At 40.3% G+C, this 144,179-nt stretch overlaps 1 protein-coding gene across 1 annotated transcript; it reads right to left on the bottom strand.

Moving 5' to 3' along the window:
• Positions 1-29,946: 29,946 nt before the first annotated feature.
• On the bottom strand, positions 29,947-137,817 carry FAT1 (FAT atypical cadherin 1). Its single transcript, XM_079726625.1, has 26 exons — positions 134,264-137,817; positions 96,291-96,605; positions 76,783-76,844; positions 74,708-75,037; positions 74,148-74,358; positions 71,563-71,702; positions 66,560-66,835; positions 66,224-66,434; positions 56,482-60,549; positions 55,721-55,917; positions 53,051-53,204; positions 51,792-52,025; positions 50,546-50,935; positions 48,862-49,076; positions 48,465-48,602; positions 45,834-45,977; positions 45,128-45,325; positions 43,910-44,711; positions 43,636-43,767; positions 42,133-42,290; positions 41,034-41,496; positions 40,189-40,342; positions 39,925-40,035; positions 37,806-38,437; positions 36,969-37,106; positions 29,947-30,773 (listed from the first exon to the last, which is right to left on the bottom strand). The coding sequence occupies exons 1-26, from the start codon at positions 137,523-137,525 to the stop codon at positions 30,145-30,147; spliced, it is 13,764 nt and encodes a 4,587-aa protein (XP_079582751.1). The 5' UTR covers positions 137,526-137,817; the 3' UTR covers positions 29,947-30,144.
• Positions 137,818-144,179: the final 6,362 nt, after the last annotated feature.

Raw genomic sequence — 144,179 nt, 5'->3', positions numbered from 1 at the left:
TCTGTGCTGGGTACGAAATGTATTTTGTGTGAGTCTGATTGACAAGTAAGGGCTTCGTGTTCATTTGATTTAAAAATCATAGAGAAATTCAACCTGAAATTGTCTTCACACAAAGGAATGACTCTAACCACACCTCAGACTGAAAAAAATGTAACATTAGGTTAATATACTCTTACTGTTGTTTGGACCCAGAAGTTCTGGAGCTGCGTCTCTGCTCTGCTGTTACCTGCTTCTTCTGTAGTGTTATTAAGCGTATAAGAAGTTCTACTGGAACAAATACTTCACATTTACCAGTAAAAATAGCTGCTCAGGCTCAACTTTTCTGATAACAGTAATGATCTCATCAGTTATTTTAATAGTTTAAATAGTGCCTTGGAGAGTAAGAAGATCTGCCATTAAGAGAAGAAAAGGCACAGCTGAGTTGTCTCAATGAGTTGAGATGCTCATTAGCTAATCTTCTCCAAAGTCTCTAATGATGTCCTGTTTAATGGCCACTAGAAATACAGAAGCATTTTAGTAGAGGATTCTCAGTCTAAAACCTTTTTAGCTGTAACATCAATTACTTTGTACATAATAATAGTAACACACATAAGAGCAGCCAACTTTTTTTTTTTTTTTTTTTTTTTGCGGTACGCGGGCCTCTCACTGTTGTGGCCTCTCCCGTTGCTGAGCACAGGCTCTGGATGCGCAGGCTCAGCGGCCATGGCTCACGGGCCCAGCCACTCCACGGCATGTGGGATTCTCCCGGACCGGGGCACGACCCCATGTCCCCTGCATCGGCAGGCAGACTCTCAACCACTGTGCCACCAGGGAAGCCCCTTGGTTTTTTTTTTTGTTTTTTTTTTTTATTGAGGGTCTTTTGTTCGTTTTGGGTTTTTTTTTTTTTGCAGTACGCGGGCCTCTCACTGTTGTGGCCTCTCCCGTTGCGGAGCACAGGCTCCAGACGCGCAGGCTCAGCGGCCATGGCTCACGGACCTAGCCGCTTGGTGGCATATGGGATGTTCCCGGACCGGGGCACGAACCCGTGTCCCTGCATCAGCAGGTGGACTCTCAACCACTGCGCCACCTGGGAAGCCCAGCAGCCAACTTTTACTGAGAGCTTACTATATGCCAGATACACATGGGAAGAGAGAATCCCGGAAAAGACATACCACATTAGTTCATTTGGCTAGCCACTGGATGTCTAACTCAAGTTATATGTACATTTATTAAGTTGGGTCAATTGACATAATTGGCCAACTGTTCAAAACTGTGCAGATGGCAAGTACAGGCAGGTCCCAGAAGATCATGATTTATGAGAAGATACATATCACATCCTGCCTCGATAGAGAAGAAAACTGCTTTCTCCCAAGCAGCATAAGTCTTCATCCTGGGGTAGTAAAGGAGAAGGTTTTGTTGTTGCTCTTATCATTTTTATCCTTCATCTTCCTCACTTGGATTTCAAACACTCCAAAATGAACAATGAATATGCACTGACTGAGGGTAATGCTCTAGAGTTGGGTGGGATGGAAAACAGAGAGTTCCAGAGTCCTTCAGTAAAATCCCCAACAACCCCAGCAGGTGATTCGGATCATCTAATTCTCATCAAATTCTAAGCAGGACAGAGGTGGTCAGAGGATTCAACCGCTAGTGGAACCTGGGAGCACGGGTGTGGACAGTCAGGAAGAAAGCCTGCGCTCCAATCCCAGCTCTGCTTGTGTGACTTCACCCAACTTATCAAATCTTTCAATGTTTCACTTTCCTCATCTCTAAGAGCAGAGACACTAGTAACTACCACATTGGGTTGTTGTAAAAACTGAATCCAAATGAGATGATATACATAATGTGCCAGGACACACCAACCGTCCACTACGTGGCAGCTGTTATTATTTTTATGGTTATTGTTAACAACAGGAGGACCACTTGGGCCAGTTCATCGCAGTGACATTAGGCCTAAGACTTCAGTACCCTTCCTGCCGACTCTGACTTGAACTCCGCCCCAAATCTCTATTCATCTGCCTTAAGCTCCCGTAGCCGACCCTGCTTCCTTTATACCTGTCCTACCAGTACCATATCTCCTCCCTCCCCCATGGGCTGTATTTCTGCCAAGGAGTAAACAGTCAAAATGATGCCACTGCTCGCTTGGTTTTTTAGTATGAGCTGACATAGTAAGTTTCTTCTCTATTGCTGCCTTCCTTAACAGCTGGACATCCTTAGATCTCAGAAACAGCCTCCACCAGGGCTAAGCTTGCCTTTTGTACAATTAGTTACTTGGGGGCTATACTTGCTACAGTTGGGGGCATGAATTGGATTAGGTTGTGCTTCCCAGGCTCCTTGCTTAGCTTCGGTCTCCTCCCTGTCTGCTTAGATCCTGGCATGCGACACATGTGAACATTTTATATATAAGGACACGCAAAGGAAAAAAATCACGGCAACTTCAGCAAAGAAACTTACAATTTACTTTTCAACATAATCTTATCATTTACTCCAAAAATACTTGAGTAATTGACACAAAACCTATTATTATTTTACTACTATTTCTGTATAGGTAGAATTCTATTAATAAATACCAGCATAGCATCCCATGCAAACCTGTGCTTTATCCTACCTTATATTGCTGTGCTAGTGTGGATACATGGAGTGCAGTTAAGTCAAAAATAGAGGTGTATCTCAAAATCTTTATCCATTTCTCTCAGTGTATAGGAAAAGTATAGCAAAAACTGCATTTTAATACCACTATAACGTGTCATTAATAATATTCAGCATTATTTTAGCAGAAGGAGTTCTGGGTTTTTTTCTGAGAAAAAAAGTGTGCTTCTAAGTAGAAATCATCATGTTTCCCCCCCAACCAACTCATCCTCTAGATTCTTCGTTTCTCAATAGGTTTTATTTTTGTCCTAGTCATGCAAGCTTATAGCCTTGGAGGCATTCGAATATTGTTTTAGCAGAAGATACAAATATACAACTGGCTGTATCTTTTAGATAGCATTGTATTGAAACTAGCCAAACATGATAGCTCATATAAACATCTTCTTTGTGTGTTATTCCTCATAAAAAACTTTTTAAAATATTTATTTATTTATTTTGGTTGTGCTAGATCTTAGTTGCGGCTCGAGGGCTCCTTAGTTGTGGCGTGCAAACTCTTTAATTGTGGCATGCATGTGGGATCTAGTTCCCTGACCAGGGATCAAACCCCGGCCCCCTGCATTGGGAATGCGGAGTCTTATCCACTGCGCCACCAGGGGAGTCCCTAAAAACTTCTTTTGAGACAATTTTCAGAGCAATTTTAGGTTCACTGCAAAACTGAGGAGAAGATGCAGTGATTTCCTGTGTACCCACCTGCCCCCACATATGCACCGCCTCCCCCATTGTCAACATCCCCCCACCAAAGTGGTACCTGTGTTTTAATGGATGAATCTGCACTGATGCATCATACTCACCCAGAGTCCACAGTTTACGTTAGGGTTCACTCTTGGTGTTGTACGTTCTTTAGGTTTGGACAAGTGTATAATGACGTGTATCCACCATTGTGGTATCATACAGGGTGTTCTCACTGCCCTATCCTCTGTGCTCCGCCTATTCATCCCTCCCTCCACCTCCTACCCTCCGCAACCACTGAACTGTTTACTGACTCCACAGTTTTGCCTTTTCCAGAATGTCACATTGTTGGAATCGTACAGTACATCGCCAGTTCAGATTGGCTTTCTTTACTTAGTGACATGCCTTTTAGTTTCCTGCATGTCTTTTCATGGTTTCGTAGCTCATTTCTTTTTGGTGCTGAATAATATTCCATTGTCTGCATGTACTACAGTTTATCCATTCTTCTCCTGAAGGACTTCTTGGTTGCACAAAGGCTTTATGGACTGTATTTAGTGTTAGACAAATGATATTCCATAATCAAAGCAGTATCCCCACTTCTCCATACACTGTAACAATTAGTTTTCCTTTTATTGAGGCTTAGATTTACTCTAATAATGTCAATATGTTGTATTGGGACAGACACAGGCATGAATTAGGCAATGTTTTACTGTACAAACTCCATGAGAGTAGTGTGTGGTTTTTTTACACTTCTGAAATATCCTACATAAAACCACTCATGCTTGTAAAAGGCCTCTATGAAAATGGAATTCCCCCCACCCCGAGTGGGTATAATTTTGACCACTGCAGGATGAGGGAACTTTCTGAAGCAATTGTTGACATGGAAATAAACAAAAAGGCTTTGTGCACCGGTGACCAAAAAGAAAAATCCAAACAACTTTACGAAGAGACGCGATGGCTTCCCAGTTGCAGGCACAATGAACACACATTCTACCAACTACTGGCATGTTTTGTTTTTCTGTAACAAAAAGCTTCTTTATATAATATAGGTAATTAGTCATACTCAGTTGGGGGTTCAGCTCAGCTTCTGTCTCAGTAAACAGAACCAGGGAGGGATTAGCTCTGGTGCAGGATGCCTGCCAAGTGCTAATCCCTACTGGACGGATGAAAATAAAACATTATTAAAAAGTCTTGTTCTGGCCTTAAACACTTCCCTACGTTTTCGCTGTACTGACGCAGCTAATACACGTGGTTCCTCAAACTGCGTCATCCTAGGGGGCGCTGTTCTCCTGGGACAAACTTGTTTCCCACAGTGTATTTGTATGTGGGAAACCTTTCGGTTGCTAAGTGTGTTTAGTCATTCCAGAATGGTCTTTTCATAAAGAAAACCTGAATATGTAATCACCTGGCTTAAGACACTTTAACTGGTCCTCCGTGCTTTTAGGATAAAGATCCCAGTCCCTCCTGTAGCCTCTGGAGCCTATCATCTGGCCTCTGATGGTCCCTTCAGCCTCCTCTCATATCACGTGCCCCCGGCCCTTGCCTTCTGTTCTCAGCATCCACCACCTTCTGTCACCTCTCTCCACAGCCCTTTCCCATCTCTCCCAGGAACCTGTTCTTCTTTCTAGTTGTAGCTCAACTGTTACTTCCCCAGGAAGCCTGTTCTGACTCTTCAGAGTACACGATAATCCCTGGTGTATGCTTTCTTGGGGATGTACCACTTCTCTGCACCTCTTTTCATCACATTTCGTATGTACATGTGTCACACAGAGATATATGTCACACATAGATATCTGGCATAGAAGGTAGTGACTAGGGTGGAGTCTGACTTATTTCCTAGATATTTCTCTGAAAACGGCTATTGGTGACAGCAGATTTGCGGTGGTGCCCGTTGGCCTCTGCTCTACAGAGAGTTTGTAACTCCTTGGAAAGAAGAGAATCATCCTCCCTTTCAGTAGCTAGAAATTTAGAGTAGTTGAAATATGTGGGAATGAACCTCTGAGGGCCGAAAATGCGACATATTTGGGAACAATTCTTAAACTCTGTTTACCTGCATAGAATATAGTTTTGTGAACTCACTGCACTGATGCTGTAAAAACTAGACGTGTGGTCTGTCTCTAAATAAGTGTTGTTTTCTCCCCTTCAATATTGCTGTAAACAGTGGCACCCATGTAGTATATGTTTGATTTTTTTAATGTTTCATATAAAAACTACAAACTACCTTCCTGCAAATAAGCTTACCTTCCTATCCAGACATTTTTGTTGCATACGTGTTCTACCAATTAAATACTTTTGCAGGTTTAATCCTGTATTATTTCTTCTATTTTGTTTTGAGTAAAAGGGGGAAAAATTAAAAAGCTGGAATTCCCCTCCAAAAATGTTATGTTAAAAAGACATATATAGGTTACGCATATCTGTATGGTTAATATTTGTCTCATGTCCCAAACTCCAAGCTTCACAAAGCAGGAGACTATGTGGATTTTGCTCTTCATGGTGTTTCCAGGGCAAGCCTAGTTCCTGGGATGTAGCCGGCCCCCAGTCACACATTTCACTGAGGACAGGGAAGGATTAGAAGTTAATCAGCCTTTTCTATAAAGAGAGCATGGTCATTCCAGTCAGCACCTCCCAGGTCAGGTTCTAGCACGCTAGTTCTACAACCTTCTGCAGCTGTGCCCTGCTGTTGGCTACTCACTCTTGGTACCCTCATTTCTCCTGCCAATTTTGCTTGCATCTGTCTCACTTCTATTTATTATCTTGCCTGGTAACCTGCAAATCATTGATCCCTCATTCAGCCAGGCTCTAGTCCAGGTCACCTTCTGTATGTGCTGAGCTTGACACTTCATATTTCATATCGTTACCAGGAAGCACTGATGAAGCCATGCACAAACCCAGGTGATGGCAGAGGCGAGGTCGATTGTCCTATGAAGGCCTCCTGGACCTCAGCTGTTTCACGGCAGGGAGCGCTATGCTTTCAGGTTTTTGCCTCGGGCAGTGATTCACGTCTTTCAGGGCATTACCTGTACCAACTATTCTGACACTCTTTCTTTACACACTTGCATTAATTAAAAAGGACTCTTAAGGCTTCCCTGGTGGCGCAGTGGTTGAGAGTCCGCCTGCCGATGCAGGGGACACGGGTTCGTGCCCCGGTCTGGGAGGATCCCACGTGCCGCGGAGCGGCTGGGCCCGTGAGCCATGGCCGCTGAGCCTGCGCGTCCGGAGCCTGTGCTCCGCAACGGGAGAGGCCACAACAGTGAGAGGCCCGCGTACCGCAAAAGAAAAAAAAAAAAAAAGGACTCTTAGGTTTGTCAAGAAAAAGAAATCCATAAACTTCAGAGGTATTTGGATTGCTCAGAGATGTAAACTGCTTCCTCAAAGCTTTGACAGGCAAAAACACGATAGTATTTACATGTAGACAGATTCTTTGGGAAGGTCAAGGGTACATAATTTCAAACTAAGATGTTAACTGCCTTCTTTTTTTTTTTTAACCTTTGGTATCATAGGACTCACCAGTGAGGCCCCAAACAGTATCTATTTATAGAGATGTATTGATAGTCCTGGTTTACTAAAGTGCAACTCAAATACAGTCTGAACTTGACCTAAATTCTAAGTGAATTCTGTACCCTCTGCATAACAATCCATTGGCCTTTGGGAGTGAGGGGAATGGGCAGTCCTAAGTCACTTGATTGTTATGAAAGTCACTCACAGCCAAGTCAACAAGCTGGTCAAGTTGCCATCATTACGACTACATCAGAAGAAAGCTAGGAAAAGACTGCGTTGTTTTTGAGATTCAACCCAATCAAGATCTGAACCTTAAAATTTAAGTAATAATTCAAAATAAATGTTCCTGAAGTAAAAACAAGACCAAAATCTATGAAGTTGAACCACATTAAGTTGCCAATATTCAAGAATAATTTACCTTTACCAATGGCAATTTCATCTTACCGAATAGATACTCATTTAAAGAGCCTACTAGGATCTGGGCAAAAAAGGACCCATAATTCTCAACCTTAAAACATATGCCGGTAAAATTACTAATGTTTATAGATCAAGAAAAACATATTTCTGCGCCTCTAAAAAACAAACACAAAAACAAAGCCATTTACAATGGAAAGAAATCTTGATTCACATCAGATTTCTCCGTGGCATAAACAAAGCAAAAGAACACTGAAATAACATTTTCAAGAAACTCAAGGAAAGAAAGTATGACTCAATTACTTTCTATCCAGCGAAGTTTTTTTTTTTTTTTCCAACTTCCAAGGCTTTGGAAAATAGTTTAAAACATACATATGCATCTGGAATATTGCAACCATAATTTTTTTCTGAGGAATCAACTACAAGACAAGCTTCATCAGAACATGTGGTTATGGGCAGAACTTTGAACAAAGTACTGAGCATTAAGTATCTTTACATGTAAATCTAAGATTACAACAGGATTAGGATAAAGATGGAAGAATAGTGTGCAGATGTTAAACGCTCCAAGAAAGAGAAAACGATTCCACTTTAAAATGAGAGAAGGAGGGAGAAAACAGACTAAACTCATTGCTGCATGGAGAACAGATAATAGAAGCTAGTGAACCAAACAGTAAACTCCTAAGTCAGGAAAAAGGAAACTAAGGGGTTTATAAGAGGTATTAATGTGAAAGTTACCACCAGGAAAAAAAAAAGCAAACCCTTCTAGAATCCCATAGAAATACAAAACCCAAGAATAATTTTATTTTTTTAAAAGTATGAGCAAAGGAGTGGTTGCCAGAGGTTATGGATGAGGGGAGAATTTAAATATAAAGGGTTAGCACAGGGAGTGTCTGGGGCTGATGGAACTGTTATGCATCTTGACTGTGATGGGTGTTATACAAATCAATCCATGTTACGGAACTGTCCACCAAGAGAAAATGTCTACGTTACTGTTTAATTGATTGATTCATTTTTTATTTAAAAAATATTATTTAAAAATATAACAAAAGCATGTTTGTCAACTTACTGGATAAATAAATGAATAGCCACCTTTCCCACTATCCCCCCAAAACGAGCCAAGAAAATAGACGGGGGACTTCCCTGGTGGAGCAGGGGTTAAGAATCCGCCGGCCAACGCAGGAGACACGGGTTCAAGCCCTGGTCTGGGAAGATCCCACATGCCGCGGAGCGGCTGGGCCCGTGAGCCATGGCCACTGAGCCTGCGCGTCTGGAGCCTGTGCTCCGCAACGGGAGAGGCCACAACAGTGAGAGGCCCGCGTACCGCAAAAAATAAATAAATAAATAAATAAAATTAAAATAAAAAGTAAACGATAAAGGGAGCACACCTTTCACGTCACAGTGCCTGAATGAAGATAATTAAGGCATAGATGAACATGCACCGTAGGTCCCACAAGGCAGTGAGCCTGCACCTGTCTATGTGAATATTTTGTCCAAACCCTGCTAGTAAAAATGTCTCCCATCTATTTAGCATTCTTTGGCTTAAGAATTCTCCCTGAACTATTCCATTTTTATGAGATTAAAGTTCTGCCTGTTGACTGTATTCTGTGAATTACACTTCAGTCAGTGGGAGCGAGAAGAAACAAAGCACTTCCATTTATACTAGTGATCATTTGCCTTGGAAAATAGCATGTCTATTTCTTCCAAGTGAAGTGAACATTTTAATCTTGCGCTTGAGATGTTTTATTACTTTCACACACGCCCTGCATTGCCTCACTGCCCCAGTAGGATTTAATCCCCCAAATATTCTTGTACTGTTTAAATTTTATGCAGACTTGCAGTGGTGAATAATATTAGATATGGCAAATAAATAGATTCCTTTTGGTGTTTCAACTTCCCATACAGTTGAAGGTAGAGGATCCAGTCTCATCTTTTACTTGTATAGTCTCTTAATAGTGTCTATTGTACAGTAAATAAAGTGTCACAGATTACTTTTATCGCAAAGGAAGTCACATGACTAGACCACAATTCAAGGAGGTGGTATGGCATGAAAGTGTAGTATTTCCATATGCCTGAGGGTAGAACTGGAAATATTTGGTAGACGACACTAATACCCTCTTGTATCTACTGAGCTTGAACTTTTGGACCAGACTCTATTACAGGTGCTAAGGATAGAGGGGTGAATACAATAGACAAAGTATCTGTCTTCAGGAAGATTCCATTCTCACTGGGGGAAGACAGTAAGTAGCATTTTAGCCAAGAAGGATACACAGTTCCAGAATAAACTGTAACCCTAGAACACTGCCTTCTATCAGAAATCTCCTTGGACAAAACCACATCCCACCAGGAAACGATTTAATCTTCCCTCTAGAACTGACAGGAAAATTGAACAATAAAGCTAAAATTGAAGTGATTTTGTGATGATTTTATAGTCCAACTTGGTGGCAGAACTGATTGAAATAAAAACCCAGAACACTTCTTTTTTTGGATTTAGAATTCTTATACAGGGAACATACAGTGGCTGAAATACTCCCCCATTGCTTAGAACATGAAGTTTGTGGCATGAATCAGCACTTATGAGTCAGTCACACTCTGCAGGCTTCTGATCTGAGTTCTTTGAGAAGGTAATAGATCCACTGTCACTTCCTGCACAGCACTACAGATATATGTGGGAGTTTCACTTGAGCACATCTCATTTGATTCAGAGGTAAAATAGCAAAAACCGTGATATCCTTATTCACTTGCATTACCTTCAACCCTAATCAAGCAACGTGTGTAGGATTCTGTAATAACACAAGCATGCCAAGTTCAATTCCCATGTGCTCTCCTAATATTTTCATTTATATTCGAGTCCAAGCATCATCATTCTGCATTGCTAGATTTCATTACAAGATACGTGGGAGGGAGTTTTTGAAAAAAGATACTGTATGTGTTGTAAATGAAAAGATATAACTCTTTTCAAGTCTATTCTCATTTACCGTTAACAATCAAATGACCCGGGCTTTATACTAAACTATACAAGCTAACAACTTACATTCCCTTTCAGATAAGCAGACACATAACAGCTTGCTGCCAACTACCACTGTTTCTGTTAAAGAACATAGTGAAACCATAATAAATAGAAGGCTTCTTGTATTAGAGTTAAACTGGACTCAGAGAAAGAGTTGCGGATTATCGCCTCCTCCTCTATTTTCTGAAAGTTTTTTTCAATGACTTGTTAATTTTTCTTTAGATATTTGATTTAAAAAAAAACTCACTTATGAAGCCACCTGGAACATTGCCTGCCATTGATGGAAAGGAAATCTTTCCATTTTTTCAAGTTGCATTTTCAAAGGAAGATTATGGACTCCTTATTCCAAAGTGGCCAGTTTGTGTGGCTCCTTCACAGCTGGCATGGTTCCATAGACTTACTCTGCTGCCTCAACCTGCAGAAACTCCAAATTCCTCTAGTCTTCGTTTGAAATATATATATTTGTTGCACGTGTTTACCATTTTTGTTTCCATTTTCCTCATAATTTATTTTACTACTTCTTAAATTTTACTAATACCCCCTCAAGTATATCAGTATCCCCTAGACGGCCGTAGGAGGTGCCTTATAAGCTGCTGTGACCTAACACTCAGCACAGTTCCACGTACACAGGGCATCTCAAATGATGACGATGAAGTTGAGGATGATGGTGACTATAACTAGCGCAACCTACATTACTAGTTTATGGTATAAATGTGGATGAGGTTCTTATTTTTTCTGGTCACCAACTTTTTTTTTTTTTTTTTTTTTTGCGGTACACGGGCCTCTCACTGTTGTGGCTTCTCCTGTTGCGGAGCACAGGCTCCAGACGCGCAGTTTCAGCGGCCATGGCTCACGGGCTCAGCCACTCTGCAGCATGTGGGATCTTCCCGGACCGGGGCACGAACCCACGTCCCCTGCATCAGCAGGCGGACTCTCAACCACTGCGCCACCAGGGAAGCCCTGGTCACCAACTTTAATTCCCAAATGGCTTATATAAAAAAGCACACTTTCTTCCTCTCTGAGGCCATGCTCCTAATCCCACAAATTAAAGCCCTGGCTGGGAGTGTCATTAGGGCTAAAGGGTCAGCTCTGAATTCCAACGCCACAGAGCGAGAACAAGAAGGAAGCCTGATTTATCTAATTGCACAGTGGTTGTGGTAGTTTTACTTGTTCAAGAGCAGTACCATATGGTCCAATGAGCACATCTCCACTTGCCTGGTGGTCCTTGATGACTTGGCCCCCATCCACACTACAGTTATGCCCTGTGCTGGGCTTCGCAGCGAGGGCTCCCAGGCTCAGCCTTTGTTCCTGATCTGTCACATGTGTTTATTACAGGGTCTCGGAGGGCTTCCGTTGGGAACATGGGCTGTGCTGGAACTGGGTCTCCACGGGATCCTAACCCCTTCCGCCAAGTCCAGCACTCTCTTCCCACTGTGTGCCTCCCCTTTTTGATTTTACTGAGCCTGATGTTCTTTTCTCTCAGCAGGTCTTGGTGAGTGCCTCTCTGAGGCCTATGGATTTTTCACTTTCACTTTTTAAATTGCAGGACTTTATGTAAAACTACAACTATGATTACTGTTTACTAACTATTCCTATCCTCCTTGTGTTGTAAATTAATGCATAAATTTCATTGGGATTGATGAAAGACAAACATTTAACATCTTTAGTGTAGTTCACAAGAATTCTGGCCCCAGCCTATCTCTAAGCTTGATTTTCACCCTCCTTCTCCTTGCTATAGATAGGAAAGTCAAGCTGCACTTCATTCAGCTTCATGAGCACTCCACAGTTTCCCTGAACTCCCAGCCTTTGCTCACCATCTTTCCTCTGCCCAGAATGTTCTCATCCATCCTCAGCTTCACCTGGCAAAGTCTTGTCCCTTCTCTAAGACTTAGTGTCACATTAATCAATGTGACTTAAATGTCACATTATCAAAAGCCTCTCACCTCCCCCAACCTCCCCACTCAGCCACTGCAACCATATTAAGTCACCCCCTTACACGCTCAGAGCATGTAACTTGATCAATGTCATGTGCCCGGCATTAAACACAGTCTCTGGCACATGTTAGGTGCTCAAGTAAGCATTTCTGTCACGTAATATCAATATGGTTCCTTAGTCTAAAAGTGGAAAACATATTTATTACACGATTTCGATTATATAGCACAAATAATCTTTGATCCCAAATGCCTTTGTCAATCAAAAACCATCACGGACATCTTGTGCTCCGCAGCAAGAGAGGCTGCGATAGTGAGAGGCCCGCGCACCGCGATGAAGAGTGGCCCCTGCTCGCCGCAACTAGAGAAAGCCCTCGCACAGAAACGAAGACCCAACACAGCAAAAATAAATAAATTAATTAATAAACTCCTACCCCCAACATCTTCCAAAAAAAAAAAAAAGAATATATATATATATTTTAAATACAGGGCAGGCCAAATAAAACACATGGATGAGGGAAATCTGGTGCTCAGGCCTGCAGTTTGTGACCTTGTCCTGAAAGGTAGATATTTATGGAAGAGGGAGGTAGCCCAGAACAGGGGAGGACGGGATACTCGACACAGCAGGCCTAGGAGCCCAGGGAGAAAGCAGCTAACAGCTCACTGCCATGCCTGGTATGCCCCGGGGGACCCTGTGTGAGAAACAGGGAGGCAAGACACGTTGGCACGGGGCCCTTTGGGGAAGGGAGGGCAGGGAACCCATGAGGGGGTGTGCAAGCGTTTTCAGAGAGGCTAGCACATCCCCGGCAGAAATGGTACTACCAGGATAGCATTTCCTCCATGACAATGCATGGGAAAAGAAAAGCAGTTTAAGACAACGCCCAGACGCCCGCTGACCTGTTTCTCCTCTGGCATTCTGGTTTTCATTCACTGTGGCGAGCACGCACCCAAACCCCAAACACTGGGTGTCCTAGACGCATCGTCCTCACCCCCCTCCAATCAGCACTCACTTCCGCCACCCCTGGCTCCTGAAGAATCCTCGAATCCAGCTCCTTCCCTCCAGCCTTACCACCACTGCTCCGGTTCAGGCTCCCTTTTCTCCCCCCCGGATTACGGCAGTGATCCCTTCTCCGGGCTCTCTGTCTCCAATCTTTCCACCTTGACTCCTTGCAATCTGTTCCAGAATATTCTTACAGGCAACTCCATCTGGAAAGATCTTTCCAAAAGGAAATCTGAACCACAGTATATGCCTGCTTATAACCTCTCAGTGACCCAAAGAATAAAGCCCAAGGTTCTCAGCAGAGCATATAAAACCCCCAGGGCTGGGACCCACTTGCCCCTGTAGCCTTCCCGGTCTTCTCTGCCACACACTTTACGTTCTGGAAACACTGAGCTGTGTAAAGCTCTCCTGCACACCCCACGCTCGTTCACGCCTGTGTGCTTTTGCTCAAGTTGTTCTCTGCTTGGAATTCCCTTCCCACGTTCCTCCAGCCTTACTCATCCTTCAAAACGTCATCTTTATGGAAAAGCGAGTACCCCATCTCTCAGCTCCCCTAAGCCTCTGCACGCCCCTCTATCTTACAGTGATTTAAGATCTTTCTTCTGTTTAAAATACAGGCATTTACTATGTGTTTCCCTCTAAACGTTAGATACGTCCTATAAATTTTGGTATCTTGCATTTTGTTTTCATTTTCTAATTTCCCTTGTGATTACTTCTCTGATCCACTGGTTTTTTTAGGAGTATGTTGTTTAATTTCCACGTGTTTGTGAATCTCCCAAATTTCCTTCTGTTACTGATTTCTAATTTTGTTCCATCATGGTTATAAAACATACTTTGTATGACTTTAGTCTTTTTAAATCTATTGAGCCCTGTATTACAGCCTAACACATGAGCTATCCTGGAATGTTTCTACTACACTTAAGAAGGAGGCACATCCTGTTTTACTGGGTGGCGTGTTTTCTAGATCTCTAGGTCTAGTTGGTTTATAGTGTTGTTCAGGTCTCCTATTTCCTTGCTGATATTCGGTATAGTTGTTCTTTCCGTTACTGAAAGTGGGTATGTATTAAAGTCACTAACTATTATTGTTGAATTGTCTATTTTCCCTTCAATTCTGTCAGTTTTTGCTTCATGTATCTTGTGGCACCATTATTAGGTGCATATGTGTTTATAATAGTTATGTCTTCTGGATGGATCCTGACCCTTTATAGTTATAAAATGTCCTTCTTTGGGACTTCTCTGGTGTCCAGTGGTTAAGACTCTGCATTTCCATTGCAGGGAGCGTGGGTTCGATCCCTGGTCGGGGAACTAAGATCCCACATGCTGCACGGTGCAGCCAAATTAAAAAAAAAAAAAAATGTCCTTCAATCAAGTCAGAGAATAAAAGAATATAGTTTGAAAGAAGGAATGAACATAGTATATTCACCTGCCATTGTCCTCATTATTTGGAAACAGAACATTTGATTAAACAAATAATAAAGTGTCAGTTCATCTTTAACAAACTACGGTTCCATTAAAATATGACGTCAGTCTAAAGAAACAAATGAATGTCTAATGTGCTTCTGCTTATGACATTTTTATGTTATGTGATTCTTGATCACTTCAAGAACACTGCAGTTTGTAGACTTTGTTTAATGACCCCAAATTGTGTGGTTGGCTATTCTAATTTTAAAAGCCAAAAACTACTGGAGCAAGAACAGGAGTTCTTTCTACGAGGGTGTCTTCATAGGAGGAATTCAGGGTTGCTTTTTTTTTTTTATTACTGTTAGTGAATTGAGATAAATATTTCTATATGAAAAAAATGGAGTTAGTGGGAAACAAGGTAGATGGGAAATGACTTCATTGAAGTAAAAAAAAAAAAAAGTTTGTGAAAAATGATCGAATCCCTATTTGGCAGGTCTTGAAGGGCTGGACACCGGCCATGCTTCTGACCAGTTCTTCTGAAGGGCTGCGGCTGCCCCTGCCCGTCCCTGCTCTTCTCTTCAGCTCTCCCCCCACAAAGTGCTCTCTCCTCTCAGCCAATGCCTTAGTCAGCGTCCTCCAGAGAAACAGAACCAATATGTGCCTGGCATACACTGGGTGATCAATAAACATGCAAATGAATGACACACATTTCTTTTATGTATCTATTCCCCACGTGGGTGTTTTGTATCGTTCACTTCATTCTAGCTTTATTTTTTTCCAATTTTTATTTCCCTCAGTCAAACTTCTCACACTTTACAAAGATATTATCTATACAGAAAACTGTCCTTATGACTATTATGTAATGATTCAACACTGCACATGTATAAACATTGCTAAAAACCACAGTCTCCTTAAGAGCTGTTTCCTATAGCTGATTTGATCTATAAGACTCAAGACTACGCTTTCACTTACTTAAACGGAGTGGTTATCCCAGACAGATGGTCTTTACCAATAACAGGAACCAAGTTATTATAAACAACATCTAATTGCAAAAACAATTTTTGCTCTTCCACTACATTTTCTTTTATATCTTTTAGTTATCCATTTTTCATAACTATAGTGGAAAATCATATGGTTCAAGTACCTTATTTTATGTGCCCAAGTTATTTAAGGTGAGAAAGAAGATATTTTTTGATTCCCATTTTGAGTATGTACTAGTTATTGGAAACACAGCTGTAGAATAGGTACAAGGTGTACTTTAGGAAAGTACAAGATGAAGCTGGAACATCTAGTACCAGAAGATGAAGAAGTGCTCAAACATGATGGGACATATCAAAAAAAAAAAAAACCAAACCAAAACAAAACAAACAGAGAAGACAACTTTGATGGGCTCCTATTTGCCAGACTGGGGGTGAGTGGAGCATTAAAATAAATAACAGCAGTAACAAACTCTATCCATTGAACTAAACAGGAAAACATGAGTTTATCCAAATATAAATAAATGAATATTTTGAAAATTTGGTGAGGAATAGGGTATTTATATAATCTCAAAGTACTTCTTCACAAAAATACTAATTATAAAGAGTAATTCATCAAGTGTTCAAACGGACATCATTAGTTTTGGGACAAAGTGAAATCCTGTGACACCTAATAGGACAAAACGAAATAGGATTATCACGTCCAGGATAATCCTGCCAGAAAGCATGACCTGAACCTAGTCAGGAAGAGACCACGGAAACCCCCCAAATGAGGGACACAACAAAATAACTGAAATCTTCAAAAGTGCTTAAGTTATGAAGTCAAGGAAAGACTGGGGTATTATCCCAAACTTAAAGACTTAAGAGACATGAAGCATAATTCTGAACTGGATCATCTGGCTAAAAAAGAGAGAAGTAGATGAGAGTAATGTTTCAGAGTCAACTTCCCACTTGTCATGGTCCTATTGTAGTAACCCAGGAGAATATCCTTGTTTGTAGGAAATACAGACTGAAGTATTCAGGGGCATTAGGTCAGCAATTTCCTCCCAAATTCTTCATGAAAAAATTTTCTTGTACTGTATTCACAACCACAGTTTAGTTATCCATTCGCCTACTTAAAGGCATCTTTGTTGCTTACAAGTTTTGGCAACTGTGAATAAAACTGCCCAGTTGTCACACAAGAACTGTATGTGTGCTTTTAGCAGTAAACTTAAAGCCAGCAGTGATACACATCATAAGTAATCATACTCTGTGATAACTTCCCTAGACAATTTTTTCCATCCTGAACATTGGGGGCAAAAATAGTTTGAAAACAAAAAATAGCTTTCCATTAGAATTCTTTAAATTTCTTACCCAATTCAGCAGTATGATCTGAAAGTTATCAAATGTTTTCCATATGATTTGTCCCTTCCCCAGAAGCAACCAACCCTAGGACAAAATTACTATCATCATTTTTCCTCAACAAAAATATTTCCATTCTTTATACCTTCTCTTGCTGACAACACATATCCTACTTGCTTTACACACTGAAATGCTTCCCTTATCATTTTTAGTAGCTTTAATTACATGTTATAATTTTTAACCCTTAAAAGCCTTAACCAAACCAAGAAACAAGTAATTGAACTGTTATACCAGCATTTACTTATTGGCAAACTTAAGCACATATTCCATAACCTCTAAAACCTTACATTTTTCTCATAGCATAATTTCTCTTTAATGTGGTTGGTACAAGATGCGTATTTAATAAACCCAAACATCTTTTGAAGTTCTACTAATAAACCCAAGACCAAAGTCTAAGGCAAAGTGGGCTGTGTCTGTATTTTAAGGACATGATAAGAGTTAACTTCAAGCTTTCTCTTAGACATATTTTTGTTCTCTTCGGGTCAGAATTTTGAAAACAATATTTTATCAAGCTAGCTCTCTTTAACTGCATATGCAAAAAGAACCAGTTTTGGAATTTCAAAAGAGTTTAATCTTAACCATTTTTTCCGGAGTCTAAAGACTACTGTCGTCATATATTGTTAAAAAAAATTATCTTTCATTTTCTTTAGTCATAATCTCACAGCTAAAATTTTTCTAATGAAGTTAACCTGAATTTCCCGTTTTACAAAAAACAACAAAGATACCAATCACACAAATGGAATATACACTCACCCACCAGAAGACAGAACTGTCACAAATCTCAGGAAGAGGAAGAGGAAGACCCATACGGAGTCCCAAACAAATACCTCCCAGACACAAACGGTCCTCGACATCAGACACACATCAGAACCAACTGGCACAATGCCCAAAGGTGCTTCGTGCTCAGAAGAGAAGTTAGCCTGGGTACACACCGGTGGACTTACTCGGTCTTGGAGCTCATCAGCCTGTCCAGACGCATGTCTCCGTTCCATCAAGGAAAAGCGTACATTGGCAGCCAGCGCCCAGCAGGGGAGAAACAGGGAGGATCCCCCGAAACAAATGTTTTTGGCAGCTGCTAGGAACGTCCCCCCAAATCCCCTTCTCAGGGCCAGCGAGCCACGGGTAGCGAGCTCCTTGCAGCCGTCGTGGCGTGTTGTCATGGCCTCCGCGGCTCTGCTGGGGCTGGGGGTTGGGAATCCCGGGAGCCAGATGTCGCGAGAGTTCAGCCCCACGGTGGGTGCCAAAAACTGTGACCGCAAGTGGGGTCTGGCTGCCCACTGCGCAAAAGCAATAGAGAGACAAGGCTGATGGGAAGGAAAGTCCGTTTTATCTCAGAGGCCAGCAACCCGGGGCGGGGTGAAGGGCAAACTCCCGTCCAAAGGCCAGCTCCCCCTACTGGCAATCAGCGGGCAAGAGTTTATCTAGACGGAGGGAGGGGCTACGTACAGGAACAGCAGAGCCGGCTCTCACAGTCATCTTGAAACTGGTCCTTGGTGGTCTGGCCAGCGCCATCTTGTTTTAAGTATAGTTTAGTCTTCAGTTCCAGTTCAGTCCCAGGGTCGGTTTGTTCCCATTTCTCTGAGGCTAGCTCTCGGAATTGTGGCAGCTTACGTCATGGCTACAGCCTGGTCATCATGGAGTTAACTCCTTCTGCCTGGTGGGCGTTTCAGTATCTCCAAAACAGCTCAAAGAATGAAGCTCCTGGGCTTCCGTGGTGGCGCAGTGGTTGAGGGTCCGCTTGCCGATGCAGGGGACGCGGGTTCATGCCCCGGTCCGAGAGGATTCCCACATGCCGCGAAGCGGCTGGGCCCGTGAACCATGGCCGCTGAGCCTGCGCGTTTGGAGCCTGTGCTCCACAACGCGAGAAGCCACAACAGTGAGAGGCCCGCATACGGCAAAAAAAAAAGAATAGAGTTTCTTGAGGAGGAACTAAAGGTCCTTGACTTTGCTTCATGTCTAAACTATTATTATTTTGTCTTGTTGGACTGTTTTCCTTTGTTTCTGCATTTTGTCACTGAAATCTGATTAAACTTATTCTTTGGCTAAAGTTTTTTTTTTTTTTTTTTTTTTTTTGCGGTACGCGGGCCTCTCACTGCTGTGGCCTCTCCCGTTGCGGAGCACAGGCTCCAGACGTGCAGGCTCAGCGGCCATGGCTCACGGGCCCAGCCGCTCCGCGGCATGTGGGATCCTCCCGGACCGGGGCATGAACCCGTGTCCCCTACATCAGCAGGCGGACTCTCAACCACTGCGCCACCAGGGAAGCCCTTTGGCTAAAGTTTTTCCATGGACGAAAGGCGGGCTGAGGACCTGGGGTGGGGGGGCGAGGGCTGAAGGACCGACCATCGGGTCCTGCTCTGTTTCAACATCAATTTGAATATCGCCTGATGTACTTGAATACAGTGACAAAGTGGAGAGCAAACACGTGCACACACACACACACACGCACACATAAAAATCCCCATGGCCCATAGTCATCAAGAATTTTCCTACAGCTTAAAGCAACAGACATTTGTCAAGAATTCAGTCAGCTTGGTCTTCCTCATTGTAGTATTGAATACAAGCCAATACAAGCCCTGAGTTCTGCTCTAGCAAGGCTAAGACCTCATCTTAAACCCCTACTTAGAGATTTCAGTCCATTTGATCCAAATAGGAATCATGTTTCTCCAGGGGGGGCTCCACCAGCTTGTATTGGGCCCCGGGCCTACATTCCAAGAGTAATTTCATGGTAATATTTACCAAGCACTTCTGAAAAATTTCATCAAGTCAGAAACTTAACAACTCATTAAGTCAGAACCTTAACAACTCAGGAAGTACGTTTGTGTAAATAAGAGGTTTTACCACACACAGAGATATGAAACAGCAGTGTGTGCATGTGTGTGTGTGCGTGTGTGTGTGTGTTCTGGGGAAGGACACTCATTAAATGGGGCTCACCACATGCAAATGCTATAACAGATTACAATGCTTTCACATTGACACAGGCAGAGTTCCCTAAGTAAACCATTTCCCTTCCCACCTCTTTGGCTGTGTTAACGTTCCAAGCCAGGGGTGCATCAGCCTTGTCCCCATTATACATGTTGACAGCGGATAAGTGGTTTCACTCTGTGTTCATATCTCCTTTTGTGAAGGAATCAGAGCATCTGAAACCCACGAGGGGAGAAGCTGTGTTTGCAATTACATCTAATTGCAAATTACTTACAAATAATCCCCGTGCCCCATCATGGTTACTGCCGAGGTCCTCCAGATACACAGGACTGAATCAGAATTGCGCTGCTTGAATTTCAAGTTAACATATAGGAAACTTGAAAGTCACGAGGAGACGGTTCTGATTTTGATCTACTCTCTGTTACTCCAAGCATATAACTATTATTTCAGCATTAACATATACTAGAGCTTTTTAGGAGTGGGGAGAAAAGAGCGCTAAAGCATCACAGTTCAGTTTTTATTAAATATGTTACTTCATAGCATGCAACCCTGGACCACCCTGAAATATTTGTTTCTCGGTCAAAGGCCATGACTACTCATAAGCAAGCTTTGTTCACTTTTATGTGCAAAGGGTAGAGATTAAATGAATATATGTTAATGAAACCCACAAGATAAATTGAGCTGAGTGAATCAAAGAATGAATGGATGTATGAATAAAAGAATGAATGAATAAACCAGACAAGGGGCAGAGAGAGAAGGGGCACCTGAGCCTCGGGAGCACCAGTACTTGGGCCAAGATTAAATGGAGAGTATTATTTTTATTTTGTTAAATGAAGCAGGTGGGAGAATGAGAGGGCACAGGATAGGAGGTTGTGAACTTGACCCTGAACATTCTCATCTTATTCTTCCTGAAGAGGAGGGACTTGATCGTGTTCATTCTTCACCGAATGGCAAACATAATGCTTCTGGCATTCATTGACTGGAGTAGATACTCAGAAATAACTTTTGGCTAATGAACAGCAAAAGTGGCCTCTTGAGACTTCATTGCACCCACATCCTATAGAATCTCCAGGGTTCAAGGCACTGAGTTGGTGGAAAACAAGGATTCAAATGACCAAAGCTCTTCTGCGTTAGTCAATCAGTCCAATGATCTAAACTAGTGGTTCAGGAAACTTCTTTGAATTATAGCATATCCCACAAAGGCATGTTTAAAAATGTAAGAGATACGTTTTAAAAATAATAAATAAACTATTAAAATGCATATTTGAAAATTGGGGTGGGAGTGAGGGAGGAAACAGTAACAACCATAATAAATCATCTATTGAACATCTATTTTGTGCCAAAGCTGCTGGCATGAGGGGCTTTGCCCTTTTGCTGTTGGATTCACTTCCGGAGATGCTGTTCAGAAAGGTGGTCTGTGGGAAGAAGATTTGAGGCCAGAGTAAGGGCTTTGAACTTTAGCCTTAACACTGACCTCTGGAAAGTTACCTTGTCTGTGTCTTGGTTTCCTGAAATGAGGATAATAAGGAGGGTCACAGGATGGGTTCAGAGAGTTACTAAGTGCAGAAGGCTTGGAATGTGAGAAGTTCTCTCTCAGGCTGTTTGTATGGATTCCACACCATACCTGTGGGGTATTAGCCACCCCTCCTTCTCAGCTGAGGAAACTAAGTTAAGTAAAAGTTAAGGAGTTGGTTCAACATCATATAGCACCAGTGACAGGGCACGATTTTGAACTCAGGTCTGTGGCTCAAAGCCACTGATGCCTTGAAAATGTGGGTGTTTGAGAGTGTGCCCCGAGGGTCCTTGGTTTAAAAAGTAGCCCTCCTTTAAAAAGCAGAGTGAGAAGGACTGAAGTTTGAGCTATGAAATTAACTGATCCTGAAGGTTGCACAGCTACCCAGGCAAGGGTGTGGACGACTGTCCAATCCAGTCATGGAACGTCCCGCCTGAGAGAAGAGGGCTTCTGCCAGGTGCAGCAGGAGGTCTTGGTAAGGAGGATGGGCTCCCAAGGTTGAAGGGGGCATTCCCACGTGCCAGCTTTGTCATCATGGACAAATGTCTCAGCTTTTCTTATATAAAAGGGGGAGGATGATAATAGATACTCCCCATACCAGAGTTGTAAGGCTTATATCGCTAAGCTCATAGAAGAAAGCCTGGTGCATAGACTCAGCACGGTTTGTTGTTGTTATTATTCTGGTAAAGAACAAACCTAGTCTTGTCGTTCAGTGTGAGGGGGTCTCCTGAAGCATGGATCATTCAAAACCACAGCACAGGCATTATATGGGAGAACCATGACCTGGGGGTCTTTTTAAATTTTGTAAAGCTCCCCCTTAGAAGTAAAAATGCAGCATTTTTATTATTAAAATAAAAGCTCAGAATTTATTATGAATAAAAACTATCTCAGTCCAATAAGTGCTTTTGGTTGGAGAACCTTTCTGCATTTTGAACATTCAATTTAATTAAAGGAATTTACGTTTTTAATAAGATTTACAAATAAAGCTTTATTTTGTCTGTCCTAACTTAAAACATCTATTTGAAAGTACGCTTATTTTTGAAAGAAGGGGAAAATACTCATTTAAGGTAAAAATTTAAATCACAAGAACATCATTTAAAAATGTCTGTTTGTAATCCTAATTTGCAGGTGGGTTAACGTTTCAAACTTGGCAAAGAAATGGAGCCGTGCTTCTAAGTCTTGACAGACATGAGGGGGTTGACATGTCCTCCGGGTAGATTATTCGTTCCTTTTCTTATATTCTCCCCTCATGCTAAAACTGTTAGGTAATTTCCATAAGCATCAAAATGAATGGAAGCAATAGTTATGAGACATTTTAAGAATTTCGTTTTACCCTTGAAGATAATTGGATAATGGCTCTGGTTTAGAATCATTGAGTTCATACTTCTCATCTCTTCCTTGTAGACCCTGCACAAGGTCTTAGCTCTGTCCAAGTTATATTCGGTCCCATGACATTTTCAAATGTTATGCATTTTCTTTCTCCTCTATGTCCAGCCTCATCTGAAAATGGAGGCCCTTCTATGGTCACGCTTTCCAACAGCACAGTGACAAGTGCATTAATTTCCTAAGTGTTCACAGAAGCAGAGGTTTTTCTTGGGGAAAAAAAATTACTGTCATTCTTTTCAAGTGTCTCATTCTGTTTGCAGTAGAGGCAGTAAACCGCTGGTGAGGAAATTAAATTCCTGACAAACAACTCTGTCTCTCATCTGGTGCACTAACTGAGATTGAACCAAACAACTCTGTCTCTCATCTGGTGCACTAACTGAAATTGAACCAAACAACTCTGTCTCTCATCTGGTGCACTAACTGAAATTGAACCAAACAACTCTGTCTCTCATCTGGTGCACTAATTGAAATTGAACCTCATGCCTTAGATGAAGAGCAATCAGAAAGTTCACAGAATGAATGCGAGTCTGCAAAAGAGAAAGAACAGCCCACACTGACCTTCAAAAAGTTGCTGACCAGACTCAGTAGGGTGGTGAAAGTAGGGAATGACAGATAAAGGGGAACCCATCAACTGAAAAAAGGCTGGGGGCGCTGGGTAGGGGGTTAGGATATTTTTCCAGATCTGATAGCTTATAAACCTAAATGTTACATTTATATGGAGTCCCTGAAAACTGAATGGAAATCAAGGCTAATTCTATGAAGATGATTGGTTCTCATCTAGACTTTTTCATAGAAATAAATTCACAGGAAGAGAAAAAAGAGCAGGATTATCCAGAATTCCCTAGATCAGGGCTTTCTTGTAGATGCTGACCCTCCAGCCCTCTGGACAATTGGGAGGAGCCAGGGGCATCATAATACACAGCTGGAACTCCTGGTTTAGAGCAGCTTAGTCCCTCACGCCACTGAGCCATAAAAACATCATCTTCTACATGTGCCATGACATGGAAGAGGCAGGGGGAAAGCACTGTCATAGGAATATCATAGCAGAGCATTAGATTGATTGTTAAGGAAATGTAAGAATGCCCATAGAAGTTCTACCATTTTTGTTGTCTTAGGTCTAGAATTTTGTTATATGCAATACTTTGAAAATAAGTAATCCACATATCTAAAAATCTGTCCTGAAGAGGAACAAAAATGAATATACAAAGACATTAATGTTGGACAAAAAAAGACATTAGTGTTGGGATTGCTGTGAAAAAATCATAAACGTCTTAAAAGTAGCAAAATAGATAGGTTATAAATCCATACTATGAAACATTATGCATCTCTTTAGAAAGGCATTTTCTAAAAAGGATCATTTACACTGCAAAGTGGGAAAAGCAGGGGGCAAAACTGGATACAAAGTACCAAGTTTGTAAATCAATCTTAGGCAGCACACTCAGAAAATAAAATCAGACTATACACACAAAATGATAATGGATTTGTTTCTGCGAGATAGGATTTGTTTCTGGGAGATAGGACTCTAGTAGTAGATTCCTATGTACTTTTTTCAAAAACTTTTTACTTTTTTAAACCAAAAAATATAAATAAATAAATAATATTCATAGAATGGCAGATTTTAAATGTTGGATTGATTGCATTCCAGAAATCTTAAGAAAATGTGTCTGGAGTGATCACTGCATTTCTACTCTATGTGCCTATGAACTACACGATTGGGAACACAATAGAGATGTTTTTAATGTTTTTTTTAAATTAAAAGATATAAAACATTTCAAAATACTCTTTTTATGCAGGCAAATGAAAAAATGAAGAGACCAACAGCCCCGTCCAATGTCGTCTGGTGATGATTTGAACAGAAATAAACTGTGCATAACCAGAGTGTCCCCATGACAAGACCTAGAAAGGGCGCTGTGTTGAAATTCTGTGCTTGTTAGGATGGCCCACTGGTAGAGCAGAGCTGGTTCTGCATCATCCCCCAAAGCAGAAATGCTAAAAGGCAGCAGAGGAGGGAAGCAGGTGTTTTCCCTAGTCTTGGAGTTTATTAATCAAGTGCAATAAGCACGTTTCAATCTCTTATAATGCTTATATTTAAATGTTTTAAAACATTAAAAATTTTGAACTATTCTGCTTAGTAAGAAATCACCCCAGAATCTTTAGAGGAAACCAAGAAAAGAGACACCAGGGAGTATCTTCAGAGCCTGGCAGCGTCTGGCAGGAGGCAAAAGTTCAGTGACTATTAGATGGCAGCGTGGATGAACGCACCCAGAAACCCTCGGTTTACATACAGATAGGTTCCATGAGAGGAACTCTCAGCAACATTCTTCAAGGAAGAGAGCTGAAAGAGTCAAAGCTTCTAATCCCTGATGATAATCTGGCTACTAATTTGTTTTAATTATCAATAAATAACATTAGGCAAAATTCTATAACAGGTCATTTTGGCAACTCAAAGCACTGATTTCCTACAGCTTAATCTAGTATTTTCATCAGAAAGAGTAAACAACAGCTTTTCAATTCATATCACTCATTAACAATGAGGGTGTCCTGGGTGTACCTTTCCTTCTTCCATCACCATGTTTTTAGAGTCAATCCCCCACTTCCTAGGTACGTGAGAACTTAGGCAGCCAGTTTTTTGCTTTCGCAAATTAAAAGCAATCCAAAAAGCTTAACGTAGCTTCTGGAAAGGCACTGGATGTCTCTCAGCACCTGGAAAGCAACTCTCTCACTTTGCAGCAGATTAGTATGACAGCTCCACACACTCTATGATAAAAACGAATGTGGGGCTTCCCTGGTGGCGCAGTGGTTGAGAGTCCGCCTGCCAAGGCAGGAGACACAGGTTCGTGCCCCGGTCCGGGAGGATCCCACATGCCGTGGAGCGGCTGGGCCCGTGAGCTATGGCCGCTGAGCCTGTGCGTCCAGAGCCTGTGCTCCTCAACGGGAGAGGCCACAACAGTGAGAGGCCCGAGTACCAAAAAAACCCCAAAAAACCGAATGTGATCAGCACAATTACCTAAAGTAAATTTACTCTTCCTGCCACACATACACACACACAAATCTAAATTTTAGAGATAGCATTGAACAAAATAAGTCCAAAATCAAAATTTTAAAGTTCAAATGTTTTTAACTAGCATTTTTTTTCTAATGGATATTTAGCCTGTAAATCTCTTTCCTTTTAAACTAAACCAGTTTCCAAGGGTAGCAGGTAAAGAATGTGACAAATAACAAGTGGCCTTCAAATAGAAATATACTACCAAAAAATATATAAAACACGGAATCCAGGTGAAAAGGACATTTAGCAGTGTCCAGAAATGCTGAAAAAGCGGTGGAATTTTCTAAGGCATCTGAATTTTGCAAGGGAATTTAAAATGAGTAACAAGCAAACAGTCAAGATGAAATCTAGTTGGGGAAAGTGACAGACCCTGACTTCTACCTATCAAGATTTATGGAAGTAAAGGGTCTTTAGGAAAAAAAATGGACAAGCATATGCTAGTTCTATGTGGCTGCTTGGATTCTTCTGTAACAAAAGTGTTCAATTCATATAGTGTGTGTTATGTTAAAGTAATCATTTTCATTTGAGATCTCGGGTCAGTTGTTTATTCATTTCCAATTAGCCCAAGATGATGCCTTTTCTTAAAAAAAATAAAATGCAAATAGTCTTCAGTTTAAAATATGGTCTGTATAATATTTTAGGTCAAAGTATTGTAAAAATAAAAAAACAACAGAGTGCCAATGGTGGCCAGCAGACTTCCAAGATGGTGCACAAGAACCCCACCCTGGGGAGTACATAGTGTAATTCCTGACTTGAGTGTGGACATGAATACAGTGGGAATTCCCATGATTAGGGTACTCATCAGTTGACTTTTAATTAATCAAATGGCAGATTATCCTGGGTGGGCCTGACCCAATCAGGTGAGTCCTTAGAAGAGGGATTGGACCCCTCCTGAGGTCTGTTGGCTTTGAAGATGTAAGCTACTATGTTATCAGAGGGTCACAGAGCTAGAACCTGAGTCAGACGCTGCCAATAAAGTGGGCGCTGTCAGTGAGAAAGCAGGAAACTCGGCTGTACAGCAAGAAAGAAAATGGGGACCTCAGTTCGATGACCCCAAGGAACTGGATTCTGCCCATACCATGTGAACCTGGATGAGGGCTCCAGGCCTCATAAGAGATCCCAGCCCAGCTGAAAACTTGGTTTCAGCCTAGCAAGATCTGAGCGGAGAACGTGGCCATGCCATGCTGGGCTTCTGACCTGCAGAACTGGGGCTAACAAACGGGAGTTATTTTAAGCCACCATATTTCTGGTAATTTGTGGCGCAATAGGCAACTAACCTACTAATGTTCTAGACACTGGGAATCAGTGGTTAAGAGCGTATTCCAGACTTCCAGTTTAAGGTTGGCAGAGCATTCTATTTCTTCTCTTGAAAATCCAAAACAGGGAAACGGGGAAAAAGTTAAAAAGCAGCCCCATTTTCAATGCAAGTAAAGAGGTATTAACTATAAACCACACCATAGTGTATGAAGATGGATGGTGCGGGGAGTGATAAATCATGCCTTAGCAGAGGAGGAATCAGACCTCACAGCCTGGAGAGCTCGTGCCGCCTACAATGATTTCTCACTGGAAAGTCGGTGACAACGGGGTGAGTACCAGGGGTGCTGGCTGTTTCAACTGTACACAGACCCGTCTTTCAGCTCCGTCCTGAGCAGACTCGGTGACAAGAGGCAAAGAGGAGGGAGAAGGAATGTTCCCAGAAATAATAGCTGGGGGACTACGTGCATGATAAAACCGCCAGTATTCCTATCCAGCCAACTTTAAAATAAGAGCAACAGTATTTCTCAAGCTGGAAGTGCAAAGTCCCTCCTCTGGAGAAATACATTCTTCAAGTAAAAGGCCTATAGATATCAGCAATGGTCATCTACTAGTTTTGACCATGTCCTAAGAGGCACTTTATAAATCCATGAGAGGCCACACTTGTTTCTCCTCTTTTCTTCGACCTTCTTAACCTTGAGGCCTTTATACTAGCTCTTCTGCCAGGAATGCTGGTGCACCAGGTGGCCCCGTGGCCTCATTCTCCCTTATCAACTTCAGGTGTTTATTCAAATGCCAGCTTGCCATTGAGGTCTTCAGCGTTCACCTCCCATCCCCCACCCACCCCATCACTTTCCTTCCCCAGTAGCAATTTTTCTCCTCAGCACTCATCACTCCATACTCTGCTATGAAATATCTTATTGATTCACCATCTCCCCCTGCCACCTACCCTCCCCCATGTAAAATCCAAGGAGACAGAGAAATTTTGTCCATACAGAACAACTCAGTAGGTGACCAAAAAGATTTTTTTGAATAAATAAAAGTCACAAATTCTAAAAAATAAGTAAAAGAAAAATTAAGGCAATTAAGAAAATGAGAACGTTGCAACGTAAATGGAAATAAACATCACATATTACTTAGCTCTGTGGTGAATGTTTACATCATCAAAACAATGAAAACACTATGTGTGAACTAAACCAAAAAGGAAGGTGTAACTAAGGTGAGGATAACAAGAGCAATGGAGGTTTACAGGTTACATGATCTGCAATTCCTAAAATTAGTGACTCAAGAAGTGACAATACATACACTTAAAAATTTGAAAGGAAAAATGAGGAACAGCTTAAAGGGTTGTATGTGGTTATAGCAGAGTGCCTGAGTTTGCTGGTTTGGGTTATAGGTATTTTAGCTCTCTTTGATGTTTAAACTCTGTATATATATCATTTAATAAAATAACGAAGGCATTTTACCTAAAGGGAAACTGTGTGTCTTTGCAAAGTTCTAAGAACGCTTGATTCTGTGTAATTCGTATCACAGTGGCTGGCACATGGTCTGTACTGAACAAATATTTGTGGGATGGAGAGATGATTTTGACTATAAATACACATGGAAAATGGCTTCTGAGTTTCACGTTAAATCCTATAGAAGTATGATGTGTTCTTTGACAACAGAAAGATAAAATACTTCATAAAATGCTTTGCTTTTGATACAAATCATAGGATAAAACCATAGATGCGTTGCAATTATGGCCAAGAAATAACAATAAAATAAAAAATGCATAAGAAAAGTTTTCTTGACGTTTTAGTTAGAAAATACTTATTACATAAAAGAGTGCTATTTTGGGCTTCCCTGGTGGTGCAGTGGTTGAGGGTCCGCCTGCCGATGCGGGGGTCGCGGGTTCGTGCCCCGGTCCGGGGGGATCCCGCATGCCGCGGAGCGGCTGGGCCCGTGAGCCATGGCCGCTGAGCCTGCGCGTCCGGAGCCTGCGCTCCGCAACGGGAGAGGCCACAACAGTGAGAGGCCCGCGTACCGGAAAAAAAAGAGTGCTGTTTGCCTCTACACCTATAGTTTTGAGCAGTAGCACGTAGCTATATACTGCCACCTAGTGGCAACATCTGTAAGTACAGCCTGGTTTTGGCAACTGCAAAGAAACTCTTCGTATTTAAGTCAATACTCTTCGTATTTAAGTCAAAAAAAGCTATATCCATCCGTCCATCCAACCCTTCTTTCTCAATTCATTAACTGAATCCTGAACAGGAGTATAAATACGGAGGAAGAACAGGCAGTAAAGCTAAAGTATTTTATTAATAATTTATTGTCAGTAAGAAAGACTGGCTAATGGTAGTTTTCAGTAAAAACCTTTACAAGACCATTGCATCACAAATATACAGACACTATAAAAACTGTGTCATGGTGGTTTTGGTTCTAAACAGTCTGCAGAAGGTCCCCATTACACTTTCCAATAATGAAAAATCTTTATAATTCTAAAATACAGCAACCCATTTAAGACATGTCCATGTATGGGATCTGTCCTCATTCTATGTACAGATAGAAATGAATGACTAAACTGAAATGGATTAACGAAACGTCATACTTCAGTTGAAAAGGACACAGAGTGAAACCCTGGTTATATTAAAACATCAGGGTGCTAGGTGATGACACTAACACCACCAAAATTCGGTCAAAAACAAATGCACAAAGTATCTTGAAATTCTAGTTAAAACTATGAAAAAATCAAATCTGTACATAAAATTTACAAAAAAAAAGACAGGAAAATTAAAATAATCAAATCTATATAAATACATGAATCATGCTAACAAGATAGTAGGACTGATTTTCGTTTTATTATTTTAACACAGACAAATGTAAATACAAAAAGATGCTCAGAAATGGCACAGCCGACGTAAACCTCACCCAAAGACAGAAGGTTAGGATGCTGGAAATGGCTAACAGGTCACAAGGCGCGGGATTCAGTGCAGCCATGCCCGTTTCAGCTCACCGAAAAAAGCGCTTAAGCACTGCTGCAAAGAACAATGCAGGAGATCACTGACAGAATCTCTAGGTTCATTACGGTTCAGGCACTTTGCGGGGAGTCTGAGTGTCAGACCTCCGTATGCTGTTGAGAATCGAGTGGAGGGATGGTCACCTCTTCGAAGTGGCCGTCATCTCCACTCTCGTAGTCACTCATCATGACCTCAGACTCGGCTTCACAGCACGCGGACACGTCAGAGCAGGAAGCTGTGGAGGCGTACACGGACACGGGCATGTTCTCTACAGTGGAGGCTTCAAAGCTCCTTTGATACCCTGGAGGGTAAGGGGCGTAGGGTGCTCTGCGAGCACTGTTCTCACCAGGGCCTGCTTTCTGAGGTTCAGACATATCGGCAGGATAGAAATTGGGCAGATATTGATTCAAGTTGAACCTCTGCCGGCTTCTCGATGAAGAGCCCAGGCTCCCTGCAGCGGGCATGTCTCTGGGAGGGTGTATGGATTCAAACTGGTCACTGAATTCTGGAGGTAAGGGTGGCAGCTCGTCAGGCACGGGGAAGTCCTCTGGCGGGGGTGGAAAGTCACTCTCGATGTCGTAGCCTCCAGGGTAATAGTCTGTATCGATGGCGTTCGGATCTGCTGAGTACAGGGGCGTCTGCTCATCAATCACCTCATAATTGGGGAACTCTTGTATATCTGGCAGAGGAACACTAGGCATCCAATCTGATGTATCCCAGTGATACCCTTGGTAGAAAAGAAAACAGATTTCAACGTGTTTTCCTCCCAAGAGTGTGTACCACAGAAAAAGGGCTCAGTGTATGCAACACACACAGGTGCAAAGGCATTCCCACGCACAGAGGATCAACATTCTGGAAACGCTTGGTCTCTGCTTTGAAGACATCCTCCCATCCCGAACCACTTTTGAGAACCTCTATGAATTAGGTTCTGCTCCTAAAATGTGGACTTACAGTTTTATGTAAGCACCTAACACTCAAGTGTTAGGTGCTTACATAAAGAAATGGAAGTTTTAACAGAAGCAGTATGCTAGCATCCAGATACATGCACTTTTCTTCAAATGATTCCAATCATCCTTTCAGCGTTCCTCTTGTAATTTAGAACCCACTGCTCTTTAGAAAGAAGAGTATTAGTTCAGTCTTAGGACATTGGTAAAGAAATTTTGTCCTTTCAGAAAGAAGTCTCTAGTAAAATATTAAATGTCACTTGATGTGCACAACTTGTCGTTAAAAAAAAAAACTAATTAATGTGAGCCTTTAAATAAAAGCAATCTTCAGCATGCTAAAATTAAAAAAAATTTCCTTTATAATAACATTTTAAGTTTAATATTAAAAATTGTACTACTTTTCATTAGCCCTAAGAAAAACAATGAACTATATTAATACAGTGACATATCAAAGCATGCCTCCAAATCAAAAATGCAATTAAACATTGAAAAATGTAACACAATTTTTGATAAACTACAATTTTTATTTATTTATTTATTTATTATTATTTTTTTTTTTTGCAGTACGCGGGCCTCTCACTGTTGTGGCCTCTCCCGTTGCAGAGCACAGGCTCCGGACGCGCAGGCTCAGCAGCCATGGCTCACGGGCCCAGCCGCTCTGCGGCATGTGGGATCCTCCCGGACCGGGGCACGAACCTGTGTCCCCTGCATCGGCAGGCGGACTCTCAACCACTGCGCCACCAGGGAAGCCCTACAATTTTTGTTACTTTAAAAAGGACTAAGGATCATTTTCAACTATATATTATAAAAGTATAATTATTTTTAAAAACCCTCCCCCCACCCCGGGATTTTTGAAATCCTTTGGCAGACGGGCGAAGGTGAGGCAGTCGCGTTTAGAATGCAGGGCACAAACAACTATGCACTAGTTACTGCACAAACACATGAAGCAAGTCAGCACTGGGTCGAACCTCCGCCAATTTGTTTTAGTGAATTATCAGTGAACAACTGGCATGCATAAGTCACCTCTTGATTTGCTGAGGTCAGGAGCAGCAAAAGACTCTTTTGGTTGCAGAGTAGAGAGAAAAGAAAACATTTGTAATTAAAAGAGAAGGACGGCTGAAAAGGCAATAAAGATAAGTACATAACACAATATAAACTGTTTATAAAGGCCCAGTCAGCCATGTACCATGCCTCTAAGCCATTATCTATGAAAATTCCAAATGGTGAGAAGTTTGTGTAGCACAAATAAAATGGGACATGGGAGTGAAGGGAAAAGATGAGTGATGATGAAGTAGGGACTGTGCCTGGAAACTCAGGAGTTTACTTTCTTTCCCTGGTTTCTGGCAAGCTAATCCTGAAAACACAAAATTTTGTTAGGAGTAACTGAAAGTCTATAGGCTCTAATAAAATGTAAACTGGTAAGGAATTTAAATGATACCCTCATGTTACTGAGAAATATTATGAAAGGCTCGGTCACATCAGGTCCCTTAGGTGATAACCCAAATACAGCAGCCACAGTGACACAAGAGATACATACTTTCCAGCACAGCAAGGCCTTCACATGGCCATTAAATTCAGAGAAACCATGAATGCACTTAGACACTTATGAACAGCCAAGAGAAAATCTCTCCAAACCTTGCCCAGTTTGAATACGATTTTATACCTACGTTGTCCACCTTTCCTTAGAGACACCATTAGCTGCCTGTAACCCTGAGCCCCACCCATCCACTTGCTCTTTCAGGGTCCTCGTTTTGCATGTGCAACTCCAGCATGCGGCAGAGAGAGTCAGTGTGAATCACATGACCCTGGGCAGGTTGCTTACCCTGGCTAAGCTTCAGGCTCTTATCTTTGAAACTAAATCCCTTAGTTATTTGGAGGATTAAATCAGATAATGTAGGTCAAGCACTAACCGTTGGCGATCATCACGATTCTTATTATTGTGGAAGTAAGAATCATGGTGATTAGTGACTTTCTAAACAAGGCCAAGGCCTTCTGTGCATTCAATGATGTTCTTGAAAATCCTTGTGATAAAATAATTTGGAACAAAGAAGATTTGACGGTTCTCTTCTAGGAATTTAAATCAAAAACTGAAAAAACTGTGGTGATTCTAAAACATGAATAAGCCAGTATTTAGCTAACATGTATCTATAGAATTATTCTAAAAGGCCTGCTAAAAATGTGGTAGTTTCTTTTTAAAAAGAGGATTGACAATTTTTGTTACTAAGCAGGCACTCAATAATTCTTAAATTTAAACTAGCTTTCAATTTTAAACTCAATTAATATTTAATATGCCAAAAATATTTTTCAATGAAAGAGACTGCAATGAAAGAACCATTCAAATTTTGCTTCTTTAAACTCTGTCAATATTTAAAATATTAGGATTTCATCACAGGAAAACTAAGATTCAGTAGACAAAATATAGATCACCTTCTGACTCACCAAGCAAAGACGTGGTACTTCTTAGGAAAATAAGTGTAAGGCTCATCAGTAACTGTAATTAGTAAAGACGGAAACCTCACCCCTGCCCCATCCCAACAAACTTGGCTTGAAACCATCCTTCTCTCACCTACATCTTGGTGACACATATGTCCTAGCAAAAAGGATCCCCTAAGCTTTATGTACTCCTGGTGGTCTATGCCAGTAGTTCTCAAAGTGCGATCCTTAGACCAGTAACACCAGAATTAACTGGGGGCTGGTTGGAAATGCAAATTCTCAGGGCCCCATCCAGACCTCCTCAATCAGAAACCTTGGTGCTGGGGCCTAACAATTAGGGTGTTCACAAGCTCTACGGTGATCTGACTTATAGTTTGAAATGCCTGTGCAGTTTGCATGTGATTATTTGAATTTCAGTGTATAATAAAGGGCTAATTTAATTTAAGATAATTTAAGGCAGGTATTTCCTATAATTTTGACCAGATAAAGCTTCCTATTCAATGATTTTCACTCAACCAAATATAAAAATATACCTTCTTATCATGTTCTATAATTTTCCTTGACCATACCTCAGGGAAAAATCCAAAAAGGAAGAGTCAGTTACAGTTAATTATAAAAGCTGTGTGTTACTTAGTTTTACTCCTATTCATATGAAGATAATTTTTTATATTAAAATTTTTTTTAGGTAGAATTACTTCCAACTTCTTAATATTGTGCCATGTAAAGGCAGCTGTCAAGACCCTACAGGTGACTTCTGGCATCTGTGTAAATTCACTGTGAACGGCAAAAAGTAACAAAGACTACAGACACACACATATAACAATATTTTGCAAGGTATCTGGATTATTCATGTACACACCTGCACAAAATAAAAGTATTCAACCTCCTCAGAACCATAACATAAGAACTTTGTACAACACTACATTAGGCAAAAGCACACAACTCCAGGGACAGTCACTGTGAACACAAACACAGAGCACACGCACGACTATACCTTCTTTAGTCACCGTGTCAACTACAGCATTGACAAGGTGTATTACAGTCACTATGGAAGCTTGTAAAAAGGTACAAAAGGAGTAAATTAGGAAAATCTTCAGTTAGTCAGGAAACAGTGCATTAGACAGCATTTCTTTATATAATTTCTACCTCATAGTTTTAAAAATGTGACTACTTTAACATAGCTATATAATATAATTATGTATGACCCTTGCACTCTGTTCCTTATATGTCTCAAGAGATTTTTCTAATCAAGCTATATATTTGTTATTATTAATCAAAGGGAACAGAGTAACCATATGATACTGTAATTTGGGAAAAAAATTTTTAGCCATAAATTTGTGTCACAATTACAATTATGAATCAAGTCATGACAAAACAATCCTTATTTCAACATCCCATGGGCAAAAGATTTCATATTCAAAGAGTCAAATACTTGCTAAGCCAATTTTCTGGGTCCATTTAATAAACTCATATTCTTCCCAGGAAAAAAAATCAAGAGCTATATAATAAGGTAAAATATGCAACATAAAAATAAAAATGGCTTCGTCTCTGTTCTATGTACTCCCACCCCAATTTTCTTGTCTTTTTGCAGATGAGTTAACAGCTGGTGAGCTAACATACAGCAGAGAAATGCAGACTGTCTGCCTGGCTGTTTCCTGTGTAAATTCCCTTTCATCTGTTTTCCCTTTCAATTGTTTTAAAGCATCTATGCCAAAATAAATAAGTATGCATGTAATAGGCAGAAGAATGGCCCTCAAAGATGTACACATCCTAATCCTGGGAACCTGTGAATATGTTACTATCCTTGGCAAAAGGGACTTTGCTAATATGATTAAGTTAAAGATCCTGAGATGAAGGGATTTTCCTCTATTATCTGTGCAGGCCCAATGTAATCACAAGGGTTCTTAAATGGGGAGCAACTTTCCCAGCTGTGGCTGGAGGGAGCTGTGACTAGAGCAGAACGCCAGGAGGTGCACTGTTGCTGTCTTTGAGGGATGGAAGAGTAAGCCATGAGCCAGGGAACGGGGGCAGCCTCTAGAAGCTGGAAAAGGTGCAGGAAAGGGATTCTCCCCTGGAGTCTCCAGAAGGGAGACAAGCCTACTGACATCTTAAATTTAGCCTATAGACATAAGCATCAGATTTCTAAACTGCAGAACTGTCACAAATTTATCTTGTCTTAAGCCACTATGTAATCTATTACAACAGCCTTAGAAAACTAAAAATGTAATTTAAATACACTCTTAATACAGACTTTATGACTGATAATGATTAAAATTATGATAAAGATTAAAATACAGACACTCGTGGAAAATGTATTTTTTCTCACATTGTATTATCTGGCAATTAATTTTCATAACTAATTTGACCATAGCTTATTAAAGCTATTTAAGAGAATTAAGAATGATGTTTCAGTGAAAAATACTAGGAAAAGAAAGAAAATGCTGACAAAATTCTGAGATTTACGAAGAGCATTTAAGGACAAAGATATAAATTGTTACATAAATCAGCCACTCTAATGTTTTAGAATTAAACCTAATGAAAGAAAGAATTCTACTTTGTTGCTGGTTTAATAAGCAGAGTTCTGTCCATATACTTCATCACTAGATAATAAACACAGGTGTACCTTGATATCATACATAACATGCTTAAGGTGATTCAGGAATGAATGGAACGTACTTGTGGCCATCCTTAGTTTAGAAAGGTCTCTTCAGTGTATTATGGGCTATTTACTCTGGATTCACAAACAATTCAGTTTACACATGGCATTTTTACACAAAAAAAATTACTAATTCTGATGTTCAAAAATTTCCACTAAAAACTCACTTTTTTGTATTTCTGAACATTGACAGTTTTCTCTACTGGTATGTGCTAATATGGTAAAGCTGGTTATCAATGCGATTTACCCTCAGATAAACAAAACTGGCATCAATGATCCCACCGTCAAACCTTCTTCATTAGAAATATAATCAAACTTACTAGCAATCTCTTAAACTGTGCTCTCAGTCAGTATGCTCTGATCCAAATGGGAGCTGAGGCCGCAGGGGAGTTGGGGGAAGAGACAAATAAAACCTTGTAATACCGCAGGTGCCGCTGAGGTTGCATGTTTCAGACTATGGCTTCTCCTCTTAGGGCTGTGAGGGTGTAAGTGTGTGTGCGTGGGGTATGCTCAAGGAAGCTGTTACAAGGGTTTTTAAAAAATCCACATAACTTCTATAATATTCACTGTTGTGGAAAAAGGTCAAAGTGAAATTAACCAATCAGACAGACATTACCTTTCAATTAATTATATTTTCTTCCTTATTACGGACCAGTTGTTACAGTTCCAATACCTAAGCACTAAGAACATTTTAAACATTCTCCCTAGTTGGAAGTTCATGCAAGGCTGTCCAAGGTATTGTCTAACTGTGGTCCGAAGTGAAATGTGAAGACCATATGAAACCAAACGGGGGGCATCGGGCACGTCTACCTGACTGCGCTGCATCATGTGAGCAGGGCTGTGGACAGCAAGCAGGGGACCAGGGCATTTCAGATGTGTGTTTACTCACCGTTGTCGTCACACGGCTCCGACTGGAAGGAGCTCAGGGACTGCACTTCACACAGGCTCTCCCGGGCACTGTATGGCTGAGAAGGCTTCTCCTCCAGTGGCTTTTTGGAGAGACAAGGATCAAGATCCACTACTTTAGCTAAAAGGAGGAGATGACAGACAAACCAGTTACACTCCATGAAGGCAGAGACTTTGTTTTCTTCCCTGCTGTATCCTGACGCAAAGCAAGCGTGACCCACAGACTGCCTGGGATTTGTTTAGTGAAAGAACATCAAAAGAAAAAACCAGAAACATCTGAAGAACAAAACCCAAAACCTACAAATAGAGCTTGCAGACTCACACAGAATAGAAATTCGCAATAAACCTGCCTGTGGACACCATTAGACAACCTGGGGAATTAAAATTTTATTTGAAAATGGTACCTATAGCTTTTTTCAAAGCATCAAATATATGTCAGGCCACTTAAATACCGTCACTTTCTCTGGCCACGTTAGGAAAAGAATCCTATTACGCAAATGCCCTCCCAATTTTTTTGTCATAAAAGACCCTCCAAATTATAGTTGAGAACCCACATCAATTACAAAGATAAAATGATCTTTCCAGATTAACTGGAACATGACTAGATTCAATTCCTAAATTAAAATAACATCGCAGCCACAGGGCTGGGGCATCAGGAAAAGCTTTCCAGTCATCCCAGAGCTCTACAGAGTCTGAGCACATTCACCACTAACAAAGACTCTGCAGTTTGATCTGAACCACCAGAAGCTCTGGCAGAACTTGTAATCTCACTGTCCATTGCTCAGCGACATTTTATCAAGATTTAGAAAGTTGTTCTTACTATCATAGTCGAAGTCCCAGTTCGGCTTCTGGATTGAGTCACTGTCAGAAGGAGAGTTTGAAGGAGGTGGCGGAGGCAGGTTTGGGGCCACGCTGCAGACGGCCACGGCCTTCCGGTGTCCGTGCACAGACTCGGGGTTAAAGGTGCTGAATTCGGGGTGCTCGGGTATAGCCGATCCTTCGAAGGAGTTTCGGTCAAGGTTGTTTCTAGAGTCGCTTGGAATGCTTGGAGTGTAGGAGATAGGGCGGACAGGCACCTGGGGTGGTACGTCGGAGTACATGTTCTTATTTAGCTTTGAGTCAAAATACGGTCTTTGCAAGAAAGCCGCGCTGGGTCCCAAGTGTTTGTCCTCAGGTTTGGGCTGGTGTTTCTTCTTTCGACTAATCATCTTGCGGCAGAAGATAAACAACAGCACCAGTAGAAAGATGCCCATTATGAAAACCACGATGCCTATCCCCTCAGCCAGGCCGATGTCCCAGGGGGTCGACACGTATTGGTTCGGGGTGACGTCCTCACAGTGTCTTCCTCTGTACTCGCGGCTGCAGTTACAGTGGTAGGAGCCATGTGTGTTCTCGCAAAGGGCCCCATTTCGGCAGGGGTTGCCAGCACATTCGTCAATGTCACTCTGACACCTGCCAAGACAGCCCAGATTGAGGAGAGGTCTTTGCAACATGAGCCAGAACGTGCCAGGCCTATGAGTCTTAGAGACTAATGGCTAATTCCTCCTGAATAAGATCCACCCAAAACAGGACCAAATGTATGACACCCAAAAATACACTACTGACAACAATAACCACACAAAAAACCTTTCGTGGAGTAATGAATCATTGGATTCCATACTCTGTACATTTTGGAGATAAACATTATGCCAAGTCAATCTTTAACTGCCAGTTTTCTAAGGATTCAACAGATTACTAAATCAAACTCATAGGCTAAACCTCAGTTTGTCTTGATTTCTGATCCAGAAATTTAGAATGTGCATGATAAATGTATTTCAAGAGACTAGGTTAAACTTCTCAGAAAATGTTCCTGTTTGGAAAAATGACAGTTCCATAAAGCATGTAAAAAGGCTAGAAAACTCTGTCTTCCATTTTTATATGCTTCTCCCTGTTGAAAATCTCCCTCAGACCCTCGCGTTTATGGACTCGTCCACATGCGAACCCCTCACCCCCGCCGCCCAGCCTCCTGCCTTCCCAAATGGGCATATTTTGCACCTGTGCAGATCCACCAGCCACTTGGAACCCTTCCTCCTCTAACAAAATGTATCTGCTTAACATCCCCTATACTCACCTAGCATTACAATTTTGATTACTGAGACATTTTTGTTAAATATATTAAGTACTGTCTAGAATTAAAGTAGACTCACAAATGAAAACCATGTGACTGATGGCAAAGTTCAAGACCACAACCACTACCAGAGCAAAACCTTATGTGAATCTCTGCAGGCAGGTCGTGCTTCAAGCCTTCTAACAAGACTGATATGATGGTGAAGGCTTTTCTAGATGTACAGCACTAGGCACTTACAAGTAACAAGCACTGAGTAAGACTTCACCAATCTGGTTTAAAAAACTAAGGTGAAATGGCATCTAGAACTAAAAGCCACTTCTTTCAAGGTCAACAACAGGCACCTTAGTGCCTCATTTTCTTCACCTGGAAAATAATGATCACCTCTCAGGATTATGGAAGGCTCACAGAAGATACTGAGAGAGTGGAAAAAGATTTTAGATGCTACATAAATGATGAAAAAATGTCATCACTCTCATAGATAGGTAACAACTCCATGGGTGTCTGCTTTAAGAAACACAATCTTACTCATTCCTCAAACAGTTACTTCCTGCAAGCACCCATACATTCTTTGTTCATCAATAATGTTTTTAAAGTATAGAAGCATTATATATTTAAAGCATATAATATTTCAAGCATTATAATATTATATTTATTTGGCTCAGTATTTTTTTATTTTAAAGAATGAAAAGATAAATTATACAAGGAGCCATCATGAGCTCTAAATTCAAATCCTGAAGCAACACAGTCCAAATTAATGAAGTTTTGTTGCATCTGCTGATCACTGTGAAACTACAGAGAGGTGCAAATACAAATCTTGAAAGAAGCCAGTTACCTTTCTCCCCTAAAACCTGAGTCACACTGACAGACAGCACCATCCAAACTGTCAAAACATGTTCCACCATTTTTACAGGGTTCATCTTTGCAGTAGGGACTAAGCTGGCACCTAAAGAACAGGGAAAAAATAAACATAAACCTAATACTTCTACTGTAAACAAATACAGCAAAACAGTAACAAGTGAATGTATTTTGCACACATGATGACATTAGAAACGCTAATGTTAAAATTAACTATGAAAGCTAAGAAAACTCTACATACCTCTGACCACTATATAATCCTCTACATTGACAAAGGAAGTCTCCATTGTCCACAAGGCAGGTGCCCCCGTACAGGCAGGGGTTGGAGGAACACGGATTGACGCCCACCTCACAGTAGGTCCCTATGTACAAGGAACTGCATTTGCAGTAATAACCTATATCAGCAAAAGGGAACAAAAAGTCCTATCATTCAGCAGCTCAAAAAATAAGTCTCAGTATATTCGTTTTTACTTTTAAGTTTAGGTGAAGATTTAGCTCTCCAAGACCTGTAATACCTAGTAAAATTCCCATTCCCTCTGGGTAAAAAGTTGTCTACTGCTGGTATCACCAAAACACAAAGAACTGAAGAGAGAACTCATAACCAGCTCTAGTTCACCGTAATTTACGAGGGGTCCAAGGCCTTCTGGAAAACCACTTCTACTCCCACCTAGAGCGAGCAAGGCTAGCAGTCCCCTTGCTGGGCCACTGGATAAAAGGAGGCCTCAAGAAGAACTACGTGGAACCAATTCTAACCCCCAGGTCAGTGTCCGTGTGGCCGGAGAGGAGTTCAGGGTCAGCTGTGGTTTCCTTTGTCTACTGGTGCAGAATGAGACATGTTTGGAAACACGAAGCAGCATGGCCGCAGCTCAGCGGGAGAGAAACTGTCCCCTCCAGCCGCTGCAGGGATGCATTCAAAATCTCGCTCTGCTAGAGCATCATGCATGCTACTCAGATCCCATGCTGGCTGCAGGATCTGACAAAACTGATTGAATAAAAAGAGGAAGAGCAGAAATATGGGGGGGGGGGAACTTCCCCTCATGCGCATATGCGTGTAACGTTTAAAGAAGGCTCACTTGTGAAGCTTACCTCCAGTGGGTGAGGGGTGGCAGGCGCCTCCATTCTGGCACGGGCTGCTCGAGCAGTCTTCCGTAGCTGTTAACAAGCACCCAGGAGACACGTCCACCGATTCTTCAATGTGTGCGTAGCTCCTTGGTTTGTTATTTAGAGGGAGTTCCTGCCCATTCAGATAAATGGAGTCCATACAACCCCTGAAACCACTGCCAATCTGGGGGCTTCTTCCATGCCGTGAGCCCTGCTGACGGATGTGGCCACCAAAAAACACATGGCTGTCCAGGTTGAGGGTTTTCAGCGTCCCCGGGGCTGTGCCTGATGCGGTGTGGACTTGGTCTAGAACCAACCTGGCGTAGTTTCCATTCACTTCAAGAGACACCGCGTGCCACAGCCCATCGTTGACCTGGATGCTCTGGACAGAGACGATGCCTGGGCCGCTTCCACAGTCGAATTTGTACTGCAGCCTTCCATTGTGGATCTACAACAGAAACAATCACTGTTCACGTTACTCTCATGGAGTCTTCATGCACAGTCTCAGACCATGTTTGGTGACTGAAGGAAGAAAGTAAGCCCTCGCATTTAACTACTACAGAACACACGCTCTCATTCACTGTACAGATAATAAAAATGGACCTCTCAAGGATATCAAATTTCAACTGCGTATCCTAAAGGCGTCGTGTGACTAATAATTAACTGTACCGAACAACAACCAAAAACAGCATCAGGTTTTTATCAAAAGTCAAAAATGAATCATGCTAAAAAAAAAAAAAGTAGGCAAGCTAATTATCACTTCAAGCATATGTACGACCTTTCTATAAACTCCCTATAATATCACTAAGGTGTAATATCACTTAGAGTTTGAATGTAACAGTCACAGGTACCTAAAAATGTTTGTAAAAAACAGAAGTAAATGTCTATGTCACCGCAGAGCAAAAAGAGCTTTTCATTCTACAAAACTTATGTCTAAGTATCAATGAACCATTTAAATGAATAACTTAACCATTTCATTTTGTTTATTTTATTCTTTTAAAAAATGGACAATCTGAACATAAAATGGGGTTTATATTTTTAAAGTCTCCCACAATCTGAGGTACAAATATGCAAAAACACTCACCTCCAAGATGCTGTAGTCAGTCCCGCGAGCGTACATGACAACCGCGTGGGTGGAGTATGTTCGCAGCCTCATGGTCAGTTTCATCTCTAACTTGTTTTCATTTTCCATTAGACGATATTTCACAAAGCTGTTTCCAGTAAATGTTACGGATGAACTCCCTGTGAATCACAAAGAGGAAAAAATAAATCAGAATCAAGTTTAAGTATTTTTATACGTGTGTCCCCACAGTCCCGCCCTAATTAAAGTTTTGGATCTATGATTATAACATTATAAAATGCAATTCAATGGGAAATGTCTACTTGTTTAATAAACAGCACAGCATAACTGGATCTCCATTCGGAGAGAATAAGTTAGACTACTGTATCACAGAGAAATGAATTCTAAGATAATAGAAGACCTAAATATGAAATATCCATTATAAAATTATTAGAAAGCAGTTTAGGAAAATACATAGCCTGAAGGTGGTTTGGGAAACCTTCTCAAGCAAGACATAAAACAATTCCCGTTCTACAAAAATGATGAAAATAATATCAATCCAGAGATGAAAATTGTTTTGTAAAATTATGCAGAAGTGACAAAATAAAAATTAAACAAATCAAAAGATCAATAACATACAGACAGCGTTATGCAGATGTTACTGATCAAAATACACAGGGTTTCAGAGCTCCAGACATTAAAGATAAGAAACAGACAAATAATCCAGATAATCAAGCAAATAATAGGAACAGGCTCGTCACAGAAGAGGAAGTGCTAATAGGCAATGAACAAATGAAAAGACTGCTTTCATAAGTAGCCAGAGAAATGGCAATTAAAATAATTAGATATCATTTCATGCTTATTAGATGGGGGGATTTGTTTTTTAATTGAAAACCTTCAATATTAGCAAAAGAATGGGGAATGAGACCTTCACACGTGACTGGAAGAAATAGGCACTGGCACAACTTTTGGGGAACTAACATAACGGTATATCTAAAAATTAAAAGTGCAGTTCACCTTTGACACACGTAAGTCCCAGTTTTACAATCTGCTATACAGAAGCGAAAGCACCAATATGTAAGGATACACGTTTAAGGATTCTTCTTGTAACACAGGAGAACATAAACTGAATCTCTACACGTAAGCACCATGTTGAAAAAGTGATGGTACAGCCACACTACAAAATGCTGTACAACTATTAACAAGCATTAGGATTTGGCAAGATGCTCATAAAGAGGAAAAGAGGACTGTGTTAGATGTAATCACTCCTGAAAGGAAAAGGACAATAAATCTGTACATATGGGACTGAATGTTTATATGAGCTCTGATGAGAGAGGAGGAGTATCAAACTATTAACACAGGAGGAGTTCAAGAGGAAGGAAAAGCTACTACTGTATTTGCCTCTATGTCTGACTTGTTATAATAAACGTACTTTACAATACTCTTCAACTCCAACAAAGAAGAAAATAAGAAACTCTGAAAGTTACTTTTTTAAATACAAGTACTCTTAATTATTGAACCTCTCACCTGGGCACTGGCCAAACTTGCCACCTGGACAGACACAGCTGTATGTCTCCTCTCTGGGATCAGTGACACATTCAGATCCTTCAGGGCACGGACTGTCTTCACATCCGTGATGGACAAGCGGGCATTTTCCCCCTTTGTTTAAAAAAAAAAGGGGGGGGCAGGGGGGAAAGCTAATTAATAGGAATTTCAAGGGAACGATCTTTAACGTATAGCCTTCAAAGGTCGTACATGAAATGACCTGCACTGCCTACTTCCACATGCGTATGTGTGTTACCTGTGCAGAGACACACAGCTGTCCTACGGTGGCGCGGGGTCACAAAGCTCAGTCTGGCTGTGCTATGCGTTGACATCGCACTTTCATCCACGGACACCTTTTCGTCACAGAATCTCCAGGGGCAAGCCAGCCCTGCACAGAGCTTCTGGAACACATCCAATATCCTCACACCACTGATCTCCTCAATATCCGCCACAGAAGAATTAATCTTGTGCAGAAGTTGTTTTGTTGAGACCTGGGCGCTACCTGATTTCTCTACAAAGAGCAAGATGTCCAGATGCGGATGAGGTTCGGAGGGCTGCAAGCTAACGATCTGAATGTCGCTCCTCCTCACGCCCAGGATGTTCCTCAAAGCTCGCTGGAAGTTGCGCCAATAGTCACCAACGAACTCTTCTGGGGTGAGGTTGGCAAAGCGGACGGCCATGGTCTGGTTCAACATCTCCTGCGTCACTTGTCTGATGTGCACCGTGACGTCAGCCGTGGTGGTAAATTTCCCGTCCGTTACACTGATGTTGAGGAGGTACTGCCCTATGTCCAGCTTCTTGTGGGCTATCAGCTTGCCCCCCGTGCTGGAGACAGAGAAGAGGCTGCCCATTTGGGGATCGAGGCTGTAGGTTAATGTGTCATACACGTCTTGGTCTGTCGCGTGGATCTTCCCAATGACACCACCTGAGTACTCCTCTCCAAAAGCAGTAATGAAAATCTCTAGTGGCAAAATTGCAGGAGGATAGATGCTCTCTTCAATGACTCTGATGTCAATGTATGTCAAAGATGACAACTGAGGCTTTCCGTTATCTGCCACCTACGAGAAAAGGGAAAAAAAAAATCACCTTCGTCTATGTCGTCGTTTACAACTTCTTAATAAAAATATATTTACATTGTTCAAGTTCTAAAATATTACCAATTGTTAGATATTAGTTCTCCACATGAGAAGTATTATCAAGGGACAGGATAAATACTTCTTTCTAGCCCTTTCACTAATTTACGTTGAAATTTAGCTCTACCAACGTCTATGACAAAGTAACCAAATGAATAAATAAGCCCCCACGAAGTGCCATGGGATAAAAATGAAGGTCTGACCAAAAAACCAGAAGACTATAATTCTAATTCAGTTTTGTCTTCTCATGCAACGTAAGCTGTTTACACAGGACAAGATAGCCACCAAAGCAGCTCTTCTCCCTGAGTCCACAACAAAGCCATAAAGAAAGACTTCAATACCTTAATGTGCAGTAAGTAATGATCTTTCACTTTCCTATTTATGGCAGCTGCCGTCAGGAGGGCTCCCTGCTGGTTGACTTCAAATGCCCCCTCCTTGTTTCCACTCACAATGCTGAAGAAGAAGGGAGGGCCATTGTGGGAGGAGTCCCTGTCCGTCACTGCCAGCTGCAGCACGCTGAACCCCACGGGCTTATTTTCCTGCAAGAGTAAGAGAACCACACAACTTTCAGCAAAACCCCGTCTCATATGCAAGTTTTCTATAATATGAAATTTACAGAAAAGAGAGACACTGCCGCTCCATTTGGAAGGAGGAGAGAGGAGGGGTGGTGGTGATGGGAAGGAGGGGGCTGGAAGGGAGGGGGCACGTGAGAAGAAAGGTGTGGGGGGAGTGAGGGAGGGGAGGCGTCTGGAGGAGGAGTGGCGGGGAGGAGGGAGGGTAAGGGGCAAGGAGGAAACGCAAGGGCAGAAGGTAAGGTTAACAATCAAGCTAGCGAGAATGTCTTAAAAATCAAAGCACAAGAAGAGATGACAGCATCTTGGAAATGCTCATCGTTTAGTATTGGTGGAGAGCCCTATAATGTCACTGTTCCCATTTTTCTCAAAAGTAGCCTTTGGAAAAGAAAGATATTTCAAATGAACCACTGAGGCCAACAAAAGAGCTTATTTCAACAGGGGTGCGTTCAGTGAGGCTTGGGCCCGGGATCACCTGGATGATCAGGCTGTAGTTTCCCCTGGAGAAGGTGGGAGCGTTGTCGTTGACATCAGACACGTCTATGTTCACCGTGGTCGTGGTGACTCTGGGTGGACTGCCGCTGTCCGAGGCCTGCACGGTGAGCGTGTAACCCGAAATCTTTTCGGGGAAAAGATAAAGAGAATCATGTCCACTTCCACAAGGCCCAAGCGCAGGGTTCAGCCTGAAGCGTACTTCTGATTACTGGAGGGGCGGATCCGAGGGCCTGCCGTTCCCCGTGTCCTGCAGGCGGGCAATTCCCTAGCTTACAAACAACTGATCTGCAAAATGTAACGTATCTGCTCAACAGAAAAAGTTACTAACAGGGATGAGAATCTCCAATGCTTCTCAGAAACGCACTTGTTCTGTTAAACTGTTCTAACTTTGAAAACCTGAAGATCTATTAACAGAAATTAAGACAGAAAAGTAATACAAATGATGAGAGAAAACATCACATATGTCGAAGGCTGCTGCTTTACTAGTGGCGGGGAAGGCAACTTTCCCTCCGGCCCCAGTGTGACTCTGAGCCAGAAGCAGACAGACAGCAAGCCGCGTCCCGCCCTCGAGGGCTCACTCATTCTCAGCACTCCGCTCCCCCTCCCCAACCATGTCACTCTTGGATTGTAGTCAACTGTCTAAATCTCCCAAGATCCTCTCTTTGGGACTTCCTACAAAAGAAGGTGAATTAAGTGAGGTGGCCTCTCTTCCAGGACAGTTTCTTTAAAGCTCTCTCTTCCAGAATGAGCAGTGAAGAGGCCAAGAAGCTGGCTAACCCCCAGAGGACGTGCTGCAGAATGTCAGTCCTGAAAGACGCTCCAACAAAAAGAGGGCGACGTAGCTCGGGAGACTCTCTTTTGCTATCTCATAATGGACATGAGTATACTAAAGGATCTGAGTCAAAAATACTAAGTTTTGTTCTGCCCAGCAGTACAGCAATCCTAAGCGTAACAGTCACGCTTCCTAAACTCTTGGAAAGTCCCCGCTCAAAAATAACAGGTCAGAAAGGGAATTAAAGAATGGACTTTGGGGCTTCCCTGGTGGCGCAGTGGTTGAGAGTCCACCTGCCAATGCAGGGGACACAGGTTCGTGCCCCGGTCTGGGAAGATGCCACCTGCCGCGGAGCGGCTGGGCCCGTGAGCCATGGCCGCTGAGCCTGCGCATCCGGAGCCTGTGATCCGCAACGGGAGAGGCCACAACAGTGAGAGGCCCGTGTACCGCAAAAAAAAAAAAAAGAATGGACTTTGATGAAATATCTCAGCACTATCTCCCCAAATTCCTCTAATCTTGGATTTACCCACGACTCTTCTGAAATTATAGTCTTTATTATCATCGATGCCCTTCCAATTCCCCAAACCAAGGCTCTTTCACTTCTCCTTCACTTCATTACCTCTGAGGCAGCTCCCCTCCTGTCTGTGAGAGCAGGTGACTAAGTGGATGGATGGATGGATGGATGGATGGATGGATGGATGGATGGATGGATGGATGGATGGATGAATGGATGGATGGATAAAGGGAGGGCGGGCTTGCCTCTCTCCTTATTCACTCACTTTTATCTCAATACCTCAGATCACTTCCATAATCATCTTCAGAGGCATGTGCCATATCTGTATTTCCAGAAGTCTCTTAAGTTTGACTAAAATCTCTAAATACTGGCTGAATAATTTTACTTGAATATGCCACTTTCCTCTACAAATCAGCATATTGAAAACCACATTCAAGCACCTCTCCCAGTGCTGAGTTTACGCCCTGTGACCTCCTACTCGTCTTTAATGGCACTACCCAGTCACAGCAAGACTGAAACGCATCGAGTCATCTGCCACCTCTGCGGAGGGCCATAGCTGAGCTCTGTGGACCCTAATCCTTCCTCTCCAAAGTTTCCGCATTTGTCTTGTCATTCACTCGTCGTTGCTACTTTCCCGGTTTGGGCTCTTGTTGTTTCATAACTGATTAACTGTCACTGTCCCTCCCACCTCTGGGTAGCACTTAGACCTGCTGTAGGACTGGTCTTCAGCAACCACCTCCTGTGCTCTTACACCTGGGCTCACAGCATTGGTAACCACCTAATGCCTGCAGTGCCAGCCTGAACCTACCATCCTGGTTTTGTCTGTGGCCTGTCATCTGTTCCTAAAACTCTTCATCTATCTCTCCTCCCTCACCTCTTTGTACGATCACTCTACTCCAACACAACTGAACAGAATCACCTAAAGACACCCCACGTCTCTTCCTTCCTCCATCCTTGTTCCCCCGGTTCCTCACAGGGAATTCCCTCCTCTCAACACTAGGGTTTCCTGAATCTCTGCTATTATTTAAAACCCAGCTTCTAGCTCCATGAAGCGTCTCAAAACACTGGTGCCAACAGTAACTTGGTCCTGAATACAAACTCTTATTATCCAAACTTCACATTACTATGAAACACATCACATATTCTGGAGATCTTCATACTACAACTGCTTTTCAAGTATTTATATCTTGCTTGTCACTTACTGAGAACAAGGCTGGTTCTACCCTTTTAACACTTCCCAAAATGTCAGCAGAGGTGAATATAAGGCACTTCCATCCACTGATCTGATAATCTGTAAACAATGTACGTCAGATTTTTCCACTTACTGTTTCCCGGTCTAGAAGTTTGGTCACTTTCACTTCTCCCCTGGCAGGGTCGATTGTAAATGGACTTCCCTGATTGCCATCTATAATTGAATAGTGGATGTGGCTGTTTGAAGGTCCATCGGCATCATCTGCCATAACCTAGAAAATATCACACTCTGGTTTAGGAGACAGACGAGGGAGGCACAGAAGTCTACTAAACAAATTTCTGATATCAACAGCTAGTTGTGTTAAGGCAATCATTTAAAATAGAGTCAGTAACTAAACAGGCTAGCAAAAGACATTTCCCTATCTTCAAATTATCAATATTTTCAAGTAAGGCCACTACAAAAACTGGATCAATCTCACTAAAAATTCTTGCAAAGACCCAGAAGAAGACTGTAGGGGAAAAGATACACACCGTAATGACAGACTGTTCAAGAACAGCATCTTCACTGATCACTGCCGTGTAGGTGTCTTGGCTGAACACTGGGGTATTGTCATTGATGTCTGTTACATTGATGTTCACAGTTGCAACATCACTCAATGAAGGTGTGCCCCCATCAGTGGCTTCTACAGTCAGGTAATACTCATGAGAGCTTTCATAGTCCAGATTCTCAATGATAAATATGGCCCCTGAACGGAAAATCAAAATTACTTCCAGTGCTTTAAAATGCCACCACATTCTCCTCCTATGACTAAAATTTTCAGTTCAATAGTTTACTTACCATTTACGTATGGTTTCTAATTTCTTAATTCAACAATTAAAACATGAATTTGCCCATCCTTGGAACCTTATTTATTTCTCTTAATTACTTTCCTGATACTCTTTGTGATATTGCTTTCCTAGTCAATACTCCTTGCATCCCCCTGCTATAAAAATAACATTTCTTATCTGTTTTTAGTGATAGTTTACTACAGACTTTAATGAAATAGAAAACACAAAAATTCTGTTCTTTGGCTTTTCGTTTCCTTTTTCTTCTCATACATTTTCTTTTACAGAAATGTACATCCTTTTAAAAAATCTCCAGAATAACTATTTATATCCCGTCATTTTTTTAAAATCCCTTTTTGATTTAATAATTCCTTTAATGTCTTTCCTTTTAACTTCCTTATAGTCTATCCTACATAAAGAGCCCTAAAAATAACAATTTCATGATATGTGCTAAAAATACATTTTAAAACAGCATCATCACACACCTACCCTTCATCTGAAAGCCACATACAATTAAATACAGTTGGAATGGAGCAATTTTTTACAGAGCAATTTACTTACAGCTATTTTAGATGACAGATTAACAAGACTACAGAAAGTATTTATGCAGCCAGAGTCAACAGCGCCGATGACTTCTGACCCTGTTGGCAGTCACTCACTAAGTGACTCAGTCCAAGTACTCCGACGGTTGTCTATAACTAGCGTAATGAAGAGAGCAATTTAATGAATTATCAGATGTCCCCTACTGAAACTAAGATCAAGGAGGTCGAAACTGCTGTTTCATCTGGGAAGCTACTTCACATGAGATCCACGTGGGCCATAAAAAGGAGCCATTCTGCAAAATCTTCTACCATCTTCAATTCTTTACCTTTACTGATTTACGACATCTGATATCTTTACTAAATTACTAGAGTATGATGCTTTAATTTTCTATTTAAAGTTAATTTGCTTATAGTTATAGTGGATAAGACAGAAATGTATTTTATCATGTAGAACTATAGTTTAAAGTCTTCTAAACCACTCTGAATCCCACTAATGATAACAACACAAAGAAAACTTGAGTCTTCTCTTTTAGAGTATCTATTGACTATGACCTGTTTGTTTGTTTTTTTTTGCGTTACGCGGGCCTCTCACTGTTGTGGCCTCTCCCGTTGCGGAGCACAGGCTCCAGACGTGCAGGCCCAGCGGCCATGGCTCACGGGCCCAGCCGCTACGTATCATGTGGGATCTTCCCAGACTGGGGCACGTCCCCTGCTTCGGCAGGCGGACTCTCAACCACTGTGCCACCAGGGAAGCCCGTATGACCTGTTTTTGTACCAGGTAAAGTGCTGAGCAATCTAGCCTTTTTTGGCAGAATAAAGGGCTCCCTCTTGTTTGCATGGTAGGTTACCTGTTTTAGAATCTATGCTGAATTTCCCATGTTCGTTTCCACTTATTATCGAGTAGGTGATTTCTGCATTTGCTTCAATGTCCCTACTTGCTGCATACACTTGAAGAACTTCTGTTCCAATGAGAACATCCTCAGACACTGTGGCACCATATTCACGGTATTCAAACACGGGTGGGTTGTCATTTATATCCAAAACAGATACAACAACAGTGCTGGTAGCTGTCAACCTTCTTGGCAAACCATGATCTACAGCTTTCAAAGTTAGAGTGTATACTGCCTGTAGTTCTCTATCCAAAGGCTTTTCTAACTGAATGATTCCAGATAATTCATTAATGGAGAACTGTCCATCAGCAGAGTTAATCAGTGAGTAGGATACCTTCCGATTCAGTCCTGTCGAGACATGACATCACGTCAGAATGTTTTATTTCAAGAAACGTAAACAATTTTTTTAAAATCCAGCATACATATGAAAAAGGGAAAATGCCAATATACATTATTTTAAAATTTTTATGACTATGACCTTAAAAATGTAAACTTTAAAATGAGCAATTTGCTGAGTTAAAACAAATATAATTTCATAGTCATCTGGCTTTTTTCAGACTATGTTATATAGGAACTTACGCTCTAACAGCCAGCAGATCTTTAAAAATAAAGCCTATTTGTTATTTAGCTTCAGTAACAAAGATTTGTAAAGTAACATTTTTGGTATTCTCCTGATTCTTCAGTGTTAGAATGACTGAAGAAGTTATTTTTACTCTCTGCTATCAAAATGCTATGAATATATATCTTAGAGTCTTTTCTCTATAAAAAATTGGAAAGGTCTGTAAAACTGTAACAATATATCGTTTGCTTCTGTTATGTTCCTAAGATACTAAATCTCTTTGTCACTAATGCTTTATTCACAAAAAATAACACTTCACTAATTAATTCAATGGGACATAAAGATCAGTTTATCTCATCACTAAGCAGAATTTTAGGGGTACCACAGATACTTTACAACAGTAAGTTCACTGGGCACAATTTTGAGACTTCAAATATTCATTAAAAATGAATTCATTATTCTGAAGATTTCATTCCATTTTTAATGCTAACAGGATTTTTAACGGTAGCATGACAATGGTGAGTTATTCAACATGCATGAGGTAGGGGCCATCAAAGGGGCTGAATGTGGAACAGTGCTCTAAAATAGGCTCCTCCTCAGGTCACAGTGCATAGTTTGAAGGCAAAAGCATCATTTGGGCGATACCTGCATCCACATCCGTGGCCTGTACCCTTGTCAGGAGCGTGCCAGGCTCTGTGTTTTCAAACACGGTGATGGTGTAAGGGTCAGCAGAGAATTCGGGGGTGTTATCATTCACATCCTCTAACGTGAGCACAACATCAGCTTGACAGAATCTTCCCCCTCCATCCGTGGCCTTGACCAGAAGATTGTATGTTGCCTGGTCCTCGCGATCAAGGGGGGCTAATGTTTTCAGTTCACCTAAAAACAAAAATAAATGGGCTCACTTGAAATTTAAGATGTGACTGCAAGAGCACATCTTTCTTCCTCTTTTCTCTTACATTTATAAAATCTGAATAACAGCCTTCCTTTGGAGAATAATTTTATTAGTGACAGAGTCAGCAGCTGCGGGAGCCCTCAGAGCTGGAGGTTTTCAAACCCTGCCAGGTGCTAGCTCTAAGCCATAAAGATCTCCAGGTCAGGACCTCTCACATTATATACAATGCCAAAAAGCAAAATAGCTGCCAATTTACCAAATTGAAAATATTTTTAAATTGACTCAAAAATTAGATTCACATGTTTATAATTAATGTGGGGGGAGCTTAATAGAAAACTGTTACTTGACCCCCAATTTTAACAAAATACAAATCGAAAGAGAAAATCCTAGAGGTTTAAAGTAAAATACCACTCATCATTTTAATGAATACACTAAATTATAAATTTATGGTCACAAGTTCAAGAAAACAAACTATATGTAAAATGGATAAAGCAGAAAGTTTGAGATATACTTTAACTTCTGAGTTTTTTTTTTTTAAAGGTGATATAAAAAACATAAATTTTAAATCCTCGGTCCAAGTAGGTGATGGTTGCTGTTAATTTTTTATCTCACTCCAAATTTTACACATTGAATTGCTGTTTGCATTTCTTTTTTTTTTTTTTTTTTTTTTTGCAGTACACGGGCCTCTCACTGTTGTGGCTTCTCCCGTTGCGGAGCACAGGCTCCGGGCGCGCAGGCTCAGCGGCCGTGGCTCACGGGCCCAGCCGCTCCGCGGCATGTGGGATCTTCCCGGATCGGGGCACGAACCCGTGTCCCCTGCATCAGCAGGCGGACCCTCAGCCACTGTGCCACCAGGGAAGCCCTGCATTTCTAAACGTTGCCATTTTTGTAGCAGGGGAGTAAATGTTACAAGAACAAACTGTCATTTCAAATCTTCCGTGTGATCCAAAACCACCCACGTGCGACTCTGCTGGAACACAATTCGTTTTGCCCCAAACTCTACCTTTACCTGTGTCTGGATTTAGTTTGAATTTTTCTGCACCTGGACCAAATAACGTGTAAGTAATTTCGGCATTGGAACGGATATCTGCATCTGTAGCAGAGACCTGCATGATCAATTTCCCAGGAAAGGCATCTTCTGGAATCGTGTCGGAATATAAAGTCTACAAAGATTTTAAACAATACTGTTAACGTAAAACATTGAAAGGTAACATGACTGCCAAGGGAGTCACAGAAAAGAAATCATTGAACTTTGGTCACAGAACACATGGGAAATGACTAAAACTAAAGTCCAAGGAGCTTTCAAAACTATTTTTCTTACAAAACATTTAAAACAGAGAGGATTCATATAACAGTTAACAACCCCATACGCTGAAAGAGTCTGACCTGACGTTTAACCTACAGAATTCTGAATACTTTGTCTTTGATTTGGTTTCATATTTAATTTAATTTAAATTCTTATGAGAAAATACACAGAACACTCCATTTTTACCTAAAAATTAGAGAGAATACAAGCCCGATACATTACGTCTAATTTCCAATACAGGAATTTATTGTTTGCAATCACTCTTAAAACACCACCAAGTAACTGCATCTGGGAGAGAAGTGAGCCTCATGTCACGGGAGAAAACAAAGGTTATCCAAGGCCACCGGGGAGGGGGGCAAGTGATGCTCAGGCCAGGGCTCTCTTCTGCCCTGTTCCACCCCGTCTCTCTTCAAATCTGACCTGATTCTCAAACACAGCGAACGGTTGTTCCCAGTTCCAACTATTTAGAAATCCATGCCGTAAACCAAAACATAAGACAAACAGATAAGACGTTGTTAAATTTATTTTCTTAATATGAGCTCAATTTTAGATGAACTATGACTCATGAAACAGGATATTCTGCAACACTGATGATTTCGAATGATCTAGTGTCCTAATTTTATTAATACCAAAGGTGATAGGAAAAGTGTTGAAAAACAGCAAAACACACACATTTAGTTTCTATAAGATACATACACACGCACGCACACACATAGTCCTCCTTCCATGAACCGCTGTCACCCAAACCATGGATTGGAATGAATGAACTCATCCCTCAGAAGTCCCGCTCTCCCCCCAGCTGAATTATTCGTATCCACTTCCCCGAGAACACCTCTGCCCCTCTGCCCGCCCAGCTACACACATCTCATGCCCACTGCGGGGCTCTCCACCTCCCCACCCCTCTTCCAAGTCACCTGCTCCCCCACCCAGCCTTCCCTTCACCTACCACACTCTTCTTCCTTCTTTTTACTCCCAACTTTCATCACTGGCCAAATCTATCTCCTTGTTAACACACACCCTTTAATCTCCTGAAAGCAGGCGTCCACCCGCGTCACCGCACTGAGACCGCCGTCTCCACGCCAGTCACAGAACCCAACGGTCTGTTTCGCTCAGTCCAGTCACATCTCTGCTCGCCATCCCGCCTCCTAAAAGTTCTCCCCTCCTTTGCTCTCAACTACACTGTGCTGGTACCTGCGCTCTCCTCCTTCCGCCTTCTTTCTCTCTAGGGGGATACCTGTCTCTACTCCTTCCCTCCTTGCTACTGTCCTCTCAAACGAATGCAGTTATCAGTTAATGCAGTTATCAGTTATCCACAGAAGCTGCCAAGTTCACATACCCATCTTCCATCTCGCTAACTCTAAACGACTATAAAAACACATTCAACTGAACGTCCCGTGATCTTAAACTGAACAAATCTGAAACGGAATTCAGCATGCTTCCTCTAAAACCATTCCCGCTCCAGGCTCATCTTTGGTCTTTCTCCCAATCACTCCTGTAGGAAACCTAAAGTCAATCTTGACTTAACTAACATGCTTGCTGCGACGTCACGGCCAGGCAGGACCAAGTGCCGTCAGTTTTCCCATCACAGCATCTTTCGTCCTTCCGTTCCCTGTGCCTCAGTCCACTCCCTGTTAGCCCCACTTTCACACTTCCTGAGCTAAATGGAAACAATGCTAACAGACTCGGCTTCTCTCAGGAACTCCTGGAGTACGTCACCTCCACCTTCCACATAAGGAAGGATGCGGGGAGCCCCAGCTCCCTGGAACGCCCGCCATACCCCCTCTCACCCAGTTTACCCTCCGGCTCCAATGCCCTTCCATTTCTACTCTTGGTGATCTCATCATCACCTCCCAAAGGCTGAGCTTTTCCTCATCCTCCAGTTCCGGGGACAACTCCCGCCCTCACCGAGCAACCTCAGGTGGTGCAGCTCTTCCCTGGTGCACATTTTGTCCTCAGGTTAAACGGTGGGCTCCACGTGGGCAGAAGCCACACGCTTCACCTCTGGGCTCCTCTAGCGTGTACAAGAGCAAGGGCCCCAAATATGGTCTCTTTGTGCAGAACAGAGCCACCTCACCCCCAAATGAAGGGAATCCTTTCATGAAAACGTAACAGAGCAATGCTTACACACAACTGTAATCCTGTCCGTAATTCACAGTATTTTGAACTAGGTTTTTAAGCTATTTAGCATCCCCCAAAAGTAGTTCTGAAGCTAATCCAACTCTTGCCCCATTTAACCCTCACCTCGACTTAAACATTAAGAGATTAAGACATGAAACACACTTGAATTACTCTATAGCACCACGTGACAGTCCTTCTGAAAGGTTTAAGAAAGAAATCTGAATTCATAATATATAGACTTAAAGAGTATCCTACCTTTTCACAAATGGGACTGTTGTCATTTGCATCAAGGACTTTGACTTCAACTATAGCTTTTGATGAGAAGGTCCCATCAGTTGCTGTGATAGTCAGAAGATAATTGTCCCTTTTTTCCCTATCTAGAGGTTTCTTCACATAGACCTTCCATTCATTCTGTATATTTTCAATAGCAAACTGCCCCAAAGGATCCCCTCCTATTAAATCAATGGAAGGAGATGACAGTCAAATTTGTTGAAATAAAAAAAGGAATAACAGGAGAAACAAATTGTACAAAAGATATATAATATTATGATTCAAAAGAATTAAGTTTTAAAGAAAGTAATTACACTTAAATTTATTTTATTAGCTTTCCCATTCACTAACCCCCCACCCAAAACCCTCAAAAAAAACCAAAAAACAAAGAAAGCAGCACTAAAATGTGTATTTAAACACAGCATTAAGCCAAATAAAATTTCAAGACTATCAGTAACACTTTAGCCTATACTGAAACTATAGATTTTTAAAATATCTTTTTTTATACACTATGTATAAAGATCAACAGAATGAATCATAAAAATCAAAATCAGCCTAATGAAACAACTACTGGCTTTGCTCAGGCAAAGAACTTGAAACATAGCTTAATAGATGTTATTTCTGCTTATTTTAGATATACTAAAATCGTCCCTTTAACCCTCAATTTCTGTAAAATACATATCTCAGAATTTATACTTCTAATACAACTTAATTTTAAATTAAACCATTCACTTTAAACATGTTACCTGTTATGTAATATGTAACTTGTCTGTTGATCTCTTCAGAATCAGCATCCGTGGTACTTAGAATGGCAATTACGCCCCCTGGTGGATCATCTTCACTCACAGTCCCTTTATAAATCTCTGCCGTGAACCGTGGGGGACTATCGTTGACATCGGTGACAGTAACATCCACAATGGCTGTGGAGGAGAGCTGAACCTTTTCACCATGATCTGATGCAACCACCTTAATCTGATAGCTGTCTCTCTCTTCGTGGTCAAGTTCCTTTAGGGTTGTAATCCATCCTGTTTCCATGTTAATGGTGAAAGATTCGATGACTTCTACACTTTGTGACTGATCTAGACTATACATAACTTGGCCGTTGGTTCCTGAATCTAGATCAGACGCCCTGATCTGGATGACTCTGCTTCCCGCTGGCAGGTTTTCAACAGTAAATGCCTCATATGGACTAGACTCCAAGACAGGGCTGTTATCATTTGCATCTTTCACTTGGATACTAACATCTACAGAAGCCACCACCTCATAGTCATCATGAGTGCACCTGGCAAGTACAGAAAACTGGTACCACTTAGTTGTCTCATGGTCCAGACCCTTCTCCAGTTTCAGTCTCCCACTCTGTCTGTCGATCACAAAGAACTCATCTCTATTGCTCTCAGGAGTATTCCCTTTGACTAGGCTGTAAAGGACAGTCTCGCTATGCTCTGCTCGAATGAGATCTATTTCTGTTCCAATAGGCACGTCTTCCGAAACTGTATAGGTGTAAAATGGTTCTGAAAATCTTGGAAGCCGCATTTCTGGTGGAAGTACTTTAACATAGACGGGGACAACAGATTCTTTGGCTGGAGACCCATTATCCACAGCTCTGACAAAGAAAGTGAAGACCTCATTTTCTAAGCCAATTAAGCTTTCTTTTGTAGTTATTATGCCAGACAGTCTGTTAATTTCCAAATTCTCTTTAACGCTTTCAGAATCTGCTTCAATGGCATAGGTGACATCGGCATTGGAGCCCTCATCAGCGTCACTGGCAAGGACTCTGATGACCGATGTCCCTTTGGGAGCATTGGATCCAATATTCACCTCAAACTTGGTTGCTCGAAACTGTGGTGCATTATCATTGTCATCTGTAAGGATGACGTTAATGGTGCAGAAAGCAACTTTTCCGCCAGTGTCCTTGGCCATGAAACGAACTGGGATTACTTTTTCCACTGGGGTTTCTCGATCAAGTTTTTCTAAAGTAAAGATCTGTCCTCTCTCATTTGTGTAAAACCTGTCTTTGGCAAAGTCATTTACAATATGGTAGGTAACGTGACCGTAAATACCCGAATCCCCATCAGTTGCTTTAACCTCAGTCACCAGGGTGTGCAAGGGAGCATTTTCAGCGAGCTCCACTTCATATTCGTTCTGAAGAAACACGGGACTGTGCAAATTGCCTCCAATCACACTCACATGAACCTGAGCTGAACTCCTAAAAACTCCATCAGACACAGAAACCTGAAGGGTGTACGATGGCTTCAGGGCATGCCGGCGCAGGTTTGAGAGCGTGATGATCCCCGTCCTGCTGTCAATGACAAAATTCTTATGATCATTGCCAGACAGAATGGAATATTCCAACTTGTCTATATCTGAACTGTCCGCATCATAGGCTTTTACACAGGTCACAAAATGCCCATGGGCAGCATGCTCGCTAATTCTGGCTTCATAAATCTGTTGGTCAAATAGTGGTGGGTGATCGTTGAGGTCGGTGACGTCTACTGTGACCACCACCTCGCTGCTCAGAGGAGGCATGCCGCCATCAACAGCCCTTACAAAAATCTTGTGCTGCTGGAACTGCTCATAATCCAAAGTCCTAACCAGTGAAATGAGGCCAGTGCTGCTGTCTATGTGAAAATGATCATGACTCTTGCTATGATTCCCAAACATATGGTATGAAATCCCTCTGTTTGGTTCTGAGTCAGAATCTGTTGCTCTGACTTGAACCACGGATGTTCCAATTACAGATGCCTCGGACAGGGTGGTGGCATAGGACTGCTGGGCAAACACGGGAGGGTTGTCATTGATGTCTTCCACGATTACGTCCACAAAGACCTCGGCGTGCGCACCGGTCAAGGAGTCCGTCGCTCGGATGCTCAGTTTATATGCTGGGTGGGACTCAAAGTCCAGAGGCGCTATGACATTGATAACTCCGGTGTTGAAGTTAATCATAAACTGGCTGAAAGGATCGCCGTCTGTGATGCTGTAGAACACTTTCAAGCCCTCTGGACTGTTGGCTTGTACGTGGACAACGGGGCTGTGCATCTGGATGTTCTCTGGAATCTCGGCGCTGTAGAAAGGCTTTTCAAACACAGGCATGGCTTTGTTCATAACGGTGATGGGAACTATGACTTCAGCCGAAAAAGCTGGGTTTCCTCCATCTTTTGCAACCACTGTGACCAGATATTCTTTATTTAAGGTGTCAGGTTCAAATTGTTTTTTCAGTGAAATTTCCCCTGAGGCTCCAATCTGGAAGTGTTCGTGGTGTTCCTTGAGGTAGTAGTGCACTTCCCCGTTCCTGCCGCCGTCTCTGTCGATGGCCGTCACGTAGCGAATAACGTGGCCCACGGCGGTATCCACTTTAACAACGGCGTAGTAAGGCAGGTTGACAAACACCGGTGCGTTATCATTCTGGTCTTCGACGATGACCTTTACAATGACACGGGCCACCGCTGAAGGCTTGCATTCTTGTGTCACTTCCACTACCACATCAAAGGTCTCCTGCTGTTCACGATCAAACGGTATGCCAGTGGTGGACAGGACTCCGGACGTGCGGCTGATTTTGAATCTGCGATCTGGGTTGAGGATGTGATAGAACAGGGGCTCGTTGATTGGATTCCCGATAGCAGTTATGACAGCTAATCTTCTGGCTTCAGTAGAATTCTCTTTCACTACCGCAGAGTAGAAATCTTGGGTAAACTTCAGCTGACTTTCTTTGCTTTCTTTCACGTTAATTTTCACAGAGGTTAAGCTTGCAAATCTGCCATCAGAAGCCCTGACAGTTAACTCATAGCGGCTCCTCAAATGAGTTGTGTTTTGTACAGTTATAGTACCAGTCTTGTGGTCCATTAAGAACTTCTCCCCGATGTTGCCTTCGGTGATGGAGTACATTAACTGTGAGAAAGCGCTTGAATCAGCATCTGTAGCATTTACTGTAATGACCTTGACTCCTTTGTATGTTGGCAACAAAAGAGATGCTTCATACAATGATGTGGAGAACACAGGAGGGCAGTCATTAATGTCAATAACGTGGATAGTCACGTTGGCTGCATATTCAGCAAATAAACATGGTGTTCCCATGTCATGAACTTGTACAGTGAAGTGAAAACTACTTGTTTGTTCATAGTCCAAACTTAGTACTGTATGAATAGCACCAGTGCTGGAATCAACAGTAAAATATTTGTGTATAGCTGGTTCAACAATGTGATAAACAAGCAAAGCATTTGATTCTTTATCAGCATCAGTGGCTCGAATCACTAATGGGACATTCCTGTCTGTTAGGACCACACTGTGAATTGAAGCTGATTCGCTAATGAGCCCCGTATATTCTGCCTGCGTAAAAACGGGCAAGTTGTCATTTTCATCCTGCAGATGCACTAGAACAGTTGTATTCGTAGACAAACCAGCCATGTTAGTTCCTTGTATTGTCAATGTATAAATGGGCAAAGTTTCAAAATCCAAAGCTTTCTGAGTGATGATACTTCCAGAATGTGGATTAATACCAAAGGCATCAGCTATATTTCCATCTTTTATTTCATACACCACTGATGACTGACTATGGGCTGTAACCATTCCGACAAAACTCCCAATGCCGATAGTTTCACTAATTTCAACAGAATACTCTTTTGATGTAAACTTGGGAGAGGCGTTGTCAGCAATGGTGACAAAGATACACACAGAAGTGATTTCACTCATTGGTGGGTTGCCTTTATCTATAGCTTTTACCATTAAGTCATATTCCACTTGGTTACTTCGATCTAATTCTTTGGCAGTTTTTATAGAGCCCAAGATGGGATCAATTGTAAAAGAATTTCCAATGTTTCCTGGGAGGAGAGAAAAAAGCAGGTTAGAGAAAAATACAAGGACCTATCAACATTCGAATGGAACTTGTTTTTTTCAATTTGTTTCATTTTTATCTACTCGAAGGGCAAACTTTTCTGAGTTTTGTCTATAAATTATGAAAAGAAACAGAAGCAATATCACTCTGTACCTAAAGCCCAAAGTCACTCTCTCTGGTTGAATCAGGAACGTGTTGTGGAAGGATGTGGTTATCCTTCCATAAAGGAGTTTAGTTAATCATCTCCAAGAGTCCCTCAAAACCCCTTTGGAATGTATTTATTTATCACTTGCAAACTCTCAAGAATCTTACCCGCTATGAAAAGGGAAGACTTCAATTAAATGTAACAAACTTAAACAGAGTTGCCCTTATTCTATGCATTCGGGGAATTGATGAATAAGCCTGCGTGTACTCTGCCCCACTTTATAGGCTTTCAAGATTTCAGTAATACCCCCTGAATTTTTTCAGGTCAATTTAATTTCTAGGTGAGTGGTTCTCAACTGGAGGTGCTTTCACCCAGAGGGACATCCAACCATGTCTGGACCCCTTTTTGGTGACCACTCCTTGTGGGGAGAGGGTGCTCCTAACCTCTAGTGAGTAGAGGCCAGGGACGCTGCTAAACATACTACAGCACACAGGACAGCCCCACAGCAAAGAACTTTCTGGTGCAAAATGTCAATATTGCTGAGGCTGAAAACTCTTAAGATTGCTTTACTTGCTTTTCTTTAGACCTTTCCCAGCTACGTTATGTACATGTATTTAGCTGCAAATGCAACTCCACAATATTCCATAGTTTTGTGCCACTTGAGCCCTTCCTGAGGAAACCAGGAGTTTACTACAGTCCTGCAGTTTACTCTCTTTCTGGGTAGATCAAGGCAGTGTGAGGGTCCTCAGATTCGATCCAACCATGAACCCTTCATCCCTTTTCTGTTTTATAAACAAAGAGTCCAGAATCATTTATTCTAGTCATAGAACTGAATTGATCTAGTCTGAGGAGCTGCCCCGGAACTTGCTGAGGCAGAAGATCATGAAGCTCCCCATGCCTGAGTCTTTAAAAGCTTACTTGACATATTTTAGGGAAAAACAACTTCGAACAAGAAGAAAAAATGCCTACTGATAATTCCTTTAGTCTTGAAAATGTAGCATTTGTTAGGAGTTAAAAGAGAATTCTTTCTTTCATCAGAGTGAATTTATAGTGGAAAAACGTATAACTTGTTTCTGTCTTAGTAATAAAAATGATGTACTCAGTGATTAAAAAGAATCCCTTTTATAAAATATACTTTTCGTTAAACCTTGGAAAAATTGAACTATTACACTTTACCCAAAACAAAGTCCACCTGCCACTTTACTGCCTTCTCAAATTCTGTGTTCCTCGAGGTCTGCAATCAAGCACGGCCCTTCACAGACCAGAATTACTTGTAACTTGCAAACCAGGGGCTCAGCCAAGCACTCCTTCCTCCACATCATTACTAGTAAACACTTCCTCTACAGCTTTCATTTCCTTCCTTTAATACATTTTCGAAAAATCCATGATAGCTCTTTCTGAGGCCAGACCCAGTCTGGTTTTCATTAAGTCTGCCTGGCTCTGCGTCCAGGCCCCAAGGCCGTGCCTCAACCTGCAACAGGACAGAGGTCCAGAATGTCTCCAGGCCACGAAGCTCTGAGCCGAACCCTGGCCCACGAACAGGGTCATGCTGCCTCTGCCAGGCCTCGCAGACACTAATTTCCGGCCTGTCTGTGCTTATGAGCGCCAGTGACCCCAGTTCTCCCCCACTGTGTTTTAGCTGGCTATTGGGATTCCAAGGTCCTTTCTCAGCTACCTTTGCATCATCCCCACTTCCAAAGCTGTGACTGGTTGACTGCTTGGGGGGCTGTGAAAACCTCTGGACAACTGTCTTCATCCCCACTCTTTACTATCCTGTGTCTGTACTAATAAAGCAGCTGACCTACCATATTTTATATTCAGTCATCTATATGCATGTCTCTTTTACTTTGTACAATGAAAATCTTAAAGCTTCAAATACACAAGGCGTCACATGGAGGAATAAATGGATTTTATCTGCAATGAGCAGGCTCCTCAATCACGTGAGCACATCCTCATCTCAGAACCACTGGGTTTGGTGGGTCCCCTCCCGGCACAGTCTTCCGCCAGCTATTCTCACTGCCTCTCCATGCACACGTTCATTCATTCAGGTTGTGCCCAAATGCCTCCTTCTTAGAGAATGTGGTGGTGAGGCCTTCCTTGACCTCCCCATTCAGCATGGCTGTTTCTGTCCCATTACCCTGTTTTTTCTTTACAGCACATACTGTCACTTTGTTCTTATCTGTTCTCCCACTAGGATGTAAGCTCCACTTAAGCATGGCTTGTTTGATTCATTATTCTATCATCTCTGCCTAGAAAAATGCCTGACACATAGGAGACACTCAGCAAATGTTTGTTGAATGAAACAACTTGTACACATGTATGGAAAGAAAACAAATTAAATACCAAACAGGTTGATCAGCAGTTTGAAAAAAATTAATATTCATTAAAGTACTATATTTATATTTCTACTTGGTTTTGTTTTCCTGCATTTATGCTATAATTCAATCACTACCAACAACCATTTGTTAGCTGCGGCACTTCATTTAAAAGTATTAGCAAAAGGAACATGTCATGACTAATTGGAAATCTCTGATAAAAAATTTTTATTAGCAATGTGACATTCACAACATTCTTTATTACTTGCAGTATCTCGACTTTGATAAAGACAGCTCTGAGCTTGTCAACAATAACAAGAAGGTTAAACAGGAACACAGCTAGTTAATCAGGATATGGATCCTACCTGTAGCAATACATATACTACGGCAGAAACCATCAGATTTGCAGATGGAAAGCAACATCATATTTATGTGGCAACACTGAGGGTTGCTGAGTGGCTTGAATGTGTCCTTGTCTGATCTAGTAATAGCCACATTCACCAAATATTGAAATATACAGATGGCATTTGTGAACAAACTAATAGGGCAGTGACAGAAGTCTGTCCTAGGTTGGGGCCTTAGTCATTCACTGTAGGAGAGATACTGGTTATTTCTAAATAGTTCTAAATTGTTCTTTCCATATGAACAAGGCAGTTTTCTGGACAAACATGCAAATGTGTGCTCGTCAGCTATGACTGTATTACACGTGTACACCCAAAGGGCACGTCAGAAAGCTGTGCACAGGACCTGCCTCTTCCCACGGTGGACATGCCATGGATGCTGACTGCCCCACAGAATGGCAACCTCTGTGAAGCTTCAACTGCAATTACATTTTACCTAAGTTTGGGGAAGAAAACCAATTCGAATCAATAAGTATATTTACTGAGTGTCTTCTATTTCCAGAGGTTATAACAGTTTTGAAATAACAATCATCTACTTTAAAAAAAAAAAAAAAACCCACTATAGCCCAGAGTATGGCACCGATGTGTCTCTAAACACCTAACTCAATTATTACTGAAAATATTCTTTAATTACTTCCTTCTTTCCCTAAAGACTCCTCATCAGACCAAACCTTTTGCTCAATAAACTGCTGCTAATTAATCATGCAGTTATAGCCTGAATTTGTAACTACTCTTTTGAACTTTATTAAATGCAATCTGATACAAGTCAGAAGCAAGTGAATATGAATACATTGTTGAATGAAGGCTGTGTGACCATTTTATAGTTCCTACTATTCAACAGATTTACACACATACAATTCTACTGCATTTTAATGGTAGTTGTTTCCTATAAAGTATCTTGTATAGCATGATTTTTACATTACCAAATCTATCCAATTATCTTCTTTGAAGTCCAAAGTTTATATCAGAATAGGCCCTTGGTATTATCTATTCTGTGAGTGGAGATACAGTTCCATTCTTGGAATACCGAATTACTAATCCCATCAGTCATGACAAGCATTTAAGGAATGTGCATGCCTTCAGTCAGGCACCAACAATCATATTTTAAACGCCCAATTGCTGAAAACTATGTGAAAGCTAAGGGAAAGTTTAACATTTTCTCCTACACAAACCCAGTAAGTTTGTCTCAGGGGGGAAAACTATTTTACTGAAGTGCTCAGGCACGTACAAATGGAATGCGCTTTTTCAATGGTTAAATTTCTGAACCAGTGGAAAAATCATTTTTATTCAAGGCACTAACTACACTATAACACATTTTAACACCACAACCTCGGGCAGTATATGAGGTCTTATTTGTGAGGGATGGCTGAAGCTTGGTCATTTTCAGGGAAATAAATGAAACTTCAAATATATTAAGATAAAAAGTTTAACTACATAAAACACATTGATAAAGCAAAGAAGTACTCTCCATTTGCTCAGCTTTGGATTATATGATCTTCAGTTAATTGTACCTCTATCAATTCTAATGCCTAGAAAAGATACATAATTTCTAAATATGCAGAGGTATGGACTTACAAAAAAAAGTTAAGTGGATGGTCTCAATATTCTAAAATCATTATAGAGAAAGAATGAAAGAGTATAACCTTTGTACTAACAATGGCACTGAGAGAGATGGAGAAATGGAAGCTGCCTTCTCGATATTTAATCACTTACTCATAGTATTTGGCACGAGTCGGGCAAGTTCCAAAGCTAGATGATGTCTGACTGAATAGATCACATGCTCTAAAGCAGATCCCTGTTTCAATTGGGGGCAGAATTCTTTTGCAAGCACATACATTTGTGGACTGATGGTAAGCCCTACTTATCAAGCACAAGTACAAATGCTCCTAGCAGGGCACCTGGCATATAAAATGAGAGTCCATGGAATAAAGAAATGAATGAGTGAATAGCAGCATCAAACAGAACAGAACAACTTTGCCACCACCGTTTCCTGGTGATCCTCCTTCTTGGAATCACCAGCAAGGCTCTGGACCTCTTGCCCTATCACACCCAGAGCTGTCCAGGCCCACAGTTCCAGCTAGTCTCCCTGCTTTGCTGTCTCTTGCCCAACTCCAGCATGCCCCTTAGCCTTTTCAACATTTCTTCAAGCCCTTGTCCCAACCCTGGGACCTATTGCACCAACCCAATTCCATGAACGAAATGCAACTGTGAAAGATGCATGGGGGTGAAAGTGGCAGAAAAGCAAAGACTGGAAGGGGTAGGAGAGGCATGGACACCCTTTATGAGACGTGACCCAATTAGAACTGCATGAGTTGGCACTCTGTCATGGAGTTTCCTGCTCTGCCCAAGAAAAGATATGCTCTGACTAAAAGAAAAATGTTAAATCACTAGGCCAGCCTTATCCTAAGAGTACTTCATAGTGTATGGAGGAAAACGATTGTGTGGTTAAAACCATTTTGGAAATCCTGAATTGGTCAAATAAAGTTTTCTTTACTGCAGGACTTCTCAGAGCCTTGAATTATGCTAATATTATGAATCTCCAAGAACATTACCCAAACATAGTTAGGACTCTCTAGCTTTGCTTTCCAATGAATTAAAAGTTAAATTTTTTTCTTTCTCCTAACATGTAAAATGGTAGCTATTAATTTAAGCAGTTTTGATACACAGAAATGTTTCAACATCTAGAACTAACTTTAGAAAAGAAAAAACATACTTTCTAACAAGTGCAAAGTTATAAACCTATAAAAAAAAAGCAGTTATTAAAAAAAAGCAGTTATAAAAGCAGTGCTCCAAAAATACCTGATTCGATAGAGTACAGCACTTCAGCATTTTTCCCTTTGTCCTTGTCCAGAGCTGTAACCTGCAATACAACTGAGCCGACAGCTGCTGATTCATAAACCCGCCCTTTGTAGGAGGAGCTCGTGAACCAGGGGGCGTGGTCATTGGTGTCGCTGACATTAACAACAATCCTTGCGAAGTCGCGCTTTACAGGGACATCTTGATCTCGTACCTAAAAGAATCAGCATATCATTGATCCTGTTAAAGCTTTCCTTAAAATTGATTAAAGATCACTCTCCATCACATGGAACCCTGCAGGAACCAAACAATGGCAGAAGAACAAGCAGAAAGCCCTACCATGACTGTGAGAACATGCTGCTGAATGGCTTCATGATCAAGTTTTTCTGCTGTATAGAGAGAGCCGGTTGCAGGATCAAGGCGAAATTTCTTGAGACTCAATGGATCGATACTGCTCTGCAGAGTGTAGATTAGTTTGTTTTTTTCATCCTTATCCACAGCACTGATTTGCAAAATTTCTGTTTCTGGCACTGTGTCCTCAGGAATAACAACTTCATATTTTGATGTAGAAAACTGAGGACGATGGTCATTTGTGTCTATTACTTTGATGAATACCTGTGATGACAAAATTACTCACATAACAATAATATTCCTAATCATGATGTTTTTGTATTTAAAGAATCAGGGAAAAAAAATCAAATGCACACTGAAAAAAAAAAAAAACCCTAGTTTTTGAGCAAAATGAAATTCAAACATGAGAAATAAAAGCAACCAAAATCCAGAATAAAAAACATCTTTCAAATTTTTCATTGACATATTACCTATATAAATATGAGTAAGATAATAAAAACGTTTCTAAATTCTTGAGACTAATTTTTGAGAGAAAAATGTAACGCACACACAAATGTAACACACCTTTCTTTCTGAAATGCAGGCTTAATTTCTCTTAGGTCTCCACAGAAATTTCTAGATTGCTCATGTAAAGATAAAGAATTTACTTTACCAGGATTCATAGAAGACTGATTTCTTATATCAGATTTGCACCTGTAACTACCAAGCTACTGAGGTGAGTGTGCTACTTAATGATCACAGTATCTGAAGTTCTTGTTCTAATCTTTGAGATTCCAAATCCCTACCAATATTATGAATACAAAGGAAAATTAGAAATGTGCTTTAAAATCCTTATATTTTTGTGATCACAAAACTACACATAGATAGTAAATACATTTATTTCTTAAAAGCAATTTAAATACACTCGAGAGAGAGAATTCTCTTAAGTAGGTCATAAAATAAATATTAAATAAAAACCTTAAAGGAAAAAAAAAGATGTTTAAAAACTCCGTCCCAAGCTAAATTAAAAGAAGACATTTACCTTGACAGTAAGAAGATTAATTTTCAGATTGAAAAGACACATGTAGATAAGGCATAGCGGAAATCACTACGATTGTAAAAGATGGTCACAGTTATAAACAAGAAACATGAGCTTCACTAGCTCATATGGAACAAACCTCACTAGTCCGAATGGCACAGGAGGCCAAAGTCCTAGTACTGCATGGGGGAGGGCGGGGTGTTAACCACACGGGGGCAAGAACACGGACTAGAGGCCTTTCCATGAAGACAATACCACCGTTCTCCTAGAACACTGAGACCTCAGCAGTGGAGCTGTAACATTAAACTATATGAACACTAAATGCATCCACCAAACCACAGAAAGGGTTTATGTGAATGTAAACATTTAAAACTACAGATGCCTCACTTTGAAAGGTCAATGATGATCCAGAAGCAAAGGCTATAGAGATAATTTCTATAAATTAAATCACTACATATTCATTTCCACTACACAATTTTTTTTTTTTAATTTTTGGCTGCATTGGGTCTCCATTGCGGTGCACAGGCTTCTCATTGCAGCGGCCTCCCCTGCCGTGGAGCACGGGCTCTAGGCGTGTGGGCTTAAGCAGCTGTGGCACGTGGGCTTAGCAGCTGTGGTGCACAGGCTCAGTTGCCCCGCAGCATGTGGGATCTTCCCAGACCAGGGCTCGAACACACATCCCCTGCGTTGGCAGGCGGACTCCCAACCACTGCACCACCAGGAAAGTCCCTCCACTACACATTTAAGATTTATTTTCTCATGGAAGGAGTGCTGGGCAAACACAGTTTAATCCTGCTCCAAGATCAACTGATTCCACCTAAATATGAACAGCTGAAGTAAGAACAACCCTCTTTGATAAAGCAGTTCAACTGACACATATCTCCCGGGCACGTTCATGCTCGGCACTTGCTGTATTTAAGGAGGAAAGGAAAGGAAATATGGAGCCCCCCTGCCCCCTGAAGCTTTCAACCTCACTGGGCAATGCCTTGCACACACAGGTTTCCTATGTTATCAAGGAAGTTTTCAGGAGTCCAGAGATGGTGCAGGCCATTCAGGAAGCTTTCGAGGAGGAGACAAGCTCTGCTCGCACAGGTTTTAGGTTGGCAGATGAACGTATACTGGGGTAGGAGGAAAAGCTCAGTCGAAGATGTGAAGGTGAGGGTGGAATGGAACATCCTGTCTCTTAGACACCTCAGAGGAGGACGCTGAACCAGGGGTGACAAAGAAAAGGAACAGGGAGAAGGTGGGGTCTGAGAGCAGAGCCTGGCTCCCGAGCAGAGGCTGAGAACTGTGTGGCCTGTGTGCTCTGAACCGTGTGATGGGAGCAAATCACCTTCCGTCCTCCTCCCAGTCAGGAAGACCGTGCTGGTGGCAGGCAGCGCAGGAGGAATCGCAGACACAGAGAATGGAGACGGGAAGGTGACTCAGTGCCAAGCAGGGGGACAGGAGACCAAACCAGTGCTGATGTGCAACAGGGAACACACAGGGAGTGCTCACTGGGGACAGGCCTGAGGGCTTGAGGGGCCAGCACCCAAGTGTTGTCTCATTTTGTCCTATGAGGGCAAAGTTGCTGTGCCCATTTTCCAGAGGAGAAATGGAAGCACAGAGGGTCACAGCCACCTGCCCATGCATAGGAGTAAGAGGCACCGCCCCGATTCAAACCAAAATGGCCTGCTCCAGAGTACGCAATGCTGATGTTCCAGAGAAATTGAAAGAAAACAGGAAAGCAAAGCTGTTTCAAAGAAAGGGAAAAAATGTGAACTGGATTTGGTAAGTTACCTTGAGATAACAGATGAAGCAAAGTGACGTGACTTAATACTGGTCAACATCCTCAGCGGAAACAGCAGGACAGGAAAGCAAGGAAAGCTGCTTCAACAGAGCACTGGCAGTTTACATCACGATCCTCCTCTGCAAGGATGCACTCTGGCTTAACGGAAAACACTCTCCAAACCTCAGATCGGACACCTGCTGCTACTGACCTTGATGCGGCAAAACCTGTTCTGTTGGTTCCTGAGTTTCACCTACAAACAGGCATCTACCTGCTGTGTTCCAGGGCCTTGTCAGCTGGGTTCTGATCTCTGTGTCCCTCTTCAGCTGGTGTTTGCTGCTCTCCTCCCACTCAGATTCCTATCTCCCTGTTCTCAGCCCCAGACTGGGAATCAAAACCTAATTACTGGTCATTGTTCCCTAACGGCCCCCACCTGGACAGGTCGGCCTGGGCTCTGGACCGCTCTCTGATGCTCCACCTCTCCCTGCCAGCAATTCACTAGGATATAATCAAGACCCTCTGAAAATGACTCAAAGTAAGTTACAGAAGTATACCTGAAGCACTGAAATTGAAGAAATTCTGTGTCCCTGAGAGAATATATTTACTGGGTTTTATGGGAATTTTAGTCACCGTATTTCATACTAAGCTCCTAACTATACTAGTGAAAACTACAATTATTGTGAGTTATGTAGTAAGTGATAAATGCTACAGGTAGATATATCATCTTTAATAATGAGAAGGCTTGGCACAGACAGTCATTTCTACTGGTTATTACGTTTCCTTTGCTAGACTTCTGGTTAGTCAATTACTTGAACTGATCTACATACAGTTACACTCTTTAACCTTTCAGAATTACCCTGTTAAATTTATTACAATTCTTGATGCTTTTCTTCTCATTTTCATGCTCTAAAGTCTAGTTTCTACAATGAGAACGGTTACTGACAAGACTGAAATTTTAATACTGTGCTGGCACTTTTACATGACAATCTCAAAATGACCCCAAAGCATGATTCATATTATCAATTTTAAATACATTAAAAATCACAAGCATTTGGACAAAGAAATAGGTCATTTCACAACTGACTTTAAATTATCTATTCATTAATTAATTGAAAAGACATCACAGACTAATTTTTATTCTTCAATGCAACTAAATAATTTAGCAGATGATCTGTGTTAAGATTTAAAATAGTATAATCTAAAGATAGGAAATTGGAATTCAGAAGCATTTTATCCTCTAACATTTAATTTCTTCCTTTCACTTTCACACACAGCACCTTAAACACAAGGCTTTAGCTTTATCATTGTAATGTAAACTCCAAGAGGGCAGGATTTTGTTTCCTACTACTCAGCTTCTAGAACAATACCTGGCACACAGCAAGTATTTAACAAGTTCTCAACAGCCCCCACTGTAAATCAAAGAGAAACTGATAAGAAAGAACAGAACTTAAATGTAATTTTTTTTTTTTTTTTTTTTTTTTTGCAGTATGCGGGCCTCTCACTGTTGTGGCCTCTCCCGTTGCGGAGCACAGGATGCGCAGGCTCAGCGGCCATGGCTCACGGGCCCAGCTGCTCCGCGGCATGTGGGATCTTCCCAGACCGGGGTACGAACCCGTGTCCCCTGCATCGGCAGGCGGACTCTCAACCACTGCACCACTAGGGAAGCCCCTTAAATGTAATTTATAGGGTTCTGACATTTCAATTTGAAATGCCAGTAATCGGACCATGTCTTAATCATCAGATAGGAATAAAGATGTTTAAAGGAATAGAACAGTTTTATCAGTTATTTTACACAGCCTAAGGTAGTCAAGGGGGAAAAAAAAACAAAAAAGTGTTTTAAAAGATAATTAATCACTTTAACCAATTTTAATGCAAATGACTTGGACAAGTCATCCTTGACAGTGATATACTTTATACCAGTACAATTCAAAATGTGTGTAAAAATAAAATATTTTGATGGCATAAGGTGTGTTTTTTTTTAAGTCTTCTTTCGAAGTTTTCAAAACTGGTTAATTACATTCAAAACCTAAACCAGGATTTGCAGTGATATTTCATTCCCTAAATAAAAATCCTTGCTGTGTACATGTGCATAAACTATATCAAAATAGTAACTTCTGATTTGAGAACCTCAGAGGGCAGAATCAATTGTTCATATTGCCTGTGGACCCTTAGATCAGAACACTGTATCGTCAGCATTTTGCCTACCTGAGTCAGTATAGTGGTGGTTCCATCTGTAGCCTCGACTGTGAGATTGTAGTTTGATTTCTGTTCTGCATCAAGAGGTTTGGCAATGATGATGGTTCCAGTGCCCTTGTCCACATCAAAGTGACTATCATAGTTGCCACCTAGTTTAAGTTAGGACAAACATTAAAGTAAAAACAGGTCACGGGATGAAAATTTGTCATTTATTTTGTGGCTTTCTAATTTTTAATGGCAGTTTAAAAAAAAAGGAAGAAAGAAAGAAAAATTTCTGATATATTGGTCAAAGTGATTCCAAAGAGCTTTCATTTTGAAAGACCAGAAAAGAAGGACCAACTGGAAAGACAATGCTGGCTTACTAAAAAAAAAAAGCTGAGCCATAACTGCCGAGGAAGCTACTAAATGAGAGGAAACAAGAAAGCAACTCTGAAAACTACAACAACAAAAACATTTCTAATACTACCAATGAATTACTTTCAGTTTGTTTTTTCAAGGGTTCTGAATACCTCTTTAACTTATATCTCAGTAGCTACATTTCACATCATTTAGTAACCAAAAAGCTGGCCATTTAAAAATTTACTAAAAAAAAAAATTTTGTGACAATTTGAGCATATTGCTCTAATGAAATAACTATTAAAAACAAATGTTAACTCTGAAAAAAAAAACTGTGGTAGTTATCATCGGTTAGTCCGGACTCTTACTATTTGAGAATTTTCACTATTTGAAAATTTTTCCCATTGCTGTCGTACACAAAGCTTAATGAGGCAAAGGTTTCTGTGCTACTAACATTATCCAAATGCATTCCGCATCATATTCCAGATAAACTCTCTTCAAAGCCACTGAACTTGAGATACTTATATCAATGGAATGGAATGGAATGAAAATAAAGTCTAAACGTCATGATGAAGTTCTATTACTAAATCCAACCAAAAAGCAAAACAGCACACACACAAAACAGTCTTCAGTTAAATCTAAAAATAAGGATCTAGGAATGTATGGAAAGTCAGAATGTTTGCAATTGGAACAGGCGACCATGGGCCCACTATGAAAAGAAAAAGCAATGAAAGATGGTCACTGGAAAGAAAAAAGTTTGAAAAATGGATGCTTTTCTTTAGATCTCATAATCTGAGGCAAATTATGTGATCTCAGCAGATACCTTCTGCTGTACAGTTCAGGTCACAAGTCATCTGAAAGATGTAAAACACTTCTCTAGCAAATGGGTCTCCTGGCACAGCCAAAAAGAAGCAAGCATGGAAGGCAAGCACAGAACAAGGAGAGCAATCAATCAAAGTGGTTCCAAAGGCAGTCAGTTTACACGTGAGGTTAGATGCTGCGCAGCCGCAGCCTGCCCATCTGGAAATGCGATAGGAGTTAATGGACAGCAAGCAAACTATTCTGACTGCACTTAACTATGGAAAGAATCTTTTTTGTTCATTTAAAACTAAACTGTAGGGCTTCCCTGGTGGCGCAGTGGTTGAGAGTCCGCCTGCCGATGCAGGGGACACGGGTTCGTGCCCCGGTCTGGGAAGATCCCACATGCCGCGGAGCGGCTGGGCCCGTGAGCCATGGCCACTGAGCCTGTGCTCCGGAGCCTGTGCTCCGCAAGGGGAGAGGCCACAACAGTGAGAGGCCCGCCTACCGCAAAAAAAAAAAAAAAACTAAACTGTAATGGTTTCATAGGTGTTGATAACATAAACAATTTCATACAAAGACCAAAGTAGGGAAAACAGCCCAGCTGTCTAGAAAGTTCAAGGGGTAGAGCCCGAACCCCTGCGCCCTGTGGTCCCTGCGGCTTCAACCCGCTGAGACGGCAACTGGGGCAGGAGGGCTCCGGGGTGAAGAGGGAAAAGGGATGTTGGGTTCCAACCAAAGATAACCCGAACACGTACTTTTGATTTTAAATATCCTTGTAATTAAAATACTGTGAAGAAATAAGAATTAAAAAACTAAGACGCCAAAGTCTAATGTGCAATTGTTTTAAGTATGTTGTATTACATTCTATGTCTAGCTAAATTCAATGACAGAAAAAAAAGAATTGGCTTAGGCATATAATTTTTATCAGGGTGATTTAATCTAGTGAAGCCTGCTTCCTACTGAAAATGAGGTAAATCAAACTTAAAAAGCCACAGTTGACACTATCCTTTATAACTTATAAATTAAAAATTTTAAGCATATTCCCTATAAAACACTCACATGTGACAATCACATAGGCATAGTTATTTTAAACATTCAAATCATAATCACTAAAAATAGTTATGTGCTATATGTTATGTATCAAGAGGAAAAATTAGGAAGCTGTGCTTTTGGACCAAACATTCAGATTTCTCTGTATCTCTTTGGCGCACTTTTAAAAACCTTATTTTTATATTAATAAGGTACATACAGACTACCTATTTTAAACAAGTTTAATATACATTGGATATAGTGAAAAATTTTGCAAGCAAAATACTGCAGTTTAAAACAAATTCTCCACTTATAGGTCTTACTCCCAATTTTAAATTCTGAGATGTGCCCCAAAATCAGAAAAACAGAGGGGGGGTTCCCCTCAGTGTGATCTATACAAGGATGATGCAAACTGTCATGAAGCTTACCAATGATGTCAAACCAAAGAGGTATGCCTGGAGGCTCAACAGATATTACTCCAATCATGTGAGCAACTGGATCGCTTTCCATTACAGTAAAGGTAAAAAATGATTCTTCAAATGAAATTGGCTCCGGGGACGGTTTGGGTTTGGAGATCCATTCAATATGGAGTCGAGTGGTTGATGACTTTTGGGGGCGACCATTATCAACTGCCTTAATCTATAAAATATGGGCAGAGGGGATAAAAACAGCGAGTGAAAAGTTGCATCCCATAACTGAAGCATTGATTGGTTTGGTCTGAAACTGAACCAATTTCAAACATTTAATATCTGTGCTGTATATTCCATGTGTTTAATGCCTGATAAAAAGAGCAACCTTTTAATGCCATACTCAACATAGATAACCAGAATGACAACTAAAAAAGGGACAAGCAAACCCATACTTCCCATTGTTAGGTACAGCACTGAGGCCATTTTACTGAATAGAGAGAAAGGTATGAGAGAAGAGACATAAGACTAGATTAACAGTCAAATTATGTAAGAAATTCAAAGACTAGAAATTCACTCACTGAAAGAATATCATATTCTCCAGCTCCAGAAAACTTCTTGGACAAAACCACTCCAGTTTTTGGCTCAATAAAAAATTTGCCATGTTCATTTCCCTCTTCGATGCTATAGGAGATTTCTGCATTGGGACCTTCATCTTTGTCTGTAGCTATAACACGATATAAAGGCTCACGCTTGGTGTTTCTTTCTCGTTCTGGTTTTTCCCGCTCTGGGAGTCTGATTTTGTAGAACTTCTGCAGGAACTGAGGCTTGTTGTCATTTTCGTCAAGGATCTTCACAATTACTCTTGCAATGGTTGACTTGGGGGGACTACCATTGTCTGTCACTGTAACCTGTTTTTTTTTTTAAGATAACATCAAGAAATGTTTTTAAAATAGACTGTACAAAAAGTGAATGTCTTCTTCCTAATGACAATCACCTTTTCTATAAACCTCTGCAATTCACACAGCACTATGGACACATACCGATTCCTCACTCCGACCACAGCCCTGTGAGGGGGCAGGGCAACCTCTCCGTTTTCACAAAGGGACTGGGGCGGGGGTGGGGGGGAGGCCGGGGGCTAGGAAAGCACCGGCTCTGAGCCCTCGCTCTCTCCTTACCCATCACCCCTCTTCCTCACACGCCCTAACTGTAAGCGTTAAGCTCTCAAAAACTCAGTATTTTTAAGCGAAGGAAGAGATACATGAAGATTTTGCTTTTAAATATTTAGAGTCCTCTTGTACATGCTTAAAAATAAAATCTTCACATACTGCATTTAAAAACTGTCATTTTTAAGCTTTGTCAATAAAATAAGTTAAATCATCCGATTAAAATACATGCTAAGTAGCAGGCCTTTTAATACTAGCAATCATCATTTTATTTTGCCTGGCTCTCTCTTTTCTTGTACAGAAGTTTTCCATGTTTGGTAGGGTGAACATAAACATTTAAATTTAAGACCAACTTATTAAATGAGATTTTCAGTAAAAGAAATGTAAAGTAACTTTTATTCTAAGTAGATTATTCATGTATTCATTTTAGGAATGAAGATCTGAGATTCTTGAGGGTTACGCTGGTGAATGCTCCTGAATGCATAAGAAGCCATTTCACCCTCAGGTCCATTTTCAGCTCAGTGTGCACAGGGATGACCGTAGTGACTCCCCTCACCACGTCATCCCAAGTGAATTAATGAAATGCTAAAAACATTAAAGGAGACTGAAGCTTTCTGTGGAACTATGTTCTTTTCAAAGCTTGGCAGGTGCAAATTCTGTTGTTTATAAAAGTGGGAATGAATGTATCTTCATGGTCCTTGTCAAGAGTACTTAAGTAAAGTAGCTGCTTTAATTAAAGCACATGATTTGCCTTCCCAAACTCTCAAAATGAAACAAAATTATAATTACTATGTTAATTTTAACCTCTCAAAAACATTTCCTTTTCATCAGTTTTCATGTGATCTTTAGGAAAAAAGAAAAATTAAAGAGAAATACAACCAAGTACTATGCTTTGTAGCATTCATCAAATTGTTCCTAAGTTTGGGTTCCATAACTAGCAGCCCAGTGACACAGCTTTTAACATGTTACTAAAAAAACTCTCTTCTTTAAGACAGTCAAATCAATGCCAACACTGGCCCTCAAATAAATTACCACAAAAGGACTACAGAAAAACATACACGATATGCAAACTAATCTTATTTCCCATCAGTATCTTAATATCATCTTCCAAGTCCTAAGTATCTTATACCTGCTCCCATCCAGCCTTTGATATTCATTGAGAAGAGAGGGCTCCGGAGTGAGGCAGACAATTAACAGGTGTGTAGTGCGGTTCTAATCAGGGTGAGGGACCGTAGTGGGATGCCACTGTTCGTAACCTGCTGCGCTGGATATTTTGGCATCTGTTTATCTTCTGGGGATTGACAGGGGTGTAAAGCAGACCTGAACTATATTCACAATATTTTCTTTATTTTCCTTTTTATTAATGACCATAAGGTGATATAACAAAATAGCAGCAGCTCTGAATTACTAGATAATATGAGTAAGATTGCTCTTTCCCATATTTATGATTACAATATTTTTAAAATTATTAAAAATAAAGAAATGCTTACTTCTAATATGTGTTCATCTTGCTGCTCGCGGTCTAGTTTCCTTGATGTAGTTGTGATGAGACCTATAAAATGATAACAGTTCATGAATCCTCACAAAATAAAGGTAATTACAAAATACTGTAATTGAAACCACACACTGAGTGTAGAAGTTTGAGCAAATGCCTAACTTATTCTGAGGAGGAAAAAATTATTAATCCAGGTACGGTTAATTATTTTATTTACAAACAACATAGTTTATACTTTCTCATTTTAATGATTCTTAAAAACATTAGATAAATGACAGAAGTATTAAGAAAGTGGAAAAACTCAAATCAGTTACATTTTAAAAATTTGTTTAGTAGTTTCAACATACATTTTGTCAGAAAAGATTTTTAAAAAGTGGGATGAAGTTACCCAAGATTTCAGCCTCATCCGCATCTGCTGTGACTGCTGCAAAGATGATTAAGAATTTTCAGAAAAAACTTCTGTAACTGTATTAAAAAGGACCACTGGAAAACATAATGTTGACTATGATTTATTACCTTTGGGTCATCTACCCTTAAAAATAAAGAACTGTTATAAAAAGTATTGTGATTTTCCAGGTAATGCTGCTCAAATAACAATCATTTAATTTCCCCCAAAAAGAAGAAATGATCCTCAAAGAAACCCCATATTCTTTATTTCTTTGATTTTTCTATCAAACTAGAATAGCTATAGTTTAAATCTCTCTCTAGAGCTTCAACGACCGCTAAACTGCCAACATATGTTGGAACCTAGAAGGCCATTAAAACTGATGAAATATATTCTTGTACTTCACAGAAATTAAAAACAAAATTCCCCCAACCACTAAAATAACCTCTGCAACCTGTGTTGATAATGGACAGGTGCAAACTGAGTGGTTCTGAGGCCTTTATGTGGCAAATCACCGCTAGGACTAATCCTTCTCCTGCCCGGCTTTCTGTGGTTTTCCACAGAGAAATACCTCAAATAACTCATATTTAAGAACAGATTTTATCATTCTAATTGACTTTCTATTAGCCTAACTAATTTCACAGAACTACCAATTAAAGGCTATTCAAAATGTTTCCCTAAATTTGGACATGAAAGACTTACGTTTTCATTTAATTCAAAGTTTTTCTTTTCTTAAATAGTCACTAAGAGTTTACATCAACATCATCTTCCCCACAATTCACTGAAGCAACACTCTTTGTAATAAGGACAACAGAAGACTATATTGTAAGCTAGAATCAGGGGTTTTTCCGAAACCATACTTATAGATTAAAAGAGCTTCAAGGAAAATGCTTCACAATGTTTAATGGTGGGAAAATGTGGCTTACTGTGGCACAAGCTTGATTTTCATTAGTCGAAAACCTTTTAAAGTTAATCTCTTTTTTTTTTTCTGTCAAAAGTTTACCACCCTTTCTGATTGTCGTTTTAAGCAGTTCAGGAATGACAGGAAATTGCTGTGATTAGTCTCATCTAATTGTCCTCACGTACCCATCAAAAACTTGCTGTTAACGGTAACAGCACAAAAGGCCACAGCTCGGCATGTTCACAGCAGGACAGGGTTCTGCTCTGTAGAACATAATAATTCACTGCAGGGATACCTGTTAGCAAATAAGTATCTGTAGCAAATAAATACCCGTTAGCAAATACAATTCCTCACTTTACAGTTTCCTTATAGCACACCAGACTGCTAAAAAGGATGGACTTACATCCGTATTATCAGTTCAATATAAAGGCAAAAAGCAAACCTGACCATCTCCTAGGTTTGGAGTTATTTGCATGCTCTCTATACTTAAAATTAATTCTCTCTTAACTCAAATGGAATATTAATTCCATTCAAATGCAATGAATCCTAATGTTCCTTTTTATCCATTTTGTGTGTGTATGCCCAGCTACTCCTACCCACTCCTCCACCTCTCAGCTTAAACATCACTTCTGAGGGCTCCCATGACAGGCCTAGCCTGAGGTTCTGCTGCTGGGCCTCCCAAGCTTTTTCATTTGCTCTATCATAACATCACCCCACGGCACTCCTTTAAGTCTTTTTTTGTATCCTTCAAAGTCCATGAGACTCTGCCTTTCCTGTATATCTTGGTTATATTGTTATATCTCTGTTACCCTAAAGAAACACTTAAATGTGTGAACGTATGAATTTCTTAAAACCATAAAAGAATAGAATTTTAAATATGCATTGGAGGAGGAGAGGCACGTAAACTACACTGAACTTGGAAATGATACAAATTTATAGCTTATATAGGAGCTAACAGAAAACCATTTAACATATATTTACAGGTAAGATGTGTCCAACATTGTGACAGATGGTCCAGATGATGGTGACGTCCAACAGACATTTACAGGCACGGGTGTGAAGTGCAGGCAAGTCACCAGAGGCAGAGACAGCCTTAGTTACACCCCAAATACAGAAGAGAGTATGAAGAATGGTGAATGGTGGACCTACCAAAAAAAAAAGGGTGGGCCGATCTTATTAAAGTAGGGGCCATGAGTGTTCAGAAAGCCATGAGGAAGCCTAAGAAGCAAAGGCTGGAAGAGAAGCAGGTGTCCCAGAGGCCACAGGCAGAGAAATTTAAGGAGGAAGTCTCTCCTCCAAGTACTTCAGAGAAGCTTGGAAGAGAAGATCAAGTGAGAGCCAGGGAGGCAGGAAGCAGAGCAGGAAAGGAATTTCTTTTACGAGGAGGAGACCATTCCGCAGGCTAACAGGGTGTATGTAATGAGTGACTATACCCACGAGGGAAGATAAAGATCCAGATGTGAACTAACCAGTACAGTAGCCATGAGCCTCACGTGGCTACTGCAATTGAAGTTACAGGTAAGATCTCATGAACATGAAAGATATTTCAGACTGAAAAAAAAAAAGACCTTTCTTCCTAGATTCGCACACTTGTACCAAAAGGAATCCTGTCACAAGTGTCACAGTTTTCTGGCCCCTAACACCATCACCAGGGAGGGGCAGTGCATGGATGTCCTATGGGGATGGCGTGAGGTGGTACAGCCCCTAAGAGAAGGGGAAAACAAGCGCTTCCTGTGGAATGTCCATACAAAATGAACCCCAACGAGAAAACAAAATGTCCTAATGAAGCAGGCACATACTAGGAAAACCGTGGATGCGCTCTGGAGGTACAGTCAACTACACCGGGAGGGGAACACAGGGGAAATGCTACCCAAGTACCGCACGCTCCAGCCACACCAACTTAGCTTTAGAATTCATGATGCATTTCACAGCCACTCTCACCTCTGTAATTTCTGCACATCTCCATCCTGCTACTCCTTCCACCGTGCCTGTCTGACAAACACCTATTTTCAAAAATGAATCCAAAGGGTACCTTTTCTATATACATGTTATTAACCCTGTAGGTAATGAATATCTAATTAGTGTATCCACTTCTTTCATTTTAAACACTGGTGCTCACCTGTAATGTTTATTACTAAGTTCCAGAAGGAGCTCTGCTTAATTGAAACAGCACATATTTCAGAAATGGAGAGAAACCTTTAAGATTTTCAAACTCAGCTACCTGAGCCAAAGAGAAATTAACTTGTTCCAATTCACCAGTAAGTCACTGTCCGAGCCAGGATTCGAATTTAGTTTTCCTGAGGCCCAGATGAGAGGACTGGGGGATTCTTCCCCACTCCCCATCACACCACACTGCATAATTTACTGCATTATGGTATTTCAACTCTCCAAAAACTCTCAACTGTGACTCACATGAAGTTTAAGAAAAAAGAAAGCTGGCAATAGTTAATCATTAGTCATTTAATAGGTCCAAAAAAGCAAGTTAGAGAATAAAATAGAGTGGGCGAAGGCAGAAAAAAGCATATGCAAGTGCTGCCTCTTGTAACAACTTTGTTTTATCTTTCTTTTCTCCTGAGCTCTGTTAAATTAAAAATAGAAATGAAGACAAAAAACTTCCTTGCTCTAAAAAAACAATCCTTTCTGTAGACCAAAACCATTATAAATGTAAGTGGACTGAGTGAGCAAATACGGCTTCTTCTCACCAATTCACAATTACAAGTTTGCCCCATAAATGTATATAGAACTAAGAAACCAAACTTTCCTGTTTTTATGAACATCATTAAAAAACTATTTACAGCTTTTCAATACCACTATAGCACTTAGAGAAGACTCCATTTAAGACAAAATGTTAGATTAACTATAATGCTTTAATGTAAGATTTTAATAGTCAACATTTCTTATAAATCAATACCAAAAACCACCTCCTAACTTCCCAAGGTTCAAGAGATCAAATGGACTTCACGAAGTAGGCAGCACGTAAAGGTGAACTTATGGGATTAGTAGGTGAAGATAACGAAATAGTCCACATTGGCAAAACTGTATTTACATATTCATTCAACTATTTTGTGCTGTCCACTCAGAATGCAGAGATGATTAAGACAGACTATTGTTTTCAAGAAACAAGGTCCAGAAGGCAAAGACTACTTTCAAGAAACAGTAAGGTAGATGAGAATGTAGGGTACATATAGAAAAAAGCACAGGTCCTTGCTGAGGGCTCTGGATTCCAAGGAAGTTTGAACTTGCTTGGATGATGTCTGGTCATCTCTGTTGTTCCAAGAGACAACCAACCCACCAGCCAATATGTGAGTGGGGCCACCCAGGACCAGCCAACCTCAAGCCAACCATCCAAGTGAGACCAGCACTACATGAAAAAGCAGCCAAGCCTGGCCAAGACCAGAACTGCCCAGCAGAATCTTCAACTAAATTATGGTGGTTGCTTTAAGCTGCTGAGTTTTAGGATGGTTTGCTCTAAAGCAAAAGTCAACTGATGCATCGAATGAGCTCATCTCTAATTGTTATTTGGCTTACTAAATGCTCAGGTATTGTGCTATGAGATTTAAATGTATTATCTCATTCAATCCATATGTATATATATGGTAATATCTGTACCATAATAAATTAATATTTTTACAGGCTCAGAGATTAAGTTGCTTACTCAACGTCATCGAGCAAAGGGGTGAGATGGGAGTTCAGTAAACACAGAGCACCGGAGTCTGAAAGCCACATTAAGAACAAGAGAAGCCAAGGAGGGACGGAAGGCTTTGGTTCTGGAAGAAAGGGTTTGAAACATCAGCACTACGAATGAAACTAGATGGCAGCTGGAGAAGAGGAAAAAAAAAAAGGATTTCTGAGTAGGATTAAGGTCCAACTGCACTGAGAGAGAAAATAACTTGCAATCTGCAGTTTTTGAAGAACCAAAACTGTGAAAGAGCAGGTCCTGGCTCTAAAAAAAAAAAAGGCTGCGCGGTCATGTGTTCACCTTGCTTGGCAGGAAATTTACTCTGAATCATTTTCCAACTATTCTACTTGAAAATAAGCAGAGGAAGGGGAAAGATCAAGGAAGAAAACAAAAGTTTGCTCACCTAATTAACATTTCCCATTACTCTGATTATTTTCGTCTAACCCCTGCAACTACTTCGGCCTTCTTATCCTTTTGCTTATTTTATAGTAATGCATGAACTACAGCATCATATGTGCCAGAGAAGCCCCATCCCACAGAACTTTCTGCGATGATGGACAAGTTCTACAATTTGCACTGTCTGATATGGTAGCCCCCAGCATACGTGGCCACCGAGCACTGGAAATGTAGCTAGTATGTCTGAAAGGCTGAACTTTTAAATTAATTTAAATAATTTAAATTGTCACAAATCATCTCTACTCCTTTGGAGAGTCTCCAATTTCAAATTATGTATGTCAAAACCCCAAACTTTAACAACTACAATAGTCAGAATCTTTTTCTGTGGTTAAACTTTGAAGCAGTATTTCAATAGCAAATATATTTGTTACCAAAATCCAAATTTTGTAAGCATCTAACAATGAAAAAAGCAAAAATTTCCAAGATTTGGGCATGCTGATACTGCTCCGATGAAGCCCCCTTCCTCCTGCTCCCTCCCTCTTACTAGTCTCCCCACTGGGCTCAGCTGGTGATGAGGAAGCCTGGTTTGCTGTTATCAGTTTACAGATTCATCTGAACACCTAATAATCAAGAGTCTCTGTGTTTAACAATGACTTTTCAAGAATCATTATTTTACCAATGTATGTTTTTGCTTTTGGTGAACTCTTGCTAAAACCAAAAATTAATGAAATGTATGTTTATCAGCAATAATGATGTCATAAAGTTCGCTAGCTCAAAATCACCCACTTGTTCAGTCTGTACTATGCTATTCAACTTATTTTATAGAATGTCTTCCCCAAATATGTCCTTCTGAGACACATATATAAAAGCCAAGACAAGGCCCTTGTCCTCCAAAGCATACAATTTCCTTAAGGAAACAGCCCTTGTACCTCTGTATCTTTTTCACAATGTTTTATTAATCACAGCCCTATTCTGACTAAGCCTTGACTGTAAGCATGCACTTCAGGTGTATTATTTTCAACTGTTTTCCCCACTGATATTTCTTAAACACTTGAATCTATTCTATTCTTCACTAAGTTTAAGAACTTTCATGGTGGCAGAGTTGGTGGTAAAGGAAGTATTTAAAGTCTTAGGTGTCTTCAGTGTGGACAGTGTAATTTCTTCAGTAGTTGTTACTACCGTGATCTGGAAATTCCATTTCCATCTTTCTACGTTCAAGCCTTACTTTAGCAGGGCTTGCCCCGAGGACATTCAGCGTGCTTTAGTAATCAGCAACACCAAAGTCCATTACAATAAAACACCTGTAACACCCCAGTGAGGACACTGTGAAACGTATTGCTCAAGCAACTTTTAGACAAGTACTATAAAACTCCCAAAGACTATACATACATATATATATATGATATGTAATATGAGTACACACCTTCATAAAAGGTTAAACCCCAAATTATTACCTGTAGTTACTCCTGGGAACAGGTGGGCCAAAGAAGAAAGGTAAAGAGGAGGGTACCTTCACTTTTTATGTCATACACTTCTATATTAACAAGTATATTATTTATTTATTTATTTGTGTGTGTGTGTGTGTGTGTGTGTGTGTGCTGTACGCGGGCCTCTCACTGTTGTGGCCTCTCCCGTTGCGAAGCACAGGCTCCGGACGCGCAGGTTCAGCGGCCATGGCTCACGGGCCCAGCTGCTCCGCGGCATGTGGGATCTTCCCAGACCGGGGCACGAACCCGTGTCCCCTGCATCGGCAGGCGGACTCTCAACCACTGCGCCACCAGGGAAGCCCAACAAGTATATTATTTAAAGAAATTTAAACATTAAAATATTTTAAAGGTCAGCGTGAAAGGATACAGAAATGTTTACTGGTTGAACACTAATCTCAAGCTGGAAAGTCTCAAATGATTTTTTAAAAACTCTGAAACATCTGGCCATGTATATAAAAAAAAATAAAACTTCTTAGAAATATTACAGTGGCATATCTTTTATATTTTTTTCTAAAATGTTTTTGAAACTAAATTTTCATGAAATGTACCATACATTCTAAAGTGTCCTCTCACTGTAAAAACTAAGTTTGCTAGAGCCAGAAGGTCTTTTAAAATCTTCGAGCCCAAATCCTGAACTTTAAAAAACAAGGGGGACTTCCTTGGTGGCACAGTGGTTAAGAATCCACCTGCCAATGCAGGGGACACAGGTTCAATTGGTCTGGGAAGATCCCACATGCCACGAAGCAACTAAGCCCGTGCACCACAACTACTGAGCCTGCGCTCTAGAGCCCACGAGCCACAACTACTGAGCCCACGTGCCACAACTACTGAAGCCCGCATGCCTAGAGCCCGTGTTCCGCAACGAGAAGCCCGCACACCGCAACAAAGAGTAGCCCCCTCTCGCCACAACTAGAGAAAGCCCGCGTGCAGCAACGAAGACCCAGCGCGGCCATACATACATACATACATACATAAATAAATAAATATTTTTAAAAAACAAGGAAATATGGTCCAGGAATGTTAAATTAATTCCTGAAGGTCAGAGTCAGCAGCACAACTGGAACTAGAGTTGAATTCTTACCAAAGAAAGTGTTCAGAAGTCTCTGTGGCTGCAGCCATTTACAACCAGAAGTGAGCACCAGAATCACGAGGAATGATGGCTAAGCCCACGTTCCCACCCCCACAGCAGAGCCACTGCATCAGGACCTCCGTCCATGAGGACCCAGCTCACACAATTTCAGAGGTTTCCAGGTGATGTGGCAATCCATCCCACGCCAACCACCTTGGGCCAAGGGCTTACAAAAATAGAAAAAACAAAAAAACCCATGCCCAATTAATTAATTAAATTTTAATTTAACTTAAACTACTAAATATTTTAATAATTTCCTAAACACAGAATTGCTTTTAGTCACTGTAATTATCACCACTGGCCACATTCTGGAACAAAGTATATTATCCATTTCTCAAAAACACCACTTGAGATACAGAAAAACGTTAACAAGGCTAGGGATTTAGGAGAGAGAAACAGTACTTAAGAACCATAATTAACGTTGCAGAAATGCTACTTCAAAGAAATGGCCATGAGAGTCCACGTGAAGATTCCAACTGCTCTGAAGTTACTTATTAAGCCTAAAACATCTCCCAGAATTTTCCTGACAAATCTGCAACTACTGACCCAAATCATTAAATCCTCCTAGAACGTAAGTGAAATGTAGCCTTTCCAACGTAAAAGAAAATGATCTAAATGGCAGTTTCCATTTAACAGCATATTTCCCTTCTTTTTAGAAATGCCTTTTGTAGTATGTTGAATGGTGGCCTCTCCCCAAAAGATACGTCCAAACTGAAACCTGTTACTAGGACCTTATTTGGAAAAATAGCCCCTCAAGATGAGATCACCCTAAATTTATGATGGGCCCTAAAATCACTAAGTATCCTTTTAAGAGAAAAACACAGAGAGAGGTTTGAAATACCCAGAAGTAGGGAAGGTGGAGGCAGAGACTGGAGCAATGCTGCCGCAAGCCAAGAAGTGCCAGGAGGCACCAGAAGGATTCTTCGTTAGAGACTCTAAAGGGATTGTGGCCCTGCTGACACTTTGATTTTGAACGTATGGCCTCTAGAACAGTGAGAGAATAAATTTCTTTTCTTTTTTTTTAAGCCACCCAATGGGTGGAAATTTGTTACAGTAGCCTTAGAAAATTAATACACCTTTTTATTTGAATAGCAAACAAAAGTACTGAAAAAATACCAAAAAGAGAATTAGGTAAGAATGGCAAAAAATTCCATAATCTAAAGATAACCACTCATCTTATTTTCTATGTTTTATTACTGTCTTCATTTGAAATGTCTTATGACTTTATATAGGGTATCATTCTATATACAAGACAAATTAAAAGGCAGAGGATTAAAAAAATGTCTGCCCAAAGATAATTTGGGGTAGGAAAGTGCCAAATGCTCCAGATAATCCAAGTTAATTATATGCTTTTCTTCAAAAGGAAGGAGAAACAGGCTGTCTCAGCTCTGGGAGGACCTCCTGAACATCTCTGGCTGAGAACCACAAATGAACTAAATCTTATTTTTATATAATACATAAAATATGCCATAAATTGTACCTCAGTTGTATTTTTAAATATATTATCTCTCATATGCTTTCTTCTTCCATAATAGAATGAAGAAAAATATTTTTTAGTAATCTGATGAACAGTAAGTATAAATACTAGTTTAATGCTTATAAAATACAAAGTCACAATTAGTCACAAGTTGTTTCAACTAATGACCAAGATAGAAAAGACCCTTCTATTCTGAACAAACCTAAACAATTTCTCTCTGTTCTTTTAAGAGTTTATTCAACAAGCAACATGGGCCTCAGGGTACAATAACAATAATTAAAAAAATAGTTTTCAAGAAATAATTTACTCAATAAAATATTCTCTTTATTCAGAATAATTTACCTGTGTCCACCCTACATTGGCCAAAACAATCCTTTCTATTTTAGCCATGATGACCTCTCATTCCTCTTACATACAAGCTTAAAACAAAAAACAAACCAAAAAAAAAGCAAAATGCTTACTATCAAAAATTAACATAAACTATATAAAATAAATATAGAAGCTATAAGAGGTCAGAAGTTAAAAATGTTTTAGAAATTTATGGGATATGTATTCTAAACTTCAGACTCCTGAATAATTTTTTTTTAAATTTCCATGATGCACTGTTGAAATACAGCCTGCTTTGAGTTGGTGAAGCTATCACAGAACTACAGAGACTCATCAAATGTATGGAAAATAAAGGAGGCAATATATTAGTAATTATTAGTAATAACTGTTAATTATTCTAATTTTTAAAATAAAGTATTAAGTAAAAGTATTAAGTATTAAGTAAAATAAAGTATTAAAGCAAAAGACAGTGAGACAGGAAAGCAGGAGACATTAACTGTAGAATTCCATGTAGCACATGACAAATACTTTTTCATGGGACATTCTATTCTACAGATCTGTACCCAACCAGCTTTAATAAAGTGAAAATGTTCTCAGAACAAGCCTGTTTACTGTAATTTACAAAGAGCACAGCTGAAGTCCTGAGGTCCGGACAGTGGGTAGATAGAGGATAACACAGGAGGAGGAGGGACGGAAACTAGACCAAGGACATTGTTTTCCTGTTCGAACTTCGAAGACTCCTCTTCCAACAGGTGAAACGGAAATCATATGAATTTCCCTAATTTTAAAAATCAGTCAACTGGAGAATACATATTAAGCAGTAATCACATACTCCGTATCATGCTTGGTTTTATCCTGACCCTCCAGGACCTGAGCCAGGACTGAATGTCCACAGAACAGGCAAGACGAGCGCCGCAGTGAAAAGGCAGAGCAGACCTGGAAAGACAGGCAGAGAGGTGGGCCCTGCTACCCGCCGGCTCGCATCTAAAAATACAGATTGCCTTGTAGGTCAAGAGCGAACTTCCAGTTTTTCCTATGGTTATCACTCAACAGCCATCCCTTTGGAGCTTTAGACCATGAGGTCAGCAATCCTCTGCAGTCCTGCGCTGTCTTTATTTAGGTGGTGTTCCAAGACTGCATTTAACTACAAGCCTGTCTGGAGTTCTCTGGGCAGCTGCCGCCATTTGAACAGCTATTGTTCGTCACTGCAGTCCTGGTGCCGGCAGGATTAGGCTTGGAGCCAAAAATGGAATTCTATTCATACACTGTCAAGGCTGGACGGGCGCTCAGAACTCATTTAGTTCAAACTTTCAGAGTCCCATGGAAAACCCTAAAAGAATGAATCAAATGACCAGTCTAAAGTCACATAAGCAGTGGCTGAGTAAGAATCTGCACCCTGAAATCTTCAGACTCCTCTTCTGGTTTTAATTCTATCTTAACTAGCAGTTTCTCATTGAAAATGGATGGCGTTGAAACATAAGATTAACATAAGATCAAAAGCCAAATGCAATTTACCAGGAGTTGCCTTCAACATTCCTATAAATGTCAGATATAGCAGAGATAGGGAGGGGAAGAAACCCAACCCATTTTATAAAGTTAACATCATGTTGACAAAAAAGGCTAATCTCACTTAGGCACTTAAATGCAAAATCTTAAAATACTGGTACTTAAAATAATTTTAGCAAATGATATTCAGCAACATTAAAAAAAAACAGGGCTTCCCTGGTGGCGCAGTGGTTGATAGTCTGCCTGCCGATGCAGGGGACACTTGTTCGTGCCCCGGTCCGGGCAGATCCCACATGTCGCGGAGCGGCTAGGCCTGTGAGCCATGGCCGCTGAGCCTGTGCGTCCGGAGCCTGTGTTCTGTAACGGGAGAGGCCACAACAGTGAGAGGCCCGCGTACCACAAAAAAAACAAAAAAAAACAAAAAAAAACAGAATACCCCTTGAAAGAATTTAACCTAAGGATTCAAGGTTAACAGATTTTTGGAGAAAAAACATATCATCTATTTTAACGTGTGCAGAAAAAGCAGTGCATAAAACTTGACTTCTTTTAGACTTTAAGGATAACATACTTCACGGTAAAATAAAAAATAAGCAGGAGGAACAGGTAGAAAGATCTATAGAGTCTTCCTTAATATTTGCATATATTTGGGAAAAGACTACAAATGAGTAAACTTTTTTTTTTTTTTTTAATGAATTCCTGTCATTGTAAAGTGACTGGCCCTTCATTTCCTTCCTGTGCAGCTATCAAATGTTACCGGAAACCCTTGGAAGTTGTTTGCAGCTATAGCTATTTCCTATTGCACTTTGTTCAGCCTCCGTTCCAGCCACAATAAAATGCCATTTACTTTGATTGAGAAAAAAGTAGTTGTAATGTGATAGTGGACTAGAAGATGGATGGTTACCCAGTATACCTATTAGCTATTACAGCATTTTATGACTTTCCCATGCTTTAGGGATTACTACATATATATGTATATGTATGTATGTATGTATATATTTTATATATATATATACATATATATCACTCTATCTGCAATTAAAGAACATTTCTTATGCTGAACATAAAATATTCCTACATTACTCTATCCTACATGTAAACAAATGAATGAAAAACAGACCACTGTATACAGTTATCCTTTACAAAGCATACAAAGCTGTAACTTACTTAATTTGAGCATGAACATCTCAAGCCAGAATCAGGGATGAAAAAAAATGGAGAAAATGGTAACGATTTGATAAATATGCATATAACCAACTGTGAGAGCTGAAATTTCAAGCTCTGAAATATTTTTAACAGGATATAACAGCACAAAGAAGCGTGAAAATCCCAAAACTTGGAACTATTTTATCTTCTAATGAGAAATAGTTATTTCTCAAAGTAGAAGAGATCTGAATAATAGTCTATCATCAACTTGCTAAATCTTTTCTGATATTTCAACCTTGGTAACTAATGTTCTACTATTATTCTTTAAAGAATAATTTTTAAAACCTGGAGAAGCAAAACACAGCTCTCATCTTTTTTAAGTATTCACTGCTTAGAGCAATGGGAAATAAATTTAATTTTTACTTCAGGAATATTAAATAGTCTACCCCCTCATAAATAAATCAACAATTCAACCAGCCCAACTAGTAAATACATCACTATATCAGGAGTGAGAAAACTACTGCCAACCTGATTTTGTATGGCTTACAAGCTAAGAACGGCTTTTATATTCTTAAATGACCAGAAAAAAAACAAAAGAATATATTGTGACACAAGAAAAGTATATGAAATTCAAATTACAATGTCCATAAATAAAGTTTTATTGGTACACAGCCATACCCATTCATTTCCATGTTGTCTAGGGCTGCTTTCACTCTACAGTAACAGAGCTGAGTGGCTGTGACAAAGGTTGTATGGCCTGCAAAGGCTAAAATATTTCATACCTGGCCCTACACAGAAAACGTTTAACGATCCTTGCAGTACACGGTTAATAAGACTAAGTTTAAACACTTAGTGTTACTTAGAAGCTTCGTGCTTTTTGGTCTGAAAATATCACTAGAAATAAGATTAGCCTAAAAAGCAACCATCATATAATTCAGAAATTCCTTAACACAAAAAACAGAGAAGGTAAGAAAAACCGGATCCCAGACCACATTTACATCACAAACCCAAAAGCAAATCAAGTGAATGTGGGAACCTGCACCCAGAAGTAGCAGTTATGAAACCCGCATCCTTCTGGCTCTGACCTCAGGTGGCCTTCACCTCTCTCTGAAGTCATATAATTACCTGAAAAATGGGGAAGACAGCAGACCCTTGGCATCTGTAATCTCTACTCGTCTCACAGGGTTTCTTGTAAAGATTAAGTATGTGAGGTTGCTTTAACACATAAAGTGCAATGTGCATAATAAGCTACACGTGTCACTGCCCTTCTGGCTCCGAGAGAAAGTTTTATTCCGACCTGATCTAAAAGTGAGGTCAAGAGTGGAAGAGTGGTAAAAGAAAGACCAGAAAAGAGCGCAGAAGAGTAGCAAAAGAGGGAAAGCCAAGGTTTGCTGGTTCCTCTTTGGTTGTCTCCTTCAAGCTCAACTCTCAAAGGTGACAGGCATGAGACAGCCTTTGGAAATCAGCCCAAAGAGAGAGAACCAGTGTGGCTTACAAGATTCCAACAGTGCAACATGCTCCAGATCCGATAATAAGAAGAGATTTAGAGTAAAGATCAGCCTCCAAAATATATGAAATTTTAACTCTACAGAATTGATAAAGGAAAAGCTAAGAAAACAGTAAGCTGAAACAGCCTCAATAAAGTTTTTAAACCTTTTAAAATTTCAAGTAGATGGAAACAGATTCAATAGTTGTCAAAAGAGCCTAAACTCTTTGAAGATGCTCACAGACACACGGAAATCCCATCCACAAACAAACTCATATATTCAAAAAGGATGCCTCTACTTAATACACATTTCTGATGAATTTATTTTTATCCATAAAAATTTCTCAGTGTATTTGTTCCCACACAGGAAGATCTACCTCAATGAATGAGAAGATAAAAAAAAAATTTACTAGACAGTATAAAATCAGTGGATCGGTGAAATGGGTGGTGAAAGGTACATGGGTATGTACCTATATTCTTACAATAATGTGGTAATTTTTCTAAGGCACAGCCTCCAATACTAATAATACTGTTAAGGGAAAAACCCAAGATGTTTATCACTGTATACAGTATGCTACTACCCATGTAAAAAGACAAGAAAAAAATAATGTATTCTTGTTTGTATATGAGTAAAAGAAATGACAAATAGTAGTTTCCTCAAAGTGTTTTAAAATGTAGGTTTTATTATTATTCAAGAATGGTGAGGCCACCAGATCAGGAGACCACTGTCACTGAAAAGATAGTTTCTTATTCACAACACCCGAGAGAAGAGGGCGTGCCACGCACACCACACAGGGCCACACGAGCCTGCACTGGGGTCGGTCAGGAGGCGGAAGGAGCAAGGAGAAAGCATGCACCAGAGCCTTTCCTGTGGTTTCCACAGAAAGGACAAGCTGACGCAGCACAAGCAGGTTTAGAATTGGCTGGTATGAATTATTTCAATGGGCTCTGGTACTCACTACGTGCATGAATCTCAAAGTAAATATGCTGAGTGTAAGAATCTTTACCAAAAAAAAAAAGAAATAGTATACACTCTGTGAGTCTAATTGTAGAAAATTTTAGGGAGCGCAAACTATTACACAGAGACCGAAAGCAGATGAGTGGCTGCCTGGGGGTGGGAGCAGAGAGCAGTAGCGGGGAGGGGATGCAGAGAGGCATGGCGAAACTTTGGGAGCAACGGGTAGGCTCACTGCTTGACTGCGGTGATGGTTTTAGTGTTGGATAGCTACGTGAAAACTCATTAAATTGCAGGCTTTAACTATGTGCAATTTATTATATGTCAATTACACTTCAATAAAACTTTTAAAATAAAGAGCAATACTTGCTTCGTGTCCAAAACTTGGAAAATACCAACACAGAGATAAGGGAATAAAACTGTGGTCTTTTCTAAAGCACGGACAAGCCCCAAGTGAACACTTGAAAATTATATGCCAGTTTTAAGTTACATATCAGGCCTCAAAAGTTCAAATTGATAACAATGACTAAAAAGACACTTTGCTGAGGTTGCTCCACTTTGCTGAGGTTACTCGTGGAGAATGAAGCCTGTGAGTGCACACTGGTCCCCATTGTTTGGGGCCCTCCTTCTTCTCTGTCCTTGACACTCTGCAAAGGAAGCTGCGACGTATGTGTCTGCAGGAGCTGGGCAGTCAGGGCTCAGACAGCCCAACACTCTAGGCTCTTGTCTCTCTCCCACCTCGAGCAACCGCACAATTTTTGTTAAAAGAAGCAAATTTATACTTCAAATTGATACTAAACATAATCAAACAAAAGATGTTATAAGAATTTCTGGGTCAACAAAAGTGTGTGTGTCAGGAAAGGAAAATGAATCAAGTCTCTTTTGCTTGTACCCTCTGTAAAAGGAAACACCCTGCCACCCACCACCCCTTAGAAACAACACAGGAGGAACCATCTGAGATGCAGACAGAAAGGCAGTTCCAGGCACAAAAACTTTGACTAGAACACAAAATACATTTTAAAATGTTCATCCAAACTTGTCATTGAGAATCCCCCATTCAGATTATCAAACCCAGTCCTAGCAAGGTTTTCTGTTCTGTTTTTTAAATTATGCATCATACTATGACAAAAGGAGAGAAAGGTCGGGAGGGATGTTTCCTCTTCACCAAAAGGACTTAGTGAGGTCATCTGATTTAAGTTTATACAAAACATTCCAAGGGGTTGTATGCAGACTCTCCAAAATAGGTCATTATTTATAAAAAATAGCATAAATATTATCCTTTAACCCTTCTTCTGGTATCTACGCTTTTCCACCAAGCATAGCCATTCTCTCACACACTCATCTAACTCGATCTCTTGGCCTCACAACTCCTTCAAACTGTCCCAACCTGAAGAACATCCCCTACCTCTTGTCCATCCATCCACTTTACTACTTTCAGAATCAGCACACTAACTTTTCCAAGGGGCCTCATCCTCCTAACTACACCACCACATGAGTCATCATCAGTTCCGCAGTTCCTCTAGAGGCACTGATTAGCACCTGGGCACACATCTCACACCCACCTGTCTCTCTTTGCTATTTCACTTATGTAGACTACATACTCTCAAAGCATCTCTTAACATGCTGGATACACAGCAGAAGCTCAATAAACGCTTGATGTGTAAACAAACAATTTGAGTAGCAATGAATTCAGGCTTTCTCCAGTCTGCTGGATGCTGTGATAATCACCAGGGTCCTAAATTTCTCTTTACCACTAAGGGGCAAGCAGACGCATTTTACCTTGTCAAATTTGTTTATCCAAAGGAGAGGCACAGATTTATCCATCTACTAAGACCTTGCTTACCTCATGTAGAGTTAACAGAGCAAAGGTAACTAACACCTGCAAGCGGGAGAGGCCGTGGCATCTTCCCTGGAAGTGACGCTGAGCACTCTACACGCATGCACGCACTTGCCTTAACAGGCCTGCAAAAATGTTCAGCGCTAATCACAAAATGTGAGGACCTGGAAGCCAGTTTTCTCCAAGATCCCAGAGGTAAAGCCTCACTACTGTCCACATCTCTTGATTTCCAGCCCAGTGATTTTCTCGCTCTGCCATTAGTAATCAAGTCACATGGTTTAGGGCCCGCAGGAGGTCTGATGGGTCAGCACATCACAGGAACTTTCTTCCACCAGACTGTCTTTCACCAGCTTTCATAGTCTGGCCCCCAATAATACTGAGGCTGTATTTTCTATATTCTTTTATAATGCCCATGCTAAAATATGATTATTTCTCAGTCTTTAGAGACTTTAGGTGACTTGTGGAATGATCAAATTTCTCTATTAAACACACTTTATTACAATGCTTCACAACAAATATTCCTGAGTGCTAACTATGGTTATTTTCCACTACTATCTGCCTTCAACTCATAAAAAAATAAAACCTCTCTGTAGTCTCATGGCTTTTCCCCTGCTATCCTATCAGCAGGATACATATGCTACCCACCCAGGAGTCTGGGAGCTAGCTATGGACTCCTGAAAGGGATTTCTACTCCCTGAAGATAAGGAAGAGCTTAGAAGTCTCGGCAGACATCTCTTTTTAAGAGTTGTCAGAATAGGGTTTCCCTGGTGGCGCAGTGGTTAGGGGTCCGCCTGCCGATGCAGGGGACACGGACTCGTGCCCCAGTCTGGGAACATCCCACATGCCGCGGAGCGGCTGGGCCCGTGAGCCATGGCCGCTGAGCCTGCGTGTCCGGAGCCTGTGCTCCGCAATGGGAGAGGCCACAACAGTGAGAGGCCCGCGTACCGCAAAAAAAAAAAAAAAAAAAAAAGAGTTGTCAGAATAAAGAGACGTAAAGGGAGTAGCAATGCCACATTAATCCCATTTCTACAAGACATAACACAACAGCAGTGTCCTCATTTCAGAGGCCTGAGATGACCAAGGTTTCAAGGCTCCCCACAGTAGCTCTAACTTATATAATTATAATGGCATAATTATCTCAAAGCAAAAGTAAATCCTAATACAGTCAAAATAAATCTTGTTGACTTGTAGCAATCAAGAAAGACAGTCTATATGATAGGTTGGAATATGGTGATAAGAGGTTTAAAAACTAACGTTTTAATGTACTTTTTTTTTTTTTTTTTTTTTTTTTTTTTTGTGGTACGCGGGCCTCTCACTGTTGTGGCCTCTCCCATTGCGGAGCACAGGCTCCGGACGTGCAGGCTCAATGGCCATGGCTCACGGGCCCAGCCGCTCCGCGGCACGTGGGATCCTCCCAGACCGGGGCACGAACCTGTGTCCCCTGCATCGGCAGGCAGACTCTCAACCACTGCGCCACCAGGGAAGCCCTTAATGTACTTTTTAAGACACAAAATATTATATATGCACATGTTCCCTTATCAGGTTATCTTTCTACAGGCATTTTGGTACACAGATATTGAACTCAAGCTTCCTTCCACCTCAACAACTGCTTCCTTTTAAGTTCAACAAAGGAAATTATGAAATAAGAATTGTACCCCCCCCCAAAAAAAACAAACAAACTGGCAAGGAAGCTGAGAATGCCTCCTTAACTTTGGTTTTTGTATATTATTTCTTTGACATATCAAAAAGACAACCCAGTAACTGAACAGGCCAGCTCCCTCAGAACAAGACATAATGAGCAAAGACATGATAGAGGCATGTAAATAATAAATCTACCACTTTAGAATCCATAACTAGATCCTATGAAAAAGTACTGAATCACCGAAAATCTGGGTTCAAAGGCCAGTGATCTATTTCATGAGAAGTTTTATGTTCCTACAAATAAATTGTCCTCTCAGTGTCATGCGGTGGTTCTTGTTTTAACTCTGATCAAGAAATCAGAGTGCAACCCTCCACTTGTAAAGTTTTCATGTATAAATGATAGCTAACTTTTCACTACACAAATGATAGCTATGTTGAACATGTGTGTGTGTGTGTGTGTGTGTGTGTGTGTGAGAGAAATAGTAAAAGAGAGAACCAAGACTTCAGAAAAAAGCTGATGCACTATCAAATGTAAAAGAATAAATACTTGAAGTTTATAAGGATTTTGGAGTCAAGGAGCTACCTACTTAGAAAAAGGGTGTCAGACATTCAGAGGAGAAAACAGTTAGAAGGAAAACTTGAGGTATGAGTTCAAGAAAGTAACTGCTCCCAAACTGAAAATTATTTAATCCTGATCCTCTACTGCCTAAAGAGACATAGCACTGCTCTAAGGAAAAATTAAAACAACATTAAAAAAAAAAAAAAAAAAACTACCGTGAATTGTGAAATAAACTCTTGATATTTTTCATAAAAAGTAGAGTTTGGAAAATTTAGCAGCAGTAGAATTTGCGGTTAAGTTTAAAATGTATCACTAATTTAGGAACTATTAATGAAACTACAATATTTGCTTTTTAACCTGCAAGTGAAACTCTACTAATGAGCAAAATAGTTTTATAAAAGCAAATTCAAAGGAAAAAAAAATTGGGGATAAAATTTTCATTAGGGAATAAAGGCTTGTCTTCAGTAACTCAAAAGGGAAACGATTTATCAAAAACTAAATAAAAGTGGCAAATTAAAAAATTTAATTCTTAAATTTCCCCATATCAAGAGCATATAAGCATGAATATTTCATACATAATAATATTAACACATACCTGTCTTAGGATTTATTGAAAAAAATCCTTGTGGATTTCCGCTTGTAATTTTGTATGCCAGCTTGTCATCAGAGCTAGAATCTGGATCAAATGCCTCAATCTGGACCACAGACACATCCTTGGGAGAGTTTTCCATTATTTCCGGATAATAAACAGGCTCTGAAGTCTGCGGTGCATTGTCATTCACATCCTCCACCTCTATATAGACCTCTACAAAGGAGGAAAGGGGCACGACGCCCTGATCAGATGCGTAGACCGTCAGCCAGTAATGGGAGGTGGACTCGCGGTCCAGTCGACCTGAAGTCTCTATAACACCTAGAGGAGGAAGAAGAGAAGCATGAAGTAGCCTGTCAACCATCACCGCCAACTGTCACTCTGAGAAAGCATCAGCCTAAATGACAACTCTTATGCCTTAAGCCTTACGGAAGGCTTCTGTGTCGCTTACAGCGGTGCGATCTTTTTTTTTTTTTTTTTTTTGGCAGTACTTGGGCCTCTCACTGTTGTGGCCTCTCCCGTTGCGGAGCACAGGCTCCGGACGCGCAGGCTCAGCGGCCATGGCTCATGGGCCCAGCCGCTCCGCGGCATGTGGGATCTTCCCGGACTGGGGCATGAACCCGTGTCCCCTGCATTGGCAGGCGGACTCTCAACCACTGTGCCACCAGGGAAGCCCCAGCGGTGCGATCTTAAGCAAATTGTCTAACCTCTCTGTGCCTCGGTTTCCTTTCCTATAAAATGGAGTAATACGAGTAGTGTGTTCCTAGGTTGATAAAATGAACTAACACATATAATGATTAGAATATAGCACTTGGCACGTAATATTGGTTATAAAAATATTTGTCGTTATTAGTATCTGGTGCCAGGCACTGTGTGGGGGCACTTTACAACTATTATCTTATTTAAGTCTCAAAACAACCCAAAGACATGAAAGGGCAAATATGCTCTCTTGTGTCCTGAAATCCGTCAGTTTCTTTTAATCACCTTAAGCAAATGGCAAGACAACCAGGATGCTAAAAATATAAATTCTCCTACCACATTATAAGCTCCACAGGACAGAGACCACATCCTTCTAAATGCCAGTTCACCCAACACATTACCCAAAGCCCAATAATTATTTATTAAATGAACAAAAATGAATGGATATATTAACTGGAGTTGATACAGAAAAGTCCTCAAATGGGATCCAAACTAGGGCACATTTCTCATTAAGTCAACTAGTAAGAGATGGAATTATAAAATTACAAAGAAAGTTAGAATGTCTGTAACGTTTTGGCCCAGGCACTGAAATCGCGTGAAGTCTTACTTAATCTCAAGATTAACCTATTCTCAGGATGATTAACAGTGGAAATATCCATTTCTCTTGGGCAAATCCCACCTTTTTATTCAATGTTGTAAACTTGTCCTTTGGCTTTCTCAAAATACATCACTGGATTTTTTTCTTGTGCAATAATCCTCCTGAATTAACGCTATTTTTAGGGTTCAACATGATCCAGGTTGAACTTTGGAAATCCTACAACTTTAGAATCACTGAAGTTTCCCATTTAACGCAAAATACTATGGGAAAAATAACAAATATCAATCTAATCTGTGCTCAAAAATGAAACAGTATTTATCTCAACTAAATATATACATCTGTATTTCTTATTTCTTGATCATTATGTGAATTTAAATATTTGCTTATTTGAGGTTAATATCAAAAACAAGCCTCATTTATTTTGAATGTTAGATAATTATATCTAACACTCCCCAAAAGGTTTACAACTTACAAACAGCAAACCTAAATATTAAAATGTGAAATAGATTATCATAAAATGAATGTGTATTGCTATTCAGAAGCATTATAACTACTGCTTCACTATTTCTTAGCAAACCCTCAAAATGGATCTCCTCCTAGAAATATGGAACAAAGCCTCAGAACTCTTAAATAAAAAAGGAGCTAGCTGGTCTCTCTATGCAGCAGACAACTCAAACACATTTTCCTTTTTCTCTGGTCCGAACATAAGTCTATGCATACTCAATCTGTTCACCAAATTAGTAAAATTATATTTGTTTTTAGCCTGAAAGAAGAGTGCCCTTAGTAACCAAGTGAAAATAATCTTTTCCAGTTTTTCTTTGTCTCACTCCCATCAACCGATACAAAGGACGCCAGGGAATAGTTCTGAGAGGATTACATATTAATAAATGAATGTACATATGCTTCTCTTGTTTCTGTCACGTCATTAAAATATAACATAATTCATTTGGTAGGTGAAGTATTATTAGAAAATTTAAAGACAGGTACATGGTACTTGTATTCACCTCTTCTGAGTTCTAATCCTCCGACAGTTCATGCTGCTATCCACTTTAAAAAACTGTGTGCCTCTCAATGTCATTTGTAGGCATTTAATAACAATAATTAGGAAAAATTCTGTCAGCCTTTATGATACGTCAGGCACTATAACTGTCTTACACGCATTATTTTATTCATTCCTTATATCCAACCTGCCCATATATGTGGTGTTATTATCCCCATTTCATGAATGAAAAACTCAGATTAAGAGTGATGAGGAACTTTCCCAGGGTCATAGTAAATGGCAGAGCCGGAGCTCAAACACTAGGAATCTCTGATTCAGTGCCACCAAAATTCCATCTGTCTTACTGTTAGTATGACGAAAGTTCAGTCAACAAAATTTAACATGAAGACTCTGAAAAGACAAGTCAAACCTCATACTTTGTCCATTTTTTTGCATGTCAGTATTCAGAAGGAGTTTATTACATGAACATTCACATACAATAGCTTTGTTTAGTGTCAGGATGGAAGGAAAGAAAGAGGTAGAAAATGCAAATGCCTAATGAGAATGAAATCACAGACAGAAACAGTTATTTATTTTCCATCAAGTTCCACTTGGCGTCTGGTCTGTGTCCTGACTGTAGTGGACAATTATGGGATGGATGCTTCTGCTGGGAAGAGCCCCTCTCCGCCAATCAACCTAGCAACTGAGGGGGCAGCCACACCTTTCTGTGCATGACCTCTGAGCCACAGTCAGGAGGGAAAGTTTCCGAGTCCCAGGTAATCTCCAGATATTACTAACAGTTCAAAGTGAGACTCCAAAGTAGCTCTACTCAAATATGGAAGAAACTAGAATTGTATTAATTAGTAATTAAATATGCATAAGTGATGTTCATATTTCCTGAATTCTTAAGCTGTATATTTTTATATATATTTCATATAGTGATTGCTAAGATGTTCATGTTTTGATGTACTTTAATTATTACATTCTTATAAAAAGAAAGAACAAAATTACTACAGCTTATAGATAACTAAGAAATAAAGTGAATTTTTAACTGCCAAAGGGAAAGGAGGACATACTGAATAACTTCTTCTAACCAAAATGCTCAAATAGTAATACAAGTAAATTTACTGTATTTATATATAATCATTTAATAATACAAGGACTTACTGTATGTCAAGGACTTCACTAGGTGCTTTACATGCATTAAATCATTTAAAGAACACAGGAATCACACGATTTTCATCGTGGCTTCACAAATGAGGAGACCGAAGCTTAGATAAAGTAAGCAAACGGACCGAGCCTTAGAGTGATGAAGAGCACAGCCATGGTCAGTCAACAGTTAAGTGGTGGCATCGAGATTTGAATCAGACAGTCTGACTCCAGAACTCAGGAGCTTCACCATCAGGCTACACTGTCATCATTAGCCACAGAATCATCGTCACACACTCCACAGCAGCAAAGATGCTGGAGACCAAGGAGCGGAGTGGGGGGCTGCCATGATGAGAGGCTACAAGCAGTTTTCCACTACTGAGATAAGGGTCTTCCCCACACTTAAAGGACAATAAAGAAGAGAAGATTCCAGGGCTCTGCTTCACAGTGGTTCAGGGGCTAGTGCCTAAGCACTACTTTAACTGCGGATTCTAATTCTAAGAACTATTCTAAAAGCATAAAGTAGGTGGGAAAAGACCACACTTATGCAAAGGGATTTTGTGTTCTGCCTTTTAATCTGTCTGCTCAGTCACAAGATACATCCCTGCGAGACCCCCAGGCAGAAACTTTTTTTTTTTTTTTTTTTTTTGCGATACACGGGCCTCTCACTGTTGTGGCCTCTCCCGTTGCGGAGCACAGGCTCCGGACGCGCAGGCTCAGCGGCCATGGCTCACGGGCCCAGCCGCTCCGTGGCATGTGGGATCCTCCCGGACCGGGGCACGAACCCGCGTCCCCTGCATCAGCAGGCGGACTCTCAACCACTGCGCCACCAGGGAAGCCCTCTGCTCCTATTTTTTATTTCCTCTTTCACTTTCTGGGAGAGCAACAACAGCATGCAAGCAACTAATCCGTAAGCCCAGGCTGTGAGGGAGAAACAAGTGATAGCCCAGGGCTGCCACAGCTCCCCCCAGCCAGACGAAAAAAGTCTCAATCAATGCTGTACGAGAAAAAGGCAGTGAGACGGCTAAAGCAGAAATGACACCTCTCTTGTCAAGAGGTTATAGCGCACAAGCAGCAGACAAGGTAAGGATGCTGCTATGTGATTCTACACTGTACGTTTTGAACACAAAAGACAAGTTTAGACAAACCTGTTATATATGCACCACCCAGCAATGTTATAAGAGATCACTTCTTGGCTTTAATGAAACATGACGGAAGTGAAAAATGCCTAGCTTTCCAATCTCAGGAATACAATGAAGACATTTTCAGGAAAAGTTGTTAATAGAGCTGAAAAATTTGAAAAAAGCTAGAAATGTGGAGCTATTAAATAAAAATATTTATCATTCCAAACATACTCTCTAGGATTTCAAAACTACCACCAGATGTCACTATGGAAACTGATTTTAAATGTGCATACAGTGGAAAAACTGGACTGAAAGAAAAAAATAATGCAATGTAATTGTTAAAAGAGCTTGACCAATGTGGCTGAAAATACAGCTCACAGCAAAATTTCTTTCTAGAAGGATTCATTACTGTCCATATATTTAATTAAACAGGTACTGATGGTGTCTTCCTATACACCCTGATTATTCAAAGGTTGTAGGATACAGTATTAGTTGCTCAAGTAGACGGTCCAAAAGTAAATAAAGGTTTCCAAGAATAACTAATTTCTACTACCTATCCCTGCTCGCTAATGGCGTGTTAACTTGAACACCGGCCTTGGACAGGAACAGCCAGCAGCAGTCCCTCCAACTGCCACTGGTGGGGCAAGATGCTTTCAACAGAGTAACCTTTACGGCAGAAATAGTTATATGTAGCCACTATACTGCCAAAAATAATTTAACTGACTCAAATTTCCATGGTCACAGAACACCTTTCTTCCTGGAATTTTCCTGTTTTCTTTGTTTAACAGGTCTTGGCCCCCTATCAAGTCCTGGTACCAAAGCTTTCAACAAAACCTTGCTCTTTCAGATTCTTCAGCTACTCCAACTCAAAATACTTACAATCAGCAACAATCTGGCAACATAAATTTGCAAACCCTACCCTCCCTTCTGATATACCATGTCACATACACTTTTTACTTTTCTGGAACCAAGCTTAAGGCAGCAACTGTATGAATAGCTTCTTAGTCAATCATAAGAAAAACTTAAATTTAAAATATAATTTTTGATATTTTCTCTGAAGGCAACAGGGACTGACTGTTCTTTTCTCCATTTCCATAGTCTCATTATAAACAGAAGAACCCTTTTGGAACTAAGTGTTTTCCCAAATATAAAAACAACACTCGCTTAAAAAGAAAAGAGAGATCTTCTATACAACAGAGATACAATATCTATGTTTCTGCAATTAATCTGTAAATGGTTACTCAATTTTTTTCTGCTAATTATGGAAAAATCAGAAGTCCCATAATTGTCATATTAAATAGTAATCTGCTACAAGACATTCTTCCTTAAAATTAAGTTTAAAAAGTAAACTATAAGCTCCCTCCTAAAAACTAAACCCTTTAAGGGCATGGATGTGTTGTCTGTTTGGTTCAGGGCCTGGTAAATGGGTGCTTATTAAGCATGTGTTAAAAAACAAAGTGAGTACGAGAAACAGTCCCAGCTAAGAGGAGCCTAAGGAAACATGAAAACTAAAGGTTACGTGGGATCCTGGGTGGGATCCTGGACCAGGAAAAGCACATTAGGTAAAAACCAAAGAAACTGAGTAAACTATGGGCTTTAGTTAACAAGAACGTATCAATATTGGTTCATTAATTATAACAAATAGACAATAAGAGGGGAAACTGGGTGTGGGGCAGGGGACTATATGGGAACTCTGTAGTATGTTCTCAGTTTTTCTGTAAATCTACCTAATTGTTTTCAAAGGATGACCATCAGAGTTCATAATATATGATTTGTTTCCTTCTTTTTATTCTTTCTTTTTTTTTTTTTTTTTTGCGGTACGCAGCCCTCTCACTGCTGTGGCCTCTCCCGTTGCGGAGCACAGGCTCCGGACGCGCAGGCTCAGCGGCCACGGCTCAAGGGCCCAGCCGCTCCGCGGCATGTGGGATCTTCCCGGACCGGGGCACGAACCGGAGTCCCCTGCATCGGCAGGCGGACTCTCAACCACTACGCCACCAGGGAAGCCCGATTTGTTTCCTTCTTTAAGTGATAAAACTTTTTTGTGTTTCTTTTTATCTCACTTTCATTAAATACAAGATTTAGACTGATAATGCTGTTAATATAATACCTTGAGAGATCCTAGTGTGCCCATAAAAAAACTTTGTATGTTGGGCTAAAGATTTAAACAGCAATCCAACTATATATCTGTTTACAGATATACATATAAATGTGAGAAAGATTTTTTATTACTTTGTTTTGCCTTGATAACATTAATGTGCAAAGTGATAAAATGAGTTTCTTGATATAAAACGTTAGATTTCTGAAATTTAAACACTCTTTAAAATGACTGCACCAATTTGACATGCAATAGTATCTAATAAATCAAAACCCTTGAGTTCTTTTAGAAACATAAGTACAGTAGATCATAATGTAAATATATAATATATATATTTAATGTTCCTGCCTGCTTCTGCATTAGTTGGCAAAACTGTATAGTTACTGCTGACTAAAATACAGGAACAAATGAGATAAGAGTCTGTTAACTTGAAGGCACTTCAGATACTAAAATGGCTATACAGTTCACTTAGGGAATGACACAAAAAATGCTTTCAGTAGTCAAATAAAAATTTTACACTTCCTTTCACTTCAAGTATACAAGATATTATCATTTATTTTACTGGTGTTGGTAATCATAAAACATAAGGAAAATATACAGAGAGTCATGTTTAATGGTTTATTTTGCAGAGAAAAATTCTCTGCAAAAAAATATTCTAATACTTTTAAAGAGAATGATACATACATAATTAAATTTTTAAATGCTTGAGACCACACAAATAAGGTTAAAAATCCCATGTTTTTGATAATTTTTAAAAAGGTCAAAATAAAATAAGTCAACTAAGAAGCATCCCCCATGGGCCAAGCAAACCACCAGGCGGCACACTAGCACACTGCACAGTTCAACACGTACCTCTCTGCCCTCTCACGACTAAACACAGAGTAAGTCATGTTGTAAAACTATCCCTCCAGGTTAAAGACATGGCACTGATGTTACCATCATCCTTTCTTTCAAAAGCAACAACTTGCCATGAGTGTTATTCTGTGAGAAGCCATTTGTGATTGGGAACACGGCAAACTCAAGTGAAATGGTAATGATGATGGTGACAATATTATAAAACAACAGATACATATATAGAGCTCATGATACACCAGCTGCTATTTTAAATATGTCTCAAATCTTTTAATCTTTACAGAAACCCTAAGAAATGGGTGATATGATTCATCCCTATTTCAGATGAGGAAACAATGGCAAAAACCTGCCCAAAGTCACACAGCTAGTTCATTACTGGTGGAACTGGGATTCAATCCCAAAGAGACTGGCTCCAGACAGTCATGCTGTAACACTTCTGAGTCTCCTGGCTGTGTCCTCTGATTGGAGAGAAGCATGAGAGCACCTGAACACAGCCTGCAGTTTCCAGAGAAAGTCCTGGCTTCAAAAGAATGTAAAAATGGAGTGACCAGATGGGAAAAATTGGTTTTGTTGTTTTCCCAACATTTGAGGATCTGGGTAAAGGATCTGATGATGCAAAAACCTTGCTGTTCTGTGCCATTAAAACATTAAGCACATTCCACAGCATCAGGATAAAAGGGGGACTTGGTTAATTTATAATGGTACATACGACACAGCTTTAAAAAATGATATGTTTATTAATTACAAGGAACAATGTCAACAATATACAAATTGAGCAAAAATATAAATCTTTATAAAAACTGTACAGAGTACAGCTGTGGTTTTCTTTAGTTCTGTTTCAAATTAAAAAGCACACAAACACACAATTACATGCCTGGGGGGGGAAAGAAAGGTCTAGAATAAACAAAGGGATGGAGGAACAATAAAGAAAATCAACCAACCTAGTGAACTAAAATATTTTTAACTGTATATTTCTATAGCCATGAATTTTAAGTCATATTTAAAATGCATACAGTAAAAAGCCAAATGAAATTTAAGTACCAATAGTCTTTTAAAAGTTTTGCTAGTATAACCTTCTTGCCTCATTTTCCCTTTATATCTTAGATACACTTTCATCTGTTTCACTTAATCTGAGTCAATGGATAACAATGGATAGTCTGACAGCTTCAACAATTTAATATTCAAAATTATTTATATATGAAACTACTTATAGTGCCAGACCAAAGTACACCTTTATGAAATAAATTACAATGAGAGTTTAAAAAAAAAGAATAAAGAAACTACCTACAAAGTTTTAGGTCTAGGAAATTCTATAATTATATTGTATAGAGTTAGGTCATAAGTTAATAATTAAAGGGAAAGCTTCTTATGTAGTAACTGTCAATCTGTTTTTTCATTATTTAGATTGTCTATTTAAATCACTTTAATTAAAATGTGTATCTATCAACTCTTTCTATTAAAATTGTTGCAATGACTTTAAAATCAACTGAGGAAGCTTTTTGACTTGCAAACTTACTAAAACATATTAATTAAGTTCATAATCAGATTTTAAGCATCATGTTTCAAGTCCAGGGATTTCTTTAGCTTTGCGAAGAGTCATTCCCACGTCAAGCTCTGCTAAACCATGTTTTTATGCTTTGTGAAGAACGATTCCAAGTTCAGATTTCTAGGTCAGAATCATTAATACTGTTAATGAGGGCTTTCATGGATAAGCTCTCTTAAAAAGGATCATCCCTGGGTATCAAAAGTATCATCTGAACACATATTAACTGGATAAAACTAGGTACACCAGACAGCCTGTGGAGGCATTAAAATCCAAAGGATACATTTCACATACCAATGGCAATGCTTCTAGCAGTTTGTTTCATATTTTAAAAGCTATTCAAATTCAATGTAGATCACTTTTCCCACCTTATATTTACTGGATGCAACTCAGCATATGCTTTATATATGCCATTTTTTTGAATCCTCACAATTATTCTGTAAGCTCTATGGTCTCTCCTCAATTTCCATATGCGGATGTAGAGGTTTAGAGTTGAAAAGTCACTGGTCTAAGGTCATTTATTCATCATTGTCATAGGAACAGATTAATCAATGAATTAACTAATAAATTCCCTTACCACTTAGCCATCTAAGCACTTACATTTACTAACCTGTGTAAGCCTCAAAAGTTAAGTATGTTGCCTTAAGTTACCCAACTAGTTGCAGAGAAGCAAGAATCCAAACCTGGCTGACTAGTCCACAGGCAAAACTCATAACCACCAGGGTGTTCTCTTCTGCTTTTCCTGTTTTTATGGGGTGGCAGAGTTGTGATTCAACAGACACATCTAACTCAAGCCCTGGCTCTTTCCTTATAAGCCTGGGTAGGCGATCTTCATAAATCTATCACTATTGATGGGGAAAAAAAAAAATCAACACATCAACAAAAGTTTACCAGCACTTGCCCATGGTGGGAGGAATGACATAAACTCAAGTATAAACCCAATTAAATGTGGGCCAAACAGATCTCTATATAAAGTTCAAGAATCCCATGTGACTAAGTTTAGGATAAAAAAAAGGAAAAAAGGATATAAAAAAGAAGCCACACTGTTCTATATTCAGGAAGCTAGTATATTTATCCTATTATCTTGTTATGTAAAAATGCAGACTAAGTTTATATTAAATGAAGTATAACAGTTATAAGGCATTATAGAATACTAAATATCACTGTGAGAATATCATAACCGAGTTGTGAATGTGCTTCCCGTTACTAACTTTAAAATACTGAGTGGTAGATCCAGAGTTCTAAGTCTCAAAAATCAGTTGTAAAAGTTTTGTGTCAGATAAAAACTGATGTTTTAAGGAAAACCCCCCTTTGGAAAAGAAATCTTGGTAACTTTAATCTAGTCTCCAATACTTAAATAAAGATAATAAATACAGATTTAAAAAAACTGTACCCTACAGTATCTGCTTCATCAAAAAGGATTTAATGTTGTTTACAGTGGCCTGGATCTTGCTAGAAATTAATCTGAAACCTGGTATTATTGATTTATACTTTCTTTCATTCGCTCAACAAACACATGGTTCCCACTATTTGCCAGGCCTGGTATGAAGTGCTAAAGAAACCAAGAAAAGTAAAACAACATATTACAGGAAAGACAGTTAAATAAAATAGTAATTTATTCCCTCGAACTGCTTTTTGAGAAGGTCAACATAGTATTTTAATGACTAGTTACGTGAATACTTATTTTCCATTATTTTATCTCTTGCACAAAAGTCAAAGAAATCCTTTTATAGGTTATGAGTCCCTGACTGAATTTTAGGATGCAACATGTAATTATGCGATTTTTAAAAATATTATAACATTAATTCTATTTTGTGAGAAAAGATAGAGGGAAGATGTGTATATACACTAAAAATGGTGGATTATAGGGATAAGTGAATTTTTTCTTCTTTGTGTTCACATTTTCTAATTTTTCTACAAGAAGTACATATGTGTTGCATAAAAATATTTCTTTAAAACCACATGTATAAAGGATTAATCCGAAGTATATCAACAGAACTTGAGAAATTTCAGAAATGTAAAAACAACCTTTAAAAGTTGAGTGCCTTCTAGGTTTCCATAAGCCGAGTAACAACTGCCTGAAACACTTGTATTGCAAAGTGTGTTCCAGCACAGAGAAGACAAGGCACTATTCAACGATTCAAATGTCAGTTGAAACAAACTATGCCTCAAGCCAAACTCCTTAAAGCACTCCCTTGCTAAAGAAGGAATGGAATGAGATTCCTCTGCTACAGTCAAGTATTACACTGGTCACTGTATAAACACAGCTCTTTCCGAAAGAGACGGTTGTCTCCAGAGTCCTAGAAGGCACCAGGCTGGGAAAAGAGCAAGTTTTCCTTTTTCTAAGGTCTGTTCAAGCTTCTGTAAAACAGATTCTAAACATAGAAAAGTGCAACTATTTATTTTTCTTAAAACCTAAGACCCACATGCAATTCAGCTATGCAGAAGGTTTGTTTTACATGAACTGAACACCAGTTGAAGCAAATAAAAATCCCTGTATAAATTCCCCCCTTTCCTTCTACTCCCAAGCAGCATTTTTCTTTACTTTTGATCAAATGAATGAAGCAAACCTGTTTCTCTATTAAATTCTATTTTAACCATAAAGCAGTTTTTAACTTTAAAAAATTCATATTAGTTTACAAATTGGTATAATTTAGAGGCAATATTCAGCTACTTTTGTTTTGTTTTTGTTTTCTTTTTTTTGCGGTACGCGGGCCTCTCACTGTTGTGGCCCCTCCCGCCGCGGAGCACAGGCTCCAGACGTGCAGGCCCAGCGGCCATGGCTCACGGGCCCAGCCGCTCCGCGGCATGTGGGATCCTCCCGGACCGGGGCACGAACCCGTGTCCCCTGCATGGACAGGCGGGCTCTCAACCACTGCGCCACCAGGGAAGCCCTCAGCTACTTTTAATATCCAATATTCTGCCAAAGCCCAGTCTCTAAAAGAACTCAGTAACTCAGGTGAAGCTAACCTAGTTGTGACCTGACTCACTGACACTCATAACTTAGGATAAACTTTGGGTAAACCATGTTTTATGCTAACAAATACTTCAAATTAAATCAAACACCTATAAATAGTGATCTAAATGCATTGCAAGACTTAATTAAACCTTACTAAAATCTTTATTAGGACAAAACATCAACTTGTAAATACATATAATCCCCTAGCTTCACCTGTTTTCTAAATTCAGATTTTTTTTTTTTTAATGAAGAAAGGTATGAGGGACAGACTTGAATGTACCAGAAGATTCCTAATTTGATATATTTTTAAAAATCACAAAGACAGGGCACACCTGTCTTTACTAGTGGTTTCTAAAACTGGAGGGGGACAACCAAGACTCAACAAATCTAGAATATGCAGTATACGCTCACAAAGGGAACAACTGTGACCAAGATCTCTCAGTGGTAACTGTGAGGCATAGAGGAATTATATAATCTGCACTATGCTAAGCAAACAGGAAGCAAACGTCATGAGGTACTCCGAACACAGAGTGAACGTTAATTCATCATCTTAGAGATGGTGGAGACATAATTCTTACTTGAGACAATAAGAGGCTATGTAAGAGTAGATTGGTGGGTCTCAAATAGCTGTCATGTGTCTACATTTAAAAAACTAAAGCAGAGAACTAAATTTGAGAAAAATTAACTGTACAGAATAAATAACCACAGTAGTTCTTATATTAGCCTTATTCTTAATTCCCTCTGAGGTCAAAGTTGTTCTTTAAAAAAGTAATAAACACTTCATTAAAAAGTGAAATATTTTCTTCTCTAATTCTCCTAACCATTAATAAGATGAAGTGATAACAGAAGACATAGACTATGAAAATAAATACAGAGACATCATGAAGCCATAGATATTAGAAAAGTGTATATAATCAAAATTAATCATTAGAAGAAATATATTCAAAAGTGCGTAACAGTTAATTACAGCATACCAGTTGTAATTAACTAGTAAAAGTTACTGAAATGTCTGAGATGATATAAAAATATAAATAAATAAAAATAAAACCTTCTTAATTAAAGGTATAACTGACCGAAAGTACAAAACACTAAAAATGTATCTTCCTTAATAGTTAAGTAAATGGCAATTTAATAAAACGGAAGTACTTCACATTTCGTTTTGGAAATTATCTGTACTTTCCAAAATACTTTTTTTTCATAAAGCTAAATACAAAGGAAAAAAAAAAAGCATGAGACTTAAACATTACTGGCATTTCTAAAGAAGCTCAAATATTTCTAGCTCATGACAGGCTATTAGATAGATAAGGTCAAAGGAAAGAGGCCAGATGTTCTCTTATCAACTCTTACTGTTGTTTTAAAAATGATTTTTAAGAAACGATTCAATCCTAAACTCCTGGATAGATCTGCCTCTTCATCCAACCATTTATGAAAGAGATGGTGAAGCAATCATATTTTTTCTAGTTATTTTACTTTTTGGTTGGTTTGCTGTAACAGGCTATTTGTTAAAATCTGAAAAAAAGTCATCTAAATGATCATTTTATAATCTGGTAACTTCTCAACCGTAACTTAAAGATCCAGTAAGCTAATCCATTTACTGCTAAATCTACCCATTAATGGAAATAATACATACATATTTCCCAAATGATCTCAGTACCAAATCAGGAAAACAAAACAATTATGTTTGTAAATTTAGTCTCAATTTAACCAAATATTGAACGAATTTTAAAGATGTTCACTTTACTAGCATATTTTGAAATAATGCTGGCATAGCCATGGCTTTAATTATTGTCTTTAAAAGAGAAATCTAACCAAACAGACTAACCTAATCTGTTCAAAAGAAATTTGCAAGGGGTCAGAAGTAATAAGAGGAAAAGACTGAGATACCTTTAGCAGAACTGATATTTTCTAATAGGGAAAACTAACTAATTCAAAAATTCAAAGAAGAGAATACATAAAATCTGAAATACATGAAATCTGAAAATGACTGGACTTGTATTTGTGATTACTGATACCACCATAAAACACTTAACATGCTTCTATAATGCACTGTCATTTCTGCAATGTTTCTCTCCTTATCCACCACTTCCCCCACCCCCGCCCCTCAACCCCCAGCCCTCTGGAAGAAGACATAATGGGGATCCACTCTCCCAAATACCTTTACCAAGACACAGGGAGGCAGCTGACCTCCTCCGTAAACAGCATTTTATGAGGTTCCAAACTCAACAGAAGTAAAGCATGAGACTTAGTTATTTTAAATGACGAAACCAAAGAAATAGATAAAATTAAGAATTAAGAGTGATAAAAATCATCTAGTCCAGCCTCTAACTTTACAGATGAGGAAACCAAGGTCTAGACAGTAAAGACTTGTCATTAGGCCGCAGAGCTGGAGTCAAAGCCATAAAAGGAACCCCACCCATCCCCTGAAACCCCAACCTACCTTCAAGTGCAGTACCTGGAAGGAAAGTGAAGAGGCTGCCTTAAACCAAATTCCAGTAGGAGTGAAATATGGTTTCTGATTTGTGGGAGAGATGACTGATACCAGGAACAGCAAGAGTCGGTGATACAACCTCAGAGTTAACCACTTGCCATAAATTGTAAGAAAGCTTAAAAAGTATTCCTGGCCCTACCTTACCTTGCTCTTCATGACTTTGATTTGGCCTTTGGGAATCACACATCCCAATCACTGATGAAGAATATTACTCATTTCAGAATTACAGAGGGAAACAGGATTTCCAGACAACGTAGGTTCTATTCTCCAAATCTGTCACTTTTAAGTACTAGTCTTCAAGCAATAGAATCCATCATTCTTACAGTGTTTTTGTTAACTGTCCCAACTCTGCATTTTAATAAATGTGTAACTTCTGGTGATTTATTATTGTCAATGCCTCAGTTTCCTTACGTACAAAATGGGGAGGACAGATGTGTCATAAGGATTAAGTGATTAGTATTAAAAATAAAGGTAATTACTACTACTAAGTCTATTTTGATGCTTGAGAAGCTAAAGCAAAGCCAAGATCTAGAAAGAGTCTTAAAGAGGTATGACACCTTAATCCTTAACCTTGTACTTTACAGGGATGTTACTACTACTCCAAAGAGAAAACCAGCTCACGGAAACCACATTATGATGAAGTAGTGTTTGAAGCAGAATTATTAGAATCACTTAAAGACCAGGTGACTGACTAAACTAGCCTGAGTGCTCTGAATGGAATGCTGCGGAGCAAAAGAAACGTAGACACTTTCCACTGTAGCCACACTTTCCATAGAGGCACATAAATAAGCTGTTTTGACTAACAGTATAAAAAATATGTTAAATGTGAACAGCATGCATCCAGACTGCTGAAGTGGTCACTGAGGTCTGTTATAAACTCTTGCCCCAAACCCCAACAAAGTACAGAGCTATAAAGTCTCATTTCAAATATGACATGATAATCAAAACTAGGAAAAAATCAAATTAGAAATCTCTGGAGCAAAGACAGAAAACATTATGTCCATCTCTGCCCCAGATATTACCTCCTTCTCCATTTATGTGCATCAAATTTTGATCAAGTTTCATCAAATTTCCAAAAGTCATTACAGATTTACAAGTTTAAAGCTAACCAAGTTCAATCGAAGTCATTCTTAGAATATACCATGATTACTAAAAAAATTTAAAGATGAAACTGTATACCTGTATTACAGTTAATCCCTTTGTCTCCAAAGGTACAAAATTATCAGTATCATATGGAAATAAGGAACATTAGAGATTTCCTTATCTTAGACCTGGGTACAGGAAAATGAAGCATATACCTCCCAAGATCCTTTTCAAAATATCATTAATTTACCTTCTAAACTGCTAAAAATTGTAACTATCTCTAATTGAAGACTTTTTATGATGTACAAGTATGAAGAAAAACTTTTTTGAAATAAAAAACTTGCTTCTCGGAGAAAACAACTTACTTTTAATGATTTTTTAAAAGCAGTTAAAACAGCAACCTTATTTCAAGGGTTTACATCTAAAAGAAAGTCTATTACCAAAGAGGAAAATTGGGGTGGCAAACCATCAAAACAGAAAGAAGCATTTTCCTTCTTTTTCTCCTTGTCACCAGTGATGACCCGCTATCACAGGGGTCCCCAAGCAGCCGGGCATAAAGCTTGGACTGGGATAAAAATTCACAGTGGGACTTTTGGGAGAGCAGGGCAGTCAGCAGCACGGAAAAAGGCGCACCTGCACGCAACTGGGAGGGCAGGCAAGCTAGACCTCTCCTTGGGTAAGACAGGGCTACACCCTTCCCTGGGTCTGACCTGCACCCCTACCAGTCACTTCTGGTCACCGACCACAAGCCTCCAGGTGACCTGGCCCCTGCTCTCTGCCCCCTTCATCGCAGACGTCCAGCCGCAAAGCCTGTTTGTATTTCGGGGCTGCTATTCCCTGTGACCAAAAGCTGCCTTCAAATGGCTGGCTCTCCTTTCCTGTCATTCAAGTCCCCGCTCACATCTTCTCCTCAGAAGTCCTCCCCTGCCCACTCCATCTAAAGAAGACCATCTACACCCTGCAGAAGACCACCGACGCACTGCACTGCTTATTTTCTCTACAGCACTGCTAAGCAGAAAGTATGTTTATCTTCTTCTCGACTTATCAACCGTCTTCTCTCTTCAGAAAGAGAGCTCCAGGAAGACCACAGTGCTGTGTATCTCATACAATGCAGAATCCAGAGCACCAGGAATGGGTTCTGGTAGGTAGGGGGCTGTCAATAAATAGTAATTGGCGAATCAAAGAAGGAAGGAAGGAAGAAACTCTCCATGGAGGCCTTTTTTCATCTTCTGAGTCCTGCCTCAGAGAAATTCTCCCAGAGATTCATCTTCGAAGGACACGGATGATTTCTCCAAAGTCCTCATCCTTCAGGGACCCACGCAGGATTTGAGAGCGCTGAAGTGCTTTCTACCTCCTTCCCCCTCCCCACAATTTCTCCCCAGAAATTTTCATTTCTCCACAACCTCCTCGAAGGGTTCTTTCTAGGATGGTCCAAGCAACTGGTTCTTCTCCTTAAGGTCAAAGATCCATCGAGGATCAGCAGGGCTTACTGTTCGATTTTCGTTCCCTTTACTCATCTCTTGGACTTATCCTTTTAGGGATCAGAGATCCCTCTGAAAATATGAAAATGGTTCAATTCCCACAGGGACTTCCAAAACCTTCACAGAAAATTAAAAAAATAACATCACAAGATATTGCATATAAAATTTAATAAAACTGAGTTTTCCAGTTGTTTTCAAGGGTTACAGCACAGTAAGGTTACTACTTCATTAACTCCACTGAGCCAACACATATTATATACTTATGTGACTTATGCAACTAACTGAATATGCAAATTAACAGTTTACATGGAACTTTAATAGATGCTTACCTACTTAAGAAAATAAGCTAGAATTTCTAACGTTTACCATATTTAAGAATGTATTAATCTGTAAGAAATTCTTTATTCCACAGGAGCCTCATCTACCCACTTAATTAGGTCATTATGAATTATGTGTATCTGGCGATAATAAACTTTTCAAAGACTTTTAAGATTACACATTTTTTTAAAAAGCTAGACTGAGCCTTCCTTGCAGATGTTCTATATCCGGTCCCAGACTGAGGACCCACTGCACAGCGCAGTTAGTGCTTCTGTGCTTGACACCATGAAATGAGTGCTTTAGGAAGGCCAGGCCTGCGGCTGTGAGAGGGAGAAAAAGTGCTTTTGTAAATCTCCTGTTGGCTCCCATACAGGACTCAGGAGCTACTTCGAACTGTGCTTCCCACCTAGAAGAATGTGCCTGCCCTCCACACCAGAACATTCTGAGGCACAGAAAGTGGAACTGATGCTTGGCCCACTTTCAACAGAATGAAATCACTGAGAAACTTCTGTAGGAAACTTTAAATAATTACCAAGCATTTTCCAAAGCAATCAACATTCTTTCACAAGTGAATGACCATATGTTAATCATTAACTTGGGTGGGGGAGGGGTAACTGGGAAAAAAAATCACGGGTCCCTTCACCCCACTAGTATTAATGGCAGCAGAGTGAAACACTTTCAGACAAATAATGTGTACACAGTAATAAAGCTAAACAAAAACTTAACAAATTAAAAAGGGTAACCTTTGGATAGAGTACCATATTTAATAAAAGAGGCGTGGTTTTCATTTACTATTCTGAGTTCGGTTTTGACTAAACTGAAAACGTCAATCTCTTAGTATTTTGGCAACTTCTTTTATGTCCAAAGTCAAGTCATGAATTTCAGGAATTCAGCAGGCAAGCCCCATTTGTGCGTGAAACACTGTATCTAAGAGGATGAAAGTCAACCAGTGCCCTAATCCCTTGGGCAAGAAAGGTAAGTATAGAGCAGGAGTCTCAAAGCCAGAAATGATGGAGAAATCACCAAGAAGCACATTCCTGTCTTATCTGGCTTGACTCTGATTCACCTCACCTTACTTTCATCACAGGAAGGGCAGTCCAAGGGCATTACTCTCAGATCAAACACAGCAATCCAAACAGGCAGAGGCAGACACATGAACTCTTCTCACAGGGAAAGGAAGAACAAGCCTGACATTTCATGAATGAATAGGCTGTAATGAAGCATTTCATTCTGTGTCCTTAAATAAATTTCAAAAAGCTGCTAGAATATGGGACTGCAAGAGAGAGCGTTATCCGCTGCAAGAGAGGGAATTAACCGCGAAGCCAAACATCCGTATTTTTTAGTAAGAACACGAGATACATGAAGGCCTACAATTTCCTATTTCAAAGGAAAAATCTTCATTCAAAGATTTTCTTAAAATCACAGCAGATTTTGCAACCAGCAAAGAGAGGCCTGGGATTGCTTTAGTGCCTTCAGCTATTCCTTAGGTAAGGATTACGCAGTCAACATTTTTTTTTCATTCCGGTTAACTTTTCATTTGAACACAACTCAGGGGTTCCTTTCTTTAACTTTTTGAGGCATTTAGCTAGCAACTTTCAAGCCAGTAACGTTAGCCTGTATAAGGCTTTCTATACACCAGATTCTGCGATTGTAACAGAAATCTGCTTTTCATAAAGCCAACACACATTTGGTTACTTAAAAAGCAGTGAAGACTTCTTTGTTAACTTTTACCACAGACTATTTTATTTCCTTTAAATTAGGTAAGAAGCATTATTCTCTCTAATAAAAAAAAGAAAACACTGGCAGACCCTGAATTCTCTGGTCCATTTGGTAGGTTTCTTGGTAACTTATCCAAGTTGAGCTTCTGTATTTGTAAATAAGAGTCCATTTCGAAGCACCCAGATTGTGGGAATCTGCTCTAAGGAAATCTACTTCCCCTAGTGAAACAGCCAAATTTTAATGTTAAAAAAAGCTACTATTCTAAATTCTTTGACTCTCTGACTCACTTATGACAATCCCTGAAGCTAGAATTCAAATGTGTACGGGAAGTAAGCGTTGGGAAATAAAGTCCCGAAAAGCTGTAATCAACCAACTATTCCATTAAAACAGACAACTACTGTCTGGTTTAGAAAAATAATGGAATTTTTACTTCCAGATGATTAAAGATGCATCCATTCAGTACTGTCGCCTTTAGAATGAGTCCCCCACGGTGCATATGGCAGAAAGTTTGTGTACCTTAATTATTTGTGAATTTTCTTCTCCACCTGAATTCTAAAGAAGCCATGTAGAGATTTTCTTTCTTGCATGCCTCCTCCCATCTTTATCATTTTATTGGTAAATTAGACTTTAAAATGCACTTTTTCAGTTAATGCAATTATAAGTATGCAATAGGAAGCTAACAAAAAATAAAATATTTGTGGATTTCCAAATGAGTGTTCTTTTTTCCAAGGGCTCAATAAAATCACCTCAGCACATTTAAATCAATATTAATCTCTTAACATCTGGGTCTAATCTGTTTAAATGCAGCACGGCACTCTGTCTCAATTACAAATCTAATTTTAATATTTAATTCCTAGACCTACTGCCTAAGTCATTATCTTAAAACTTTGGTTTTTTTAAAAAAACTGTTCTTCACGCAATTCTCTTTGAATAGAAACCTATGTCTTTTATCAGCTTCACAGTCTCTCCCAGGTACTTAATTTGAGTTCATAGCTGTGAAGGAATTGCTTATTGCCTGATAACAGATCTTGGATAATCTGTTCTCAAACCATCCCATGAATAAGATAATTTGTTTTAATTCAATCACTATGCTCCTCAGTATATATAAACTATGGATGTGGGACTATGGATGTGGAATAGTGAATTAACTTACAAGGACCACTTAGGGAAGGAAGAGAGAAGAATCTGTATTCTTGGTTTTAACAGTAATATCACACTTTATTTGAAAAGCCTCACAGCAGCTAACCTTAGAAATTCATATTAAACATATGCTTTTTATAGAGTAAACAGTATTTAACCAAGTGAAATAAAAAGTAAACTCCCATTTTAGAGTTATTTTTTTTCCACAGGACCTTTAGCACATAAGAGCTATCATACATAAAAAAAAAAAAAAAAAAACAAAGAAGCATTAAGCTGCCATTGGGGACAAAGATTTAAAAAGCTAAATTAAATCAAAGAGTACAGTCTCAAAAAGTTGGTTTACAAAAACTAGAATTTTCAAACACATAACCAGAAGTACAGCCACAAAATTAACAATCACCATTTCAATTATGATAGTTCCCTGACTGAAGTTTTTTCACTAACAATATTGGTACCTTTTTGGGTTTTGTTTTTAAATCCAGATAGCGGCAGCAAGAATGCAGAGAGATGAACTTTCTTAAACTGCTGATGAGGCTTTTATTTACTGGTAAAAATGCGGCAATTTGTTTTGTAGCAAAAAACTTTAAAAATTTTTATTTCCTCTGACCTTTGAATAAATAAATTCCTGGAATTTATGCTAGGGCAACAGAGAAACAGTACATGTACAAGGAAATAATTTAAGTGTTCAAAAACTAGCTATTGTTATACATATTACAATTAATCTCTGTGATGGCATACTATACTACCAAGAATCATGTTCTCTAAGAATATTTTAAAAATCACAACAGGTCCTGGATGTGTATATTGAAAGGAAGTCAACAAAGCAATATGCAGTGTTAAGTTTACTTTTTAAAAAATCCAGCACTTGGAGCTGTATGGGTGTGTGTGTGTACACAAGTTAGGAAAAAATTTCAGTGGTGCTCTAGGCAGTAGAACTTTAAGAAGTTTGTGTTTTTTTTTCTTCTTCTTCATAATAGTCTATATTTTCCCAGAGCTCTACAATGGTTATATACTGTTTTTTTAAATTGGAAAATAAAGTTCATTTTACAAATACAAGTGGTTCCCTGCCAACTTTGCCCAAATGCTATGGAGAGTCAACTCTTCAAAGAATCAATATTATGTAATCATTTTCAAACTCCCCTTTCAAGACCTTAAAAGGGGACTTCTAAGGCTAACAGAAGCCCCAAGCAGGAAATAAATTTGCAACTGAACAGATGCGCTCCCAGAGATGGGTGAGATGCACCTTCAATGGCTTTGGCAACAATTTCCTTTTATTATTCCTTCGCTTCCAAGTGCTTTTCAATCCAAGAAGCCTGAAAAAGTTAATAGGTCCTTAATAAGGACTCTGCTCCCTGAACTGATTCCTGTTCATAAGGTAATCTGGGACCCCATGTGGCCCTTTCACACCGGCTTTAGCAAATTCCCTGCAGTGAGGTGGCCCCAGGGCAACTCTGTTTTCCGAAGACCAGGCTGTGACCTAATCAATAGGGCTCAGAGCAAGACAATCCCTACATTCTACAGTCCTGAAGGGGGGGCGGGAGGAGAGTTCAAGCTTTATTGAGGAATGCTATTTACCTGTCACCGTGATGGTTCACCCGGCAGGGGTTAAAAAAAAAATCTCCAGCTGCTTTAGCAGACTCCCGGCCAGCAGCCAGCACAAAATAAACATATTTACTTAAGCTTCATTCACAAGTTTTGATGTAAAACTGTTAAAGCCCCAAAGCAGGTACATCTGTGAGATACCAGGGCAGCAGTGGCAGCTTGCATGGTATAGCAGGTTTTAACCGCCTGTCCATTCAAATGCCATGAAGAGTGTCATTACTAGAACATGACAGGACAAAAATCATCCCAGTGTGCACATCCCAAAATTGACACAGAAAAATCCCAAAATATGAAAATATGAACTTTTTAACTCTGAAAAGAATGAAAACTGAAGCAACACAAGAGCAAGTTTTCAGAAGGACTACTTTTTATCATTGCTCTTAATCCCAAAGAGAAGTATGAAAAATATAGGTTTGGGGTTACAACGGTTAACAATTTCCCAAGCCCATAGGAACTTGTCTGTTAATTACTACACATTTTCCTTCATTTGGAAATGGAAGACCTGGTCTAATCACATCTTTCGGAAAATCACTAGGTAAAAACTGTCTTAAGACATCATATACATTTACATAAAGAAGATTTAGCCCTCGAAGGTCAAATCAAATTAGAATTATGCTACCAACCCCAAATACGTACCCAAAAGGCAACGTGAATGGGACTAGTTTAATAAGAGATGTTTATCCTGAAAAAAAAAAAGACACTTGATTCACTCAGAATTTTACAAAAGCTATCACTAGACAATTTTTAATTGAAAACAAAGCTCTAATTTGAAATTAACTGTTAGGTTGCTTTCCTACATCCACTAACACAAAGCAAGAGACAGCCCAGGTCAAATGACTGCAAAATGAGTCTCCATCCAGCTCTGACACTAGCTTAACATCACAAGAATTGCTTCACTGTAATATTTTTACACACCAGGATCTAAGCCAGCAGCACCTTTGACAAAGAAATTTTCTGCAACAGCAGCATAGTGAGTTTTTAACATGCTCACTGAATACCATCCCAGGAAGGTATCTGCTCCTAACAATATTAAACTCGTCACGCTGAACTACTTAAGTCTTCCCACCACCCCTTCCCAGCAAGGGTGCACCAACCAATCATGGAGGAACAGACATGGGGCCATCACCTCACTGGGTGACTGAGCCTTGCTTTGAATTGACAAATATTCCTCAGAGGACTTGAGCTCCACACAATTCTCTCAACCTGCGCTGCGCTGGAAGTGGGGCTAGTCCACACAGAGATGTGCTGCAAGTGCAAAATACACATCAATTCAAGACTTCATGTGAACCAAAAACATAAAAGGTCTCATTAACACTCTTTTATGTTGATTACATGCTGAAATGTATGTTAAATAAAATATATTGTCAAAATTAATTTCACTTATTTAATGTGTCTGTGTGTGAGTGTGTCATTTAGAATATTTAAAATTATATACATGGGGCTTCCCTGGTGGCGCAGTGGTTGAGAGTCCGCCTGCCGATGCAGGGGACACGGGTTCGTGCCCCGGTCCGGGAAGATCCCACATGCCGCGGAGCGGCTGGGCCCATGAGCCATGGCCGCTGGGCCTGCGCGTCTGGAGCCTGTGCTCCGCAACAGGAGAGGCCACAACAGTGAGAGGCCCGCGTACCGCAAAAAAAAAAAAAAAAAAAATTATATACATGGACGGTCCTACTGAGTAATGCTGCCTTAACCTGTAAACTAACTCTTCTTTGAAGATTTGAAGAATAAAAAATAAAAGTAAACAGTGGCAGAATTTATACAATTCTGCAAATATAAGTTGTGAATATAGGCTCACTTTTTTCATATGGGCACTTGCATCAGAATAAAATGCTTAAACAATAAGGTACTTCTAATAAATGGTTTTATAGTCTACTCTGGGACACAAATTGTCTTGCTGTGCTTTGTTTTGGTTACACAGATTGTACTGATTAGGTGTCTATCATAATGCAGATTCACCTCTAATCCCAAAATAGAGAATTTAAGACTGCTATTCTCTTAGATAAAATGATCTTCCATATGCTCTATTCAAGATTCATTATCTATTAAAATATCAAATTTTAGGTCAGCATCTCTAGACTAGGTTTCTAATGAAACCTAAATTAAACTTCTGTTACAGAATCTTAATTTCATCCTATGAAACAATTTTATTAGAAACAAGAACATTCATTTTGATATTTAATGATCACTGTACAGCAATAAACAATGAACAAACATTTATGCTTTACTGAGGTCACTTATTCTTTTCTTCTCTAAGGAGGATTATTTTTCATTGCTTGTTTTTCTAATCTCTGAGGAAAATAATACTAACCAGGGTTTAATTATATCTTCTTTAAAAAAAAAAAGAAAAAGCCACAAGCTTCCTTTTCCACAGATATGTCAATGTGTTCAAAGACATTAACTCCCCAAATTTCCATTAACTCCCCCAAATTACAGAAACATCACAAGGCTTAGTCAGTCAGTACATTTATGAGTTTGTTTCAAATTCTGAGATTTGAAATGTCATAGGGCATTTTCCTATTTATTCTGTTGCATATTTGTCACGTAACTAATACAAGCTAACTTTAATACAATACTAAGTGGCATTAAAATACATCTGTAAATTATTTTTAATATGTTTCCCTTTAAGCTGAAACGTGAGCAGAGGTATAAGGAATGTGTACGAAGCCAAGAGATAGCAAAGCACCCTCCTATGTTCCCTCCCTCTTTCAATGTCCCCTAAATTGTCCCTGTACTTCCCATTCCATTTCCCCCAAGTCTTCCTCTAAGAAAAAGCAATAAATGAAATAATTTGTGACAAATTAATTAGCAAGAAAAGTGGTGTAATAAACAACATCCAGAAACCAAAGGCTGTTGTGAAGACCTCCTGGCTACCTTTACCAGACACTCAGTATCTCTGCCTTTGGCATTAAAATGCTGTTCAAAAATTGGGATCCTCAAATTCCCTGGGGACAAGCCGCTTCAGAAATATTTGTGATAAAAACTGAGAAGGAGTAAAGACTACAGTTTTGGTGTCTTTACTCTTCATGCATACTCCTGGTATCTTTGATCAAGTTCTAGCTTACACAGAAATGTATTTTAAATAACTTGAAGAAGTATTTTAAAACCATGAAATGTTTTAACAGCATTAAAAACCTTATGTATAGCTGAATATGTAAGGTAGAAAATTTTCAAGAAACTATAGATATTTTTTACAGACACTTTTCCAATGCCTTTAAATTCTTATGTACATTTACTATTCAAAAGGAATTTCCTCGAAGGGAAAAAACCAGCTAAAGTAACTGTGGTAGACTGAAAAATGAACGCAATACTTTGCAACGCCTCCCGAGAGGTGGAGTCTATTTTTCTACCCACTGAGTCACCCTGCTCAGTCAGGAATGTGGGAGAAGTGACAACATATAAGTTCTGAGTACAGGCCTCAAGAAGTCTTGCTGCTTCTGTTCTCTAGCTCTTGGAACCCTGAGACTACTATGTGAACAAATTCAAGCTGGTCTGCTGGATGATGACACGTGTAGGGCTGTAGCCCCGGCCTGCAACCAAAATCTAGCCAACTCCCAGCAGCTGAGCCATCATGCTGACAGCAAATGACCCAACACATGAGCGAGCCCAGCTGAAACTAGCAAAGGAAAAACCCAGCTGAATCCAGCCCCAACTACCAACCCACAGAATTGTAACCTAAATAAACTTAGGTTTTTAACTTAGGTGGTTGTTTGAAGCCACTAAGTTTAAGGTGGTTTATTTCCCAACAAAAGGCTAAATAACATGGTTCTCTGTGACTTGCTTCACAGTATTTCACGTTGGTCCAAAGATAATGGAAGTTTCAATTTGGCTTTGGATTTCTCTGCATTTACTCCACTAAATCTTCTCATCGTTCTCATTAAACCTAACTTAAACTAGACATCATCTCTCCATTTCTTGTTCTCAACTGGTTCTCAGACACCAAAACGTGCCTCCCCCGAACAGATCTCTACCCAAATACACAGAGAATAACTTCCACAAAGGTTTTCTGCCCTTCCTTTCATCACCCTAAAGAGTTAGGTATAAATTAGAAAAACGAAGTGAACTGAATTAGCTACTGCTAACGGTCTATTCATATGTATGAAAGGTTTAGAATTAGATGCCCTAAGTAAGCAAGAAAAGTAGACAAAGAGCAAATAAGAATTTTTTTAAAAATTTAGATGCAGTCACTTAGATGAGGAAAATATTTTTAGTTTTTACATATATTACTCTCCTTAACATAGTCTGCTCATTGAATTTCTCCTTAATTCTACTAGGCTTTAAAAGAAGGGTTTGCTATAAGTAAATAGCACCCCATTAACAGAAATAACCAAGAGATTTACAATAAACAACAAATGGCTTTTTAAAAGAGTACATCTATATGTGCTCAATTTATTGCAGAAAACTAACAGTTTCAAAAATACTCTAGGACTCTAGAAACAATTACTTCTTTTAAGCTTTAGGAAATTCATCAATAATGATACTAGCAAATAAAAACAGGCTCTACTAATCTGAAAGTCTTTCAAGAATTAAATGTTTGCAAAATAACATACAATATAAATGGATGTTCATCTTTTAGTACTTAAAACAGAGGAAATATGTTTCCCAGAGAATGACACAGGCTATTCTATAGCCCAAGAAAACAACAATCCCTAAGGCAGGTATACTCACCTAGAAAGCCACAGAATTTAGGATTTCTAATTCTAGGTGTTGGTAACCCAATCTGACAAATGAAGTTGCTTCTCGAGCCGGCAAAGTCTAAACAAAAGGAATCAGCAGTGCCACTGAAGTTTTGTTGTGGCTGTTACCCTAATTCTTTTGTTTTGAGCTATTTCAGAAGTATGGGAAAAAGGGCATTTTAAATGGAAGATCAGTTTTAACTGCATTAAAAGAATAGGTGGACCTATAGCACATATGACACCTTTCTACCCCTTTATAATTTTCTCTATATATTCCCAGTAGAACAAACTTAAAAGGTCTTTCCCAATGATGGTTACTTAGATATGTGTTTCCTTTTATTATGTGGTAACAATCTATTTCAAGTTCAAACTGTACCAACCCACCAAGTGTTTGCTGTGTGCCTACTACGTTCCAGGCATAGTCCTAGGCACTAGCAATACAGGCAGGAACAACACAGAGGTCCCTGCCCTCATACAGCTCCTACTGTGAGACGTAAAATGACAAAAGCGGATTTTTTTTAATGTTAAAATAGTTCTTAATATACACTATGCAAAACATTATTTGAAAAATCATGGGCCTTAAATTATAAACCTTTATATTCTGTAGATGTGATACTCAGTTTGACTTCTTTCTAAAACCAACAACACTGAGCTAATTAAAAACAAACATGGATATTATTCATGTTCATGCTTTCCTAATCAGCTTTCATCTTCTACATGAAGTCATCACACTGTTAAGAAAAAAATACTTTAAAAAATTGTTATAGATCTATCCTTTAAAAGTAACGGGTTTCCATTCTGATGCCTCAACCAGTGAACTAACTTGGTTTTTACATGGCAAACTCGTCTCTATTTCATTTAAAAATGTACACACCTTCAGCTGAGGAACAAATCAAAAGAAGAACAGCGTCATGTGACAAACATTTATTGGCTTTATCAAAAGATGACCATCGGGCCTCCCTGGTGGCGCAGTGGTTGAGAGTCCGCCTGCCGATGCAGGGGATACGGGTTCGTGCCCCGGTCTGGGAGGATCCCATATGCCGCGGAGCGGCTGGGCCCGTGAGCCATGGCTGCTGAGCCTGCGCATCCGGAGCCTGTGCTCCGCAACGGGAGAGGCCACAACAGTGAGAGGCCCGCATACCACAAAAAAAAAAAAAAAAAAAAAAAGATGACCATCACTGAACAAGTATTTACTGACTACCAGCTGTGTGCCAAGAACTGCAACAAGATAAAGATATTGAGACAGCTTGATGTCAACCAGCTTTAAGACTAAACAGGCAAGTAAAACAGTTAAGTTAGTGATGACAAGCTAAAAGCAGGGAGCTCCCTGGTGGTCTAGTGATTAGGATTCGGTGCTTTCACTGCCCTGCCGTGGCAGGTTCAGTCGCTGGTCCGGGAAACTATGAGGGGTGTGGCCAAGATTTAAAAAACAAACAAACAAACAAACACTAAAAATAAATGGATCTTAGAGAATCTTTTAACTAAGAATTTATGGTTGAACTGTTTTAAAACACTTTAAAAGTTAATTCAAATATAAAGTCCCTTTCCAAAAAGCTGTTTTAAACTAACAAAATGTCTTCAACTTGTGATAAAGAAAACATATTACTTCATGAAAGAGTCCAAAATCACTGTTTACAAAAACTGGCATAACATACTGACTGGAAGTGATATGAATATCGATACCTGTAAATCACAGATCAGAAAATGTTGCCACATACAGATTAATTTCATCTTTCACTATAAAGTTATTTAATGCTCCTTTTATAATAAACAGTGGCCTTAAAAATAAGCATTATTCATCCATTTTTTTTGTACTGAATAAGGGACTATTTACAGAACTAAAACAGTATATTAAATCCCAAATGCTCTGATTTTTAAGACCATTTAAATAAAAATCCAGTCTGTCAAGAAAGTTAAATTCAATATTAGAAGTCTGCGTTATCTCACATTATTTTACCTTAATAAAGGCATACTAGTAGTTTGAGCTATGGAGGATTTCCACGGTAAGCTGGCAATACTAAAGATCAAATCCTGGTCCAGACAGCTGCTTACCTTAAAAACGGATATATTTTTTATTATTTTATTATAATCGTTTGTCTTGTACACCTTAATGGGGAGACAGGGTTATCTGAAGATACAGGTTTGCAAAGAACTATAGGTTATTACTTCACTTGGAAATAGCCTTGGATGACAGATTCTCTTGAATCTGTACATTTTACCCACATGTACAAATATATAGAAAAGTGACTTCTATTTGTCCATTGTAAAGGTTTACCTACTTCATTTATAAAGTAGAAATAAAACCCACTGTATAAGCACATATTAGACTAAGTGCCATATAATGTATGTAGAAATACTTGCAGGCTGTGGAGCATTATAAAAATGCCTGTCATTAACAACTGTCACAATCATTATCACTGTTCTCCTCACCCCCTGGTCCTCCCTTATGAGAGCTTGTGAGGATTGGCCACCCTGAAACCTCTAGAACAGAGGGACTTAAAACCAGGGGTCCAAGGACACTGAGGGTCCATGAACAGTTAGCATTTCACAAGCCCCTGGTATTGTAACCGAACTGCTGAATCTCTGAAGAGAGAATATACAGCTTTCAACAGATTCTCAAAAGTTTCTGTGGTTCTGAAAACATGAAGAACCACTGTTTTGAAGATCTGGATACAGGTATCTGGGAGGGTAGCAGAAGAAAGGCCTGACACCCCTTTCATGACCACCATTATTATATGTTGCAATCTGTGGAACAAAGGCTATGCAGTGCTATGTAAGCCACTGTGCTTAGGAGCGGGCAGAAAAACAAGCAGGACTGTGCTCTGTCCTTGAGTTCTGGGAGACACACATGAAAAAGACCAATAAACCAAAAGACTCTGAGTCAGACATGTACAGAAAGGGGAACAAAGAGAAGCAGATGAACGACCTGGTCTCAGGAAAGGCTTCTCAGGAGAGGCAACACTGGCTCATTAGGCCAACCCAACAAATATTTACAGAGTGCCTATTACATGAACCCAGTAGTAAAAGATTTAGAATCTACCCACACAAGGAGCTGACAATTGAGAAAAGGACTGTAAATAAACAATTACACTAGAGTGATACTTAAAGTGAAAAAAAAAATACATACAAGAAAAGAATTAGCTCCATATGAAGGAGAAAGCTTGTCAAGAAAGATTTATTAAAGCAGAGTTAGAGAAAATAAGAGCCGGTCAAGTGGTCAGTGTGTTACCCAAAGGCAGGGAGATAGGAAATAATGGGGCCCAGAGGCGTGAGAGGGTGACAGGGAAGGGACTGGCCCCATCTGGCTAAAGCACCTGGATGAACAGGAGCTGATGAGGGCAGCACAGGCAAAGAACATTGGAAAAGGGAGGCAAGTTTACTAGGGCATCACAGGCTATGCTGAAGAGCTTGGACTTCAGGTAACAGGGACAGTAAAAGCTTTAAGGAGGAGCCCGTGGAGATGGAACGCCCCTGCTCAAGAACCATCCCTGTATTACCAGAACACCCTCAGCGTGTCACACCTTAAACCACATCAATTCCTATGACATTACTTAATTTAAAAATATATATGTATGGGGACTTCCCTGGTGGTGCAGTGGTTAAGACTCTGCCTTAACTTCAGGGGACGCAGGTTCGATCCCTGGTCGGGGAACTAAGATCCCACAAGCTGCAGGGCAACTAAGCCTGCGCACTGCAATGAAGAGCCCATGCAGCCAAGTAAATAAATATTAAAATATATACGTATACAAATATTTCAAAATTCAATGAACACAGTATATTACCATCTAATTCTACTCAAGAATTACTGTGATGATCTAATGAGACAATAAACTAAAGAGCTTACAATAGGGTGGGTACACAGTAAGCATTCAATAAATGTTAACTATAATTATATACCGATGGCGATAAATACGAAGAAAGTAAGAGAAGCACGCAATATGGCTAAACCAGCACAAATTAAAAAGAAGTCTTAAGATTAACTACAGAAATAGCTGGGTAACTTTTAACAAAAAAAAAAAAAAAAAGGAAAAATCAACTGGGCTAAAATTAACAAGACCATATTTGGTAGACTTTCTCCAGCATAAAATAAATAGACACCTCTAAAGAGTCTCTTTCAACAGGTCAGTTTACTCAGCTACTTGGAGGCCTAGCAATGAAACAGGTTCAATACGATAGCATATATTCTGAGGGGAGAAAGCGTACTTCAATTGCCAAGGCAACTTAGTTGATAAGACTGGCCCTTGAAGTATACATGTGAATAGTTTCCTCGACTTTTATCACTGCCGTTAAACTGGATCACTGCCAATTCAACACGTTCAGCCATGTGCCCTTGAACAGCAATCTTTCCAAGTCCATTTATTCCCAGTAATGAACGAAGACATGAAAGACCATGCTTTGTGGCATTGTGTCCTGTATGGTGAGAATGCACTATTTACAGCAACATGGTTTGGTTTTTTAAAAACTAAGTGACGTGAAGGTAGCTGCAAAGTAAAGGAGTACACAAAATACAAACTAACAGATAATAAATACCTGACAGACCCAGGCTTATGAACTAAAACAATCCAGAGTCAAAACAACAGGAACTAAATGGTTAAGAAAAAAATCCAGCATGGACAAACAACTAAAGTGTAAAATCTACTCAATTTTCATAATTGGGCAAGGCAGGCAATACAGAAAGAACAGACTAGAGGTTGATGGGGTATTAAATCTCTATACACATATGCCTCTCATCAAGGTGTGAACACTCAACTCTTCAGCACTCTCAGAACATAAAGATGGTTCCCTGCCGAGAGGGCTGAGAAGAACAGTTCCCTAAGGCTTTCATGCCACACACCACATGGTGGTGAGGACGAGGCATCGAGGACAACGATGCAAGACAACTACGAGGAACTCCAGGCAAAGAAGAAGCACGGGTTAAGCCAGCTTCAGCTACCGTGTGCATTAAATTGGTTTTAAAGGTTAGCCAGGACCCTAACAACCACCTAAAACAAGGCTTCCATGAAAAGAGGCTTCAACTAGCATCCTGTACAGTTCACACAGGCAGCATTTTTATTCATGAGAAGGTCATACTTCCACAACTGAAAACACAGGGGAGACACCTGTCCATCTCCACTAGACATGGAAGCTCACGATGTTACTCAACATGACTCAGCCGCTACTAATCAGTTCAGTGCAATAATCTTAAATTGTTTAAATGCTACCACTCTGCAACGCCAAAATCCTGTTCTACTAAATGTGCCAAAGAGCAATACATCATTCTGAAGAAAAAATGAAGGAGGAAGATTCTTTTTTTTTTTTTTTTTTGCAGTACGCGGGCCTCTCACTGTTGTGGCCTCTCCCGTTGTGGAGCACAGGCTCCGGACGCGCAGGCTCAGCGGCCATGGCTCACGGGCCCAGCCGCTCCACGGCATGTGGGATCCTCCCGGACCAGGGCACGAACCCGCGTCCCCTGCATCGGCAGGTGGACTCTCAACCACTGCGCCACCAGGGAATCCCAGGAATATTTCTTAGAGTCAATATTCCTTCAAGACCAAGCCTCAAATTTAGGATTGAAGGGTCCAGCCCAGGCCAGCCCACCCCCGTTCAGCCCAGAATCCCACTCAACTTTAAACGGGCTCCCCTGGAGCATCTCAAGACCACTCAGTCTTGAGTACGAGGCAGTCCCGTGCAGTGTCTGCATGCACACGCTCCCTGGCTCTGCCACTTAGTACTCAAGCAGTTTTAGGCAACTTATTTAACCTGTGAACATTTCCTCATCGGTAACATAGGGACAACAGTAACTATTTGGTACTTGTGAGGATTAAATACACTAACACATACAGAGCGCTCAGAACAGCACTGGCTGTGACACTCAGTAAGTCTCTGTGGTTTGTTATTACAACGACGCCCCTCATCATTACTGTCATCATCGCGGAAAGCATGCAGCCACAGAGCATACTTCAAGTTGTTTCCACCGCATGCATCCCCCCCAGGCTCTGGCCCTCACACATCGCTTCGGATTGTATCCGGGCACTGCACGCCTTCACCACACGCTGCTAAACAACGTAACCCCACCTGGAATCACAGCGTTTTATATCCCCACCCCTCTTCCAGCCATACTCACTTGGCACTTTAAGCAGCAACTCGTTAAATATCATACAAATAACTAAAGAAAAGCTGATCCTCGTGTTTCCTCTTAAAACAAAATGGAATTTCCTTAGGATTTCTAATAAGATCCTATTTTCACCTTAAAATCCTCCTGCTTCAAAGGAGGGTCCCTTCCCCAGGGGGATTATTACCACACCCTCCCTGCCCTGACTCAGATTCACAGGTTCTTTACTTCCAGACACAGCAACAGCACACCGTCATCCCATAATTTCTGCCAAAGCCCGATTTTTCAATCTCACTGTTGGCTAGGAAATCAGTTTCTTTCCTCTGCAACTTTCTGAGGAGGAGGACAAAAAGAAAGAACAGGACAGCAGCTGTGGCCACTTCAGGGAGGAGATGGCAACACAAAAGCTCTTCCATCAGCAAATTTCTTCACTCCCTGACTGGCCTCCCACCAGTATCTATTTAGGTTCCTGCCGCCCGGAATTCTAGACCCACAGCTCCTGGTCCCACCACACGAGGCCACACTTCTAGCGGCCGCCCCGCTCTCAGCCACTCTTACAGACGTTTTGATCATGATGCTTGAGCCCATTAAGAGCCTTCCTCTACATTCTACTTTCTGTCATGAGAGAAGTGGCCCTAGGAAAAAACATAGGTCCCTGGCTGTATGCAGAATATCCTACTTTAAGTTGGGAAAAGGTTTTTTCAACTTGAGTGAAGAACTAAAATAATAATTAAATACTCAGAGTTCTGCCAAACCAGACAGAATCCCCAGAAACATTTTTCCTCTCACTGAAGTCAACAACAAGGTTAGTCTGGACTGGAATTCCCTTCTGTTCCCATCACACAGACTCGCTCCTCCTGCATCCCGTAAGGCAGGCCAGGAGCCAGTCTCCAAACGGGTGATCCAGGAATGGTGCAATAACGCTCCCCCTGTAATGAGAATGTAGCCAGGTTCTCTCAAGAAAAATGTAGTCCTTATTCTCCCTCCCGTATTTCATGAACAGTGATCTATCTTGTTGCAACAGCTATATTTCCATAATAATTCATTCCAAGTCTTTTCATCAAAATGTAAATTTCAATCCTGAAAGCAGGATTGGGAGTCTAAGAGTAACACAGCAGTAATAAGTTCAGAAATTTGCTTTTGTCTTAGCGAAACACTTGGTCTCTCTGAATATGCAGTCACAAGGGGAAAACACTCCTGCTTGGCTGCACTACACCAACAGCCAAACTGAACCAAAGCACTCCACGCAGAAGGGAGAACATACCTAAAAGGCATCCCATTACAATACAGACATGGGTGCAACAGAGCTCAACTAATAAACACTGCTTCAATACGAGGTCCTATTGACAACTGAAAAGAAACTTTTGGCCAAGCATTTTGCTAGTTTTAAAAATTATCCTTAGTTTTAAAAATTAGCAAAAACCCGCAACGTTTTACTTGGTGCTCAAGTAATAATTAACTTGGATGGGTCTTCATCAGCCAAGAACACTAAACTGAATTTATTCCACAGATCTCCAGGAGGAAGCCCCAAGATTCTCCTCTGCTCAACTCTGAAGCTTACAAGGCAACCAGGAATGTATTGGAAGTGAGAATGGGGTGAACGCTGAGAAGTATAAAGCCAGGAAAATAAAAACCTAAATGTGAAATTACACATGCTTCCAAGATACGTACTCCACTAACATTTCTGTTAAACCTGCTTTACAACCCTCACTGTAGATTTGAAGGAGACAAAAAGGGGAGAATCTTAATTAGAGCCCTGGAGATTGGCGCTCTAACAAGACTGACTTTCCAAATAGTGTTTCACCTAACACTCGACCTTTCCAAACCTCAAATGGACAAGCAATCGTGTGGGCTTGGATTTGTCAGAACAGTTAACTAACGGCCAGCAGCCTCTCCAGGAAGAGCATATGACACAGTGAGAGATTATCTGATGAGTCAAATGACTGTCACCACCATACTGCAAGTACGTGTTGCCTCCCTGCAAAGCCAATTAGCTAAAGATGCACAAAATTCAGTTGACAGGGCTGTTCATCCAACTACATATTTTAGGTAGTCCATAGAATTTCCATTTCCAAAGAAAACAACTTGTCAGGGGATGTTTCAAATTTAAGTAGGCTTTTTTTTTTTAAAGAAAAAGGAGGATCTTAAAAATAATAAGAACTAAATTCAGAAAACTGAATATATCCTCTGTTCTATGAGAAGCGTACAAATGATATGCGTATGTGACAATGTTGAAATAGGTAAAACACCACAAAAACTCGGTTATATTATTCAACCAACACTACAGAGTTTAAAGTTAAGTCAAAGGCAGGAAGCAAAGAGACCATGAGGTGGGCAGGTTCGTGGGCTCCACACCCACAGCAGCTCTGTACAGGCCCACAGACATCAACCCCATATGAAACGTATCCCTAGAGGAGAAAGGAGGCTCAGCAGAAACGGGCAAGGCGCAGAAACTGAAGTTCCTGAAAGGTGCTAATGAACCCAAACAGGGCCAGGCCAACTCCAATTCACACCGGAGTTTTACTGCTGTGTCCTATGGGGTGCCCAATGGTGTCCCTGAACTGCCCCTACGTTTCTTCATCTGACAGGCACCTCTCCACACTTCCCACCTGCCCTCAAAATCAGTGAGACAAACCCCAAGTGAAAAATTAGCACATCTAATTTTAGTATTTCTGCTGCACAAACATACTGACTTTTCATGCAAGAATTCTATACTATGATACCAAGTGTCTTGCCAGGGATCTCTGGAAAATAACCTGGGCTGATAATTCTACTGCCAAAAAGAAAATATCTTGCAATGTATAAATATTATTACGTCACCTTTATTCAATTTCAAAAAGCACACAAACATAAATCTGCTGCGTGCTATGTATTTTCCTCTGTAAAGCAAGGACTGCACAATAGATGACCTAGAAATTTCCAATTTTTCTCTCACCTTTAAATCCCAATCTTTATACCAATGCGTAACAGTTCCTACCCCACTGCCCATAATCCCAACTCATCCCCTGGCCTCTCACTAAGTTACCACTGGAAAAGTCTGGCACTGCCGTTCAGCTTGAAAACTACTATAAATTATGTATTTCAGAATAAATACTGCCTTGTTCAGTTGGTTGGTCACCCCACCTCCCTGGACAGTAAGAATATCCCAGTCTCTTAAATTTATAGACGAAAAATATTAGTTTCTAAATAGGTCTTTAAAAAGCAACAATAAAAATACTCTTCTCACTTGAAAGAAAAAAAATCCAAAGGGCTGTGCTCATATAATTTAAGACATCAAGGAAATGTAAATTAAGATTTTGTTTCTATTTTCTGTCTGAACTTTAACTTCCAACAGTTCTCTTCACAGGCTTTCAAAGCCCACCTTGGAAAAGAAAAAAATAGGAAAAACTGTCCTTATGAAATTCACAAAAACACTTCATAGTTTCAGCTTCAGTTACTAAATCCTGGGTATTTTTCTATGTTGCCATTGTACCTGAAAACTAATTCATATCAGAGAGTATGAAAAGAAAAAAGATCCATTCTACTCTTCAGATCGGTGATTACTAACTGCTGCTGGTGATGCTATTTTCTCTTGAATTGAACCATTACAGGTATTTCAGATGAGTAGCATGTAATCTGCAGATCTGTACCACATGCTAGTGGTATATAATTCACTAGAAAAAGAACCCCCTGAATAAACAAAAACACGTTAAAAATTGTATAGTCTCTAAAATCACTTATTTCTAGGACGATCATTATTTTTCATGTGCTATACACCATTTAGATATGGGAGTGGGTACTGACTGAAGAACTTATTTGTGGTTATTACTGAATAAAAACTTAAAGGTTTAATGTAATTAGAAAAATACCCCTTTTAGAATGCACATATTCATAAGGAAACATCAATGAGATTAATAAACAAACTGAACCCCACCTACGGCTGATTACTGCTGCGATTACCCAGTTTCCTTCTGTTTCCACTAGCATTCTCAGAAAGCAGAACATTCAAAGCGAAAATAATCATTAATTTACTCCTTCAGTCTTTAACCATTTAATGAGCAGCTTCTACACGCCAGGCACTTTTTGCTAGGTGCTGAGGACAGAAAATACATGAGCTAAAAGCCCATCCTTAAAGGTGGTTCTGGGCTGAACTGTGTCCCCCAAGATTCATGTGCTGAAGTTCTAAATTCCCAGTACCTCAAAACATGACCGTATTTGGAGACGGGGCCTTAAAAGAGAAAAAGCAGTTAAAATGAGGTCATTAGGGAGTGGTCCCCCATGACTGGTATCCTTACAAGAAGAGATGAGGACATCAAACATACAGAGGGAAGATCATGTGATGTCACAGGGGGAAGATGGCCAACTACAAGCCAAGGGGAAAGGACTCAGAAGAAACCTGCTCTGCCTTGATCTTTGACTTCTAGCCTCCAGAATTGTGAGAAAATAAATTTCTCTTGTTTAAGCCACCCAGTCTGTGGCAGACCTTTGTTACAGCTGCCCCAGCAAACTAATACCACAGCTCACGCCCCATCAAGGGAGACTGATATATAACTATAAAATCTGTGAAAAGCAGCTAAATTTGAGATATGTACAAAATGCAAAACAAAAAATACACACTCTAGCATAAATTGGCTACCCTGGATGTTCTGGTTTTAGGACCTTATTCTAGGGGAAAGAATATCGCAACAGAGCATTGTTACCATTTCCAAGAGACATTAAATAGACTCTAACACGTGTTATTTCACTTTATGCCCACATAAATCTTACAGTAATTTTGAGTGTTCCCATCTTAAAGATGGAGAAAGTCAGTTTTAAAAAGGTAATCAGCTTGTCCAGACCACCAAATTAACAACTGAAAGAGCCACAATTCAAAGCCAGGTCCTCTCAGTTTGACATTCTACAGCCTACATCTGCCTTTCAAACAAAACCCCAAGAAGGTACTAAGTCAAGCAGATCACAGCATGAAGTTTTAGAACAGGGTCTTCTCTCTGTGCACTGCCTAATTTGCAGGTGTGCACGAATGTCTGAATAGCATGCTAGGTAGTGGAGTAGTTTTCTAAGTCTGCAACCTTACTAGCTGGAAAAACTCTGGAAGGGCCTCTCAAAGTTACAGCAAAACCATAAGGATGCTTCTGATAATATACAGAACAAACCTGTATATTATTAGTGGTAATGATTTCAATTTTTCTGATTTTTTTCCTACTCATTTTATGCCAACTCATTCAGGTTCCTCTAGTTCCATCGTCATGGCTTACTATACAAAGACATGTGCAACAGGACAAAAAGCATGGACATGCACTGCCCTACCAGAGGCCAACGGGGAATTGTGAAGGAGCCAGCACAAGGCTATTTACTTTAGAAAAAAATGAAAGGGAAGAGCAAACCACAGTAATAAAAACACACCTACCTGTTTCTTCATCTATTTTGAAAACACCAACACCAGAGCCATCTCGAATGGAATAGTGGATCTCCCCATCTCTTCCTGTATCCTCATCATGAGCTGATACCTTCATCACTGATGAACCAACAGGGGCATTTTCTTTCACTACACCCTTTTCCACAAAGCTAGGAAACACCGGTGGGTGTAAGTTCTCATTCACATCGATGACCTCAACTTCAATGTAGCAAGTGGAAGACAGAGAAATGGGCTTCCCTTTGTCTTTGGCCCTCACAGTGAGATTATATACTTGCTTCTTCTCAAAGTCCAACTGCTGTACGATTCTAACTGCTCCACTGAGCTTATCCACATCAAAGTTTCCTTCTCCGTAGTCCATAAGACTGTATCTCACCTGACTAGACTGACTTAAATCAGGATCATAGGCCTCTAACCACATGATTATGGTTCCTTCTGGAAGGTCCTCTCGAACTTTCACACGGTAATTAGGGGGAATAAACTTGGGTGGGTTGTCATTAACATCCTCTAATGATACCTTCAGAAGCACCGTGGAAAGCAGCTGGGGTTCTTCTCTGGCTTGATCCCTGGCTTCAATCTTTATGTAATGCACGTGCTGTTCTTCACGATCCAAGGGGTTCACGATTTTAACCACTCCAGTCATGCTGTCAATTGAAAATTTATCTGTGTCTGTAAGAATAGAGTACGTCACATGTCCATTTGGCCCCAGATCTTTATCTGTGGCTTCAACCTGGATGATTTCACTATTTACCTCTTTGTCTTCACTCACTTCAACGAAATAGTTCTCCTGTAAAAACTCAGGTAGATTATCATTGGCATCCAGAACTCTGATCTCCAGAAGACGCCAAGCAGCCTTCTGTGGCAGACCAAGGTCAGACACTGTAACATTCAGGGTATATCTGTCTGTTGTTTCACGGTCAAGTGGAGATAAAATTTTGAGCATTCCTGTCTCCATGTCAATGATGAAGCAACTATCCTCGTTTCCTCCGGAAAGAGCATAGACCAGTTTTCCGTTGAAGCCAGTGTCAAGGTCAGTAGCATTCATGAAAATTAGGCTGGAACCCACAGGATGATTTTCCTTCACCTCAATACCAGCTGGAAGAGTACTTCTAAACTGTGGTGTGTGAGCATTGACAGAGTGAGAATCAAAGAAAACATCCTCAACCTCTCCCTGACTGTGTAACTTATTGGCCTGCAGGAGTTTCTCTGCCAGCATCCTGGCCACGCCAGTCTCCTCACACTGCAGGTTTACTGGCTTGCGATGGGCAGCCACAGTCATGTTGATATATAAAGGGGCGGCAAAATTCTCTCCATCTGTAGCTGTAATTCTCAGGCTGTGAAATGACACCTTTGCCCCTAAACCACTCATGAGCGACTGCTTCAGCGACAACACCCCGGAGCTGGGATTTAAGCTGAACAAACCCAGTTCGTTCCCAGCCTCAGCCTGATACCGCACCAACTGCAGCTCATCCGCGTCAATGGCAGAGACAGTGGTTATCTGCTCCCCCACACCTAGGTCCCTGGGAATTGTTCCTTCACAGTTTATCTTCTCAAACAGGGGTGTGTTGTCATTCAAGTTATTGAGAGTGACGGTAGCAAGGATTTCGACCTCCCGGCGGTACGGCAAGCCCCAGTCTGACGCCCGAATCCTCAGAGTGTAAACCCGCGGCATCAGCTCGTAGTCCAAGTTCTCTGAAGTACTCACAGCACCGGTGAAGTGGTTAATCACAAAGGGCACATGATTCAGGTTTGCAATGCTGTAAGTCACGTACCCGTTCTCACCCTCATCAGGGTCTACGGCACTCACACTCATCACCGTAGTACCAATGGGCACGTTCTCGTCAAAAGATGCTTTGTAGGCTGTCTGGGTAAATTCAGGGGGATGGCTATTGGCACTCAAGACTTTAACCAAGACTTTGGTCGAGGCTTTTCTGTCACTTGTTGTTACCTCAAGTTCAAAATGGGAGGCTTGCTGTCTTTTAATTGGTTCTAAAATGGAAATGAGACCAGTGTTGTGATTTAAACTGAATTTAGCTTTTCCAGGTGTACTTTTAAAAACATACTTCAAATGAGAATAGCTAGGTGTGGCTTTCACCATGACCACGGGTGTGTTTGGAGGAGCAAATTCACTTATTTCTGCTCTGTAAACCTCCTTTTCAAATTTGACTGGCCCAGCTTTGAACTGTGGTGAAGTCACCTGAATTACTTTTACAGAAGAGAACTGGGGAGGACTTCCTTTATCTTTCGCCTGTAGTGTCAGGTTGTAGCTGAAAGGATGACTATCCCAATCAATGTTACCGACTGCTTTGAGTTTATACTCTTTGCTCCCTGGAGAGGTCCTCACTGTTCTAAACTGCTGAAGGAGGTCTCCTGCCACAATGCTTAAAGAAGCGACTTCCCCATTGGCACCCTGATCGCAGTCATCCACGGTTATGATGGCATACGTTGGGTCCTGTTCCAATTCCGATGGTGACAGCGTCACTGCCGTTATCACAGGAGCACACTCATTGGCCTGCTCTACGTGAACTGTGAGCTTAGCCATGCTGCTTATACCACTGCTCCCATACAATTTCATGCCACGGTCCACAGCAAGAATTTCCATCTCATAGAACTTGGTCTCTGTGTAGTCAAGTCTACCAGTTAAAACTATGGTGCCACTGGTGGGGTGGATAGCAAACATGTCTGTTCGGTCTTTAAAACTGTAGTAAAATTCTCCATTGGTGCCTATGTCTGCATCCGTGGCACTGACTCTTGCAATACTGGTCCTCAGGGCTGTGTTTTCAGGTAAAGAAACACTGTACGAGGTGGGTGAGAATAATGGCCTCAAGTCATTTGTATCCAGCACTTGTACCCTGACCTTTGTTCGTGCTTCAGCATTAGTATTTTTTTCAACTGCTTTGACTATCAACATGTAATGGTCTTTCACTTCTCTATTAAGAATAGCTGTATTTCCTCCTTTGGTCCTTATTCTCAGAAAGCAAAAGTCTCCATGAATGTACTCTTCAGCTTTGAATAGGTTTTCATTGTCTCCTGAGACAATTTTGTACCTTAACTCCCACAATGGATTTGTAATGTAAATACCCATCTTTACGGGATGCCCAACATAGGTCTTTGCTGCAGAATTTTCATGCACTGTGACATTGTACTGGAAATGTGTGAACTGTATAGGAGTCTGTTCAAGTGCTTGGCTTCCATCACTGTCTCCAAAATGCTGGAGGAGGAGCAAAAGCAGAAGCGAGGCCAAATGCCTCCCCATCGCTTAACTCCCAGGAACCTGCGACAGAAGAAAATAAGAATCATTGCTTCAGGGAAATAAAACAAACAAAAAATGTACTTTTTTTAAGGTTTTAGACCTCACTTTTTTTTTTTTTTTTTTTGCGGTACGCAGGCTTCTCACTGCTGTGGCCTCTCCCGTTGCGGCGCACAGGCTCCGGACGCACAGGCTCAGCGGCCATGGCTCATGGGCCCAGCCGCTCTGCAGCATGTGGGATCCTCCCCGACCGGGGCACAAACCCATGTCCCCTGCATCGGCAGGCGGACTCTCAACCACTGCACCACCAGGGAAGCCCAGACCTCACTATTTTAATAAAGCATTTTCCATCTATACAGAATATGAATAAATGCAATGGTTTTCCAATATAAGTATCAATACTGCTAATATTTCTAGAATTACTAAGTTTAAGAACAATTTTTTTTTATTTTAATGACTCAAAGAATCCTAATAAGCATCAGATGAAGGTCTGCCAGCTGCAACAACTACATTGTATTCCTGCACTTCAATCTTCAAGGCAAGTATAAGCCACTGCTAAAAAGGGAGTGAACATTGTTTCCATTTACTTGTATATAATAAATTAAGTGCTCAAAAGCTCACAAACTTGATGCTACTACAGTATCCTGAGCATGGGATGCTTCGGACAGCTAACAACCAAAAAAACTCTCAACAGTGGTTTTATATAATCTCCCATAATGATAGCTTGTAATCTCAACTAGAAATTATCCTGAAATTATATTATTTCTTTATAAGAATGATTAAGTTCACTCCCTACATAATATAAGGGTTTACTGTCTCATTTAGCACTGTATTAACTATTTAAAGGTATTAAAATAAATAGATCACCAAGTTTAATACTGAACTCATTTCTGAACCAACAAACTGAGCCCAAAACAGTCAGTTTACAAAAGGAAAAGCAAGAGCTTGATGTCAAACAGAACTTGCCTTCCCTAAACCAGGGACACAAATTTTGGCAACATTACTATTGTATCACCACTGCTGCCAACAGCCAGTGCACAGAGGGTCCGCTGTCTTCGGGGCACTGAACAACCTGTCACCCGAACACAAGACACACATGCACAAAGCTAAATCATCTAAGCGAACATGCGTAGAGGGGCCCAATCAACGCAGCAAGGTGGCAGGCACTGCAGGGAGGTCCAAGGGTGAAGTGGGAGGAAAGAGGACACTTGAGAAAGGGGAACCCTGAACCAGCGGGAAGGCAGGCAGTTCACTGGGCTGAGCCCTGGCAGGGGAGGACAATCACTTTCAGACCAACTGTTCCCCTAAATGCCAACGTCATTCACCTTGTAAATCAACGGAGCTTCACAAACATCCGGGCACGGTCAGAAGAGGACAGCGCTGCAGCCCTGGCAAAGGACCTCTCAAATGAATATTCAGGCAATGGAACTGCTCCCCAAGGTAAGAGAAACAGCAGACTGAAGGGCTGGCCAAACAGCCAGGGGAAATTAGCATGGCAACTTTAATTTACAGTATCTGAACTCAGCGACTGCCAACTTTGCCCCATGAATCGTTTCATTAAGGAAAAAACCTGATATGCTGAAGGCAATTAGAAGCTTAATTGATACTGAATCCTGTTCAAGTCGGGCACCCTAACTTGTGCTTTAGCAACCATGACTTCTCAGCAGATAAAGTCAGGAAATCAGACAGAATTTTTGGCCTCTAGAACAACAATTAAGATTTAAACAAAATAAGAAGACAATCTTTTCCCAAAGCTATCTCTTAATTTGGTCAACAGTTCTAATACTCAGGGAAATTTGAGGATTATGTAACAATCCGATAATTTTATCAAAACAAGTGAAAACTCTGATTCACGACTGAATTCAACCTACAGGTATTAAGAACCTGCTAGCAGACAGACTGTGCTAGGTACATGCAGTTAAAGACTATTTTAAAAGGCAAAGATCCCGGTACTGAGGCATTTACAAACCAGGGATAAAACGTAAAGAAAATGTCTTAAAGAAGCATTAAAAAGATGATGTTGCACAAGCACTTTCTGTTTTAGGAAACATAATGTTACTAGTTTGCAGTTTACAACAAAGTATTAAACCAGGATTCTATTGCAAGCAATTAAAATATTTTTGCTTAATTCTACATATAAAATATTATGCAGTAATTAAAAAATAAGAGAGCACTCTATACACTGACATGTAAAGATGTCCAGATACATTAAGTGGAAAACCTAAACTGATCCCATTTATGTTTGCAAAAAGGGAGGGGAGATAAATTATATGCATAGTTCATGAATGTGCTTACAAATGAACCAAAAAATTCTGGACAGATAAGAAGTAAACTGTTAATGGTGGTAACTTCTGAAGGACAGGCAGCTGGGAGAATGTTCACATTTTCACTTTTCTCTACTATTTGAATTTTTAGTATATATATATATGTTATCTTTATCATTAATTCACTTCTTCGGTCATTTGATTCATTCATCACCCATTTAATGAGAGCCTACCACATGTCAGGAACAGTTCTACATAATGGGAATACAAAAGTGAACCAAACTACTAACAAATCCTCATGGAAGATACATTTCCTGGTGAGAGACAAGGAAACAAAGAGTCTATCAGATGCTGATGATTAGTGCTAAGGAGAAAAATAAAGCAGAAAGAAATGGAGACCGCAGTCAGAAACATGGAGGGAAAGAGAGGCCCCGAAAAAGGACAAGAGGTTCTCCACGTCAAAACTACTGACATTTGGGGCAGATGATTCTTGGCCGGGGGAGGGGGTGTGTAAGCTGGAGAGCTGTCCTAAGGCATCATTTAGTATTATTCCTGGTCTCCACCCAACTAAAGGCCTGCAGCCTCTCTTTCCCCCAACCCCAACTAAAAATGTCTCCAGACAGTACAAATGGCCCCTGAAGCTCGGTCATCTCCGGTAGAGAAGTACTAGTTAGAGGAGCCACAAGGAGAAAGACCGTGGTGGCCTGGCACAGTGGCTGAGGGGACAGCAATAAGGGAGATCCTTTGTTAGATAAGCTTTTCATTCTAAGATTCTTCTAGAGTTTCAGAAAAATTACAGTTTCCCCTACTGTTAACATCTCACCTTACTATGGTACATTTGTCACAACTAATGAAATAATATAGATACACTGTAATTCACGAAGTCCCAATGCCCTTTTCCCGTCCCAGGATACCAGCCAAGACAAGCACATTACATTCAGTCGTCGTATTCTCTTAGGCTCCTCTGGACTGTAACAGTTTCTCTGACTTGTCTTGTTTTCAATAACCCTGACAGTTTTGAGAAGTACTGGTCAGGTATTTTGCAGAACGCCCCTCCACTGGAATTTGTCTGATGTTTTTCCGCATGATTAGACTGGGGCTATGCGTTGAGGGGAGGAAGAGCACGGGGTAAAGTGCCATTTTCATCACATCACATCGATGCTGATGCTGACCTGTTCACTGGGTTGAAGCAGTGCTTGTCGGGCTTCTCCACAGCGGGGCACCTGCTGCCCCCTTCCCCTACTGTGCCCTTTGGAAGGAAGTTGCTACGTGCAGTCCACACTTAGGGGTGGAGAGTTATGTTACATAAATCGTTTAGAGTTCTTCTGTAAGGGAGATTTGTCTATTCTCTCCTAATGTCTTTATCATTTGTTTTGATCAGTATGGCCTCATGGATGAAGGGTGAAGGACGTCGGATGTTACTACAAATAAAACGAGAACAGGGGAGTGACATGCTCGAACCTAAAGTGAAAGGGCTGCTCTGGTACCAGGGTGGACAAGAGAAGGGAGGGCGGCCAGGGCAAAAGCTGGAGGGAGACCAGTTAGAAGGTAGTGCAACAGCACGGGTGAGAGACTGCGGTGGCTCAGCCTCAATGGTCCTGGTGGGGGTGGGGAGAAGGGTGACATTTTGCATCTACTCCAGGACCAGCTGATGAACTGGAGGGCAGAGGCGGAAGGAGAGAAAGAGAGAGGCAACAAAGAAGATTCCAGAGGTCACGTGCTGAGCAAGAACTGAGCTATCAGGTTCCAAGAGAGGGAAGCCTGCACTGAGGGAGGAACGGATTTTAGGGAGTGCGATCGAGGGTTCAGCTTCAGACATGTTAAGGTAAAAATGCCAAGTGATGACTGCAAGTGAGCAGCTAGATGTGTGGGAAAGGTTCACCCTGGAGTGAGAAACTTGAGTTGTCAGAATATGGAAGACGCTACATTTAAAACCACACAACTAGGGGCTTCCCTTGGTGGCGCAGTGGTTGAGAGTCCACCTGCCGATGCAGGGGACACGGGTTCGTGCCCCGGTCGGGGAAGATCCCACATGCCGCGGAGCGGCTGGGCCCGTGAGCCATGGCCGCTGAGCCTGCGCGTCCGGAGCCTGTGCTCCGCAACGGGAGAGGCCACAACAGTGAGAGGCCCGTGTACCGCAAAAAAAAAAAAAAAAAAGTCACAAAACTAAATGATCCCCCACGGAGAGAGCACAGAGACAAGAAACAAAAACCAAGGACAGAGCCGTGCTGCTCCCCAAGATCTAGAAGACAGAAGGCAAGAGGAACCAGCAAGGGGGACAGAGCAGCCACTGGGGCAGAAGCAAGAAACAGTGGTGTGACAATGACAATGGTAAGCAAACCCATCTTTCTGAACATTTGAAGCCTAACATGAGACCTTGAAAATGACCCATTAATACTGGCTGGTGCCCTCGGCACGCCCTTCACCCCAGGGCGCAAGGAGAAGGCTCAACACGCCAAACCATTGCAGCTGTTCCCTCCCCACGGCATCTCTACGATCCCTCAGCAGCACCTGCAGCCTCTTCCACCACCCACGTCCCTCTCACAGCTGGATTCCCAAACACCTGGCTCACCCTTCACAACTCACCCACCACGCACGGTTCTTCTCACGGGACACATCACAGCTGGAATAAACTTTTTCGACCACATTCATAACTGAGACCTCTTAAAACCCTGAATTTACTCTGCAAACTTGGCTAACAGAATGCCGTTGTAATTAAATTATTAAATGCAAGTCTTTTGATCAGGAAAAAAAATCCACTTTCTAGGAGATCCTGTTAACCTTACAGTAATTTACCCGAGAACTGTGAACTCACGTTTCACCTTAAAATGCCAGAAAAATTATGGCTGTTACTCTATGCAAAACAAACAGTAAAGGAGGGGAAAAACACACACACACAAAAAAAAAATCCTAAAAAGATACTAATACCATTTCATCTAAAAAAGTACATTATTACCTAGTGCTCACACTTATGAAAATTAAACTCCAAAAACCATTTTAGCCAAAGGCTACACTTTGATATTTAGAAGGTGATCACACTACTTGAACTTACAGTAATCCAGGATTTCTTCTGTGCATTTTCCAAAGTGAAAACAAAGAATGTTTACTTAGTTCAGCCTTTAGGGAAAAGGGCCTCAGGTCCAAAGCTTAAATATCTTTAGTACAGATTTCTGAAACTCCATAAATAAGAGAAAAAGATCATTTTTCTGGTAGAAGTCAGATATTAATATGCTCATGTTTCTTCATTTGCGAGACTTTCATGTAAAGTGTTCCAATCTGTGACCGCACAGGCTTCACACAACAGAACACAGCCCCGTGCTGAGAACACAGCTGCATAAGTTCAAACATTTAGATCTAAAGCTGAAGGTTCGGATGTTTCAAATGCTTGAGACAGGGCGTTAGGTGGGACACCGCATTACACAATGCATACATTCTATTAAATGTATGTTTATTATTTAGAATTGCAACTCTTACACACGCCATTAGTCATTCCAGCTCTCTACCCAAGAGGGAAACAGTATCAGACTCTCCATTCCACATATGATAATAAAAATACACAAAAATATTCAAGCATTTTGTGTCTTCCCTCATCATACTCCCATTTTGTATCCACATCAGTGAGGGCGTCACTAGAATTGAACGTATTACTGAAACTTAGAGCTTAATGTTCGGTTTGAATATCATCACATTTTAAAAGTACTTTCTAGAGATGTCTAAATCGTGAGGGAGATGACTATGTTTTCAAAGAGAATTGTCACAAAGTTGTTAAAAGACAATATGAAATGTAAATGGCTCCTGCTTTTTAAAAATGTTGTATATTAAATAAACGTTTAATGACCTCTAAAATCACTTAACAGGAGTCAAAAGAGAGTACTGTGTCTGTCTTAGAAAGCCTGCTTGTTACTCAGCTATAACCAATTCACAGCTTCCAGGTGACATTTACAACAGAAAAAAGCCCTGCATTTTTCTAATAAATTATAATAGCCATAGACAGTACTTTTAAAAGCTTTCATACTTAACACTGAAAAATTAATGGGTAGATCTTGTTTATTTCTGGGTACATACTAAATCTCTTTAAGCCATCTTAATACATTTTTTCAGTAAAAATGGGGGTGGGTGGCACTATGAACCCAGAATTGAACAGCAGGCTCAGGCTTGGTATATATCATTTAACTACTTCTGCTAACTCTGTATGTTGTTAGCTTTGATTGGAGCTGCAGTAAGTCTGATTACTCCAGCAATGACTTAATTTAAATACTGCCTCCAAATGATCAACAACTGATTCCAATTTAACTGAGAACAGTCTTCAAACTATTCATACTGACAGTACACACTGCAAATCCCTCTCCTCGGCACATAATTCTTTTCCAGAACCTAAAAGCTTCGGCATTTACAT

This window comes from Hyperoodon ampullatus (genome assembly GCF_949752795.1).
Source record: "Hyperoodon ampullatus genome assembly, chromosome: 20".
Taxonomy (NCBI): domain Eukaryota; kingdom Metazoa; phylum Chordata; class Mammalia; order Artiodactyla; family Ziphiidae; genus Hyperoodon; species Hyperoodon ampullatus.
This window is presented reverse-complemented; position numbering and strand designations above follow the sequence as displayed.

Bases quoted from the DNA above. Each gene is read 5' to 3' on its own strand.
- FAT1 (XM_079726625.1), bottom strand. From the start codon at position 137,525: ATGGGGAGGCATTTGGCCTCGCTTCTGCTTTTGCTCCTCCTCCAGCAT. The intron at 66,836-71,562 runs GTAGGCAAAATG...TTGTCATCACAG, and splicing joins CCACCACTATACTGACTCAG to GTATTCATCAAAGTAATAGA. The intron at 30,774-36,968 runs GTGAGTAAACAC...TTTTCTACCAAG, and splicing joins GGAGCCGTGTGACGACAACG to GGTATCACTGGGATACATCA.